This window comes from Aquarana catesbeiana, linkage group LG03, assembly GCF_042186555.1.
Source record: "Aquarana catesbeiana isolate 2022-GZ linkage group LG03, ASM4218655v1, whole genome shotgun sequence".
In the NCBI taxonomy this organism is placed as follows: Eukaryota; Metazoa; Chordata; class Amphibia; order Anura; family Ranidae; genus Aquarana; species Aquarana catesbeiana.
In genome coordinates, this window is record NC_133326.1 from 626,661,387 (window position 1) to 626,800,527 (window position 139,141).

Consider the following 139,141-nt stretch of genomic DNA (forward strand, 5'->3'; position numbering starts at 1 on the left):
TTCCCCAAAGTACCCATCCCCCATGTTGAGGGCATGTGGCCTGGCACGGTTCAGGAGGGGGGGGCGCTCGCTCGTCCCCACCCCCTTTCCTGACCGGCCGGGCTGCGCGCTCGGATAAGGGTCTGGTATGGATTTGGGGGGAACCCCCACGCCGTTTTTTCAGCGTAGGGACTCCCCTTAATATCCATACCAGACCGAAGGGCCTGGCATGCACCTGTAGGGGGAACCCATTCAGGTTTTTCTCGCGCTGCCTTAATAAGAAGATGTCTTTTTCCTATTGCCGCGAGCGCGAGATGTACCTCGCCGAGAACCAGCGAGGTCCTATCGCGCTGGTGTGCGCTGGTTCACACGCTGGATTAAGAATCTATCCAGCGCACCAATTAAGGTCGGAACCAGCGCAGTGCATTCATCTTAGTAAATGACCCCCTGTGTGTTCTCGGGATCATTCTACCAAAATGTAAGTATATCTCCGCTAATGTTGTAGAGATCACCTGTAGGTCTAAGATCCAATCTTTATCAGGTAATCTATAACTGATCTGCTGTTTTTATATTAATGTAACAGAAAAAAATCATAATATAGAAAAAAGTGCATCTCCAACTATCAGCATCTGGCTGGCGATTTGCAAAATTCCCCTATTTATTTGTGGGACCCCCTTTGGCACACCTACTTGCTAAAAGCACGTGGGCTCATGCTAGCATAGTATGTTCACAATCTTCCTTATATACCACCCTGAATACCTCTATATGTTTGATACAGAAAAAGAGGGGGATACCATTTACTACTACTGGACAGTGTTAATTTTGAGGCCAAATTTTGATTTTGTTTTAGTCATAGTCTTGACTAAAATGCCATTTTAGTTTTGGCCGTATTGTAGTCAACTAAATTGTTTTGTTTTAGTCGTATTTTAGTAAACTAAAATCTCCAGTACATTTTAGTCAACTTAAATAATTTTAGTTGACTAAAATCTAATGAGTGTAGTTAAATTGTAATGAATTATTTAAGCATTTCTCTACAATTTCCAAACGCATTATTTACTCCTGGAGTAAAAATCTAATAATATGTTATTATTTATGATATTAAGGTTTAAACATGACAGATGCAGATTTAGCCACTGTGATATATAACCAGTGTTAATTTTGACATCAAATTTCGATTTAGTTTTAGTCAAACTCTTTTGACTAAAATGCCATGTTTGTCGCATTTTAGTCACCTGCATTGTTTTAGTGTTAGTCGTATTTTAGTTGACTAAAATAGTGTTCATTTTGTCAACTAAATTACCAATGCTGGATTCTACCATGGTCCATAATTATCATTTTAACCACTTGCCGCCCGCTCACTGTCAAATGAAGGCTGGGTGGTGCGGCTCTCGTTCTGGGTGGATGTCATATCATGAGTTCCCAGAACGACCACTCCCACGCGCCCGAGGGGGCACGCAGTGCGGCGATCGCGGCCATGCCTTGTTGCTAGGACATGGCATGACCCCAATCTCTGTAAAGAGCCGTGGCTCTTTAACCATGCGTTTGGCTGTGTCCAATCACAGCCAGTCACATGTAAACACGGAGATGCCATGTTTACATGACACGCCTCACACTGACAGAGTATGAAGAGAGCCGATCAGTGACATCTCTTTACAGAGGACATCTAGGTATGTAATCAGGGCACTGATCATCAGTGCCCTGATTACAATTAGGTGCCCACCAGTGCCAGCAATCAGTGCCCATAAGTGCTAGCAATCAGTGCCCACAAGTGCCAGCAATCAGTGGCCATTAGTGATGCCAGTCAGTGCTGGCCATCAGTGCTGCCCATCAATATCCATCACTACTGCCCATCAATGCCACCCATCACTCCCCATCAGTGCTCATCAGTGCCGCCTATCCGTGCCACCTATCTGTGCCCACCAGTGCCACCTATCGGTGCCAATAAGTGCGGCATATTCGTGCCTCCTCATCAATGCCACCTAATCAGTGCCCATAAGAGCCACCTCATCAGTGCACATGAGTGCAGCCTATCAGTGCCCATTAGTGCCGCTTCATCAGCGGCCATCAGTGAAGGAGAAAAATTACTTAATTACAAAATTTACTGACATAAACTAAAAAAAACTTTTTTTTTACAAAACTTTCGGTCTTTTTTTAAAAATTTTTTAGCAAAAAATAAAAAAACCAGAAGTGATTATATACCACTAAAATAAAGATCTATTTGTGTGAAGAAAATGATAACAATTTCACATGGTTACAGTGTAGCATGACCGTGCAATTGTCATTCAAAGTGTGACAGTGCTGAAAGCTGAAAGATGGCCTGGGCAGAATGGGGGTGTAAGTGCCCTGTATTGAGGTGGTTAAAGTTCAATCTATTGGTGAAATCTGGTACTGTATTTCAACAATTCTCTAAATGCTCTGTCATCTGTAAGGGATTTGTGAGAGGTAGAATTTTCAAATCCTCCTGGGAAATCTTATTTAAAGAAGAATTCTAGGTATGGATATTCTTGCATAGTTACATTGGTTTGGCTTATATTATACCTGTGGGATCCCTTTAGAAGCTGGAAATCACTATACTAGGCACTGCTACCCTTCTGCATTGTGAACACACGACATCAGCCACTCAGCATGGGCGCCATTCAGAGAATGCTTTGCATTTGAGGTGGCGGTGAGGTTCTTGTATAACATTTATTAAAAGTAATGACAGATACAGATAATATTATAAAATATAACAATAATACTTAAAGTGGACCTTCAGTCATTTTTTCAACTTTCCATCTATTAAATCTTCTGCCCTCGTTGTTTTAACATTGGATAGTAAAACATTTTTTTTTCTGCCAGTAAATACCTGATACAACCCACTTCCTGTTTCTTGTCTATCCATTAGCCTAGGCTTATGACATCATGCACAGCTCTCTCTTACTCTTGTGACAGTTTGCCAGGAAGAGAAGGGGGGGTGAGTCATTAAGAGGGCCAATGAGAGCTGCAGAGCTGGAGGTGTGCCTCTGTGTAAATCCAATAAATGGACAGGCAGCAGCTTCAGCTGCAAACAGTTAAAATTGTTGCAGCCATACTCAGTGGAGGGAGATTTCTGAAGTATATTTGGCAAGTACAGAATCACAGTATATATAAAATTATATGCAAAGTGGTTGGATGGAAGCTTCAGAATGGCAAAGATGTTTTTTTTTACAAATTATGCGAGCAGACTGCAGTTCCTCTTTAACTAAAGATGCTGTTTCTCTAATGGGTCCCTCCAATTATATGGCATGGCACACAGGTGACCACCGCTAGGGATGGGCCGAACAGACCCTTGTTTGGTTTGCACCAGAACTTTCGATCACCGCGAAAGTTCGGACCCGAATAAGGAACCCCATTAAAGTCAATGGGACCCGCATGTCAAAAAATCAAAAGTTTTGAAGGCTTATATGCAAGTAATTGGGCATACAATGGTTATAGGGGTCCGGGTCCTGCCCTGGGGGACATGTATCAATAAAAAAAAGTTTTTAAAGTGAAAGCATAAAAAAAAAAAAAATTACTTCCAATATAGTGCCTGGCGGGTAACCTTAGTCTACCTGTAAAGTGGCAGATCTGTACCATGTCTTGTATCTGCTGCAGCAATAATTGCATTTATTAAGTCAAAAAAATGACATTTTCCCTGCAAGTTGCCTTTATTTTGCTCAGCAAAAGCTGGGGAGCCAGTGTGTATGATGAGGCCACAATGTAGTGCACTGGGAACAAGATTAGAGATTTTTTGGATACATTCTGGTGTAACTTTGACTTTGGATAGAAGTAACGGGTGCGTAAAAATTGGTCTTTGGGTGTCGGTGGCGCCTTCTCACTGTAACCCTATAGAGGTACTCTTGATGAAAGCAAGAATTGGCCTTGCTGTAAAAAATTGCAATGATATGCACCTGTCAAACAGGTGCAGACAAATTAAATTTTGGGTGTCGGAGGCGCCTTCACAAAGTAACCCTATAGAGGTACTCTTGATGAAAGCAAGAATTGGCCTTGCTGTAAAAAATTGCAATGATATGCACCTGTCAAACAGGTGCTTAAAAATTGGTCTTTGGGTGTTAATTGTGCCCATGAAACCTATATCAAAAACATTCTTCCAGATGAAATGATTGAACACCCTCAAAGCTAGGCAGCTTTGAAGTTCTGCAGAGATTCCACATCCCAAAAAGGCTTAATCAGTGACATCAGCATCAGGGGCTTCATAGCTGGTAATCCAGGACTGATTAATTTTTATAAAAGTCAAGCGGTCCACGGAGTCTGTGGACAGATGCGTTCTATGATCAGTAATGAAACCTCCTGCAGCACTGAATGCCTGTTCTGAAAGCATGCTGGATACAGGGCAGCCCAACAACTCAATAGCATATTGGGCAAGTTCTGGCCAGTGGTCTATTCTCATGACCCAGTATGTCAATGGATCGTCAGCTGGAAAGCTCTCCAGCTCTGTTTTGGCCCCGAGGTAATCATCCACCATGTGTTGCAGACGCTGCCGATGGGATATGGAAGTTTACAGCCCTGGGCAGCGAGGACTAAAAAAATTCCTAAATGCCTCACATTTTCCACGACACTGTAACCTACTGGAGTCAGGAAAAATGTTCAATAAAATTCTCTTTAACGTGTCCTCAAGAGATTTTATCTTTTGCACTCTGTGTGGAGACGGGATGAGTTCTGAGACCTTCCCCTTATAACGGTGGTCAAGGAGGGTTGCCAATCAGTAATCATCCTTCTCCTTTATGCCAAGTATTCCTGGGTCCTTTCGCAGGCTTTGAAGCATGAGGTTGCCCATGTGCCTCAAATTTGCCGAGGCTTGAGAAGCAGACTCCTCGGGTCACTCAGGATGACAGCATCTGGAACTTCCTCCTCCCAGCCAAGTACTACTCCTAAAGGTCCTGGGGTTGAAAAGCCATCACTTACAGATTGGCGCATGTCTTCCTCTTCTTCGAAGCCTATGAAAGTGCCAGAATCCTCCTCCTCTCTCTCTCTTTCTCCTCTCCTGTGTGTTCTGTGACATAGGAATTATGGTGTCTGGATAAAGTGGGCCTTGAGAGGAAAGGAAGTCCTCCTCTTCCTGCTGTTGCTCTGCCTCCAGTGCCTTGTCCATAATGCCACACAGAGTCTGCTCCAGCAGGCACACAACAGGGATTGTGTCACTGATGCATGCACTGTCACTGCTTACCATCCTTGTATATTGTCAAATGGTGACAATACAGTGCATGCATCCTTAATGATCAGCCATTGGCATGGGGAAAAAAAGGCCTGAGCCTGTCATCGTACTGTACTGGCACAGGTACTCGATGATGGCCCTCTGCTGCATGTATAGCCGCTGCAGTATTCCCAAAGTTGAGTTCCACCTGGTGGGCATGTCAGAAATCCGGCCGTTTACGGGCAGGTGGAATTCCCGCTGAATTTCAGCCAACTGAGCACTGGCTGTGTATGACCAGCTGAAATGGCTACAGACTCTTCTGGTCTGCTTTAGTACATCTTGCAACCCTGGGTACATACTTAGGAAATGCTGCACCACCAAATTGAAGACATGTACCAGGCATGGTACATGTGTCAACTTTCCCTGTCTAAGGGCAGACAGGAGGTTTGAGCCATTATCAGACACCACCATTCCTGGCTCCAGCTGGCATGGTGTGAACCAGCTCTGGGCCTGTCCCTGCATAGCTGCAAGAATCTCTGCTCCGGTGTGGTTCCTGTCCCCTAAACACACCAGCTGAAGCACTGCATGGCATCTTTTAGCCTGACTCTGGGAATAGCCCTTTGAACGCTTAGGGGGTACCCGATGTTCATAGGCCAATTCTGCAGAGGAGGGCATGCCAATCAGCAGGTCTGGTGGACCCCATGTTTGCCGGCACCTCGCGATTGTTCTGAGGAGAGGCAGAACAACGCTCTGCCTATGTAAACAAGGCAGACCGCCGTTCTGTGAGAGTTCCCCTTGGTGATCTTCACGATGGAGATCTTGTGTTCCTGCTACGATCCTGCACGGATGTCTGTCATCACCCAGTCAAAGCACCCCCCACACAGTTAGAAAGCACTCCCAGGGAACACATTTAACCATTTGTTTAACATTGACCACTGTATTGCTGTCACTGGTCCCCAAAAAGTGTCACTTAGTGTCAGATTTGTTCGCTGCAATGTCGCAGTCACACTAAAAATCACTGATCGCCGCCATTACTAGTAAAAACAATTAAAAAAAAAAATATTCCATAAATATATCCCATATTTTGTAGGAGCTTTAACTTTTGTGCAAACCAATCAATATATGCTTATTGTTTTTTGTTTTTTTTGTTTTTTTTTTACCAAAAACGTGTAGCAGAATACATATTGGCATAAATTGATGAAGAAATGAAATTTTTTACATTTTTTTGTTGGGTATGTTTTAAAGGCATAAAGTAAAAAAATATTGTTTTTTTTTTTTTTTTTTTTAAACTGTCAGTCTTTTTTTGTTTATAGCGCAAAAAATAAAAAAGGCTGAGGTGATCAAATACCACCAAAAGAAAGCTCTATTTGTGGGAAAAAAAGGACATCAATTTTATTTGGGTACAGCGTCTCAAGAATGCGCAATTGTCAGTAAAAGTAACGCAGTACCATATCACAAAAAATAGCGTGGTTATGAAGGGGAGGCGGGGGTAACCTTCCGGGGCTGAATTAGTTAAACAGAACTAGTAAAATGCTTCTAGTTGTATTTTTAGCAGGCCAAAAGGAAGAACATTTCAAAAATAAGAAAGAAATGGGTAGAAGAGAATGCTGATCCTTTTTTTTTTTTTAAATCAGATCTTTTATTGATTTTATATCAAACAATACAAAACACACATACATCCCATGTACATATTATAATTGCAACCAACATAGGTTTCCAAATCAAACAAAGCAAAACAAAAACAAAAACAAAAACACACAGTGCTGCCTCCCATTGGTCATCCGACACCGACCCCAAATCTCATTCCCATTGGGATCTTGCTGGTATATCCACCTTTTCTTGGAACTTATTGTGAAGTACACCGTATAGTTGTGATATTAACCCTTTCTTTGCCTCCCCCTTAGACAGAAATGAGATTATTTTACAGTTATTAAGTATCATTTCATGAGAGCGATCCTGTGCCTGCATAGCATGTCTAAGATGGAGAAATTGAAAGAATCTTTGGTTTGGAATCCCATATTCCTTACCTAATTGGGTAAAAGTTTTTAGCACATCGTTATGAATTATTTGGGCCATATACCTCACCCCTTTAGTCTTCCATAAATCAAATCCTTCCAATTTATTTAGTTCACCATAGCTGGAGTTATTTCATAGTGGAGTATATAACATACATCCCTTAATCCTTGTAATATTTTTAATTCCCTGCCAAATAATTTACCTGTTACAAAGCTTTTATCCCTAAAAAAAAGTATAAATACTATAATTCTACTATTCTTATTCTCAGGGGCGTTTCTGGATGTATAACAATGTCTTTGTGTTATATGTTATATATCAGTGACCTCTCTCCTAGAGGGTAAGGTGTATAGGAGATATGTTTCTGTACTTTGTCCAAGGCTGCATTTCCAACTTACTTTTAGGAATTTGTTTCTTAGTAGAAATTAAAGAATCCTTAGTTCATACGATGCTTCCAGAAAGGTTGTTTATTTGTTCAGAAAGATAAGCAAAGACAAGGCTAACATCGGTAACATGTGGCACGGTGATGGTCTCAGAAGGAGGAGGAGACATCTTGATGTTACATTCTCCAAAGTGTAGGGTTACTTCCCATCTCCCTTCCACCTCTCCATCCCTCACTACCATAAATCTCATCCATTCTTATACTGTTTCAAAACGTTATGTCAGCATATCCTAGTAACACCCATATTTGCATATATATTTTAAATGGTTATAGTCTAAAGATAAGCAACATTACTCCACCCATTGTCCTGACATAGCAACTCAAAATAGAAATATCTACCCAGCTAAACCACTCCTCTGTCCTCTATCCTCCATCCTGTTAACCTTCAGAAACCATCACTAATTACATATAACATTCATGTGTTTCATATATTTTTTCAGAAACTTTTATCACTTAAAATAATAATAAACTTAACAATTCCCTCTCAATGCACTATAATTAACAAATATAATAAGTGCATTCATCTTAAATAATAAATGTCTCTGATCCACTTTTTCAATACAAACAATACAATAAACATTAATACAATACGATAAACATTAATACAATACAATAAACAGTAATACAATTTAGTGTGTCAGATATTGTACATAAACATTTTCCAAAACTCAGATATCCCTATGAAAAATATTTAACAATTTCATTCCATTGAGAAAATTTAAATTATTATATTATTTATTAATTTTAATTCTCCATCTAAATCATATAATATAAAAGATTTTCTTCTTTCAACTTCATAAATGTATTTAACTTCCTGTGAAACTCTTATGACTTTAACCATATAATTTAACTATTTTAATATAAAGAAGAAATAAATATCTCTGTAATAATAAATTATATTGCTTTGTAATATAAATTATTAATCAATAAATAAAATTTCTTCCATTCCCGGAAATTTCAAAAACTAAATAAATTCTACAATATAAGTTTTTATACATTATCCTAGACACTGAACAATTATAAACATAATACGTAATCTACTTGTTTGTAGATACATAAAAAACATAACTTTCCCATTATTTGATAGTCCTATTTTATATATTCTATCTATCTTTCTATTTATTTTCCTATATTTATTTATCTATCTAATCATGTTCTTTAAATTTAGAAACGAAAGACATATCTATAAAAGAAAATGAAAACAAGTATCAAATTCTTATAAAAATAAATATGTTTTCCTAAGTAATTTTCATTATTTAATATAAACCATTCTAGACTGATAATCCTTTCTGTGTTTATCCATTTTATTCTTATTTTTACCAATTATTTTTTTTATTACCAATTCTTTAGAAACAAAAAATTATAATTCCAATGTACCTTAAAAATAACAAAATAATCTTTCCAATTGATATCTCAGTTGACATCTCTGTTGGCATCCCTGGTACCTTCAGATCTATAATTCTTAACCATAACTTTAGCTACTGGAATAAATTACTAAACATACTCATTAGAAGTAGAAATCTCATTCAAGACATAATTTCTATTTAAATTTAGAAAAGGCCTAGCCATGATTTGTGAACAAACTTCTGAAAAAAATGTACCTGTTTGCAATGTTTGCAACCACACTTCTTTCTATACAACAAAATATAAAAAAATAGCGTATGCTAATCTCAAAAGACATCCTGTCATTAACCCAAAAAGTTAAAAAACCCTATGTTTAGAAAATAATAAAGTTTTTAAACTAAAACTGTAACAGGTAAATAAGTCACCCAATCTTTACCTTATTCTTGAATCATCTTACCCTATTTAGACTTTATAATACTATTCATAGGTTCTACAATACCTAAGTACGGTACTTAAGATGATAAGAAACAAAAACTTTACTAAACACCTAAAATTGCATACATGTCCTATAAAATTTTAAATCATAATCTGATTCCATGGTTTGAAATCCAACCCCAATGGAATATGACATAAGTTCACAACAACTTAGCTTTTGTTAAAAATATTATTTTTTCTAGAATTATTTCAATTAATTTATCAAAAAGAAATATTAACTAAAAAAACAACATCCTTGTATCCTCCTTAAGCAGGAAAAAAACAAATATAATCAATCTATAAAGATTTGCCAAATTCCTCAATACTTTGTAGGCAGGGGCGTTGCTAGGGGGTGGCTGTTGGGGCTATAGCCCCGAATCTGGGGCCCATAGCCCCGAGTCTCTTTCCGCAGGGTCCCTGCCTAACCAGCGGGTTGCGGCTGGCTGGCTGGCTGCATGAGAGAGGCGGAGGAGAGGAAAGAAGCAAGCTCTTCACAGCCGGGCCTCTTCAATTTGGGAGCGAGGTGCGGCGAGCAGCAGAGAGATGACATAATCTCTCACTCTCCGCCACAAATCGGTGCTCTCCCGCCCTCACAGCACGGTCATCGTGGAGCTCCACTTTGCAGCCAGACCCCCTTGCTTGACAACCCAGATGTCACTTGCCAACTGATGTGGATTGTCACTTGCCATGCCAGCCAGTGCCACCAAATGTGCATTGACGCTGCATTGGTGGCAGGCTGACAGCACTGGTCCATTTAGTGAGAGCAGGAGAGCGGTGATGCGGGCGGGCAGTGAGAGATGATGTCATCTCGCTGCTCCCCGCCGCACCTCCGACATTGAAGCAAGGGGGTCTGGCTGCAAAGTGGAGCTCCACGGTGGCTGGTGACGTGGCAAGTGACAATCTGCAAATGGTGGCAAGAGATGTGGCAAGTGACAATCTGCAAATGGAGGCAGGAGACGTTGGCAAGTGACAATCCATCTCTGGTGGCAGGCGACATGGCAAGTGACAATCCACAGCTAGTGGCAGGTGACGGTGGCAAGTAAGATGCTGCATCTGGTGGCAGGAGATGTGGCAAGTGACACGCCCAGGGCTCCCACTGATTCTGCAGTATGGGGAGTTGAACCACTTCATTATATATTAGAATGTAACAATAGAAATAATGCACTTCAATCACCCTGACACCATATCAACCATTATGCCATGATAATTGAAGCGCCAACACCAGCCATCGCCCGTGGAAAATTGCTTACCACTGGTGTCCCCCCCCCCCCCCCCCCCGCGGGCATGCAAAAAGGTTGGTGACCGCTGCAATGGGCTCTAGCCCCAGATCTTTTGCAGACCTAGCAACTCCCCTGTTTGTAGGTATTAGGTTACTCTTTCCTTTTGGATTGTTCTATAAACAAATAAAACAACATTCAGAAGTTTGATGACAAAGTGTTCTAAAATGAGTAGTTCAGAATTTCTTTCATTAGCGTAAACAAAAAAATCAGTCAGTCAGTCAGGTACCTGGATATGCAAAAAGAAATATTTTAATTTAAAAATAACTCTATCCATTTTTGTTGGAATCATTTTTTTTTACAATAAATTGTGTCTCCTATAATCAATCTGTACTGACTCTAACTAAGACAAAATTTCATAGTCCCCCTCTTTATCCTGTTACTAATATTAAATCTTATAAAAGAATAATCTTACCAGATTATTGTATTTTTCCTTTACACTGACAATTGCTTTAATTTTGTAAAAGAACATTAATTTAGGTTGGGCTTTCCTAAATATTCTATTTCTGAAAGAAATTTGATCATGTTGAAGTTTCTTTCCAGAACTAAAAACATTCCTCTCATACAATATGATTGAATGAGCCACACATGCCTGTCACTCTGACTGCTTAACACATGGCAGTCTTAAATTCAGCTTTTAATGCAGACACATATACAGAAAGTTTAATATTGTCATTCCATTGTCCCAATATATTTAGCGCTATCTATATAAGCACAGGAAATTCTTTCCCAATAAATGTCCACTAAAAGTCGAAAAAGTGACTTTTTCATGATTAATTTACACAACTGTGGCTCTATCCCTCACACTGCATTAATTTAATCCCCATGTATTGTATCCCACTACAACTGATCTTTTTAACATCCAATTGCCACTAGACAAAGCTGTGTGCATTGACACCTCCTGTTTTCCTTGTAATAACACCTTAAGGCCCCTTTCACACTTATACGACTTCAAAGTCGCGCAATTTTACCGCGATTTTACCGCGATTTGTCGCGATTTTACCGTGATTAGTACTACTAATACAGTACTACTTTGTACGACTTTGCCACATTTTTGGCATTAACAAATGAAAACATACAGTAGTTGGTATGAATCATAAGGGGGAACTCCACGCCAAGTTTTAAATAAAAAAAAATGGGGGTGAGGACGAGCAAGCGCCCCCCCTCCTGGACCGTACCAGGCCCCATGCCCTCAACATGGGGGGTGGGTGCTTTGGGGCATGGGGGGCGCCCTGCCCCACCCCAAAGCACCTTGTCCCCATGTTGATGAGGACAAGGGCCTCTTCCCGACAACCCTGGCCATTGGTTGTCGGGGTCTGCGGGCGGGGGGCTTATCAGAATCCGGGAGCCCCCTTTAATAAGGGGGCCCCCAGATCCCGGCCCCCCACCCTATGTGAACGAGTATGGGGTACATGGTACCCCTACCCATTCACCTAGGGAAAAAAGTCTCAATAAAAAACACAGTACACAGGTTTTAAAGTAATTTATTAGGCAGCTCCTGGGTCTTCTTCCGACTTCGGGGGTCCTCTTCCGACTTTGGGGGTCTTCTTCCGACTTCGGGGGTCCTCTTCCGACTTCGGGGGTCTTCTTCTGACTTCGGGGGTCCTCTTCCGACTTCGGGGGTCTCTCCGTCTTCTCCCGGTGTCCGTATCTTCTGCCGGCTCCACCGCTATCTTCTGCCGCTCTTTTGCCAGCGGTGGCCCGGACTTCTGGATTGTCTTCTTCCCTCTTCTCTTCCAGAGATGTTGACACGACGCTCTCTCCAGCTGCAATGGTCTCTGATCGCTCCGCAACGGACATATATAGGTGGTGACCCCGCCCCCTTATGCCGTCACAATCCCTGGGCATGCTGGGACTGTGACGTTTTAGGAGGCGTGGTCACTGGGTGATGACCACGCCCCCTTATGACGGCACAGTCCCAGCATGCCCCGGGACAGTGACCTCATAAGGGGGCGGCGTCACCGCCTATATAAGTCCACTGCGGAGCGTTCAGAGACCATTCCAGCTGGAGAGAGCGTTGTGTCAACATCTCTGGAAGAAAAGAAGAAGGCAGAAGACCGAAGGCAGAAGTCCGGGCCACCGCTAGCAATTGAGCTGCAGAAGATAGCGGAGGAGCCGGCAGAAGATCAGGACACCGGGAGGAGACGCCGGAGAGACCCCCGAAGTTGGAAGAGGACCCCCGAAGTCTGAAGAAGACCCCCGAAGTCGGAAGAGGACCCCCGAAGTCGGAAGAAGACCCCGAAGCTGCCTAACAAATTACTTTAAAACCTGTGTACTGTGTTTTTTATTGAGACTTTTTTCCCTAGGTGAATGGGTAGGGGTACCATGTACCCCATACTCGTTCACATAGGGTGGGGGGCCGGGATCTGGGGGTGCCCCCCATGCCCCAAAGCACCCACCCCCCATGTTGAGGGCATGCGGCCTAGTACGGTCCAGGAGGGGGGGCGCTCACTCTTCCCCCACCCTATTCCTGACCGGCCGGGCTGCGTGCTCGGATAAGGGTCTGGTATGGATTTTGGGGGGGACCCCACTCTGATTTTTCGGCGTAGGAGGTTCCCCTTTGATCCATACCAGACCTAAGGGCCTGGTATGCCCCTGGGGGGGAACCCACGCTGGTTTTTTCATTTAAAACTTGGCGTGGCGTTCCCCCTCAGGATTCATACCAGACAAGTTTTCCTTTCCCGATCAGCGAGCCAGGCTTGTGCTTACAAACAAAGAAAGTGTTTCCACCGCTCAGGCTGACACTGACCCAGGTGTAAGTAGAAGTTTCAGAGCAGAAGAGCTCCAGGTGCTGGCTGAATGCTAGGCAAAGCAGGCTTGAATGGAGGAGAAGATTTGGATGCCGCACACTGGATGTAGTCAAAAAACTTCACTTTATTGAAAAAATGGGATCATCAAAACAACAAGACTGTCATGCAGAAAGTACAGGTAAGCTGACGCGTTTCGCACTCAGGACTGAGTGCTTACTCATAGCTATATGAGTAAGCACTCAGTCCTGAGTGCGAAACGCATCAGCTTACCTGTACTTTCTGCATGACAGTCTTGTTGTTTTGATGATCCCATTTTTTCAATAAAGTGAAGTTTTTTGACTACATCCAGTGTGCGGCATCCAAATCTTCTCCTCCATTCAAGCCTGCTTGTGCTTACAAAGTCGTACTGAAATCGTGTCTATATTATTCAGGCACGATTTGCATGCTACTTGAGGGTTTAACATTGAGGTCTATGGAGTACAACTCGCATAGAAGTTGGACCAAAGTAGTGCAGGGACTACTTTCAAGTCGGCACGACTTAAAGTCGTGCCAATATGAATGGTAGTCATTGAAAATCATGGAGAATGACTTGTCATACGATTTTGCAGTACAAAATCGTGGGACAAGTCGTATAAGTGTGAAAGGGGCCTTAGTGTAACATAAGATGTTTTCAAAACAAATGGTGCAAAACCTACAATGTCTCAGATCTGTAGCATTGGACAATGCACTCCTAAGGCCCCTTTCACACGATCGGACCGTTCAGGTCCGCCTGTCAGTTTTGACGGCGGACATGAACGGGCGCTCCATGTTAGCCTATGGAGCGTCGGATGTCAGCGGAGACATGTCCGCTGACATCCGACCCCGTCCGATCCGCTAAAAGCAGACGTATGGCTCTACGTCCAGATCCGTCGCTGGCGGATCGGATCGGGTGAGATCTGACGAAAACGGACACGCTGTCCGTTTTCGTCCGATCCCTCCATAGGCGGCAGCGGCGCCTGACAAGCCCCTCCCCGCTCAGTGAGCAGAGAGGGACCTGTCATCCGCCGGCTCAGCGGAGATCAACGGACAGAGAAAGGGGCCTAACACTTTTTTATAAGTACCAATGAAATTGTCTCATCATCCACATACAGTTGAATGTAAAATGGCTGAGAGAGATTTCTATATTTATCAAAAATACTAAATTAATAAGAGCTTTCTTTAGATCTTCAAATTATTATATATAAGTTCTCTCTTGTTATTAAAAATATTTGCCCTACAGTAAGCCTATCTAATTAATTAAAATTCACTCAGATACTTTGTCTACAAAAATCTCAATGAACTCTCGAGAAAAGTTATTAAGGCCCAAAAAATCTTATTTTTTAAAAACAATCACTTTAGTAAGTAATAATACCTTTTAAAAATACATTTTGCTCATCAATGAATCCTCTTCCAGATATTCGGAAGACTTAACACAAAAATGTGTTGTGCTTTGTTCCACAAATGTGAAAAATGTCATGGCATGACGACTAGTCTGTGTAACTTGATCTGCATTTCTCTGTTGGTAATAGGCTCCTCGCATGTCACAAACTCTTCAGAGAATGATCTGTTACTGTCAGTCTTAGCTAACATGCTTTGTATACAATACACTGTACAATTCGGTAACAATCTAGTTTTTCGTTTTTAAAATGTTTAACCTTTTTACCACTTTTTAAACATATTTTGTTTGTACATCTGCCAAAAATCGTGTACACTATGTTATATGACTTTTCCTGATTATAGTAATCACAAAAAAATTGTTTAGAGGACAATTGCGTGAAACTCACAGATTGGGTCCTGCCCAAAAACTGCGATTGGCCATATCCCCAAGAAAACTCCTCCCTCAATCAAAGTCCTTACTTTTACCAGAAATAGTAATTTACAAAGACTTTTAACAACTGTTATTTTTACAATTTTTTTTTTTTTTTAAATTGAACAAAACTTTCATATTTTAATATTTTCTCTAGGTAACCTTAAGTAAATTAGAACAATCTACTACTTTTAATTTAATAACCAAATCCAAGTTTGGAATTTTTGTAAAAATTGTTCGATCCTTAACTTATTATTTCCTACAACCAAATCTGTAGGATTTTTTATAAAACACTAAACACCATGTTGTTTTCCATAATCTCAATTTCATACAGTTCTTTCCACAATCTTAATCAATACTTTTTCTCTGAAAACGTTCTGCCCCACTTTTATGTGTTTTGGAATAACCACATGTAATAAACACTCATTTGCTGTTGTTCAGGGCTAAAATATTCATAAACATTTACATGCAGAATTAAACTTAATTTCCTTATTCAAGGACTTCTTTACACTCTGGCATTAATTAATTATCTTACTACTGCATGTATTCCTGATGGTACAGGAAAATACCTTGAGTGTTAACCATCCCATGTTACCCTTTTATATAAACAAACACACTAACCCCTTGTTAGTATGATAGTCCTGTGCGCACTTAAAAAAAAAACAAGAAATGAATAATGTCCTTTAACTTTGTCTGTTGTTCGTTGCCTTTTCTTTCGTTTGCTGCTTTTTCTTTTGTTTGCTGCTTTTTCTTTCGTTTGCTGCTTTTTCTTGGAAGAATGATTTTCTTGTAGCTTTTTTGCCTTGTTCCTTGTATTGTGTGCTGTAGTGTGCTTGCCTGTTGATTTTTCTTTGCCTTTTTCTTGGACTTTCCATCTTCAAACATCAAAATCCGACTTTCATCTTAGCTCACCCAAAGAGTACCTCTGCCTGTTGTACACAATGGTAGCTTTTTCAAATATTCAGATTCAACATTTTTTTCTTCTTGGGCAACTACCCAATATTTTCTTATGTGAGACTTTCTCACCTTCTTAGGAACTAACCTTGGCAGAAATTTTCACGTATGTAACGTTACGTTTTCACAAACAAAGTCCTGGATTTCCAAAAATAACTTGAAGCATACCGTCCATCTGGTCTTGTAAATCAACTTCGTAGGCTGGGTCTTCCTTTTTTTTTTTTTTATTCAAAGTTACAAACTTTGGCTAGAGTTGAGAAAACAGACAAAGAAAAACTCACCCTCGACTTTACTGAACTGTTGTCCACATCTGACGCAAACGCCTCCTTCTAGGTTCTTTGATCGTTTTTTCCCGAGACTTGATCAATCACGAAATTGTGTTCATCTCCCCCCTTTGTCAAGGAGTGGGGAAAAATTGACCACTTTAACTGGCTTGCCATTGAAAAAAAGTATAAATACTATCATTCTACTATTCTTATGCCGCGTACACACGGTCGGACTTTTCGTCTACAAAAGTCCAACGGACGCCGACGGACTAAAGCTGGCTGGTAATCCGATCGTGTGTGGGCTTCTCCGGACTTTCAGCAGACTTTTTCAGCCTCAAATCCGACGGACTTTAGATTTGAAACATGCTTCAAATCTTTACGTCGTAACTACGACGGACCCCGAAATCCGCTCATCTGTGTGCTAGTCCGACGGACAAAAACCCATGCTAGGGCAGCTATTGGCTACTGGCTATGAACTTCCTTATTTTAGTCCGGTGTACGTCATCACGTACGAATCCGTCGGACTTTTGTGTGGTCGTGTGTAGGCAAGTCCGTTCGTTAGAAAGTCTGCTGCAAGTCCGCCGAAAGTCCGCCGGAAGTCTGTCGGACAGGCTGTCGGACTTTTGTAGACGAAAAGTCCGACCGTGTGTACGCGGCATTAGTCTCAGGGGCGTTTCTGTATGTATAGCAATGTCTTTGTGTTATATGTTATATATATCAGTGACCTCTCTCCTAGAGGGTAGGGTGTATAGGAGATATGTTTCTGTATTTTGTCCAAGGCCGCATTTCCAACTTACTTTTAGGAATTGTTTCTTAGTAGAAATTGAAGAATCCTTCGTTCATACGATGCTTCGAGAAATGTTGTTTATTTGTTCAGAAAGATAAGCAAAGACAAGACTAACATCGGTAACATGTGGCATGGTGATGGTCTCAGAAGGAGGAGGAGGAGACATCTTGATGTTACATTCTCCAAAGTGTAGGGTTACTTCCCATCTCCCTCCACCTCTCCATCCCTCAATACCATAAATCTCATCCATTCTTATACTGTTTCAAAATGTTATGTCAGCATATCCTAGTAACACCCATATTTTCATATATACTTTAAATGGTTATAGTCTAAAGATAAGCAACATTACTCCACTCATTGTCCTAACATAGCAACTCAAAATAGAAATATCTACCCAGCTAAACCACTCCTCTGTCCTCTATCCTCCATCCTGTTAACCTTCAGAAACCACCACTAATTACATATAACATTCATGTGTTTCATATATTTTTTCAGAAACTTTTATCACTTAAAATAATAACAAACTTAAAATCTAACAATCCTGTAATTGATTTCTCATTTCCAGTAAGGATATTAATGACTCTCCATGAGAGGGGAAGATGGAGATCTTGTGTTCCTGCTAAGCAGGAACAAGGATCTCTGTCTTCACCCAGTCAAAGCACCCCCCACACGGTTAGAAAGCACTTCCCACACAGTTAGAAAGCACTCCCAGGGAATACATTTAACCATTCTGATCGCCCCTAATGTTAAACCCTTCCCTGCCAGTGTCATTAGTACAGTGACAGTGCACTTTTTTAACACTGATCATTGTATTGCTGTCACTGGTCCCCAAAAAGTGTCACTTAGTGTCAGATTTGTGTCCCGCAATCTCGCTAAAAATCGCTGATTGCTGCCATTACTAGTAAAAACATTAAAAAAATAAAAATTCCATAAATATATCCCATAGTTTGTAGGAGCTTTAACGTTTGCGCAAACCAATCAATATACACTTATTGTTTAGTTTTGTCTTTTTTGTTTTGTTTTTTACCAAAAACATGTAGCAGAATACATATTGGCCTAAATTGATGAAGACATTTTTTTATTGGGTATGTTTTATAGCATAATGTAAAAAATATAGTTTTTTTTTTCAAAATTGTCAGTCTTTGTTTGTTCATAGCGCAAAAAATAAAAAAAGCAGGAGGTGATCAAATACCATAAAAAGAAAGCTCTATTCGTGGGGAAAAAAAGGACATCAATTTATTTGGGTACAGCGTCGCAATTATCATTTAAAGTAACGCAGTGCCATATCGCAAAAAATTGCCTGGTCATGAAGGGGGTAAATCTTCTGGGGCTGAAAAAAAGGAAGAAAATGTCTGTTTCAAAAATAAGAAAGAAATAGGTAAAAGAGAATGCTGATTCTATAGAAAAACGTTTATTGCACTTATAGCAATATTAGCTTTATAATTGCATGTTGTCATTGTCAGTTCAGTTCCTTGGCACCTTTGCACACTGAAAGAGTCATCAGATGTACTTTATTTAGCATACATTTACCATTACTGTTGTGGTGATTATGTGAGTGGCATGTGTGTTGGGGGATCCGGATGACAATGTTGTCATTATTTTCACTTTAAATTGAGGGTGGTGGTGGGGAGGGAGGGTGTTTTTGATTGGGGAGCTGAGTTTATTTTCGTAAGTGCTATAAATAATTGTATATGGCACTGGCATTCTCTGATTCAGAAGAGCTAATTTAAAATTATGTTGACTACATTCTGCAGAGAGGATGGTAAACTAATTTATATGACTATTAGTAAGAGAAATAGTTACTTTTCTCTGCAGAAAAGGGTCACTTTCCTGGGTAATAGCATATTTATGTTTTGTATCTGTATGTTTTTTTTTTCCCCCTAATTTTCTTTTAGAAATAGTAAAAATATCTTTTTTCTTAGATTCTTCTATGAAAACAGAAATTGAATTCTTGAAAGAGGAACAGAAAAAATTGGCATCACTGGGTATACATTTTTTTTTCAGTACTGCTATGTGGACAGGTTTTTGACTCATATTATTGAGTTTTATTCTTTTCATGTTATCTCCACAGGTTCTTTCCATGTTTATAGTGAATCTCATGACAAGTGTGCTGAAGTACGCTCCTCCAGCTCCCCACATCTGTTTGAGCTTACTGCCTCTGAATGTTTCCTAGATTCTTACTCTCAGTTTTTCCGCTGGCTCCCAAGAGGAAGGCTTATGAGCACAAAGGAGGGACTATGTGTAGGTGTAGAGAAACATCGCACAAACCAGCCACTGCGACTCTATGAATGTGACAATGAAAGGGTCCTTAACTGGGTTTGTACCAATGAAACTCTTCTGGGTGTTAAAGGAGAAAATCTTTTTTTTAACTTTGGGAATAATCAAGAAAGGATCATCGAGCTTTATTGGGGCACTGGTATATGGAGCCGTTGGAAAGCACGAAGCCCTGAAGGAAAGCTGCAAAATGGAACTTGTGTTCAGTGCTGTGCTTAATCATTAGACCCAACATTTTACTGAGTATTTCTTCAATAAATGGTTCCTTAAAATAGAAGTTCAGCCAAAAATTAACTAACTCTATATATACTGGCAGCCACATTCTAAGACTAATCTATCTTACCCTGTAAAGCAAAAATCGCTATACATACCTTTTCTGCAGTCGATCTGGTCCGGTCCCACTCTGAGCTGTCAGTGGCCACCTCTGTGTAGGTGTGTGCAGGAGAGGCAGCCGACAACGGAAGCCCCATAGTAACTCTATGGGTGACGTCATTTCCCTGGTATTTCTCAGCCGTTGTCAGCTGTCTCTTCCACACAGGATCTTCTGCTGGAGACCAGACCGGCTGGATAGATTAGTCTTAGATTAGTCTTAGATTTTGGCTAAACTTTAAGTGGACTACCATCTTTATTGACTTTGTGTTTTTTTCTATGCGGCTATACAATATATAGCTAAAGGTATGTGAGCACCACATCAATTTTTAACAGGTGAATAAACTTAAACACACATCCATGCAAGGGTATTGTTAATTGTGCAACATACAAAGACATTTAAAGCTGAGTTCCACCCTTTCTTACACCCACAGCCCCACTGATACCCGTGCTTGTAATCTTTGGCTATTTTTTTTTTTTTTTGTTAAGTTACCTTTTTTTAAAATGTAAAATTCCCTTCACTTCCGGCCAGAGTAGCTGTGGCGATGTGCGTCATATCTTGACTCCCATTGACTCCTGGGATTGATGACACTGATATCCCAGGAATCAATGGGAGTCAATATATGATGGGCATCCTGGGCTGCCATCGCGTTATTTATGCAATCAACACAGTGTGCCGCGCTGTGTCTTGATTGCACCAGTGCAAGATCGGGAGGTGCATGCTGGGTAGCCAGCTGCACCAAATCCCAGAAACAAGTACGAGCGGGCTTCAGATGCCAACAGTAGCAATGGCCACTGTCTGCATACCAGGGACACTGAGTTAAGGGAAAAGTCCAGCATGAGTTTTTTAGGCTGGGCTTCTCCTAAGAGTCACAGGAGTGCAATTCGTTTTGCACTCCTGTGACCCGTTTTCAGTGGCGAGCAGTCTGAAGTCCTCTCTCCGCTGACGTCACTGAAATCAGTCAAAGCACTGCGTCATCCCAACTTCAGAAGTCTAGATCCGAGGCGCTGAGAAAGCTGCTCCCCGCCCTTCCACAGCTCAGCGCTACAGTGAGCGTGAAGTTTAATTTGAAAAATGGTGCGCTACCAGATATGAGTATAAAGATGAATTTATACCTGGTTCACCACATCCCGATAATATATAACAAAAAATAGAGAGGAGGAAACCCTGGGATGGTACGGGTGAAGGGGTAAAGAGTAATAAATGAGTAACCTAAGTAGAAAGAGAGGGGGACGTACTAAATAGTGTGATTGGTATGAGAAATGCCCAGAAATAGTAAAAAAGATTATACTTTATTGAAATATACAAAAATAGTTATAAAAAAGTGAACAATGCATACAAAAATATCTAGACCACACAGATGAGCACATTGGTAAGAATAAGCATACATGTATGTGGTACATAGGAGCCCAACATGTTTCGGATAAGAAAAAATTCAGTTCCTTCTTCAGGGGTTTCCTGTGGGGATTTTTTTGTATGATCTGGGGGAAGTATATTAGTAAAACATACCAGTCATTAGTATATATATATATATATATATATATATATATATATATATATATATATATATATATACACACATATGTACATATATATCATAGATGTATGTCATAGGTATAGAAGGTTTAACAAGGCAGGATTTATGGAGGCAAAGAAAAGAGAATAGGGGATAAGCTAAAATGAGAATGAAAAAATGAAAAAATTATAAAGATAAAATAGAATGAATAAAAATACAGGCTCAGGATACGTCAGAAATTCAAAGTAGTATGAAACATTATGGGGACTTACTCGTTCAAATAGTTAGCTGCATATAAAGCAAAGGACTATAGTCTGACAGTCTGCCGTATGATACTTCAGGTCATTATCATCATGGTATCAGTTTCAACACATATTCGGTTAGGGAAGGCCAGGTATAGATTTGTATAATAGAGGCCTGGATTCAAAGATGGTGTGGAGAATTTTATGATGTATATCAAGGAGAGGTCATAGAAGCCATACAGATACGGTGAGGCACGCCAGAACACCAGCGTCCACGAGGAACAACCAATGTAGAAGGGGAATGTGCGTCCCTACATATAAAAGATAATAAAAATGATATTGGAGTATAGATATCAAAGGTTCATCATGTGGACAAAAATCTATACGAAGATAAGTATTGAGTGTATAATATATGTGGTTAGTATGGTTATAACCATCTGGATCCTATGGTCAAATATTGGGTTCTATGAAAGGGAGGGGGGGGGGAAAGACGGGAAGGGGTTGGCAAGAGTTAATATATATATTCTATATATGTTAATATAATATATTGGTGGGAAGGGAAAGAGGAATGGCAAAAGTTAATATATATATTCTATATATGTTAATATAATATATTGGTGCCTAAGTAGGTATATAAGGGTGGTAGGTGTCTAGGGCCAATATAGGTGCGTTTAACCCTGACAACTGTGTCCTACAGCGTCCGAACAAAACTTTAATATAAGTTGAATGAATTAGATAGAGATATGCACAATGCGCAGAGCTCTATATCATAATGGCATCAGGTACAGAGAGGACATTGCATGGATAGTTCAATGTTTAAAGTGATGTTAGAGATAGAGCTTACTTGCAGATTGTAGTCTGTAGGTCCACGACCTCTTCCCAGAAATCCAACCTGGATATGCAGCACAAGTGTGTTTGCATTTGGAGGTTATTTAAAGAGGATCAGATGGGAGGAAAGTATTTGCACCTGTATAGGGCGGGGGGTGTGTATGTTTCTGACAGTTGCAAGTGGTGCAGCACAGTATAGGTAGAACCCGACGTCACTGCCCCTCCGCTGATCAGTGTCAGCAGAGGAGGTAATGTGCGCCGGGAAGTTGCTCCCCCGGCGCGACGGTGTCCGACGTACACAGCGTCAGAAGGCGCGGTGACGTCAGACGTCGCAGCGCCGCCGACACAGGACGAGAGGACTCGGTGTTGGTCGCCCTGAATGGCCGCCGCATCGCGCATGTGCGAGCGGCGAACCAATGGGGAGGCCGAGAGTCCTGAATGTGGCTCCACTATGCAAAGATGTGGAGCCTACCTGTGCCGGGGGACATAGTGCTGGCGATTGGCGTGACCCAGCCGATCCCATGGCAGTAAGCTCAAAAGGGGCAGGCCATCCATATGTATGGAAGTTATGTAATATAAGACAAGTGATCCTATAAAACAAAAACAAAAGAAAAAGCAGCAGAGTGTCAGATTGAGTAACGTCCCAGCTGTTTAGATTAATATATAGTCAGGGCATAGATAATCAAATCTTGTACATACTATGCCTACACAGCAGATGCAATATATAATCATGTATTAGTTACCAAAAACAAAAACAAAATGTGAGAATGCAGATGGTATTATACATATCAATATGACATTCAAGTCTCATATACCAGGCAGAGAAGTGTCGCATGCAGTATCTTTACAAATAACAGAGACCTTATAAAAAGAAGTGTCGCATACAGTATCTTTACAAATAACAGAGACCTTATAAAAAGAACCCAAATTACAGCATGATCTATACATATCATATATGAGATACTGTATGGTTAAATTCGATAGGCAGACTGTTGCTAGATGGCTTGTTAATAAGGTCAAAATAAGTGGCTATAGGTCCCTCTCGTACCCCCCTGACGTAAAGACTTGTAGGAATGGTTTAAAACTTAATATTTCATTTAGGCCTGGAGGTGAGGTGGCATTCAAATTTGCGATCCATCTCATCTCCCGTTGGAGAAGCAATTTATTTAGATCCCCACCTCTAGACGTCTGATGGATACGATCTAAGGCTATGACTGAGATCCTGGGAAAGCGTTCACAATGGACTAACTTAATGTGGCGACCCCATGGGGAGTCTGGGTCTTTCGATTTCATTGCCACTATGTGTCGATATAGGCGCTTGCAAAGTTTCTGAATAGTTTTACCAACATAAAAATTCTCTGCCTGGTATATGAGACTTGAATGTCATATTGATATGTATGAGAAAAAATAGCGTTTCACCAGGCCTGCAGAAACCACTACTCAGCGCCAAACACCCAAAAGAGCCCAAGATGTAGATAGAATTAAAAAGAATAATTAAAAGTGGTTACCATAAATACACATCAGTAAACACTTACAAACTGAAAGTAAATGATTGAACTCTACTGTGTCTGTCTAGGCAGAGAGACAATCTAATAAGCAGCAGCTGTCTCATACCAAAAGAACCAGGTAAAAAATACAAATAAAAACAGTGTTATAAAATAATCCACATTTAGACTAAATTACTACACTAGACAGCGCTAATGTTGAGCAATTGAAACTTGTGGCCAACAACACATAGGGACAGTCTTATAACAGAAAAGAGTCCTTTAAAAAATCCCTTATAAAGGGAAGTGATGAAAAGTCCAGGGTGTAAATCAGAAAATCTACAGGTAATCTTTAAGAGAAAATCCTCCACATGCACCTTCCACCGATCACTTGTAAAATCCACCCGGTGACAAGCACTCACCCCCTAGGGGGTTAAACTCACCAGACAAGGGGAGTAATAAAGCCTTCAGCGATAGTACGTTGTCATCATCACTATAAACAGGGTCACAGGCTAGCAGGGCTCATAATAAATCAAAGAACAAAAAAGAGATGCACATAGCGTAATCCTATTTAATGATTCAAACCCCTTGTATACAGACACAAACCCCCCTTCAATAAATATACGTACATCAGATAAAATATAAAACAAGCAATCAAACAGGCAGATAGTGTGTACACTTCACCCAGAGCCGTCAACGCCGCTACTCAGGAAGACAACGATACTTCCTGGTTGTGCAGGTGATCCAGGTGGAGCGCACACGTCACTTCCGGCGTCGTATTGGCCACGCTCTGACGCGTTTCGTCATATCATTTGCCTTCAACAGAGGGCGTGGTCATACGACGTAATGGCCAGTTTATATACACCCCTCACATGCCGCTCAGCCAATCAAAACGAAACTGCGGGGACAGCGAATGCACATCACCGGCACCAGCTTCATTGACAGCTTAGTGTAAGCGGCATGCAGGGACACAACCGGCACTGCACCAATCCAATAAAATAGACCATGATTGTGGAGTAGGCACAAACAACCTTGATCAGAATATATTGATCAAATGGCGTCCACATATGTATCTCAACATTATGGATTACTAATCATAGGCAGCAAGTGTTCACTCCAAAACCGCATTAAATATATAACATTGATGCATGGCACAATCATTGACATAAAATTGAATACCAATTAATATGCACATTAAGAATATAGATGTAGAGGAGAGACCTCAATCAATTAAATCCCTGTATAATACCATCTGCATTCTCACATTTTGTTTTTGTTTTTGGTAACTAATACATGATTATATATTGCATCTGCTGTGTAGGCATAGTATGTACAAGATTTGATTATCTATGCCCTGACTATATATTAATCTAAACAGCTGGGACGTTACTCAATCTGACACTCTGCTGCTTTTTCTTTTGTTTTTGTTTTATAGGATCACTTGTCTTATATTACATAACTTCCATACATATGGATGGCCTGCCCCTTTTGAGCTTACTGCCATGGGATCGGCTGGGTCACGCCAATCGCCAGCACTATGTCCCCCGGCACAGGTAGGCTCCACATCTTTGCATAGTGGAGCCATATTCAGGACTCTCAGCCGCCCCATTGGTTCGCCGCTCGCACATGCGCGATGCGGCGGCCATTCAGGGCGACCAACACCGAGTGCTCTCTTCCTGTGTCGGCGGCGCTGCGACGTCTGACGTCACCGCGCCTTCTGACGCTGTGTACGTCGGACACCGTCGCTCTGGGGGAGCAACTTCCCGGCGCACATTACCTCCTCTGCTGACACTGATCAGTGGAGGGGCAGTGACGTCGGGTTCTACCTATACTGTGCTGCACCACTTGCAACTGTCAGAAACATACACACCCCCCGGCCTATACAGGTGCAAATACTTTCCTCCCATCTGATCCTCTTTAAATAACCTCCAAATGCAAACACACTTGTGCTGCATATCCAGGTTGGATTTCTGGGAAGAGGTCGTGGCCCTACAGACTACAATCTGCAAGTAAGCTCTATCTCTAACATCACTTTAAACATTGAACTATCCATGCAATGTCCTCTCTGTACCTGATGCCATTATGATATAGAGCTCTGCGCATTGTGCATATCTCTATCTAATTCATTCAACTTATATTAAAGTTTTGTTCGGACGCTGTAGGACACAGTTGTCAGGGTTTAACGCACCACCCTTATATACCTACTTAGGCACCAATATATTATATTAACATATATAGAATATATATATTAACTTTTGCCATTCCTCTTCCCTTCCCACCAATATATTATATTAACATATATAGAATATATATATTAACTCTTGCCAACCCCTTCCCGTCTTCCCCCCCCCCCCCCCCCTTTCATAGAACCCAATATTTGACCATAGAATCCAGATGGTTATAACCATACTAACCACATATATTATACACTCAATACTTATCTTCGTATAGATTTTTGTCCACGTGATGAACCTTTGATATCTATACTCCAATATCATTATTATTATCTTTTATATGTAGGGACGCACATTCCCCTTCTACATTGGTTGTTCCTCGTGGACGCTGGTGTTCTGGCGTGCCTCACCGTATCTGTATGGCTTCTATGACCTCTCCTTGATATACATCATAAAATTCTCCACACCATCTTTGAATCCAGGCCTCTATTATACAAATCTATACCTGGCCTTCCCTAACCGAATATGTGTTGAAACTGATACCATGATGATAATGACCTGAAGTATCATACGGCAGACTGTCAGACTATACCCCTGAAGAAGGAACTGAATTTTTTCTTATCCGAAACATGTTGGGCTCCTATGTACAACATACATGTATGCTTATTCTTACCAATGTGCTCATCTGTGTGGTCTAGATATTTTTGTATGCATTGTTCACTTTTTTATAACTATTTTTGTATATTTCAATAAAGTATAATCTTTTTTACTATTTCTGGGCATTTCTCATACCAATCACACTATTTAGTACGTCCCCCTCTCTTTCTACTTAGGTTACTCATTTATTACTCTTTACCCCTTCACCCGTACCATCCCAGGGTTTCCTCCTCTCTATTTTCAGTGAGCGTGAAGGAACAGAGCAGGAGAGCAGTGGACTAACACTCTGCAGCTCTCCTCTTTGGGAGGAGTGAGAACCAAGCCATTGGCGATGTTTGGTGGCTTGGTTCTCAGTTGAAAGCTGCAGCATCGGTCTGATGCTGCATCCACCTAGGTAAGTATGAATCTAATAAAAAAAACAAAACCCATACTTCTCTTTTAACGAAGATTTATAAAGGCACATCAATTTTGATTGTACTAGCAAAGAAAATCATGGGGGGTGCTTTTTTAAAAAAATTGACAAGGAGACTGGAACTCAGTTTTAAAACAGTTCTACTCATGCAACCACGTGGCAACAGTTTGTGGAAGGCCCTTTTCTGTTTTACCATGACTGTGCCTTTGTGCACAAAGTCTGGTCTATAAAGACATGGTCTGATGGGTTTACTGCAGAGGAACTCAAGTATTCTGCACAGATCCTTAATCTCAACCCTAATGTGCATCTTTGTGATGAATTGGAAAGTGTATTGTCTTCTCATCCAACATCAGTATCTGACCTCCCAACTGCTCTTTTGGCAAAAGGAGCACAAATTCCCACACTCCAAATTCTTGCTGAAAGTCTCCAAAGAGGAATGGAACCTGTTATAGCTGCAAAGGGAGGGAAGGGGGCAATTCTATATTAATGCTTATGGTTTGGAATGAGACATACAACAACTTTTGATGTTTTCATTTCCACTGTTAAAACTGTCCATTTAAAATTAAATTGTATTTATGGCCAAAACTTTTTTTGTTTGTTTTAGGTAAAGTAGGAAATGGTTATAACTTTTTTCAGGTGTTCTGCTGCCTGTGACCCATTGGGGAGATTTGGTTTTATTTCTTTGTCTAGAAGAAAACAGAAAGTAAGGCCACGTACACACTGGCAGACTTTTCGACCGGACTTGTCCGTCAGACTTTCCAGCGGACCTCCGACGAACTTTTTAACGAACGGACTTGCCTACAAACGATCACACCAAAGTCTGACGGATTCGTACGTGATGACGTACACCGGACTAAAATAAGGAAGTTGATAGCCAGTAGCCAATAGCTGCCCTAGCGTCGGTTTTTGTCCATCGGACTAGCATACAGACGAGTGGATTTCTGGGTCCGGCGGAGTTACGACGTAAAGATTTGAAGCATGTTCCAAATCTAAAGTCCGTCAGATTTGCGACTGGAAAATTCCGCTGAAGGTCCGGTGAAGCCCACGCCCGATCGGATTGTTCGCCGGATTTGGTCCGTCGGCGTCCGTCGGACAAGTCCGGTTGAAAAGTCCGACCGTGTGTACGCTGCATAAGACGTAATCTTTCAGAAGTGAGGTGAAATCCCTTCTTAGACAGTTGCGATTGGATCATTTGACACCAAGAACAAGGCTATGGGAATTGTTCTGGCAGGCTTCACGAGGGGCAACAATGGCCTACAGCAATAGCAGGCAGATTATTAAATATTGTTCACAGCAGCACAGTTTTGTTTTTTATCTGCTTGTGCACCTTAACTGCATGTACAGTTTTTGCAAAGCTGAACTAGTCCTTTGACCACTTCCAGTCTGGTCTAATTTTGACATTCCTACCTGTAAAAAACAATTTTTTTTTTTGCTAGAAACACTTAGAACCCCCAAACATTCTATACATTTTTAAGCAAAGGCTCTAGAGAATAAAATGGTAGGTTTCGCATATTTTTATGTGACATAGTATTTGCACAGCGGTTTTTCAAACACAATTAACAAAACAAAACAAAACACACTTTAATGAATTCCAATGCACAAAAACACAATATAATACTCAACTGTTTGGCAAAATATAAAAGATGATGTTTCACTGAGTAAATAGATACCAAACATGTGAAGCTTTAAAATTGCGTAACCCATGGAATGGCGCCAAACTACAGTACCTAAAAATCTCCATAGGCAATGCTTTAAAAGCCTTTACAGGTTACCAGTTTAGAGTCACACAGGAGGTCTGGTGCTAGAATTATTGCTCTCGCTCTGAAATTTGCGGCGATCCCTCACATGTGTGGTGCGATCACCGTTTACATATGTGTGCGGGACCAAATGCATTTGCATTTGCACGTAAGCATGCAGGAACAAGGGTGCTTGATATTTTGTTTTACATTTTCTTATTTATTTTAGTTTTAAAAATATTTTTTTACACTGTTCCTCTAATTGTTTGTTTTTTTTTGCTCACTTTTATTGATATCACAAGGGATGAACAACACTCCTTTTGATAGAACGGACCATGACAGGTCATCTTTTTGGAGAGATCTGAGGTCTATTAGACCCCATATCTCTCCTCTGGCCTCCAAAGCATCAGATCATACCAAGATTGATTTAATCTGATGCTTTCACAAGCCGCTAATGGCTTGTTTCCATGAGACCGAAACTGGGGTGCAGTGGTGGAAACCTCTTTTGCTGCCTGTAGAAGTAATGCAGCTGCAGCGATGACCAACATATCACCCTTCCCATCCAAGGGCGCACAGCTATGTCCTATGGACGGGAAGCAATTAAACTCTGTTTCATCCCTAAGAGGAGAAAAACAAACACTCCCACCGCTCTGTGGTCCTCCTCAGAGGGATGGCTAAACAGGTGACACATCACATACGTGGCCCAATGCTTTGTGGATACAGCCTTCCTCGAATAGTGGTATCCAATGTAGGTCTAAAGAAACAAAAAAGGGGAAGGCGCAAACACCGGTGCATTACCCGAGTAAAAAGGTGTTTTAATTAAAAACAATAAAACCAAAAAAATGCATACTCCCAAATGTACAGAGGTAAATGTGAAAAAGCCATGAGGTATAATGTGCAGATGCTTCAACAACCTCACGTTACAAGCATGCTGACGTTTTTCAGGGGGCATGCCCCCTTCCTCAGATCACAGCTCTGAGGAAGGGGGTGCAACCCCTGAAATTTGTCAGTGTGCTTGTAATGTGAGGTTGTTGAAGCATCTGCACTTTATACCTCATGGCTGCCTCCAATTTACATGCTGTTTACCTCTGTACTTTGTGAGTATGCATTTTATTGGTTTTATTGTTTTTCATTAAAACACCTTTTTACACGGGTAATGCACCAGGTGTTTGCGCCTTCTCCTTTTTTTATTTCTGTTTCATCCCTGTCTAATGTGGCAGTAAGTGCTGCAGACGTCTGTTAATTCTTAAGGGTTAGAATTACTATAACGAACAATGTAAACAGTGAATGTTTCCTTTAAACCATGTGGTGGCAGCTACTCTTTGTATGTGTAAAGGGCTAATTGCAGAGTTCAATGAACCTATCACTTTCAGTCTGCTGGCACTTGGATTGTTGCCCAGTGATCTGTGTAGAGACTGAAATTACCATCATCGTAGGCGGTAACACACCTAGTGACATACATGGGCCAGTGTCCACTACAGGAGGGGCTTATGCAATGCAGAGCCATCCAGAGGGTATCATTTTATGTTTAAAGGTTTTGCCTTGACCTATGTGAGGGGCAGTTTCAGTGCATTGTGCATGTGATCCTCCTACCCGTCAAGGCCCTGCAAGTGCCAGGCTATATTGTAAAAATGGTGCATTCCAGTGTGATTGGAGGAAGTGGTTTGACAGGTAAAATTCCCTGTTTACGTGGGGGCACTAGCGAGTACTGACTAGTTCTAGTGTCAATTTCCACTGCCTGTGGCACAGTCACACAAGAGGTTTGGGTGGTAAAACACATGGTAAAAATTGTCTTTTTTTTGGAACTGTGGAAGAAATGAACTAACCGTACAGCTCAGTGACTTGGAGAAATGTGACATTTCTTGGCTCCTGCAAAATAGGAATCATACAGAACTGCAGACACAAAAATGAACTGATTATGATAATGTGGATCATGACAACAAACTTCCAGGCCTACACACCAGGCTAATCTCTGAGGGAAGGAGTGGAGGAGGGGGCCTTTCTCATTACAGGTCATGGTCGGTGAAGATTATAAGGAGACTCTTTCAAATCCAGCGCATGCTGACTTGGATGTGTCAAGGGAAGCATTAGGCACCACACAAATATATGATCCTACACTGGTAAATGCTAGAGAACTGGTTACTGTTGTTAATAGAGTGTCACATATGCCTCATGTTGGCAAGAGGTTTGCAGGTAATTGATTTGCTATATCGAGTTACCAAAATCTGCCTTGAGTCCAAACTAGACAATTGCGGACTTCTGTCTATCACCCACAGATGAACAACCTGGTCAAGAGGTTTAACAAAACTCTAAAGTCCATGCTTAAGAGGGTAGTACAGAGAAATGGGAAGGATTGTGATTACTTACTTCCTGTCCTGTTATTTGTCCCCAAGCATCCACGTGATTTTCACAGTTTGGCACATGGGCTAGAACCCCATGGATTGCTTGCTTTGATGAAAGAGACATGGGAAGTTGAGAACATTTCTCACAAAACAATAGTAATATGATATCATTCATGAAGTAACCTCTCCAGAGTGCTAAGGAGGCACAAAGAAGAGGGTACAACTGGCCAGTCAAAGTTAGACATTTTCAGGTTGGGGACCAGGTGGCTGTACTAATGCCAACACTGGGGAGTAAATTCCTAGCCAAATGTCAGGGACCATTTGAGGTAATGGAAACGGTAGGGGAAGTTTACTACAGGGTACATCGACCCATAAAGAGAAACCCCTACTAGATCTCCCAGGAATAGCTGTCCGCTCTTACAAACTTCATTGAACATGACATTGAACCACATAAGAAAGGTTGTGTAAAACTGTATTGCATTCTGGAAGCTCATAGAAAGGCTGTGTCCAAATCAGTTAGAAAAGTGCTACAACTCAATGTCGTTGAGGATTAAGGAATTGCCGAATGAATGGTCAAGCTGAATTGTGATTGTACCAAAGCCCAATGACACCCTGTAATTCTGCAATAACTTTAGAAAACTCAACAAAGTGTCTAAGTTTGAAGCTTTATCAAGGACAACATCTCTCTGTGAAGGATTACCACCACCAACAGAGAGCGCTTACCAAAAAATTAACCTCACATTGTAAGAGGTTTAAACAGCATGGTTCTTTACTAAGCCCCGACACAGTATTCAGCGACAATGTTGGATGACACCAAATCACCTCCACTCTCTACAGTTTCAGCCACATGGGAAGCACCAGTAACACTTTCCGAAGAAACTTCTGCTTGTATCACCATGTTCCCATTCACTGTAGGAGCTCACTTTCACTCTGTTCACAGTAAACCAGACCAGACGATTCACTTAACCAGCAACTTCTAAATGAAATGGCATGAATGTATAATTCCTCTTTATCTCCATGTTTCAGTTTTCCATGGGCATTGCAATAGGGTACAACAGGATAATGTTCCTTTTTAAATATTGGGGTGGACTTGGGCTACCCTGTGGTGCTCATACCTGTAGCTTGTAATAGTTCCCAACTGATGGTAACATGTCTTGCTAAGAATATCACTTCAGGGTCTTCCAAGGGGTAACCCCACTAGGTGCAACTCTAGTGTATGGTCTTTCTCACTTCCATGACCAGCAACCACCCCCAGCCCAACCCCTTCCTGCTTAAAACGGTATTAAACCCAAAACCAAAAATGTAATATTTTACAGCTTTCTAATCTTTAGAGTAGACATGGTGACTGCATTAGTTTTCATTTTTTGGCTTTTCCCTCTGTTTTTGCCTGATGACCTGGCCAGTAACACGCCTCCTGTATTACAATGGCCAGAAGCATTGTCAGTTTCGGGGCAGGGGAGTGTTAGATGTACTAGCAGATTTAAATGCAGTAACAAATTGAAACTGAACTCCATCTAACACTTTATAAGCAGTTATAGCAACAGCATTTACGTCTACTCTGATGAACAACAGTACTTGCATTGGGGTGCACCAACTCTAAGTGATCCATGTATATGTGCCGCCCGCCCCTAGCTCAGTTCTTGGTATACTGATTTATAGTCAGTGGTGGTATCTTTCACAAGATACTCCCATACAGCTCTGCTATACAATTCCTGTCTCTCCACCTTGAGAGCCTGCAATAGGGCTTCCGTACATATAGAAATTCATGCCTATACTGTGACTTGACAACTCCCACAAGCTCCTCCCCAGGGACAGATAAGAATCTGCAGCCCTATGGAAATCATCCATGCAGGTATAATGAGAATTCTGAACCAATACAAAGCGAAGTAGGCTTCAGCCTCAGGACACAGAAATAATCACAGGAGTTCCCACTCTGCCACTGTGGAAGGTCCCCCAACACATCCAACACTTGCTGCAGTCTGCAGGTGTGGGTTGCTCACCCCAGTTTCCAGATGTGAATAACAGCAAAGGTGAATCAGACAGCTCAGGTAAAGGATTTGACCCCATATACTGGGTTGGACTCCTGCAACAAGGCTATGGTGGCTCCCCCACCCCAAAGCAACTTATTTCCATGTTGGGGACAAGGGCCTGTTAGAATATTATTCCAAATTCATAATTTGGCACATATGAATCACACATGCTTTCATAAGCTTATTACAGCTTTATTACTATTCATTCCATTTCATATATTTTTACCTACACTGAACTGAACTGTTATACTGTCAGGGCTGGCTCAGCCCTTCCTTCTCTGAGCTGGCCGCTCAGCTTTCAGCTAATTGCCAGCTCTCATCTCTCTCCACAGTTAACCAGCTGTTGTGGATCTGCTCGTCAGTCCCGCCTACTTAAAGATCTCCAGCTCACTTCATTCCTGTCTTCACCTTGGTCACATCACAAGAAACCATCTCCTGCGTTCCTGTTTTAAGACTGGCTTTGCTGACATCCCTTCTGGCTCCTTATCCTGCATGCTGTTCCTCTACTTGGATCCCTGACTTCTGGCCTGGCTGATTACCCGATCTGGTTACTGAACTCTGGCTTGGTTGATTACCCGATCTGGTTACTGAACTCTGGCTTGGCTGACTACATGATCCGTCTACTGGACTCTGGCTATTCTTTGACTACGCTTACTCTATTTACCTTTTTATTTTTATTAATAAACAAGTGTGATTTTACTGTACTTCTGTCTCGGTCTGGTTCATGGTTTCTGACAGTAGGTGAAGGCCATGAATTCAGAAGATACAGTCAATCCACTTGTTGGTAATATTTTTTCCAGATTGGAAAATGACCCCCCTTTCAGGTGGACTAAACCTAACAATTTTGAATTTTTCCACCTGAACAAAACAAAAATAACATGAATGAATAAACAAATAACCAAAAAAATAAATTAAAAAAAATGTAAAAAAAAAAATAAAAAAATGTTTTTAAAATAAAAATAAGAGAAAAAAATAAAAATAAAATAATAATCATAATAGAAAAAAAACTGTAATAGAAATGAAAATCCAGAGGCTTATCCTTGAAAATATTAACAATACATCAATGTCCTCTATAATTTATCTTTGCTGAGCACTGAGCATGTGCGGAGGATAACTCCATTATGGCAGACTGGGCTTCATGTAATTCCCCCCTAAGCAGTATTATAATATGCTCATTCTCAGCCTCTCTTTGATTCAAAGAGGCAATACAACTTTCTCTTCGTTTACACGTTTCCTCTAATCCATTTATTTTCTGTTCCAATACACATTTCTCAGTCACCAATTGTTCAATGTGATCACAAACATTTGCATCTGCCTTTGCAACCATTGTTAATATATTCTTAGTTACACTTTGTAGCTGCTCCAATAATTGCTTTCTCTCAGTGCCTTTCTTTTCCTATAGCAATGTCTTTCATTTTCAATAACATGCATACAACATTGGCCATCCTCGCTTTCTTGCCTTTCTTCGAAGACGGTTTATGTTTTATCTCATCATTATGAATATTACATTGTCTCAATAACTCATGAAATTGTTGAGTTAAGGCGTTTTCTGGCACAGTATTGAAATTCACACAGGCATGTTTTTTTAAGGAACATTCCAATGAGTTTCATTGACTTGCTAATTAGTCCACACTGAAGGTTGCTTAACCAGTCTATACACAGCAATTGTTTACACAATGCACACACAGCTAAAGCTGTTTAAAAGCTAACTTTTACTTGTAGTCCCACACCAGGAGACATGCACACTCTTAATCAATGCCTTACTATCTCCTTATTACCACTGATTTTAGCCTTGTTATCTCAGATATAATCTGCAGGCTACATTAGTTACCCAAGGGTGATCAGCCCCTCACTCGCTGGCACACTTGACCAGCTACACAGGCCTAAAACAATTTGCATTAGCAATACAATAAATGTTAACGCATACACATATACCAGCCAAAAATCTCACCAGGTATGTGTGTCCGCTTCACTGATGAAATATTTTATAGAACTTTCAGGACCACTCAAGCAGGGCTTCAGAGTTCAGCGTGAATCTTGTCCACAGTAGAGAAGGCTTTCAGTTCTAATTGAGGATTCCTTAGCTCTAATCCTAATATCCCTAGGGACAAAAATACATTAGGGTTTGGATTCTGTGCAGAAATAAATTCAACATGCCTTCTGAGGTGCCAATTGAAATAAATTACTAAAATAAATATTGCGTGGGTGGTTATGGATTCACTCTATTTATTTCATATATGTATTAACTTGTCTATTAACTTGTCTATTCCTATAGTTAGCTAGTCTATTAAAACTCTGATAATGTTGCTGTTGATAGTACAATGATATAAAGTTAGCTATGAAAGCAAATACACTGCTTAGTAAAACAACGTCTTATTTATTTCCCAAGAAAATAGGAAATGCTAGCATAAAAACACTAAAGGAAAATATTACAGAGCATATAAAATGCAAAACATCAAAGATACATTACGTAAGGTTGTCCCCTAGATATTGTCTCGTCAGCTGGGTTCAAAATGGTAACAGAGAGAGGCATGTGGCACGAGAGCCATCAGGCAAGAGAGCCAAGAGTGGAAAGGGATGATTTCCTTTCTGTGGGCACTTTTTAAAATCCATCCATTCACTGTCCAGACCCAACCCCATTGCCAGCCCATCTAGGTTTTTGACAAATCAAAGTATTTCTGTCCATCCAGCTGTATCGGCCTCTAGGGGCAGCATTTGTCCATGTATCATTGCTATGTGACCTGGGTCATCTTCAGTGATTGCAGCCGTTGTTCTCTTTGCAGCCTGTAATCATGCATTACAATCTTTATGTCATGTACCTGGTGGTGATTGAGCTGGAGAGGGGGCTTCTCTTGCACCTCCTGTCCGACACCCCTGGTAGTGATGACAGGTAGTGAAGGACACAGAGTGGCACGAGGGCCAATGTAGTGGATGGCGCTGGCTGGAACTTGACAGACACCAGGTGGCTGAAGAGCGCTGGGCAGGCTCTGAGAACTGGAGCTCTGTATTTCTGGGTCAGCAAAGGGAGGCGTAGCTGGGACGTAAGCCAGGAGGTCATAAACAGCCGGACAGAGCAGGTACTGAGACGAGAGGCAGAGGCAGAGACAAGACACAGGGCGGGATGGTACACAGATGGGCAGCAAGGTACAGGAACATCAAGCAGAAGCAGAGTCAAACACAAGCTGGGATCAGGTAGGCAGGCGGAGGTCAAGGAGAAGGTTCAGGTGAAGCCGGGTCAAGACACAGGAAGCTGGAACAGATCAGGTAAACAAGGCACTAGCTGAAAGACCACTCAGCAATGTTCACGTGTCAGTGTACAGTTTAAATAGGCTTACTTGGCGCCCATACGAGCACGTGCGCGTGCAGCACTCACGCATTGGCACACACCTGTGCACGCCCGCGCATGCGCCAACACAAGTCCCTTTTTGTACACACACTTGTGTGCCGGTGCTTGTGCGCAGATGGGCGTCTGTTAGCTGGACTTCTCTTACACTTTATAACACCAGTTGATCAGGAGCCAAGCTTTTGTTCCCAAATCTACTGCCAGGGGCATGAATTAACACCCTGCTGGGTCAACTTTCAACTTCCAACTTAGGCAACCTGGCTGTATCAACCAGGAAGAGAAACTCCAGAAATATGATATTAAACCATGTTGCCTTCTAACAGTTGTCAAAGTTCAAAAATTACATTGGAACTTTGTGGTAAATAACTGTATTTGGCCTATCAAAAAAACTGATAATTCATATTCTTTATCAGTTGACTTAAGGACATTGAATAAATACATCACAAATAACCTAGTTGTTCCTGATAAATCTAACATAAAGTTAAATTTGAATGCTGAGGACAAAGTGTTCTCTGTACTAGAAATCTGTAATAGTCATTTTTCCATCCCTTTAACTAAAAGTTGTCAATACAAACTGGCGTTTACATTCAGAAAAGAGACTTATATGTTCACTCGATTAATACCTGGCCTAGGTATTGGTGATGGTGTAGTTCATGAAACTATAGCAAAAATGCTTTCAAATTTTTCTAGGCCAGAATGTACTCAGAATATCGATGAACATATGGCTCTTTTGTCTGAGTCGTTTAGGATGTTACAAGCTGAAACAATTGTTGCAAGAATCAATTAGAGAGATCACTGCAATTCCAACTCCAACAACTCATGAGGCATTGCATACATTTTTGCATAAAATAAATCATTGCAAAAAGTTTGTACACTGGTTTGCAGAAAAGTTAATCCACTATATAATCTTTTCAGGAATAAAGGTAATATAGTTGACCAGTGGGGTCCAAATGAGAAAAATGCCTTTGAAGTGTTGAAAAAAGATTTGCAGAATGCTCCAGCATTAACTACAATAGAGGTTTGTTCTGAAGCATCATTTGTTTTAAAAACTCATGTATCTGAGAATGCCATCTCAGTAATGTTGTCTCAATTACAAGAAGGTAAGGAGAAAGAAATTGCTTATTTCTCCAGATTTTTATCATTTTTGGAAAAAAACTTTTGGGCCCGGTGTAAAGGAACTGCTAAGTGTTTACTATGCAATTAAAGCTACAGAGAGCATAGTGAAATCAAACAAAATCGTTGTACAGACACCTGACTGCTCACTAAAAGGTATTTTTGAGGAAGATAGTTTTAGAAAATGTCGGAAAACATATCCGCTTTGATTCAGAGCGTTATCATTTAAACACATTCAGATAGATGTAAAAGGAAGACATCTTCAGGAAAGCACATCAGCACGTTTATACAGCTGTATCTGAAAAGTCTTTACCTCAGGTTTCCAGCATAAGTACTGAGAAAGATATTGAACCAGTACTTGTTACTGCAGAACAGTCTAACACTAGAATAAGAGCTTCAACTGAGAATACAGTTGTGCATATTTCTAATTTTTTAGAGATAAGAACAAAGGCATAGTCAATTGTCATCTCTGGGGTGATACAAAAAATGTCTTTGTTTGTTTGTGAAAACAAGGATTTGTGTCATGACCAAAAGGAGGTGTTGCTTTCTGTCATACCTAAAATTCACAGTACATACAGTGGGTAGAACAAGTATTTGATACATTGCTGATTTTACAGGTTTTCCTACTTCAAAGCAAATATATCTGTAATTTTTATCATAGGTACTCTTCAACTGTGAGAGACGGAATCTAAATCAAAAATCCAGAAAATCACATTGTATGATTTTTAAGTAATTAATTAGCATTTTATTGCATGAAATAAGTATTTCATACATCAGAAAAGCAGAACTTAATATTTGGTACAGAAACCTTTGTTTGCAATTACAGAGATCATACGTTTCCTGTAGTTCTTGACCAGGTTTGCACACACTGCAGCAGGGATTTTGGCCCACTCCTCCATACAGACCTTCTCCAGATCTTTCAGGTTTCGGGGCTGTCGTTGGGCAATACCGATTTTCAGCTCCCTCCAAAGATTTTCTATTGGGTTCAGGTCTGGAGACTGGCTAGGCCACTCTAGGACCTTGAGATGCTTCTTATGGAGCCACTCCTTAGTTGCCCTGCCTGTGTGTTTCGGGTCGTTGTCATGCAGCCATGACCCATCTTCAATGCTCTTACTGAGGGAAGGAGGTTGTTGGCCAAGATCTCACGATACATGGCCCCATCCATCCTCCCCTCAATAGGGTGCAGTCGTCCTGTCACCTTTGCAGAAAAGCAGCCCAAAAGAATGATGTTTCCACCTCCATGCTTCACGGTTGGGATGGTGTTCTTGGGGTTGTACTCATCCTTCTTCTTCCTCCAAACACGGCGAGTGGAGTTTAGACCAAAAATCTCTATTTTTGTCTCATCAGACCACATAACCTTCTCCCATTCCTCCTCTGGATCACCCAGATGGTCATTGGCAAGATTCAGATGGGACTGGATATGCACTGGCTTGATTTTCTTTGAGACTGCGGTCCCAGCTATCTTCAGGTCATTGACCAGGTCCTGCCGTGTTGTTCTGGGCTGATCCCTCACCTTCCTCATGATCATTGATGCCCCTTGAGGTGAGATCTTGCATGGAGCCCCAGACCGAGGGAGATTGACCGTCATCTTGAACTTCTTCCATTTTCTAATAATTGCACCAACAGTTGTTGCCTGCTCACCAAGCTGCTTGCCTATTGTCCTGTAACCCATCCCAGCCTTGTGCAGGTCTACAATTTTATCCCTGATGTCCTTACACAGCTCTCTGGTCTTGGCCATTGTGGAGAGGTTGGAGTCTGTTTAATGGAGTGTGTGGACAGGTGTCTTTTATACAGGTAATGAGTTCAAACAGATGCAGTTAATACAGGTAAAGAATGGAGAACAGGAGGGCTTCTTAAGAAAAAACAGGTCTGTGAGAGCCAGAATTCTTACTGGTTGGTAGGTAATCAAATACTTATGTCATGCAATAAAATGCAAATTATTTTTTTTTAAATCATATAATGTGATTTTCTGGATTTTTGTTTTAGATTCCGTCTCTCACAGTTGAACCTAACAGAACTTGAAGAAGACATTTTAAATACATTTCATGAAGAAAAAAATAATCAGAAGAATTTTTATCTATTTACTATAGATAAATAATTTAGGACCGAAACATTTGTCCACATATACATTTTTTGATTATCCAATTATTCTGATATGAATGCTCATATTAACCACTTCAGCCCCGGAAGATTTGGCTGCTCAATGACCAGGCCTTTTTTTGCGATACAGCACTGCATAGCTTTAACTGACAATTGCGCGGTCGTGCGACGCTGTACCCAAAATTGACCTCCTTTTTTTCCCCACAAATAGAGCTTCCTTTTGGTGGTATTTGATCACCTCTGCGGTTTTCATTTTTTGCGCTATAAACAAAAGAAGAGCGAAAATTTTGAAAAAAACACAATGGGGGTTATTTACGAAAGGCAAATCCACTTTGCACTACAAGTGCAAACTACAAGTGCAAAGTGCACTTGGAAATGCAGTCGCTGTAAATCTGAGGGGTAGATCTGAAATGAGGGGAAGCCCTGCTGATTTTATCATCCAATCATGTGCAAGCTAAAATGCTGTTTTTATTTTCCTTGCATGTCTCTCTCGGATCTACAGCGACTGCACTTCCAAGTGCATTTTCGGTGCAATTTCAAATGCACTTTGCACTTGTAGTGCAAAGTGGATTTGCCTTTCGTAAATAACCCCCAATATCTTTTTACTTTTTGCTATAATAAATACCCCACATTTTTTATCAAAGAAACAAATTTTTTCCTCAGTTTAGGCCAATATGTATCCTTCTACATATTTATGGTAAAAAAATTGCAATAAGCGTATATTGATTGGTTTGCGCAAAAGTTAAAGCGTCTACAAAATAGGGGATAGATTTATGGCATTTTTATAATTATTATTTTTTTTACTAGTAATGGCGGCGATCTGCGATTTTTATCGGGACTGCAATATTGCGGCGGACACATCGGACACTTTTGACACATTTTTGGGACCATTGAGAATTATACAGCGATCAGTGCTATAAAAATGCACCGATTACTGTATAAATGTCACTGGCAGGGAAGGGGTTAACACTAGGGAGCGATCAAGGGGTTAACTGTGTTCCCTAGGTGTGTTCTAACTGAAGGGAGGATGGGACTGAGTGTCTAGGAGGAGAGTGAGATCGCTGTTCATACACAGTATGAACACACAATCTGTCTCTACTTACCTGAGAGAACCGGGATCTGTGTGTTTACACACACAGATCCCGTTTCTCGCTCTGTCGCGAACGATCGCGGGAGCCTGGCGGTCGTCACGCCCGCCGGGCACTCGCATCAGGTCCATGCACAAGCTGCGGGCGTGCACGCCGCCCCTAGTGGCCAAAAGGCGAAGAGATGTAAGGTAAAACTGCGGCGGCTGGTCGGCAAGCAGTTAAGTTAGGATTAATATGATTATTATTTTTATTTATTCTTCCTTATTCATATATTGAATATTTTTAGGTTATAACTGCACAATCATTCTAGTTAATAGAACATCTTTTGTTCATAACTTAAGAAACATATCACTCTTAAAAGAACAATGGAAAGTTATGACAAGTTTTATGCCCCGTACACACGGTCGGATTTTCCGATGGAAAATGTCCGATCGGAGCGTGTTGTTGGAAATTCCAACCGTGTGTGGGCTCCATCGGACATTTTCCATCGGATTTTCCGACACACAAAGTTGGAGAGCAGGAGATAAAATTTTCCGACAACAAAATCCGTTGTCGGAAATTCCGATCGTGTGTACACAAATCCGACGGACAAAGTGCCACGCATGCTCAGAATAAATAAAGAGATGAAAGCTATTGGCCACTGGCCCGTTTATAGTCCCGACGTACGTGTTTTACGTCACCGCGTTCAGAACGATCGGATTTTCCGACAACTTTGTGTGACCCTGTGTATGCAAGACAAGTTTGAGCCAACATCCGTCGGAAAAAATCCTAGGATTTTGTTGTCGGAATGTCCGAAGAAAGTCCGACCGTGTGTACGCCCTATTAGAGTGTAAAGCATATTTCCAAAGAGCTAAAATATTATTTGAGCACAAATATGGAAATATATTATTACATCCTTTACTTATTTTAATTATTATTTTTCATTATTGATATTAGTCATCCTTATTTTATACATTTTTAAAATCTATATATTTAAAATCTTTACGATTTTGAATAGATAGATCTAAGAGGAGCTAAAGTAAATAGTAAAGTGTTTAGAAGGAGAAAATATATATAAAACACAAAGCGCTGTGATGCTAAATAGCTGATAATTACATATAAAACCAAGTGAGGCTGCTATCAAAAGAGAGTGTTTTCAGAGTCACTTAAAAAGAATAAATAATGATATTTGAAGCGCTTCACAATGTGCATGAAAATTAAAATATAAGAATAAATATAAATAGTAAAATAAATCCAGCGGTGAGTAAAAATTCCTAAAAAATCCAGCAATCAAAATAGTGTAAAATTATAAAAAATTAGTGACACCAAATGTGTAAAAAAATTCACATAAAAAATCCACATAAAAATAAATATATAGGGATGTATTCAGAAGGTTCAATTATACAGGTGTAGAATCCTGATTGGTATACAGCTTTTGATCACTAGCAAAGCTGTTTAAAAACACTTGCTTAATCAAGGTGCTCATTGACCTTCATAGTAACAATGTGCTTTTTGCTTCTATTCACAACCAATGTGAGAATCATAAACAGGCAGATAAGAGAAAAAACCAATCATTGTGCAATAGTTAGGATACCAAGGTACACGGGCAAACTTCAATCCGCTCACGTGTGCCTTATAATGATAAGGCATATGCAGGTTTTACTATAGCAGTCAGCCACCTTAGACAGGAGCAGATTCAGTGCAGTACACTGTGTGATACTGCTGATCTGCACAGAGTGTCCTTGGCTCCTCCCACGCGTTACATCACAGTCACGTGACTTTTTCAAGGATAATACAAGCTCTGACGGACTCAGCTTTATAGCACAACAGCAGAGTGGTTGCCATGGCTACAGCATGAGTTTAACATCATCCTGCTTCCTGCATAAACTTCAATCCTGTTAAAACCTACTTTTATTAGACATATAATTCATATGAATATCGTTGGTTTATCAAAACCACAATTCCATGTGTAAAAAACGCAGTGTGTAAAAAGTAAAAAATATATATATTGATAACTCTAATCACGTTTACTTTTTCAACTCCCTCCAGTGGTCACAATTGGTATAACATCTCACAGAGGGACTATATGGTAAAGCGTTGTCTCTAATGGTTTTGATAATTGACCAGTGCCCCATGATATCACAAAAATGGGGTATCCACATGCTCTGCTCATAAATGTATGGAAAACGGAGTAAACAAGATGACATGATATATATATATATATATATATATATATATATATATATATATATATATATATATATATATATATATAAAATATACATATATGAAATTAAAATAAGATATGATATAAGAAATAGGGAAATAATATTAAAATGTAAAATTAAAATCTAAAAATTCCATAATAGAATATTGCAAAAATGGATGATGACCATTATTTATATGCTAGAACTGAACCAAATATTGCCACTCAGAAAAAACTGGTATTGGACAAATAATGAGAATATTGGACCAAAAAATAAATAAAAATAAAAAATAAAAAATAATAAAATATAAAAAATTAAATTAAAATATATACCATAAAAATATATATATATAAATCTGACAAACCTCTAAAAATCAGAAATAAAACAATTCAGGTCGAATTCAATGTTCAAACCATGGGGTTCTAATGTACCCATCTGGAATATCCATTTGGATTCATTCTTGCTGAGTTCCCTCACTTTATGGGAACCCCTCCAATGAGCCTTATACTTTTGAATAGCCCAGAATTGGAGACCCCTAGGGTCTCTGTTATGATACCTATCAAAATGTTTTGAAACACTGTGTTTTGGATAGCCTTTTCTAATGTTCTGGATATGCTCTCTTATTCTCTTCCACATTGGTCGCTTCATTCTGCCAATGTATTGGAGGGAGCAGGAGCACTGTAAAGCATATACCACCCCCTCAGTCCTGCAAGATATAAAATCCTTTATTTCAAATTCTTGTCCAGTATTTGTTGAAGAAAATTTCTGACATTTGTATCCATTTTGATTAGTATTTATGCAGGCATAACACCTTTTACAGGGATAGAATCCTTTACCCTGAAAAAAGGTTAAATCAGTTATTCTCTTGGGTGGGTTGGGTACATTTTTAGCTATGATGTCCCTTAGAGTTGGAGCTCGTCTATAAATGAATCTCGGTTTTTCTGGGAGTATATTTGCCAAAGTAGTGTCAGTTTTTAAAATAGACCAATGTCTTTTTATAATCCTCTCCATCTTCCTGTGTTGTATACTGAAGTCCATTATCAGAGGTATGTCATCTGTTTTGTCATTTACCTTGATTTTATCTTGGATCAGCGCTTCTCTTGAGGTTTGATTGACTTCTGTTATTTTTTCTTCTATAAAACATTTATTGTACCCTTTTTCTTCAAACCTCTTACCTATCCACTGAGCTTGTTTAAGATAGTCATTATTTTCTGAACAATTTCTCCGTAAGCGAATAAACTGGCCCTTCGGAATGTTGATTAACCATGGCTCATAGTGGCAACTCGTTACTGGTATATAGCTGTTCCTTTCCACCGGTTTGAAGAAAGTTTTTGTGCTGATGATATTGGCTGTTAGTTCTATTTTAAGATCAAGGAACTGGATTTTAGTCTCACTAATTTGATGTTCAAGTTTAATATTTTTTTGGTTCATATTCAAACGTTGGAAAAAGGATCTTAAACTCAGTTCATCACCCTTCCAAATAATAATACAATCGTCTATGAATCTTTTATATAGAACCAGTTCCTTCGGAGTATTTAAAAAGATGGCATCCTCCTCCCATTTTGTCATGAATATGTTGGCTACACTTGGGGCATATTTAGCTCCCATCCCAATACCCGTTAGTTGTCGAAAATAATTGTCATTATACCAGAAGTAGTTATGTCGAATACCAAAGGCCAGGCTTCTAAGAAGAAATCTTTTCTGTTTAGAAATGAGATGGCTGAATGAATCCATAGCCCATTTAGATGCTTCTATTGCATCGCTATGTTCAATTATTGTGTACAGTGAAGCAACATCAGCAGTTGCTAACAGATATCTTCCATTAGGGTCCAGGGTCAGAGATTTTAATATTTGTAATAAATGTTTGGTATCACGTAGATAAGCTTTAGTGTTAGGTACTAGGGGTTGCAAGAATGTGTCCACATATTCCCCTAGTCTTGCATTGATCGATTGAATCCCATTAATGATGGGTCTTCCTGGTGGTGCCTCAGCATTCTTATGGATCTTCGGGATGGTGTAAATGATTGGAACTCTACATGTATCCGGTACTAAATATCTAGATTCTTTTTTGGGTAGAATATTTTTGTTGATTCCTTTTTGAATCAAAGAGGACAGATCTCGTTTGTATTCTCTAGTAGGATTGCTACTGAGTTTCAGATATGTGTTATTATCGTTAAGTTGTCCCATCAGTTCCTGGTGGTAGTATTCCTTAGTTAGTACTACAATGGCGCCCCCTTTGTCGGCCGGTCTAATTATAATATCTTTATTTGCTTCCAATTGTTTTATACCTTGTTGTATATGCTGGGATTCCGAGATTCTACTGAACTTGAGTTGTTCCAGGTCTTTGATCACCATTTTTTTAAACACCTCAATATGTTCATTATTTGTAGAGGGTGGATTGAATAGTGACTTATTTCTTAAATCACTATGCTGTACTCCTCTGCCAAGTTCCACTCCTTTGTTCAATGTAGATGGTGGTCTGGATAATAAGTATTTCTTGATATTCAATTTCCTGGTGTATTTTTGTATGTCAATATACATCTGGAATTTGTCCAGATTCTTTTTTGGTGCATATTTAAGGCCTTTGTCCAGTGTGATTAATTCCGCTCGTGTGAGCTCTTTGCCGCTGAGGTTGTAGATGCCTTCCCCTAGTACTCTCTTTTTCTTTTGGGTTTGCCATCCTGCTCTGCATCCCCTTTTATGGTGTTTGGACTTCTTTCTCTGTTTGTATATTCCTGTAGGGGTGGGGGATCTTCGTTTCTGCGGAAATCTAAAAAAGATCTTGACTGTTCTTCCTCTATGTAATTTCTAAGAGGCTCGTATCTATTGGTGGTAGGCAATGGGCTCCTCCTATCAGGATATCTGTATTGGTCGTATTCTCTGGTCCCATTCCTATTACCATTGGACTGGTGGTCTCGAGATTCACCATTGCTCTGTTGATAGTCCCTATGATCTCTCCTATCCTGATCATACCGATAATCCCTTGGCTGATCCCTATGAGGTTGTTGGTAGGAGTTTCTGGGGTCATTTCTGGAATTATATTGATTTTCTCTTGGTTCAGTTCAGCAGTATCACACTGTGTACTGCACTGAATCTGCTCCTGTCTAAGGTGGCTGACTGCTATAGTAAAACCTGCATATGCCTTATCATTATAAGGCACACGTGAGTGGATTGAAGTTTGCCTGTGTACCTTGGTATCCTAACTATTGCACAATGATTGGTTTTTTCTCTTATCTGCCTGTTTATGATTCTCACATTGGTTGTGAATAGAAGCAAAAAGCACATTGTTACTATGAAGGTCAATGAGCACCTTGATTAAGCAAGTGTTTTTAAACAGCTTTGCTAGTGATCAAAAGCTCTATACCAATCAGGATTCTACACCTGTATAATTGAACCTTCTGAATACATCCCTATATATTTATTTTTATGTGGATTTTTTATGTGAATTTTTTTACACATTTGGTGTCACTAATTTTTTATAATTTTACACTATTTTGATTGCTGGATTTTTTAGGAATTTTTACTCACCGCTGGATTTATTTTACTATTTATATTTATTCTTATATATTCATTTTCATGCACATTGTGAAGCGCTTCAAATATCATTATTTATTCTTTTTAAGTGACTCTGAAAACACTCTCTTTTGATAGCAGCCTCACTTGGTTTTATATGTAATTATCAGCTATTTAGCATCACAGCGCTTTGTGTTTTATATATATTTTTTCCACTTATTTTTCAGTTTTTTCACATATAGCTGCAGTGATGGATATTTTTGATTTTATTGAAAAACGCACAATTAATTTGGAAAATGTTTTTTCCACTGCACCTAGCACCGATAAGGGTGATCTAGACACCAATTTTAGGAAATTCGGCCACCTAATGGAAAAAAAAGGTGAGCCTATGGTGGGACATAGCTGCTCATGAACAATACATTAAAGATAAAATTGTCCCGAGAAGATTGAGATGGGATGTACCTATCTGTGATGGTTTGACAGATCAAGACGCAACTAATGAGTGGTATACATTTTTTAACGATAAAGGTCTGGATCTAGTACATTTTGCCTTAAAAAGGAAACAAAGGAAATTAAACATGATTAACCAGCAAATTGCTGAATGCAAAACCACACTGGACCCTTTTAAAGAGACAGCACCTTTTTCATCACTAACTCAACAACTGAATAAAGTGTTAGAACAGAAAGATGTTGAATTGAAACAAAGGAAAAAGAGAAAATACCTCAGAGATACCAATGATTATCAGTTAGAACAGGTTTTCAATTGGCAAATCAATGCCAAACAAGGTAAAACTGGGTCTATAGCCTCATCACCAGATAGAGAGGTGAGGATAGTTAGCCCCAGGAGAAATACATATTATAGGACTCCAGAAAGGAGATCCAGGACACCAGAAACCCCAAGATATAACCAACAGAAACAATGGGAACAAAGTAACACACATGACAATGGATCAAGAACACCAAAACCTTGGTGGAGGAACAAAACAAAAAATAAATCACCAAGAAGACCTTACTGGAAAAATAATGCCAATAAAAGACCAAACAAACCCCACTATCCACCCTACAATCAATCAAGATCGCACCAATCAGGTAATGAATCGCAATATGATCAGGTGGAAAATGGCAGGTACCCCAGGTATGGGGAACAAGGATACTATCAACATTCAACTAGAACTGAACCAAGAGAAAATCAATATAATTCCAGAAATGACCCCAGAAACTCCTACCAACAACCTCATAGGGATCAGCCAAGGGATTATCGGTATGATCAGGATAGGAGAGATCATAGGGACTATCAACAGAGCAATGGTGAATCTCGAGACCACCAGTCCAATGGTAATAGGAATGGGACCAGAGAATACGACCAATACAGATATCCTGATAGGAGGAGCCCATTGCTTACCACCAATAGATACGAGCCTCTTAGAAATTACATAGAGGAAGAACAGTCAAGATCTTTTTTAGATTTCCGCAGAAACGAAGATCCCCCACCCCTACAGGAATATACAAACAGAGAAAGAAGTCCAAACACCATAAAAGGGGATGCAGAGCAGGATGGCAAACCCAAAAGAAAAAGAGAGTACTAGGGGAAGGCATCTACAACCTCAGCGGCAAAGAGCTCACACGAGCGGAATTAATCACACTGGACAAAGGCCTTAAATATGCACCAAAAAAGAATCTGGACATATTCCAGATGTATATTGACATACAAAAATACACCAGGAAATTGAATATCAAGAAATACTTATTATCCAGACCACCATCTACATTGAACAAAGGAGTGGAACTTGGCAGAGGAGTACAGCATAGTGATTTAAGAAATAAGTCACTATTCAATCCACCCTCTACAAATAATGAACATATTGAGGTGTTTAAAAAAATGGTGATCAAAGACCTGGAACAACTCAAGTTCAGTAATATCTCGGAATCCCAGCATATACAACAAGGTATAAAACAATTGGAAGCAAATAAAGATATTATAATTAGACCGGCCGACAAAGGGGGCGCCATTGTAGTACTAAGGAATACTACCACCAGGAACTGATGGGACAACTTAACGATAATAACACATATCTGAAACTCAGTAGCAATCCTACTAGAGAATACAAACGAGATCTGTCCTCTTTGATTCAAAAAGGAATCAACAAAAATATTCTATCCAAAAAAGAATCTAGATATTTAGTACCGGATACATGTAGAGTTCCAATCATTTACACCATCCCGAAGATCCATAAGAATGCTGAGGCACCACCAGGAAGACCCATCATTAATGGGATTCAATCGATCAATGCAAGACTAGGGGAATATGTGGACAAATTCTTGCAACCCCTAGTACCTAACACTAAAGCTTATCTACATGATACCAAACATTTATTACAAATATTAAAATCTCTGACCCTGGACCCTAATGGAAGATATCTGTTAGCAACTGCTGATGTTGCTTCACTGTACACAATAATTGAACATAGCGATGCAATAGAAGCATCTAAATGGACTATGGATTCATTCAGCCATCTCATTTCTAAACAGAAAAGATTTCTTCTTAGAAGCCTGGCCTTTGGTATTCAACATAACTACTTCTGGTATAATGACAATTATTTTCGACAACTAACGGGTATTGGGATGGGAGCTAAATATGCCCCAAGTGTAGCCAACATATTCATGGCAAAATGGGAGGAGGATGCCATCTTTTTAAATACTCCGAAGGAACTGGTTCTTTATAAAAGATTCATAGACGATTGTATTATTATTTGGAAGGGTGATGAACTGAGTTTAAGATCCTTTTTCCAACGTTTGAATATGAACCAAAAAAATATTAAACTTGAACATCAAATTAGTGAGACTAAAATCCAGTTCCTTGATCTTGAAATAGAACTAACAGCCAATATCATCAGCACAAAAACTTTCTTCAAACCGGTGGAAAGGAACAGCTATATACCAGTAACGAGTTGCCACTATGAGCCATGGTTAATCAACATTCCGAAGGGCCAGTTTATTCGCTTACGGAGAAATTGTTCAGAAAATAATGACTATCTTAAACAAGCTCAGTGGATAGGTAAGAGGTTTGAAGAAAAAGGGTACAATAAATGTTTTATAGAAGAAAAAATAACAGAAGTCAATCAAACCTCAAGAGAAGCGCTGATCCAAGATAAAATCAAGGTAAATGACAAAACAGATGACATACCTCTGATAATGGACTTCAGTATACAACACAGGAGGATGGAGAGGATTATAAAAAGACATTGGTCTATTTTAAAAACTGACACTACTTTGGCAAATATACTCCCAGAAAAACCGAGATTCATTTATAGACGAGCTCCAACTCTAAGGGACATCATAGCTAAAAATGTACCCAACCCACCCAAGAGAATAACTGATTTAACCTTTTTTCAGGGTAAAGGATTCTATCCCTGTAAAAGGTGTTATGCCTGCATAAATACTAATCAAAATGGATACAAATGTCAGAAATTTTCTTCAACAAATACTGGACAAGAATTTGAAATAAAGGATTTTATATCTTGCAGGACTGAGGGGGTGGTATATGCTTTACAGTGCTCCTGCTCCCTCCAATACATTGGCAGAACGAAGCGACCAATGTGGAAGAGAATAAGAGAGCATATCCAGAACATTAGAAAAGGCTATCCAAAACACAGTGTTTCAAAACATTTTGATAGGTATCATAACAGAGACCCTAGGGGTCTCCAATTCTGGGCTATTCAAAAGTATAAGGCTCATTGGAGGGGTTCCCATAAAGTGAGGGAACTCAGCAAGAATGAATCCAAATGGATATTCCAGATGGGTACATTAGAACCCCATGGTTTGAACATTGAATTCGACCTGAATTGTTTTATTTCGGATTTTTAGAGGTTTGTCAGATTTATATATATATATTTTTATGGTATATATTTTAATTTAATTTTTTATATTTTATTATTTTTTTATTTTTTATTTTTATTTATTTTTTGGTCCAATATTCTCATTATTTGTCCAATACCAGTTTTTTTCTGAGTGGCAATATTTGGTTCAGTTCTAGCATATAAATAATGGTCATCATCCATTTTTGCAATATTCTATCATGGAATTTTTAGATTTTAATTTTACATTTTAATATTATTTCCCTATTTCTTATATCATATCTTATTTTAATTTCATATATGTATATTTTATATATATATATATATATATATATATATATATATATATATATATATATATATCATGTCATCTTGTTTACTCCATTTTCCATACATTTATGAGCAGAGCATGTGGATACCCCATTTTTGTGATATCATGGGGCACTGGTCAATTATCAAAACCATTAGAGACAACGCTTTACCATATAGTCCCTCTGTGAGATGTTATACCAATTGTGACCACTGGAGGGAGTTGAAAAAGTAAACGTGATTAGAGATATCAATATATATATTTTTTACTTTTTACACACTGCGTTTTTTACACATGGAATCGTGGTTTTGATAAACCAACGATATTCATATGAATTATATGTCTAATAAAAGTAGGTTTTAACAGGATTGAAGTTTATGCAGGAAGCAGGATGATGTTAAACTCATGCTGTAGCCATGGCAACCACTCTGCTGTTGTGCTATAAAGCTGAGTCCGTCAGAGCTTGTATTATCCTTGAAAAAGTCACGTGACTGTGATGTAACGCGTGGGAGGAGCCAAGGACACTCTGTGCAGATCAGCAGTATCACACAGTGTACTGCACTAAATCTGCTCCTGTCTAAGGTGGCTAACTGCTATAGTAAAACCTGCATATGCCTTATCATTATAAGGCACACGTGAGTGGATTGAAGTTTGCCTGTGTACCTTGGTATCCTAACTATTGCACAATGATTGGTTTTTCTCTTATCTGCCTGTTTATGATTCTCACATTGGTTGTGAATAGAAGCAAAAAGCACATTGTTACTATGAAGGTCAATGAGCACCTTGATTAAGCAAGTGTTTTTAAACAGCTTTGCTAGTGATCAAAAGCTCTATACCAATCAGGATTCTACACCTGTATAATTGAACCTTCTGAATACATCCCTATATATTTATTTTTATGTGGATTTTTTATGTGAGTTTTTTTACACATTTGGTGTCACTAATTTTTTATAATTTTACACTATTTTGATTGCTGGATTTTTTAGGAATTTTTACTCACCGCTGGATTTATTTTACTATTTATATTTATTCTTATATATTCATTTTCATGCACATTGTGAAGCGCTTCAAATATCATTATTTATTGTTTAGAAGGAGAGCTATTTCTAGTTGCTTCAGTTCTGAGGCATGTTGTGTCCGATCATTTGATACAAGGATGTGTGTATGTGATACAGATGATATTTTAAATACATTAAATTAAATTTAATAAGATTAATCATAATTCAGGGGGAATTGTTAGAACATTATTCCAAAGTCATAATTTGGCACTTATATTCAATGCAAACTTGCAAAATATTTTTGGATTTATGATTAATCATAATAAGTACAGTATGAATGAATGGCCTTCATCAGCTAAAGCTGAGTATTGCTAGAAGTTTCTGGTGTAGCTAGTTTGGTAATGACATATAAGGTATCTTGGTATAGAATGTCATGAGAAGTTAAAAATAGACGCGTATCTATGTGGTTAGAGGAATTATACATATTTGTTTAAATACTGTTAACCCATTCACGCCCGCGCTATAGCAGAAAGACGGCAGCGGACGCTATCTGCCGGGTGGCCGTCCCTGGACGTCCTGCTGTTTACGTCCGCGATGCACGCTCCCGCAATCGGCGGTGCCAATGGGAGATGATCTCATATGTAAACATATGAGATCATCTCTCATCGCCGGCTCTCCCTCCTCACACAGAGACAGCATGTGAGGAGGGAGAGCGAACCGCGGCAGCGGTCAGTGAAAAAAAAAAAACGAAAAAAAAGTCACGTCAGTGCCATCCGTCCCTTCTGTCTTCTGTCATCTGTCCCCACTGCCATCTGTCCCCACTGTCATCTGTCATCAGTGCCATCTGTCATCAGTGCCACATATTAGTGTCATCTGTCATCAGGGCCACCTGTCAGTGTCACGTGCCATCTGTTATTAGTGTCACGTATCAGTGGCATCTGTCATCAGTGTCACGTGTCATCAGTGCCACGTATCAGTGCCATCTGTCATCAGTGTCACGTGTCATCAGTGCCACGTATTAGTGCCATCTGTCATCAGTGCCACGTATTAGTGCCATCTGTCATCAGTGCCACATATAAGTGCCATCTGTCATCAGTGTCATGTGTCATCAGTGCCACATATTAGTGCCATCTGTCAGTGCCATCTGTCATCAGTGCCACGTATTAGTGCCATCTGTCATCAGTGCCACATCAGTGTCATCAGTGCCACATCAGTGTCATCAGTGCCACGTATCAGTGCCATCTGCCATCAGTGCCACATGTCATTGTCCTGGTGCTCCAGGGCCTTCAAAAGTGTAATAGGTGGTCAACAAGTTAGATATGTCATTTATGCTCCTAGAACACCTGACGGTGCTCCCTGCATGTTGGGCCTCTGTATGTGGCCAGGCAGTGAAAAAGTCCCACACATGTGGTATCGTAATACTCAGGAGGAGTAGCAGAATGTATTTTGGGGTGTTATTTGTGGTATATACATGCCATGTGAGAGGAATAACCTATTATGCCCCGTACACAAGGTCGGACATTGATCGGACATTCCGACAACAAAATCCATGGATTTTTTCCGACGGATGTTGGCTCAAACTTGTTTTGCATACACACGGTCACACAAAGTTGTCGGAAAATCCAATTGTTCTGAACGTGGTGACGTAAAACAGGTACGTCAGGACTATAAACGGGGTAGTAGCCAATAGCTTTCGTCTCTTAATTTATTCTGAGCATGCGTGGCACTTTGTGCGTCGGATTTGTGTACACACGATCGGAATTTCCGACAAAGGATTTTGTTGTCGGAAAATTTTATAGCAAGCTCTCAAACTTTGTGTGTCGGAAATTCCGATGGAAAATGTGTGATGGAGCCTACACACGGTCGGAATTTCCGACAACAAGGTCCTATCACACATTTTCCATCGGAAAATCCGACCGTGTGTATAGGGCATTACAATGACAATTTTGTGGGGAAAAAAAATAAAAAATAAAAAAATCTTAATTTTGCAAAGAATTGTGGGAAAAAATTACAACATCAAAAAGCTCACCATGCATCTTACTAAATACCTTGGAATGTCTACTTTCAAAAAAGGGATAATTTGGGGGGTATTTGTACTTTCCTGACTTGTTCGGGTCGCAAGAAATGAGATAGGCCTCCAGTACATCAGGTGTGATTAATTTTTTATGATTTGCACCACAGCTTGTAGACTCTCTAACTTTCATACAGAGCAAATAATATCCAGTAATTTGGGTTATTTTTACCAAAGATATGTAGCGGTATAAATTGTGGCCAAAATTTATGAAGAAAAATTAATAATTTGCAAAATTGTATCACAGAAACTAAGAAAAATGCATTTTTTTTTTCAAAATTTTTGGTCTTTTTTCATTTTTAGCGCAAAAAATAAAAAACCTAGAGGTGATCAAATACCACCAAAAGAAAGCTCTATTTGTATGAAAAAAAGGACAAAAAATTCATTTGGGTACACTATTACATGACTGAGTAATTGTCGTTCAAAGTGTGAGAGCGCTGAAAGCTGAAAATTGGTCTGGGCAGGAGGGGGGTTTAAGTGCCCAGTAGGCAAGTGGTTAAGTTGGAACTAGCATAGTCTCAGTCATAATTAATAATGTTAGTATGTATTTACTTATTGTAGTTAAAGTTGGTAATATGTGTTCATTTTAGTAGACGTTTAGTTATATTACATAATCAGCACATTACTACAAATATAGAGTGTTACATGTGGGCTTGTCAAGCAAACTCCATATATGACTCTGTGAGTTAGTACCTCCTCTTAGATAGACATATTGCTGAAGTTACCAGAAATTAATGCGTGCCATACAAGGTTTTGAACTTTGTGGAGTTATGACATGTACTTGGAGCATAAAAAGACAAGACATCCATATTTAGGGACACTTACACACTTTAGGAGAGAGGCACACACACACACACAGAAGGCTAATCAATCTTCAGTTAATTCCAAATACAGTGGTCTATTCATGTACACTTTGACAAGTGCTAGACAGGTGATCCTCTCTTAGAATAATACTACGTCACTTCCTCCAGCCGTCTTGGAAGACGCAGATTGCATGAAGGAGACAGCATGGAGACAGAAGGCAGCAGCCATGAAGCATACATGCTTTCATAAGCTTATTACAGCTTTATAACTATTTATTCTATTTCAAATATTTTTACCTACGCTGAACTGAACTGTTATACTTTTTACATTGTATCTATGATGCCAACTATGTGACAATAAACTCATACTTTGTTTTTAAGTCAGTTTGACTATTAATGCTATTCATCCAGAAATGCCTTGAGATACAAGAATATTATACATTAATATTATTCTTCAGGGCCTCATCCTCACAACTCTGGGCAGGGGAGCTTATCGGAATCTGGAAGCCCCCTTTAACAAGAAGGCCCCCAGATCCCGGCCCCTCTATGTGAATGAGTAGGGGGAACATTTTACCCCTACTCATTCACCAAAAAAATTGTCGAAAATCAATAACGACACAGAGACAGTTTTTGATAAGTTCTTTATTAAAAAACAAAAAAAAGCCAAAGTCCCCCAAAGTAAATCCAGCGTCAATCACGATGAACGCTGCCGACCCGAAAAAAGAGAAAAGGAGAAAAGGTTTGCACCTGATGCTAGCTCCTGCCCTTGGGCAGCTCCGCCACTAAATAAACTAAGGGGCAGGGCCACCCGTGATGTCACCAGGTGACCCCCGCCCCCTCCCCTTTGCGACATCATTGACCAGGGCATGCAGCGGGAGGCGGGCAGGATGAGCTGTCAGATGGCGGGAGTAGGGTTGCCACAGCCCGGTGGTGATCGCGACCACCGGGTACTCGCATCGGCTCCGTGGGCGAGCAGGGGGCTCGCACGCGCCCCCTAGTGGCCACGGGGCGAAGCGACGATACCTAACGTCGTTTCGCCCAGCCTTGCCATTCTGCCAAAGTACAACTGCGGCGGATGCTCGGAAAGTGGTTAAAGTAGCGCAGTGCTGAATAGCAAAAAATGGCCTGGTCACGAAGTGGTAAAATCTTCCGCAGGGCAAGTGGTTGAAGTATAACTAAAGGAAAACGTTTTGTCTTTTTTAGTTTTGGATAGGATGGAGAGGTAGTAGAACACACCATTAGGTTTTTATTGCCATTTGTGCCCCCCTTAGAGAGATTCACCCTCTCTGTTTATCCTGTTTACCATTATCATTGAAAGTGAAAGTAAAAGAAAAACCCACATTTTGGGTTGTCCCTGGAAAAGTAATAAAGGGGAAATCTTCCAAAGGGGACACCAGTGACCTGGGGGGCCCCAAGAGATTCCCTTAATTTTCCAGGATTTCCTCTCACTTTATGTTTTGTCAATGCCTCAGGAAGTGAAGGGAGATCTCCCCAATGGGACACAGATGGGGAAAAAAAGACAGGGGTTCTGACCCTCCATTACTCTATCCAAAATGAAAAAGATAGTTTTGCCTTTAGTTACACTTTAAACCAGTCTTTCTCCACCCTTTCAACACAGAGGAACCCTTGAAATAACTTTCCAGTCTCAGGAACCCGAGCTAAAAATTTGTAAATCTACAACTCATGATACATTGGTGTGATGGTCAGAGGGAAGAATGCTCCTTACACTTGTGGTTATTGGGAAGAGTTACTCCCTTACAGATAGCTAAAATGATCAGTTTAGAATTAAACAGGACCTCTTCTACTAGAATTATTGCTTTCACACGGACGTTTGTGATGATACTTAATGTGTAGAGCAATCAATGTTTACATATGTGTGCAGGACCTACAGTATGTACGCATTCGTATTTGTGCATGAGCACAAGGGGGATGGGGACACTTCAAAAAATGTTTTTGATGTTTTTATTTATTTTATTACAATTTATTTTTTGACACTGTCTCTTTGATTTTTTTGTTTTGCTCAATTTTATTACTATCAATGAACAACATCCCTTGTGATAGCATGGGCAGCGGCAAGTACTTTTTACTGAGAGACCTGGAGTCTATTATATCTCAAAAGCAGCTAGTAACAGCTAGTAAAAAAACAGATAGAATTGGAAAGGATGAAATCCTCGTTGCTTCCCGTTTTATACACCATAGAGATGACTGGGAAACCAAAGTCCTCCTTCATCTCTATGGTCAGCGGGCGCAACCACCCACAGTAGCCCTGAGCTCCCCAGTGGGACAGGAGAGCCTGGAAATGGCAGTGTGCGACAGGGTGAGGGAGCCCCTTCGGGTGCTTGGAAAACAAATTGGGCGTCTGTTTATCCACTCAGATCACTTCTACAAGAAAGAGCATTGCTGGCACCAAAGAATGATATCATCACTTCCTGACAAGGACATATATATATATATATATATATATATATATATATATATATGTCAATAACAATGTCAGGGACGTACTGGCCATAGTGGAGCCGAAGCTCCCAGGCAAAGGCAAATGTGCATTGCAGGTACCCGTCTTGCTGGGTATTGTGCGTGTGTTAGCCAATAACACTGGTGCCAAATGGCCTATATAAGTGCAGCAGCTGCACAAGTACATTATGTAATAAAGTCCCTCGTGCTATCACAGTGAGTAAAAATTAATAAATAAATGAATAAAAATGATAAATCTGTAAATAAATCTAACCCGTTGCAGCTGAACCTAAAGTGTATACAGTGCACTTAAAATGAGTGAAGATGAATAGTGATCAGCGCAACTGAGATGTAGTAGAATGAAATTAGGTAATATCAACAAAGGAAGAATCTTCTGTGTAAATACTGTTATGTCAAAATAGTGACTGTGCAGATATGTGTGAAATAATTTATTATGTAGTAATGTGCAAGAAGTAGGCAATCCTAATCCTGTGCAAACAAGCAATTCTATGCAGAGATATAGGCTGTTCATACAGATATGTGAATGGACAATCTTAATCCTGTGCAAAGAAGCAATACTGTGCAAAAGAGCAATACTGTACAAAAAATTCTGTGCAAAAAACAATAATACTGTGCAAAAAACAATCCTATGCATGATGACTGATACTGGACACACTGTAAAACTATTTGATTCAGTCCCAGATCCACTACAAAAATAATAGGAACATTAATCGACTAGTCCATTAAATATTAAATGGTGAAAGGAGCTGAAGTGCAGATAATGCTTCAAACAGGATCTTCAATCAATGATCTCCCATGTGGAATCTTCATGTGCATCACTCAGTGCTCTCTTTACCTTAATGTAGATGGTACTAGGCTCTTTCAGATCAATCTGATCGAGGAAAACCCAGGATCCAGTAATAGTGCATGGTTTTTCTCCTATTACTGTATTTCAAATGAATGCTTCCAGTGTGTTAGCGCAGCGCGGATGTTCACATATAGCAGGCAAATGTAAGGGATGAAAGGAAAACTCCCATAGCTCAATACGTATGAACACACCAATTTATTGATAAAAAGGCCAAATAAGCACTTACAACAATGAAAAGTTAAAACGGCAGAGCTGTTAATTTAGCGACGTTACAGATGCCTCTTACATCACTTCCGGTCTTGCAGTGTCCGGTCACTCTCTATGCATTCCCACACGTGACGTGTCTTCATCAGGAGACCCGGATTGGTTCTAAGCCCAATCAATTTATGTAAAAAAACAGGAAGTGAGTTATCAGCCATTTTGTTGGATTCCGGTCTCCAACATGGACGCGGCCATTTTTGATTAGTCTATATACAAATATACTTGTTGTAATGGTAGTGGCGGCCATGTTTTTGGTGGGTGAGTATATCAAACAAACTGCAAGGTATAAGGACTACTAGAATCAGTATTCTCATGTAAACTATTGCTAAAATATAATTTAATGAGTTAAAAGATGGGAGACGTGTGAAGTATATGATCACAGAACACATAAAATATATGAGTGAAATGAAGATAAATCAAAATAAAATAATAAAAATAAAAATAAAAATAAATATAAATAAAAAAATGAAAATAAAAATAACAATAAAAATAAAGATACAATAATAATAAAAATAAATAAAAATACATATAAAATAAAAAGAAAAAGAAAAATATTCCCAGAAAAATATTTAAATATTTTTAAATATCTTAAATGATCAATCAAGAGCCGAAAATAATGTATAGAGAAGGTATAAATAACATGTTATTAAAAATTGCTTAAAAAACAATTCAGATCAAATTCTACATTGAGTCCGTCTGGTACTAAAGTATGGAGGGAGTGTATCCACTTAGATTCCATCTGGCTGACACACCTAATTCTATGGGCTCCTCTCCATAGTCTCTTATATTTCTCAATGCCCCAAAATGTTAGTTGTGAGGGATCCTTATTATGTACCTGTAGAAAATGTCTGCTTAAATTGTGTTTTGGGAATACCTTACAACATAGAAGTATATTTGTATATAGACTAATCAAAAATGGCTGCGTCCATGTTGGAGACAGGACTCCAACAAAATGGCTGATAACTCACTTCCTGTTTTTTTACATAAATTGATTGGGCTTAGAACCAATCTGGTTCTCCTGATGAAGACACGTGATGTGTTGTAATGCATAGAGAGTGACCAGGCACCGCAAGACCGGAAGTGATGTAAGAGGCGTCTGTAAGGCCGCTAAATTTACAGCTCTGCCATTTTAACTTTTCATTGTTGAAAGTGCCCATTTGGCCTTTTTATCAATAAATTGGTGTGTTCATACGTATTGCGCTATGGGAGTTTCTCTTTCATCCCTTACATTTGCCTGCTATATGTGAACATCCGCGCTGCGCTGACACACTTTAAGCATTCATTTGAAATACAGTAATAGGAGAAACACCATCCACTATTAGTGGATCCTGGGAGGTTCCTCGACCAGATTGATCTGAAAGAGCCTAGTACCATCTACATTGAGGTAAGTGTCTAGAGAGCACTGAGTGATGCACATAAAGATTCCACATGGGAGATCATTGATTGAAGACCCTGTTTGAAGCACTGTCTGCACTTTAGCTCCTTTCACCATTTAATATTTAATGGACTAGTCGATTAATGTTCCTATTATTTATGTAGTGGATCTGGGATTGAATCAAATAGTTTTACAATGTGCCCAGTATCGGTCATCATACTGGATATTTGCACATTATTGAATATGTGCACTATGTAGAAATTTTCTTGCACAGGATTGTTTTTTTGCACAGTATTATTGTTTTTTGCACAGAATTTTTTGTACAGTATTGCTCTTTTGCACAGTATTGCTTCTTTGCACAGGATTAAGATTGTCCATTCACATATCTGTATGAACAGCCTATATCTCTGCATAGAATTGCTTGTTTGCACAGGATTAGGATTGCCTACTTCTTGCACATTACTACAAAGTAAATTATTTCACACATATCTGCACAGTCGCTATTTTGACATATTTACACAGAGGATTCTTCCTTTGTTGATTTTACCTCATTTCATTTTACTACATCTCAGTTGCGCTGATCACTATTCACCTTCACTCGTTTGCACAAGTACATTGCTGTCTGATCTGCAGTTTTACCCGTGTTCCTGCTCCTGTGATCTGTGTTTTATTCCTGTGTTTGACCCGGCTTATCCTGACTACGCACTCCACCTGTCCTGACCTCAGCTTGCCTTAAGACTTTGTTTATCTCTACAAAAAAACACCCTAGAACACTAGATTAAGGACTTTAGCGGTACCAATTAGGTAAAATATCAAAAAGATTTTATTATACAAAGTTTAACAAGTATAAACATGACATAAACAATATATGATTATACCACAGACATAAACAACAAATTGTATTGTGATACTCTCTGTATTTTCCTCATCAACCCCTCTGCAGTCAGGGAATGAGTGGCTCGCTGCGACTTCTGATGCAGGTGCATTTCACGGGTAAAAACCCGCTTCTTCAGGAAGATACACTACAGCCAAGCTCTAAAATAGGAAATATGTAAACATCAATTGCAGCCTTATATTGATCAATGTATATGTTAATATGGTGAAATGTTTCAACATACCTCAAAATATATAATCAGAAAGACAATCAAAATCAAACAAAATGATCATTCTACAACCAGCTGTTGCTAACTGATTAGATGGGGCAGTCCCAATCAGTGGGCGAATATCTACAAAAAATATCACATACAGGTTCTCATAAAAAATTTAACTTTTTAGGACAAACAGATTCAGGGGGCAGGAGAAAATACAAAAATGTCTCATTGTGGGACCCTTTTGGTCACAAACTACACATCTGCCTGTTATCCTGTTGCCAACCTCTGCCTGCATCTTGACCATTCTCTGCCTGCTATTTATGTTTATACCTGATCGTCTGTTGCTGACCTGGCTTGTCTGACCCTGCATCCAGTCATCCATCTGTCCTGCTCTGCATTGTGCCTGGTGATGCTGGTCCTCCATCTGCTGTGTGATGCCAGTCTTTCTGCATCTGCTACTAGCTGCTGCCTACCCAGCCTGGGGTCTGTTGTTCCTGCTGCCATCCGCTGCTTTAGCTATCCAGCCCAACCCTGGTGACGCACCTGCCTCCGCGACAAATGGACAATCTTACAGGCACTCTTACCTCACCACGCTCTCGCGGCCACTGTCGTAGCATTAGTGGTCCTTGAGCAGGGGCTGTACGAGAGGTCTCCCTCTAGACATCAGGCTCTGCCATAAGGTACGTGACACACAATTTATAACAATGTATGGCATAGGGTGAATGGCATTTGGCACCTTTTTCACAATTTTTGAAAGAGACTGCAAGGAGGTGGAGCGTGTGAAGAGGCGTCTACCTGCTCCATCTGTCAACCACTTGTCATATGAAGCTTCAATAAAAGGATTTTTGGAAGTACAGCCATCCGGAATTATTTCTTCATGTTACAAAGCATGTGAGCTGGGCTAGCACCTGACTAGTGTGTGTGGGGATTAACCAGAGACTCATTTACCTGGAGCGGCTTTTCTTGTTTCATGACAATTTACTGCTACAAGAGGTCAGTATGTGACAGCTCTAGACCACAGAGTGACTGCCCTGACAAACAGAGTCTGAGGGGCAATCAGTCAATTACTCTGCAGTGGGTCACTGATGTAAGGGGGGAGTGAATACACTATGGAAACACTAATGTGGAGACCCTAAGGTAAGGTGGGACACTGATGTAAGAGGGGAGTGGGGACACTGATATAAAGCCCCCCCCCTTATATCAGAGTTCTCATTCCCCTCTTACATCAGTGTCCCCACTTACCATAGTGTATTCACTCTGCAGGCTGTGAATGTAAGGGGGCTCTGATGACCTGAGACTCCCTTACATCAGAGTTCCCTTTTACAGCAGAATTCAAATGCCCCGTACACACGGTCGGATTTTCCAACGGAAAATGTGTGATAGGACCTTGTTGTCGGAAATTCCGACCGTGTGTAGGCTCCATCACACATTTTCCATCGGATTTTTCGACACACAAAGTTTGAGAGCAGGCTATAAAATTTTCTGACAACAAAATCCGTTGTCGGAAATTCTGATCGTGTGTACACAAATCCAACGTACAAAGTGCCACGCATGCTCAGAATAAATAAAGAGATGAAAGCTATTGGCTACTGCCCCGTTTATAGTCCCGACGTACGTGTTTTACGTCACCGCGTTCAGAATGATCGAATTTTCCGACAACTTTGTGTGACCGTGTGTATGCAAGACAAGTTTGAGCCAACATCCGTCGGAAAAAATCCTAGGATTCTGTTGTTGGAATGTCCAATCAATGTCCGACCGTGTGTACGGGGCAATAGAGTTCCCCCTTACATCTGCAGAGTTCACCTTTACATCATCTTTACATCATGGCCTGCAGAGTCCCCCTTTACATCGGGGTCTGCAGAGTTTCCCCTTATATCAGGGTCTGCAGAGTTCCCCCTTGCACTGTAAGGGGGAACCATGTGGATTTGGATATAATGGGGAACTCTGGGACTCCGATGTAAGGGGGAACTTTGCAGACTCTGATGTAAGGTGGGGGAGGCTCTGGTGACCAGAGAATCCCTTTATTCAGCGTTTCCCTTTACACCAGAGTCCCCAGCGACCCCCCCCTTACATCATAGTCTGCAGCATTCCCCTTTACATCAGGGTCCACAGAATTCCTCCTTGCACTGTAAGGGGGAACCCTGAGGACCCTGATGTAATGGGTAACTCTGGGGACTCTGATGTAAGGAAGGGTCTGGGAATTTTGATGTAAGGGAGGGGACTCTAATGTAAGGTAGAACACTGTGGACCATAACGTAAGGGGGAACACTGTGGACCCTGATGTAAGGGGGAGCACTGTGGAGCCTAATGTAAGGGGGGACGCTATGGACTCTGATGTAAGGGGGAATGCTGGAGATACTCTAAATCTAAGAGGGAACTCTGTGGATTCTGATGTAAGGAAGAACTCTGTAAGGAGGGCACTATGGTGTAAGGAGGGTTCTGGGGACTTTGATATAAGGGGGGCTCTGATGTGAACAGAGGGTTCATCCTGACTGCTGCACTCTATATGTTGTTTTGTATGTTACTTACTCCTGACCCCTTCACTCTATACATTATGTTGTACATTACATAGTCCTGACCAAGGTGTTCATTGACTCAACAGTTGTTGGTTTTAATCAAGTTCTTCTTTGAGGTAGGTTCAGTTAAACAAAATGATATCCTTTTGTGTGCATAAAAGCGTATGTAATGGAAATGTTTAAGGTTTTGATTTTTAAAAAATTATCCTTTGTCCTTTATTTGTGTCTGGGAGTCTGTCAGTTGTGGTACAGTAATTAGGAATATTTTGTGGGTACTAGGACTGCTAAATGTATGCAGTGCATATAGTGACTTCAGTGTTGCCAACCGCCCGTATTTTTACGGGCAGCTTGTAAAAACAGGAAACGTTTTTCCTGCATGTAAATGCCGGTAGCAGGAGAAAAATGACAGTGAAAAATGGCTGTGAGCGGCTTGGCTTGGAACTGTGCATGCGCAGTTCTGGAGATGCCCGAAATGATCCAATTTGATCCTGCATTCAGCTGGCACCGGGGCGCGGGTCTGGAAGAGGCTATGCAATACGCCTACTAAGTGACAATATCATGACGCATTTCCCACCACACCACGCCAGGCTATGAAATGCCAGGAGCCAAGCGGGTGGCACAGAGGAGCCCTTGTGGTGGAGTGTGTGACTGAGGGTCTGTGCTGCTGCGCACTGTCAGTCTGCACCTCTGCAACACCGACAATTACATTCAGAACTCTACTGTAAACCGCCCCCTTCCACATCCCGCCACATTTGAAAAGAAGATGTGGGCAGCTGGCAGTGGGGCTGTATCGGGGTGGGGAGGGGTCTGAATTGTTCCCTGCGCTTTTCCATTACCAGTATGTAGGTGAATCAGGCAAACTGACTTGAGGGCCAGGAGGGGGGGGGGGGCTTGGGAGCAGTCTCTTCATTTTGTTTGCTGGGCAGGCTGAGGCTCTCTCTCTGGATTTGTAGTGCAGTCTTTCTGTTGGGGCACAGCAGTCTCTCTCTCTCTCTGCAGGGCTATAATGGAGCAGTATCTCTCTCTGAGGGGCAATGTGGAGCAGTATATCGCTCTCTCTGAGGGGCAATGTGGAGCAGTCTCTCTCTCTCTGGGGGGCTGTGTGGAGCAGTCTCTCTCTCTCTCTCTGGGGGGCTGTGTGGAGCAGTCTCTCTCTCTCTCTCTGGGGGGCTGTGTGGAGCAGTCTCTCTCTCTCTCTCTGGGGGGCTGTGTGGAGCAGTCTCTCTCTTTGTGTGGCAAAGTTGATCAGTCGCTCTCTCTGAGGGGCAATATGGAGCAGTCTCTTTCTCTCTCTCTGAGGAGCTGTGTGGAGCAGTCTCATTCTTTGTGTGGCAAAGAGGAGCAGTCTCTCTCTCTGAGGGGCAATGTGGAACAGTCTCTTTCCCTCTCTGAGGGACAATGTGGATGCAGCCAAGTCCCGGGCCTCTCCAGGCCTAATGGTGAGCTCCAGAGTTAGGGACAGCTGACATCCTTCTGTGTAGAGTGAGTTACGAGGCATTGTGGGTGCAATGTAAAGTAGATTCACTTCTTGAATGTCTTGAATTTATTGTCCCTTAAACAAAACTGTGGGAAAGAGGGTTTAAGGCCAGGACATCCTTTAGTAGTTGCAATGTTAATTAGCAGACTCAGAGACTTCTATAGGTAGACAGCCATGCAGGGAAAGGCACCCAGCCAGACGCCACATCTGCATGTGTAGACATGCTTTCTCCTATGGCAACAATCTTGAACAGTTTCTAGCAAAGGTTGCAATGAACTCTTCTACTTTCTCCACAATCTACTCTTTCGATCTTCACTCAACTGAGCTCCTAGTCTATCACCTAGACCCGCTGATCCACTGCCACTGGATCTCCTGAGCTCTTCCAATCCTCTCACTGAGTATCTTCCTCAAGCGTCACCCCCACGTCCCTGCTGGGTCCTTAGCTTGGCACTCACAGATACTCCTCAAGTGTCAACCCACTGGCCTGCTCGGTCCCTGCCTTGGCACACAAGACTGCTCTGCAAGCGTCACCTCTGCTGGCTAGTCCCTGGCTTGACACCTGCTGTAGTTTCTCAATTCTTCACCGTCCCCGGTCGGTGAGAATACTGCTCTGGTACTTGCTTCAGCTATTCACGGTGGTCCCTGGTAACAAGGTGGATGGTCCCTTAGTGGCGACAGTTTCCCTTCTACCTCCGACCACGACATATACAGCAGTCTCTCTCTCTCTCTCTCTTTCTGAGGGGCAATGTGAAGCAGTCTCTCTCTTTGTGTGGCAATGAGAGAGGGGCAACATGGAACAGTCTCTTCCTTTCTCTGAGGGGCAATGTGGAGCAGTCTCTCTCTCTGTAGGGCAATGTGGAGAAGTCTCTCTCTCTCTCTGAGGGGCAATGTGGAGCAGTCTCTCTCTCTGTGCAGGACAATGTGGAGCAATCTCTCTGTGCAGGACAATGTGCAGCAGTCTCTATCTCTGTGCAGGACAATGTGCAGCAGTCTCTCTCTCTGTGCAGGACAATGTGCAGCAGTCTCTCTCTCTGTGCAGGACAATGTGCAGCAGTCTCTCTCTCTGTGCAGGACAATGTGCAGCAGTCTCTCTCTCTCTGAGGGGCAATGTGAAGCAGTCTCTTGCTTTCTCTGTGATGCAATGTGGAGCAGTCTCTCTCTTTCTCTGCGAGGCAATGTGGAGCAGTCTCTCTCTCTCTCTGTGGGGCAATGTGAAGCAGTCTCGCTCGCTCTTTGTGCAGGGCAATGTGGAGCAGTCCCTCTCTGTGCAGGGCAATGTGGAGCAGTGTCTCTCTCTCTCTCTCTCTCTCTGTGCAGGGCAATGTGGAGCAGTTTCTCCCTCTGCAGGGCAATATAGAACAGTCTCTCTCCTTCTATGTGCAGGGCAATGTAGAGCAGTGTCTCTATCTCTCTCTCTGTGCAGGGCAATGTGGAGCAGTCTTTCTCTCTCTCTATGTGTGCTGGGCAATGTGCAGCAGACTTTCTCTCTGTATCGGTACCCCCGTAGGGGCTGCAGAATATAGTAGTTTCACCTGCCCAGCCTGGCATTCACTTCCAGTCACTCTCCAGACAATGAACAGTCTATCAGCTTTGTTTTTATATTTTATTGAGGGATTAGAACTTGGATGGGGTAAAGGAATTCATGGAATGCCCAGAAAATTACTCTTGCATGGTATGGGACAATTTAGATATTCTCCTTCTACACAACACTTGCTGCAGACTATCTCTCCTTCTCCCTCCAGCACACTTCTTTAGGCTTAGCTAGCACATGGTTTGGCCTAACTCTGGTTTCAGCCAGGCCTTAGCAAAGTTCCCTATTATGGGCCCCTCTTTGGTGCTTGCTGACCTTTTTGATGGACTACTGATTCCAATCAGGCGTTGCTGACCCTGACAGCTCTCCCAGCTGCAGCAGCCTGACCTTTCCAGTACATCACAGTCTCTTCTGCTGGCTCTACATCCATCTCTGACTACCTCCCAGTCCTCTCTGGCATGCCTCTCCCAGCTCCCCCGACTGTGCCTGTCACTCACCGACACCTGATGGATCCCTCCTGGAGACTTGCCTGGCAGTATTCCCCGCTGTTCTCTCTTGCTCCTTTTCAGGACACCCCTTGGTTTATGTGGGGTTCCTTCACAGCTCCCTCCAAGGCCCCCCGACAGCCTAACACTCCATCTCCAGTTCTTCCACCTGAACAACTCCTCACCATCTGGGCTGACTCTAGGTTTTTAAGGAGGCCTGCCCCCTGCCAATCCAAGTTGGGGATTGGTCAGGGCTCCTTAGACCACCCCAGACAGCTCCACCCTTCTCCCACTCCTTCTTTCTTGAAGCCTCTAGAAGCAGAAGGGAGGTAACCGAAAGGTGAAACTAGCTGTGAGAAAGAAGTTGAACAGGAGGTTTGGACTTTATAGGCACAACCAAACAGTTTATATAAAAATATAGTTTTTATTGTAAACATAGAAGATCTATATTTTTTAAATCTACATTCATAAATCAAATATAAAAAATAAAAAATAAAGTGCAGCTACTGTACATAACCAATTAACAACTGCATGGAAACTTGGAGATGAATAAGATCATTCCATTATAGTGATGGATCCAGGAGTGTGGTTATATTACAGGGAAGCGATGAAAGAATGTTCTAGGCTCGCTCTACATGTTACGCACCTTGCGCTTCTTCAGGAGCATTAAAATGACTGACAAAAATGGAAAAGAGGACTATAAATAAAATACAATACAATATACTATAACATAATATAATAAACATGGTGTACTGTTTCACATAACCCCAAAATGGCCAGTCTATAGTGTCTGAAAACCAGCAGGACAAAGCAAAACGAAACTGGCTGTGAGTCACCAGCCTACTCTAAACCACTCCCAGCCACAGATCAAAACAAACAGGCTTAGCTTTCAGCTAGACCTGCCTAAGTTTACCTGCACTGACAAAAATCTCAACGCTAGCACCTACCCAGAGCCGATCCGCCCTATACGCTCACTACGCAAGCTGCGTAGGGCCCCGCAAATTACTCGAGGCCCCGCCTCTCCCTCATGTCATAGCGCGTCAATTAATATTTACAACATCCATGACAAAATGAAGCGAAACTATCCTTCTGGTCACGAAAAGAGGAAGAAAAAAAACACCATGAGAGTGAATTGTGGGAACAACAATCAGGTAAACTTGTGTTCTCTCCTCTCCAAGTTTGATATCAGCAAAGTAGAGTTATGTTTATGTGCATTTCTATTGTGTTCTTTTTTGGTCTTGCTAACCTAGCTGGGCAGGCAGGCAGTGCATCTTGGTCTGTGTCTAGCTGCTAATGCCAGTCAGCCATTTTAGCTTTTATTCATTCACAGTTTATGCATTTTAGATATCAAGAATTCGATTTTTTTACTATTTGCAATGTGAATTCTTGATTATTTTTACTAGTAGGACCCCTTAGTTAATTTTTACCTACCAATGTCTATTTTTGATATCAGGAATTACATGTTCACTTGTACAAAAGTTAATTCTTGATATCACTCACAGGGATTATTGATATCTGCATCACTAGTTCACTATTTAAATATTACAAGAGCCAAGACATAGTATAAATAGTAATTTATATTTGAAAATGTATAAAAGGAAATTGGGAGCCAGTTTAATTGGATCTGATGCAGCTTATAAAAATGAGGTATCTATAATTTGCAGGTGCTATGCTTAAGTTGGCCAGTAGAGGAGATGCTGGATCATCAGCCAGTACAAGCACAGACTCAGTTGTTACACATCCAGTCTCCCCAGCCAGTACTAGCACAGACCCAGTACAGCCAGCTTCAGCAAAAACAGCACAGCCGTCTTCAGCAAGTACTAGCAACACAGACCCAGGTGAAGTACAGGCAGCCTCAGTCAGTACGAGCAGCACAACCAGAGGTGTACAGCCAGCAGCAGATACAAGCAGCTCAGACAAAAATAGAACAGTTGCATAGTTGCCAACATTGTAAAAAAAAAAATGTGGGACACTTTTGTGGCTGTAGGCAGAGCTGTACAATAATTAGGGGGCGGGGCATTCGTTTGTAGGCGTGGCTTAGGAAAAACACACAAGTGCGGTGCGCGACGCGGCAAAAAATGGAGCGTGGTTTATGCGACATAGTGGGCGTGGCTTAAATGGGCGTGGTTAGAGTCTGAGATGAATGATGGAGAGGGAAAGGGGGAGAGGGGGGAAAGGGGGAGAGGGAAATGACGGGAGAGCAACCCCAGATCCTACACAATAAAAATATGTGTATTCTAGAAAGTTTAACAATCAGCAGATAAAGATACTCCAAACACCTGGTGTTAGCACTTCAATCATCCCGCCACCATGGTTGTTATGGTGTCAGGATGATTGAAGTGCATTATTTCTATTATTACATTGTAATATAAAATGAAATCATTCAACTCACCATAATGCAGAATCAGTGGTATCCCTGAGCGTGTCACTAGCCACGTCGCCTGCCACCAGCCGTTCGTCCTTGCGTCAGATATCCCAGCAGAGTCCGTCCTTGCATCAGGTGCCCCCAGCGGAGCCCCCCTTACATCAGATGTCCCCAGAGGAGCCCCCCTCACATCAGGAGTCCCCGGCGGAGCCCCCCTCACATCAGGAGTCCCCAGCGGAGCTCCCCCTCACATCAGGAGTCCCCGGCGGAGCTCCCCCTCACATCAGGAGTCCCCGGCGGAGCTCCCCCTCACATCAGGAGTCTCCGGCGGAGCCCTCCTCACATCAGGTGCCCCCGGCGGAGCCCCCCTCACATCAGGTGTCCCCGGTAGAGCCCCCCTCACATCAGGTGTCCCCGGAAGAGCCCCCCTCACATCAGGTGTCCCCAGTGGAGCCCCCCCTCACATCAGGAGTCCCCAGTGGAGCCCCCCTCACATTGGGTGTCCCCAGTGGAGCCCCCCCTCACATCAGGAGTCCCCGGCGGAGCTCCCCCTCATATCAGGAGTCCCCGGCAGAGCTCCCCCTCACATCAGGAGTCCCCGGCGAAGCCCCCCTCACATCAGGAGTCCCCGGCTGAGCTCCCCCTCACATCAGGAGTCCCCGGCTGAGCTCCCCCTCACATCAGGAGTCCCTGGCGGAGCTCCCCCTCACATCAGGAGTCTCCGGCGGAGCTCCCCCTCACATCAGGAGCCCCCGGCGGACCCCCCCTCACATCAGGAGTCCCCGGCGGAGCTCCCCCTCATATCAGGAGTCCCCGGCGGAGCTCCCCCTCACATCAGGAGTCCCCGGCGGAGCCCCCTCACATCAGGAGTCCCCGGCGGAGCTCCCCCTCACATCAGGTGCCCCCGGCGGAGCCCCGCTCACATCAGGTGTCCCTGGTAGAGCCCTCCTCACATCAGGTGTCCCCGGTAGAGCCCCCCTCACATCAGGAGTCCCCAGCTGAGCCCCCCTCACATCAGGTGTCCCCAGTGGAGCCCCCCTCACATCAGGTGTCCCCAGTGGAGCCCCCCTCACATCAGGAGTCCCCAGTGGAGCCCCCCTCACATCAGGAGTCCCCAGTGGAGCCCCCCCTCACATTAGGTGTCCCCAGTGGAGCCCCCCCTCACATCAGGTGTCCCCGGCGAAGCCCCCCTTGCATCAGGTGTCCCCAGTGGAGCCCCCCTTACGATTCCCAGAGCGGTGCGCCCCCCCTACCTCAGAGGTGTCCACCGGCCGCATGGCTAGAACCCCCGCCCCTTTCTATAACAGGCTGGCAGCGGGGAGGGGGGTAGGCGGGGTGAGGCGGAGCGGGGTGGAGGGTGGGTGGCGACGCAGGACTGGCAGCGGGGCGGGGGGTAGGCGGAGCGGGGTGGAGGGTGGGCGGCGACGCAGGACTGGCAGCGGGGCGGGGGGTAGGCGGAGCAGGGCAGAGGGTGGGCGGCGACGCAGGAGCTCCGTCTAGCCCCCCCAGCCGTCTTCCTGATCTTCGTTAAAATGGCGGCCGGCGGAGACCGCGGACCTCTAGCGGCGGTGGCGAAAATCGTGAAGAACCGGATTTCTCGGGACATTTACCGGGACACCACAAATTCGGGAATGGCGTGTAAGTCCCGGGAGTGTCCCGGGAAATCCGGGACAGTTGGCAACTATGCAGTTGCCGCTCCACCAAATGACCCAACAGATTGGCCCCCAGTCTTAACAGACTTTATGAGGACTGAGTGCGCAGAGGTCCATTCAAACCAGGACTGGATTTTTCTTTCCCTAAAGACAAGTCTAGAAGAGCTTTCTATTCAGGCTTATTACAGAGACAACTATCAAATGGGAAAAGATTCAAAGGAGCTGGCTTACATACTCAATCAAAAACAATGCTGTTTATTGTTTTTGCTGTAAGCTCTTTTCTACAAAAGACAACATAATTATAAAGGAAGGTGTGAATGACTGGTCAAATATCAATGCCATTCTGAAACACCATGAGAGTAGTCCTGAACACACAAAAAATATGATTAACTGGAGAGAACTTGATCTGCGCCTAAGTCGGGGACAGACTCTTCACCAGATACAAATGACCATTTACGAGGCTGAAAGAAAGAGATGGCGGGATGTCCTTACACGTTTAATAAGTATCACCCAGTCTTTGGCTGAATGAAACATAGCATTCAGGGGTTCGTCAGAAAAACTCTTCCAGCCAGATAATGGAAATTTCCTAAAAGAGGTTTAATTACTGGCAAAATTTGACCCCACTATGGAAAACTATCTCAGCAAAATTAAAGATGGAGAGACACATGCTCATTACCTTGGGCAGCACACACAGAATGAGCTAATACAGATTGTGAGTGGCAAAATTCTGGAAGCAATAGTGACTCAAATTAGAGACTAAAAGTACTTCTGCATTATCTTGGACTGTACACTAGTCACCAAGTGCAAATGTCCATTATTCTGAGAAGCGTGGCTTTAAAGGGAAATCCAGAGATCAAGGAGCACTTCCTCGGCTTTGTGAATGTTGAGGCTACAACAGGTTTAAATCTGTCCACTGTCATCTTAAAAAAGCTGAATGAGCTGAAGATTTCATTTGAAGATTGCAGAGAACAAGCTTTTGATAATGGGGCCAACATGAAAGGCAAGAACCAAGGAGTACAAGCCAGACTGTTCAGAAAAAAACCCAGAGTCGTGTTTGTCCCATGTGGAGCACATACTCTAAACCTTTTAATTGTAGATACTGCCAAATCTTTAAAAGATGCAGTAGGGTTTTTTGGACATGTGCAAAAGCTCTTCACCTTCTTTTCAGATGGCACACAAAGATGGAGTGTTTTAAAGAAACACGTGAAGGTAACCATGAAGTCATGGAGTGACACAAGATGGGAGAGTAGGCTCAAAAGCGTTCATGCAATAAGGCACCGGGCATCTGAGGTTCGGGAGGCATTACTGGAAGCCAGACAGACAATCAATGATCCTGTGGCCAAAGTGGAGGCACAAGCACTTGCAGAGGAAGTTGGGTCCTACCGCTTCTTGATTTGCTGTGTCGTATGGTGTGAGATACTGACTATTACAAACTTGGTGAACAAGCTCCTCCAATCTGCCTCAATGCAGTTGGATATAGCAGTTAATTTAAACTCAAATGCAAAGGCTTCCCTCAATGCATACCGGGAAACTGGATTCTCTAAAGCCCAGACAACAGCCAAAAGCATTTGCGAAGTAATGAATGTGGAGGCTGTTCTGAAAGAGAAGAGACTGAGAAACAGCAAGAGGCTTTTCAGCTATGAGGCTCCTGATGAACCAGTGACTGATGCACTGAAAAACCTTGAAGTCAAGTTCTTTAACATGGTGGTCGACTCTGCTGTGACATCCATGGATGAGAGATGAGAGATTTGAAACACCAGGTGAAATCCAAACACGGAGTGTTGCTAAACTTCAGCACTGCCTCACAGATGTCTAGTGAATCTTTAAAGGCTCAAAATACTCTAACCTTCAGAGATGACTATGACATCAGTGGAATGGATCCGGCACACGAGATTCAGAATTTACCTGAGCTGCCATCAGATAAGATGACTGCATTTGAGTTACTTTCATTTCTCTGTGAGAAAAACCTGGAGGAACTCGATCCTAATCTTTGGATATCCCCAAGAATTGCAGTCACCCTTCCTATGGCAGTAACATCATCAGAGAGGAGCTTTTCAAAATTAAATCTCATTAAAAGCTACCTGAGGTCTTCAATGTCACAGGAACGTTTGAGTGGATTGGCCATCATGAGCATAAATCATGATGTGGGGAAACACCTGTCCTTTGATGACATCATTGATGATTTTGCCTCAAGAAAATGCAGAAAAGGAATATTTTGATGGTAAGATTTTAATTCAAACATTCAAATGTTTACACATTTGTAACATGTAATGAGTAGTGTAAATGACTGCTTAACTAACTATGTGATATTCTTCTCAGTTTCTTCTAGACAGTCCAAATAGTCTGGTGGTGCCCATACTGATGCCGAAAATGCCCAGGTTGTAGAGAGAACCATAGTTAATCCCAAAAGCCAAAGTTCAGGGTTATAATTTATTATTTTCTTCTTATTTATGTTTACGTTAATATTCACTTATTTAATAATATTCACTTGTTATCTTAATATTATAGAAAATACTCTATACAATAAATATTTGAACCTCATTCTGTTCTATATTGTTGTACTTATTCTTTGACTGTTTTGTTTAAAGGAGGGAGGATTGTATTGGGAGCACTGAAGTGTCAGATGTGACTGTGTGGCAATGGCAAATGGTTTACATAGCTCACGGCATCATGGGTCAGGTAGAGGGCCCCATAGCAGAATTTTGCTTAGGGCCCCAGGTAGGTCAGGATCGGCACTGCACCTACCTAAGTAGAGGGTGCTACATCTCTGTGTGGGGCAATGTGGAGTAGTCTCTCTATCTCTCTGTGGGGTAGTCTTTCTCTCTCTCTCTGTGCAGCGCAATGTTGGGCAGCCTCTCTCTCTTTCTGTGCGGGGCAATGTGGAGAAGTCTCTCCCTCTCTGTGCCAGGCAATGTTGAGCAGTCTCTCTCTCTGGGGCAGTCTTTCTCTCTCTCTCTCTCTTTGTGGGTCAATGTGAAACAGTCTCTCTCTCTCTGTGCGGGGCGATGTGGAGCAGTCTCTCTCTGTGGGAACAGAGATTAAGGGGAAATCTCTCTAGTTTAACCTAGGTGACAAAATACTGATGGGTTACAATAATCCGCCGTTACTATACTGAAAATAAGAAATATGTTTTTAGCCTTCAGATCTACTTTAAATCACATTGCATATGGTACTTGTTTGTAGCTTAAATACTGAGATTTGCACTTAAAACTGTAATTTTGCTACTTTCTGAAAAGCCAGTAAAAACGTGGCTGTGCCAGTAAATTTTGGGTGTTGTGTCAGTAAATTTCACTTTGGTAGGTTGGCAACGATAAGTGACTAAGGTACAGATCCTGTTTAATTATCCCTCTTTAAGCCCCTCCCATGGTTGGGCAAAGTCTGGCCATGTACGCACGCCACAGAACTTATTTTTTTGTTATTTCCCAGGGCGCCACAGGTCTTTCATAATCCTAGTCATGCTGAGTTTTTAATATCAGGCAGATTACTTGTTATGAGAGGCAGCAGAGAATAAAGGAGGGATGCAACTACTTCTCTTCTGCCGGAAAGTAGTGGGCTACAGAGGTTCCACAATTAGTTCTAGCAGCATGCCAGATGAGTGGTTAACCCTAGATGATGTAATCCAGGATGGAAGAGAAAAGAAATAGGCAGTAACAGCTCAACATATAGGTAGGAGGGCAAAGGGAAGGGAATAGCATAGAGAAATGTTAGAGAGCACAGTATAAGTATTTGCGCAGTATAGGGGTAAATACTTTAGAAGGTTTTTTTTTTTTTAACGTATTATTTGCAAATAATTTAGAAAACAAAACTTTTCCACATTGAGGTTGTGAACTATTTTGTGCAGATGATTCAACCCCAGTAAAATATTCTTCAATTCCAGGTTGTACAGCTTCAAAATGTAAAAAATGTGAGAAAGTCATACTTATGTAAAGTTTTGGACATACGATCGAGATTTTTCATCTGCATGTTTTTTATTCTTAGATGATTTGATAAATGAGGCCCAGACTACTAAAACATATTATTGAGTAGTCATTGTTAGGATCACTGCTTTAATTAATAATCTCATTGCTTTACTTGCCTTTCTTGATATGATATTTAAAATAAAATATTCAACTAAGCAACTGAATAAACACCCCTTTTTGTTCTTGGTTAAGTTTCTTAATGCCTTGCCCTTGCTTAAGTTCCTTAAAATTAAATGACAGTGCTGTGCAACTTCTTATTTAGACACAGACACAGATAGCTCAGAGTACGGAGTCCTGTTTGTCAGCTTGGTACAATGAGGAAAACTGAAGATCTGAGGGTGAACTCAGGTAATCCATATATATATGTATATATATATATATATATATCAGGGATATGCAATTAGCGGACCTCCAGCTGTTGCAAAACTACAAGTCCCATCATGCCTCTGCCTGTGGCTGTCAGAGTCTTGCTATGCCTCATGGGTTTTGTAGTTCTGCAACAGCTGGAGGTCTGCTAATTGCATATCCCTGATATATATGATAATTTATGCATACTGAAGGAGGTAGACATCCTGTCAGGCAACCTTATTAAAAACCGTAATGTGACAAGTACCTGTATTACTGGTTCTTTACTAGTTATATGTGGAGTTATTTGGGAGAAACTGATACCACTGCGAAATTTCCAATTTCCCTGGTGGCAGCATTTCCTTGAAAGATAAAAACGTTCACTCACTGAGCTGCTTATGCAGTAGTTGTCTGGAAATAAAAATCAATCTACCCTTTTTTAACAATTTTTTTTTTTTTGTATTTAGGGTAGGTAATTTGATTTCATTTAGTGTTCTTTGTATTGGTGTTTTTTCCTTTTTTTAGTATACTTGACCATTATTTGTTGTTTTAATATACTTTATTTGCTGCTTGTTTTTTCTCCCCCCCAAAAAAAACATAAAATAAGAATATTGACTGTATTTTTAGCAAAAGAACAGATCTATAACTCTCAGCGCCAATTTAGTGCCCATCAAATCCTTAAAGAATTACTCTCAGTTGTATTTAGCACATCATATAGCACTTTGTCATGTTCTGATCGGTTTGGATTAAAAGCACCTCTTTATTTCTGTTAATGCTGGCTGTAGCTTCTCTAAACATACACAGTCCAGGCAGATAGATCACATAGCCCTGCAGTGCTGAATGATCTTTTACTATTATGAATGAACAAGCAGCGCTGCAGAGCCATGTGATAGAGTTGCTAGTAAACATACCAGGCACCAGCAGCTCTATCACACAGCCCCAACCAGTGCAGTCAGAAAGTGGTGGGTAAACTGTCCAACAATACTGATTAGCAATAGCAAGATGGATCCAAACAGGACCAAAATACTACTTGAGAATGTGAGAAAACATGCAATAAAGTTTGGCAGAACACAGCTAAAAAGCACTGTAAGTACGGAGTCTTTCTGCTAAAAGCTGGCAGACCCTAGTTGTAATAATCCTAATTCACCATGATCACTGGAAAATATTGGATCACCAGATTACAAATGAGCAAAACATGCATGTCTATTTTGAATCCTAATGTACCCAATCTGGTTTTCTCATCCTTCTAATATTTAGGTGACTATGAAGCTTTTCAAAAGTATGAAAAAGATGACCCTTATTAATTACCTGCTGTTGACATGCCTTATCCTCTTTTTAGTTTGGCATTTTCAGCCATCTTGATTGGTCCAGCCCATAAGGATGCAGTTGCTGTACTTGCGTATGGGAGTTATTTTGTCCCGCAATGTACAGTGTTCTGACAGACTTATGAACTGGTATCCTAGCCTTAGGTATATGCCAGGTGATTTTATTTTCTATCTACTCTTTATATGATTCTGTGGCGCATAAGGTTAGGTAGCAACATTGTTGGGGAACTAATCTTTGATGAATATGAATTTAATCATTTCTAAAAACAGGGTGAAAGGGGGTCGAGAAGATTATTTTATTATTCCTAGTTTAGAAATTGCCTACAAAAATCAGCCTCCTGTTGTATTGTCAAATCAATAATTGATCTGAAAAATAATGGGCAAAAATCCCATTTACCCTCACTGGTGGCCAGAAGACCAGAATTTGAGGACCTGAGGTTACGAGGGGGGAGGGTAAGTTGATAAAAGTTCAGAGAGAAAATGGAGTGCCAAGCCATGAAGAGCCTTATAGGTGAGCAAGGGGATCTTAAAGTCTATGCAAAACCTGATGGGTAGCCAGTGCAAGGACTCCAGGACAGGGGGAATATTATCACTTGTACCAGACCTAGTCAGGATTCTGGCTGCAGAAGTAGCTGTATTTTATGTACAATCTGAACTAGTGTAGGTTACTGCTTAAAGTGATTAAAAAAAAAATAACAAACATGTTATACTTACCTGCTCTGTGCAGTGGTTTTGCACAGGGCAGCCCAGATCGTACACTTCTCAGGTCCCTCTTCGCTGCCCCTTCCTGGCCCCTCCCTCCTGTCGAGTGCCCCCACAGCAAGCAGCTTGCTATGGGGGCACCCGAGCCAAGCTGCAGCTCCGTGTGTCCATTCAGACACAGAGCTGCAGCCCAGCCCGTCCCCTTTCTCTCTTGATTGGCTAACTGAATTTAATTGTCAGCCGCGGAAGCCAATGGCACTGCTGCTGTGTCTCAGCCAATCAGGAGGAAAGTCCCAGATGGTTAAGACACTAGTGGACATCCCTGGAGAGAGATGGGGCTCAGGTAAGTATTAGGGGGTGCTGGGGCTGCTGCTACTCACAGAAAGTTTTTTTATCTTAATGCATAGAATGCATTAACACCTTTAGGTGTAATAGGGGGAAAGGCAGCGCGAATGGGCATGTGGCATTTGCGCTAGTCCATCCAGGACCCCCTTATGGGCAGACCCAGCAGTGGCTTCTTCCACTACTACCAGGAAAATTATATTATCTTACTTTCATGTGTTAACCTTTGCATAATTAAGATTAAAATTCATGCTTGTCTCCAGGGGACTCTTCTGATGATAATACGTATGTCAATCTGCAAGATTTTAAAGCACAGAAGATAGAGAATCATCCAAACCATGAAGGTAATTTATTACTACAAGGTGTAACTAGTTTCCATCACTGAGTACTAAAGACACATGCAGCAATTTATAGGACATTGAAGTCATATCAAACAACCTGTGGGCCATTTATTTCAGGGAGAAGCAGGTGGCTTGCAAAAAATACATTTTGTTTGGCATGAAACACCCATTTTAATGGCTATGATCATGATGATGTTCCACGTTGTAAAGCCCAACCTCTTTTCATTGCGGAACCATTCAGCAAACTACTGTGTCTTGTTTCTAGTGCAGATATAAGTGTAACGTTGTTTTTGGGAGGCAAGGCTGCACATAGGATGACCTTGTCCTGGCAGTTTATAGCCAGTTTCTCTGTAGCAACTATGAAAACCAAGAGATCCAAGCCTCCATATAAGTGGAAGGATAGGACCTTCCTGAGTTCTCACTGTACAGTTCCCATACTTTGAAGGGCCTTGGGAGTGCAAGTAGGACTCCCTTCGACGAACACCTTTTCCCAAGCCTGATACTTACTTGAATCTTGCTAAAATGTAAATCCAGTCCTTAGATACTATAAACAACTTTATTACAGCCTGAAGTAAAGACAAGAAGGCCGAATACCCAGAAATGTGACATCAAAGATCCTACAATTTGACAGGGCAGGCAATGACTGGTTGGGGTTCTGCTCCAAAAGCGCAGAGCTTCCACTAGAGTAACTCTCCACAAAACATGAGGTTCTTGTGTTGCTCAGTTTCAGTTATCTACTGTAACTGCAACTTCAGGATACCTCCAGGCACATGGCCTAATTCTCTACTCCACTAGGTGAATAGCTTCCAGCTACCCAACCAACAGGAGACCCTCTAGGCTGGAGCTCCATGCCAGGCCAAGCCTTCTAGGCTGGGACTCCAGCCCTGAGGCCCTCGAACAGGCACACAGTCTGCCTATCTAGGATCTTTCACCTAGTAAAGGACAATTCTAGAACAGAGCTCAGCTGTTTTGTAAAAGAATGGTCCAATCCTCTGATGACAAAGTCACCAGGGATTGGTGAGCTACCAAGACAAGCAGAGCTCTCTGCGCCACGCCCTGTCAAAGCACTCTAGAGCCCACTAAACAAAGTCTGGCAGATGATGCAATACAGAGAAGCCCTTAGCACAGCATTCTAAAAGAGATCTTGCAAAATAGCAAAACTAGGTATGAGCCTGGCTTTGATGCAAAACCATGGCTAACAAATCCAAAAGGATGCTGTCAGTGCCAGCCTAATTAGCTGTGGCCAGAGCATTTCCTGCCCCACAACTGCACATACACAAAGGTAGCGGAGATGCTAGTGACACCATTGACTTAACCACTTCAGCTATGGAAGGTTTTTACCCCCTACCTGACCAGGCTATTTTTTGCGATACTGCACTGTGTTGCTTTAACTGACAATTGCGCGGTCAATGTAACCAAATAAAATCAATGTCCTTTTTTTCCCCCACAAATAGAGCTTTCTTTTGTATGTATTTGATCACCTCTGCAGTTTTAATTTTTTGAGCTATAAACAAAAACCAGACCCGTGTGAAGGAATCACGTACAGGTACGTGATTTTGTGCTTAAGGGCCGCCCTGCCGCAGTAAATGGTCATCTGGCTATCTCAACTCAATGACTTTACAAGCTACCCAGTCACTTTGGGTATGTGCAGCTGCAAGGCAGAGAATGCCCCGGCTGCAGCTGATTGGGACGATATTGAGAGCATCCTTCTGGGTTCAGCTGGGTTTGAACTGAACGCAAGCTCATCCTTATTCAAAGAAAATAACTAAAGCAGGGCTGTAAAGCTGGCCATAGTTGGTGTGATTTTCTTTCTTCCTACAAAGCTTTTGTGTTCTTCCAGCTGGGGCCATGGGGGCACAGGGAGCCATCCCAGCTGGTAGAACATACAGTGATTATTGCTGGTGGCTATATCTGCTGGCAATAATCGCATGAAAAATCCAAAATGCTGGTAGTACCCAAGTTGATTGATTGATCAACTTGGGTACAATCAGCCTGCCCATACATGATTTGAATCTTGGCCAGTCCCTGCTGAAATGGCTGAGATTCAATCCATCTATGGCCAGCTTTAGAGACCAAATGCCTACATAAAGAATATGTGCCCCCACTTGAAGCCAATGTGTATGAGTCCTAACTCTCTCAGATACTCCTAGGTTCATCCAGCTAATGTTTTTCAAAGAAAATTGACACTACAGTGTTGTCCTACATCAGTTGCAGATGCACTCACTAACCGTGTGTCTAAATTTATTTCAGGGCCTCCAGCTGCCAAGAATACCCAAAATAAAATTATACTGATACTGATGGTTCTCTTGATCTTGATGTTCCTTATTTTGGCCATCTTAATGAGTCTTCTGTTTATTAACTGTGAGTATCAGTCATAAACTTTGTTGTGGGAATGACAAAAAGAAAAAATATATTTTCCTAATTTTGTGTTGCACCTTTTGACGTTAGCTCTTTTGTTAGTTTATAATAATATGGGCTTGACATAAGTTTTCCACAAATGGTTACTGTAGTACAGGGGGAGGCAACCTTTTGAGCACAGTGTGCCGAAAAATGTTTTCAAAGAAATTCAGTGTGCCGATTTTATATAAAAAAAATGTCGACTTCACACTCTCAATCACGAAAATGATTTTTATAAAGTAAATGCTGTAAACTACTTTGGTAGTGAGAAATTAACATCCTGCACTCTCATGCCTCAGATCAGCCCCAATTTATGCAACTCGACACCTCAGATCACTGTCCCCCCTGCAAATCTGTTTCACCACTGTACCCTCCTGCTCTTCCGTCCCACCACTGTACTATCCTGCACATCTGCCCCACCACTGTATCGCCCGGCTCATCTGCCCCACCACTGTAACTCCCTGCACATCTGCCCCAACACTGTACTACCCTGCACATCTGCCCTACCACTGTAGCCCCCTGCTCATCTGCCCCACCACTGTACTACCCTGCACATCTGCCCCACCACTGTAGCCCCCTGCTCATCTGCCCCACCACTGTACTACCCTGCACATCTGCCCCACCACTATACTACTCTGCACATCTTCCCTACCAATGTACACCCTTTCTCATCTGCCCCACTACTGTAACTCCCTGCATGCAAACATGTTATACTTATCTGCTCTGGGTAGCAGTTTTGCACAGAGCAGCCCTAATTCTCCTCTTCTTGGGTCCCCTGCCAGCGCTCCTGGCCCCTCCCTCCTGCTGAATGCCCCCAGTGAAGGCAGCTTGCAATGGGAGCACCCTTGCAGGTTTGCTTCCGGGCCACTGCTCTGTATGTCCATTCACATACAGAGCCGCGGCTCAGCCCGCCCCTCTCTCTCCTCATTGGCTCACTGGCTGTGATTGTCTTAGCCAATGAGGTGGGAGAAACCCATCAGAGCTGAGGCTCCCGTGCTCAGCGCTGGAGAAAAATAAGGCACTGGGGGGGGAGGGGGTTGGGGTTCACAGACAGCAATAAAAATTGAAAAGATGCACTCTGTCCAAAACTGAAAACAAAACATTTTGCCTTTAGTTATACTTTAAGTGTCAGTGACACCTAGTTGTATGAGTCAGGCACTGCAGCAATTCTGAAAGTATAAATTCACTTTTTACAAAAAAGTAATAAATGCACATTTTTTTGCAGGTAAAAAAAAGTGCATTTATTTATTTATTTTTCCTGAAGTCTGTAAAGCATTGCACCAGTGATCAACAGATCTGCCAGTGTATCTGTGTGTGTGTACAGGCAAGCAGATACAGTTCCTTTAAAAAGTATTCATGCCCCTTGAAATTATACACATTTTGTCATGTTACAACCAAAAACATGAATGTATTTTATTCGGATTTTATGTGATAGACCAACACAAAGTGGCACATAATTGTGAAGTGGAAGATAAATGATAAATGGTTTCCAACATGCTTTACAAATAAATATCTGAAAAGTGTGGCGTGCATTTGTATTCAGCCCCCTTTACTCTGATACCCCTAACTAAAATCTAGTGGAACCAATAGCTTTCAGAAGTCACCTTATTAATAAATAGAGTCCACCTGTGTGTAATTGAATCTTAGTGTAAATACAGCTGATCTGTGAAGCCCTCAGAGGTTTGTTAGAGAACCTTAGTAAACAAACAGCACCATAAAGGCCAAGGAACACACCAGACAGGTCAAGGATTAAGTTGTGGAGAAATTTAAAGCAGGGTTAGGTTATAAAAAAATACCCCAAGCTTTGAACATCTCACAGAGCACTGTTCAATACATTATTTGAAAATGGAAAGAGTATGGCACAACTGCAAGCCTACCAAGACATGGCCTTTCACCTAAACTGACAGGCCGTGCAAGGAGAGCATTCATCAGAGAAGCAGCCAAGAGGCCCATGGTATCTCTGGAGGAGCCCCAGAGATCCACAGCTCGGGTGGAGGAATCTGTCCATAGGACAACTATTAGTTGTGCACTCCACAAATCTTGCCTTTATGGAAGAGTGGCAAAAAGAAAACCATTGTTGAAAGAAAGCCATAAGAAGTCCTGTTTGCAGTTTGCGAGAAGCTATATGGGGGACACAGCAAACATGTGGAAGAAGGTGCTCTGTTCAGATGAGAACAAAATTAAAATTTTTGGCCTAAAAACAAAACACTATCTGTAGCAGATAACTAACACTGCACATCACCCTGAACACACCATCCCCACTGTGAAATATGGTGGTGGCAGAATTATGTTGTGGGGATGCTTTTCTTCAGCAGGGACAGGGAAGCTGGTCAGTGTTGATGGGAAGTTGGATGCAGCCAAATACAGGGCAATCTTGAGACTGGGGCAGAGGTTCATATTCCAGCAGGACAACAACCCTAAACATACAGCCAGAGCTACAATGGAATGGTTTAGATCAAAGCATATTCATGTGTTAGAATGGCCCAGTCAAAGTCCAGACCTAAATCCAATTGAGAATCTGTGGCAAGACTTGAAAATTTCTGTTCACAGACACTCTCCATCCAATCTGATGGAACTTGAGCTATTTTGCAAAGAAGAATGGGCAAAAATTTTGCTCTCTTAGATGTACAAAGTTGGTAGAGACTAGGGATGAGCTTTCTGTTCAGGTCGAATATGAGTTCGACTCGAACATTGGCTGTTCGCATGTTCGTCGAAAACCGAACATTATGGGCCGTTCGTGCCAAATTCGAGCCCATAATGCACTGCAGGAGCGCAGTGTATTGCTGTATGATGATTGGCCAGAGCATGCACCATGACCTGCATGCTTTGGCCAATCAAAGCACCCTCAGCTAAGAGAGCCATAATTGGCCAAACGCAGGGTGACTTTCGCCAATCATGGCTCAGGGGGACTAAGTCCATGCCCCACACTATATAAGGCCACCTGCACGTCGGCCTTGTGTAGTGTGTTGTTGGCGTGGATGGAGAGAGAGTCTCATTTAGATTGAGCAGGTAGGCAGATTATTCAGTTAGCTGCAGTGTATTTAATATATACATACATACAGATAGTCTCGTATATATATATATATATATATATATATATATATATATATATATATATCCACTGTATCCAGTTTAGCTAGATCTCACTGCAGGCCGTTCGTGGCATACTGTTTCTAATATACTTTTGGCAGGCAGGTTATTTAGTTAGCTTCAGTGTATTTAATATATATATACACACAACTCTCATACATATATATATATATATATATATATATATACACACATATATATCCACTGTGCCCAGTTTACCCAGTTTAGCTATATCTGACTGCAGGCCATTCCTGGTGTACTGTTTCTAATATATTTCAGGCAGTGTACACAGTATATAGTGCTGTGCACCCATAGTGCAGTTGTTCATGCTTTTCTGGTGGTCAATACAGTACACCCATAGTTGTTATTACACTTCTGTTGGTGTACACAGTACCGTGCACCCATAGTGCAGTTGCTACTACTTTCCTGGTGGTGTACACAATACATACAGTGCACCCATAGTTGTTATTAAGCATCTGTTGGTGTACACAGTACCATGCACCCCTAGTGCAGTTGCTACTACTTTCCTGGTGGTGTAAACAATACATACAGTGCACCCATAGTTGTTATTAAACTTCTGTTGGTGTACACAGTACCATGCACCCCTAGTGCAGTTGCTACTACTTTCCTGCCGGTGTACACAATACATACAGTGTACCTATAGTTGTTATTAGAATTCTGTTGGTGTACACAGTACTGTGGACCCACAGTGCATTTGCTACTACTTTCCTGGTGGTGTACACAATACATACAGTGCACCCATAGTTGTTATTAAATTTCTGTTGGTGTACACAGCACCATGCACCCCTAGTGCAGTTGCTACTACTTTCCTGGTGGTGTACACAATACATACAGTGTACCCATAGTTGTTATTATACTTTTGTTGGTGTACACAGTACCATGCACCCCTAGTGCAGTTGCTACTACTTTCCTGGTGGTGTACACAGCACACAATACAGTGTAGTGTTTTTTTTGCTAAACAAAATTTACAGCATGTCCGGAAGGCCACCAAGGAGAGGCAGACGCTCACAGGCCACTAAAAGAGGGCAAGCAGGCTCTGGTGTCTACAGTCGACAGTGCTGGCCGTGGACACCTTGCATCCTCAGCACGTGGCCGTGGGGCACGCTTGTCCTTTTTTCCTGCAGCTGGCTGTGTTATTGAGCCACAACATGCAGAAGAGTTGGTGGAATGGATAACAAAGCCGTCCTCATCCTCCTCATTCTCTGTCACCCAGGTTCAGAGTAGTTTGCCTGCCAATGCAGCTGCCAAAGCGGCCTATTCCATCAGCTTCATGTATGTCAACAGTCACTCCTTCCCTAGCCCCACCATCATGCACAGGGGAGTCCCCCAAACTATTCGACCACAGTGTCACATGCTGCAGGAGGATGCGCAGGGATTTGAAGGCTCAGATGATAGTACCCAGGTTGAGGAAGGGAGTAACGTCAGCCTAGAGAGAGGGAGTGCCCAAGAAGGTCAAGAAACTGGCAGTCATCCTCCCCCAGCTGCAGCATACTGCCAAGTTTGGATATAGTAGATGGGGAATTGGCGCTACCCTCTATGTGTCTTATAATGGTTACCTATATCATAAAGTAAACGAGGATATTACTATCCCAATGTTTCTACCAAACTAAACTTAAAAAAATGCATTAGGTTTGTAAAAGTAATAGTACTTAGTGATATTGGCATCCAGTGTCTAAAATGTGACAGTATGTCCCTTTGGGCAGACGCCCTTAATGTGTGGTAATGTGTAGCACCCAGGGGTAAAAATCCCTTTAAAAAATATATCACTAGCGGTGCAAACTCAAACGGGTCTCAATGTGTACATACATTAAATACATTACAGGGACTAGTATTTCAGGGTGGAAAGTTTGTAGGGTACCACCACTTAATACACCTATATATTTGAAACCTGTACCAAGCATGAGCTACTTGTGATTAAAGCATAAAAACAAATTATATGTATCTCAAACCATAGTGCTGTGACCTACTTAGAAAGTTATACATATATCAAAACTGCATGTGCAACTTTATAATTGTAACAAAAAAGCTGTGGAAAAAACTATGAACAGAGCCCAATCGGAAAAAAATACATAAAAAATAAATAAAAAATAATAAGTAGATTATAAAGCGTCCCAACTGCGTGCAGTCCAAACTTATTAAACCAGTGAGTGAGTATTTCAATGGTGACTTCTGTGCTCTTCAGAGACAAGTAAAATTGGTGACTCCAGGTGTTCCCCCCAATGTGATCCCCACTCACCAGAAATAGTCACCCCTGCAGGGGTAGCAGGCATAGAGTGGGTTTCTGAAATGAAGATTCCTGTGTATTTCCTGGTTACCTCCGGTTGTCCGTGGGTGTATCCCAATGGCTCGGTGCGGGGTCTCCAGCAGGCTTTGTTCAAGAATGGCCCCTCCGTATCTCCTGAATGAATGAATGAATGAATAATTTGTAAAGCGCTACAAATTGCGAACTGAATCGCCTCAAGGCGCTAGATGTATTCTCTGTAGCCAGCTTCTAGAAAAGGAAGGTCTTTAGTTTTTTCCTGAAGGCCTGGTGGTTTTCTTCCATGCGGAGGTTGGTTGGGAGAGCATTCCATAGTCGAGGTCCTTGGACTGCAAATCTACGTTCTCCCTTTGCTTTGTAGCGGTATTTGGGAATGAGGAGGAGGTTTTGGTTAGCTGATCGAAGACTGCGATTCGGTGTGTAGTGTTTTATTTTTTCCCGGAGATATTGCGGAGCGTTTCCTTGTATGCATTTATGGGTGAGGCAGAGGGTCTTGAATGTGATCCGATTCTTCACCGTTAGCCAATGTAGGCTTTTTAGGGATGGGGAGATGGATTCCCAGGGCTTTTTCCCTGTTAACAGCCTTGCCGCCGTGTTCTGCATGAGTTGCAAGCGCGCAAGCTGGTATTGGGGTAGACCTACGTAGAGGGAATTTGCGTAGTCGAGTCGGGAATTGATGATCGTTCCCACAACTGCCGCTTTGTCCTCTTCTGGGATGAAGGGGATGAGTCTGCGAAGCAGGCGGAGGAGGTGGTGAGATCCGCTCACCACCGATCCTATTTGTGCATCCATTGTCATTCCTGAGTCAAAGATGACTCCGAGACTCTTGACTTTGGTGCTGGGGGAGATGGTCTGTCCGAGGATGGAGGGTGGTGTCCACGGAGTCTCAATTTTGGAATTTTTGTTGGCTTGCAGGAGAAGAAGTTCTGTTTTTGATTCGTTCAGTTTGAGGGAGCTAGCGGTCATCCAGTCATTGATTAAAGTGAGGCATTTCTGTAGTTGCTGATGATGATCTTTCTGTCCATTAATGCGAAAGTAGAGTTGGGTGTCGTCTGCATATGAGTGGAAGCAGAGGTCCGTTTTCCTGATGATATTGAGAAGCGGGCGGATGTAGATGTTAAATAGCACTGGTGACAAGGGTGAGCCCTGAGGGACTCCACAGGAGACTGCCCGAGATTCCGAGGTGAATGTTCCCAGTTTCACTGTCTGAGAGCGATTCTCTAAGAAGGATGTAAACCATTTTAGGGCAGAATCTGAGGCTCCTGCAACTTCTGCGAGGCGGACAAGTAAAGTATTGTGGTCCACTGTATCGAATGCTGCGCTGAGGTCTAACAGTACCAGGAGACTCGGTTCCCCGTCATCTGCTGCTTCAAGGGCGTCGTCCCATATTTTGAGAAGTGCTGTTTCTGTGCCATGGCCTGGGCGGAAGCCTGATTGCAGAGGGTCCAGGATGTGGTGTGTCTCCAGGTGGTGTTGTAGCTGCTGTACTACTGCTTTCTCTATAATCTTGGAGATGGTGTTGAGGCTTGTTATTGGTCTGCGGCAGTTAGGGTCTTTAGGGTCGAGATTAGGTTTCTTTAGCAGGGGTTTGACGATGCCTTGCTTGAGGGAGGTTGGCACGGTCCCTTCTTTGAATGATTGATTTATGAGATGTGTTAGGGTGGGGGCCAGGATGTCGGAACATGCTTTGAACAATTTGGTGGGGATGATGTCGTTCGGTGATGTGCTGTCGCGAAGGCTTCTGATGATGTTTTTAGTCGTGTCCGTGGTGATTGGGGACAAAGAAAACTTTGGTGGTTGAGTGATGTTCGTGTCGATATCCTCTTTTTGCATCGGTTGGGTGAGGTTGGTTGTTATTTTCTGATGAATTGCTTTCCGAATGTTGTCGATTTTGTTGATGAAGAAATCTGATAACTCATTGCAGAATTCTTGAGTATCGTTTGCAGGGGGCTCTAGGCAGGCCGGGTTCATTGATTGAGCAACTATTTTGAAAAGTTCCCGTGGGCGGTTTAAGGCGGATGAGATGGTGTCTGCAATATGTTCTTTTTTGGCTTTGAAGATTGCCTTGTGGTATTTCACCGTGAGTGCTTTGTAGTTAGCATGGTTTTCCTTGGTGGGGTTTCTTCTCCAAGTTCTCTCAGCTCTTCTGCGTTTTTGCTTGAGTAGGGTGAGAGTGCCATTAAACCAACTCGAGTTTTTTGTGCGGACGGGTGTTCTGCGTTTTGGCGCCACGGAGTCTGCTGTTTGTAGTAAAGCATTGTTTAGGGAGTTGAGTGTTTGTTCCGTTGAGAGGTTTGGGTTTAGCAGAAGAATTTTGCTCGACAATGTAGTTTTGAAGAGTTCAGAGTGTAGTTTCTTCTGAGATCTATTCCAGTGTGTTGCTATTGCCCGTTTCTGTTTTTGGAGAGTGGTGTTGGTGGTGATTTTAAATTTGATAGCATGGTGGTCCGTCCATGGTAGTGGGGTGATGTTCAATACTTCGATGTCCATATTCTGTTTGAAGATGAGATCTAAAGTGTGTCCTGAACCATGCGTAGGAGCATTTATCAGTTGTTGCAGGCCAAGTTCTTCCATTTGGTTAACGCAGGCGGTTGCCATAGGGTCTTGGGCGGAGTTTGCCCATAGATTGAAATCCCCAAGTACCAGAAGGTTTTTGGTTTTCAAGGTGTGCATTGAGAAGAATTCAGTGAGCGGTGTGAGGAGATTGGTCTTTGGTCCAGGTGGTCTGTAGCATAGTAGTATGTGAATGGTGTCTTGAGGTGTTGTTTGAAGGTGCAGTGAGAGTGTTTCCATGAAAGGCACTGAGTTCTGTAAGTTTGGTTTGGTGAGCCCCAGGTGCGATTTGAAAATCACTGCTAGACCTCCTCCTTTTTTTCCTATTCTATGCTCAGATAGGATACTGTAGTTCTTGGGCACCAATTCAGTTAGGATGGTGTTGCAGTCGGAAGTTAGCCAGCTTTCTGTAATGAAGAGGCAGTCTATGTTGTTTTCGGTGATGAACTCGCGGATTTCCAGCCTGTGCTTGACTGCAGATCTGGTGTTGATCAGGGCACATGCTAGTTGTTCTGGTTGGATCGGTGTCTCCCTGCCTTTGATGGTTGATTGTGGGTTGGTCCTTAGTAATTGTTCTTTTTTTAGTCTTTTTTGCGTGGTGGTCGGTAAAGTTGCGGCCGTGTATCTTAGCCTGTGGAGGGTATCTGCTGTGTACTTGAAGTTGCACATGATGCGGAAGGCGGCGTTGCTAGAAAAGAAATTTGTATGACGATGGCACTGGTGTGGCGATGCTAGCCTTGCAGGGGGATGGAGGGATCGGATGGCTGACCACTGCTCTGGAGTGGTGAGAGTGACGGCTGAGTGTTGGAGCGGAAGTACTGGAGGGAGGAGGCTGCCTACCTCCCTCTCGTTGATCCAGAGGAAGGCAAAAAAAAACCCCTGGCTGCGTAGGCCAATGGTGCAGTCGAGGAAAAAATTCCTTCCTGACCCCCCCGAGGGGCGATCGGACAAGGGCCCCTGGATCAACTTCTCGAGTGCCCCCGGTGGCTTACCTGTGCTGAAGGTCCCGAAGGTGAAGGAGGGGGAGCTGGTGCGGTGGGTGGTGCGGTGGCTGCGTCTCAGGCGATTTGAGGTAGACTGGCCCCCGGTGAATCTCTAGTGCCCCCGCAGTGAGGTCCAGTAGCAGGAGGGGCGATTCTCGGTGCAGAGGGCACGGGGCTCTGTTGGACAACAGTGAGGGGTTGTGGTGGCAAGCTGGCTGGGCTAGGCTGCAGCCGTGGTCCGTCCCACCGACTCTAGTGGCTAGAACGTGGTGATTGAGACCGCGGCTGCGGTGGAGGCCACAGAGGGGGGAGGGGGGGTATGGCTGGATAGATGACTAGGGGGTAGTGGGTCCAATCGGGCGGTGATGGCTGGGGGCTGATGGCCTCAGGAGGAAGTCCTAGGATGCTGCACCGTTTTCCTGGGTGTGCCAATATGGCCGCCGGCTGGGGCTAAGCCGTGGCTGGCCGGCAGAGGGAGTACCAAGATGGCCGCCGGCTAGGCCCGAGCCGCGGGCTGTCCTAACGTTGTTGCCCACACCGTCCGGTGGAGATGATCAGTTGGAAGAGGGGTGCGGACCCGCCGGAGCGGTTGGTCAGTAGAGGGGACGGTAAGTGCTGTAATCTGCCGACCAGGAGCCGCGAAGAGTCCCGGGCGGCCGGCCAGCTGACTAGGCGGCGTCCGGATGGATAGAGGGGGGACCGGCTGAATGCTGCAGGGGGGAGAAGTGGAGAGCTGCGGGCTAGCCAGCCGAGGGCGGCCGGAGCCGCGGAGTGTCCTGAGCGGCCGACCGGCTGCTGAAGGTGGCCGCCGGAGAGTCAGATGGGAGAGGGACTGGCGTGGTAATGCGGGGGGGGGGGGGGCTGGGCCGGAGCCGCGGAGTGTCCTGAGCGGCTGGCCGACTAAGAACGGCGTCTGGAGTAGGTCGGTAGGGGGATAGGAAGTAGGGGATGTGGGTTAGAGGAGGGGGGGAGAGCCGAGGAAGGGGTGGCCACAGGCCGAGCTCTTCACGGAGCTGCTAGATAGAGGTCTGTTCTGCAGAGTGTCAGCACTCAGACTGTGAAGGCGGGACTATCCATTGATGGTCTTAAGTATCGTACAGCCGCGCTGTACCGGGTCAGTTGCTTGCCATTGTAATCTGTAAACGAATGATTTCAAATAAAAGAAGACTTACTTCACTATGAAAGTCCCCTGTTTCTTCTTCTATATGGAGGAAAACACATTAACCTACTGAGGAGATACGGAGGGGCCATTCTTGAACAAAGCCTGCTGGAGACCCCGCACCGAGCCATTGGGATACACCCACAGACAACCGGAGGTAACCAGGAAATACACAGGAATCTTCATTTCAGAAACCCACTCTATGCCTGCTACCCCTGCAAGGGTGACTATTTCTGGTGAGTGGGGATCACATTGGGGGGAACACCTGGAGTCACCAATTTTACTTGTCTCTGAAGAGCACAGAAGTCACCATTGAAATACTCACTCACTGGTTTAATAAGTTTGGACTGCACGCAGTTGGGACGCTTTATAATCTACTTATTATTTTTTATTTATTTTTTATGTATTTTTTTCCGATTGGGCTCTGTTCATAGTTTTTTCCACAGCTTTTTTGTTACAATTATAAAGTTGCACATGCAGTTTTGATATATGTATAACTTTCTAAGTAGATCACAGCACTATGGTTTGAGATACATATAATTTGTTTTTATGCTTTAATCACAAGTAGCTCATGCTTGGTACAGGTTTCAAATATATAGGTGTATTAAGTGGTGGTACCCTACAAACTTTCCACCCTGAAATACTAGTCCCTGTATTGTATTTAATGTATGTACACATTGAGACCCGTTTGAGTTTGCACCGCTAGTGATATATTTTTTAAAGGGATTTTTACCCCTGGGTGCTACACATTACCACACATTAAGGGCGTCTGCCCAAAGGGACATACTGTCACATTTTAGACACTGGATGCCAATATCACTAAGTACTATTACTTTTACAAACCTAATGCATTTTTTAAGTTTAGTTTGGTAGAAACATTGGGATAGTAATATCCTCGTTTACTTTATGATATAGGTAACCATTATAAGACACATAGAGGGTAGCGCCAATTCCCCATCTACTATATCCAATACCCGAATAGTCCCATCAGGGACTTACTAGGGGAGGCTGCAAACCCTGTTATTCCTAAGCGCGGACTAATCACATTTAGTAATACTGCCAAGTTTGCTCCAGTGATGAGGAGGGAGGGGATGATGAGGTCACTGACTCAACTTGGGTGCCTGATAGAAGAGAGGAAGAGGAGGCACATCTCCAATGAGGTAGGATGCCCTCCGGGGGGCAGCTTAAGGGCAACCACCCTATTGCATAACACCACAGAGCTAAGCAGGTGCAGGGTGCTGCTGACTCCCCACATATTTTGAAAAGTTCTTTGGCGTGGGCCTTTTTTGACACATGTGCAGCAGATTGCACCGTTGCTGTTTGTCGGAAGCGTATCAAGCGTGGCCAAAACAACAGCTGCTTGGGCACCACATGCTTGACCAGACATATGACAACCTCCCATGCAGTCCATTGGCAACAGCACTTAAAAGACCCACATCAAAGAACAAGGCGGACCTCTCCTTGCTCCTCATCAGCTGCGTTCTCCAACCCCACTATACCTCCAGTCCTCTCAGAAACCAGCACTGAGAGGAATGAAGGTATAGCAATAGGTGTCCCAAGTACTTGCAGCCAATCTGCTATCAGTACACCTCCATCTGATTTTAGCAGGCAAATTTCCCTACCCCAGTTGCAAAACAGTCTAAAGAAATTCGGTCCCAGCCATCCACATGCTCAGCGTCTGAATGCTAGCTTGGTCAAATTGCTAGCACTGCAACTGCTGCCTTTTAAGCTGGTAGACTCTGCCCCTTTTCATCAATTTGTGAAATGTGTGGTACCTCAGTGGCAGGTTCCCAAATGGCATTTCTTTTCATGGGAGGCTATTCTGGCTCTCTAACAGCATGTGGAAGGCTATGTCTTGGTCTCGTTGGACAGGGCAGTCAGCAGTAAGATGCATATTACTGCTGACTCATGGTCCAGCAGGCATGGACAGGGATGTTACCTTTCTTGCACAGTGCACTGGGTAACTCTACTGGCAGCTGGGAAGGATGCAGGACAGGGTTCAGTATTGTTGGAGCTTGTTCCGCCACCACGCCTCCAAAATGCTAGTGGTGATTCTGTCACAGCTCTTTCCTCCACCCCCTCCTCTTCTTCTTCCTCTATGGCCTCTTCCTCTGCAGATTTCTCCTCTGAACCAGCGGTGCTCCGTAGGCGTTCAAGGGGCTACTTAAGCACTCAGGCTAAAAGATGCCATGCGGTGCTTGAGTTGGTCTGCTTAGGGGACAGGAGCCACACTGGGGCAGAGATTCTGTCAGCTCTGCAAGGGCAGGATCAGAGGTGGTTGACGCCACGCCAGCTTCAGCCAGGAATGGTTGTATGCGACAATGGCACCAACCTCCTCTCCGCCCTCCGACAGGGACACTTGACCCATGTTCCTTGTTTGGCTCACATCCTGAATTTGGTGGTGCAGCAGTTCTTGAGCAGGTACCCAGGCTTACAGGATCTCCTGAGGCAGGCCAGGAAAGTCTGTGGTTATTTCCACCAGTCATATAATGCCAGTGCTCGGCTGGCTGACATTCAAAGAGAATGCAACCTGCCCAACAACCGACTCATTTGGGACATGCCCACTAGGTGGAACTTAACGTTGACAATGCTGCAGCGGCTGCACATGCAGCAGAGGGCCATCAATGAGTACCTGTGTGAGTATGGTACTCCTGTAAGAGTTAATATGGGAAAAAGGTGTCTCCTCACTGATGCTTTATCACATATCCTTGGTTTCCCTAATAACCCAAAATTTTCAAAATCTAATTGTCATTGGGACAGAAAGTGTGGTGAAATCTTCTGAACAGGGGCACAGACAGCAAAACAAATGTTACAGGGGTGATGATAACCCTTCCCTATGTTATCCAAAAAGCTTAAAAAAAGATTTTTTGGCTGGAGCTACACTTACAAAATGTACCTGTTCCAAATTACAAACAGATTCAACTTAAGAACGAACCTACAGTCCCTATCTTGTAACCCGGGGACCGCCTGTATACTGCTGCTGTTCAGAGTATATAGGGCCTGGGGGCCCCACGCCTTTTGTTTTTTAATTTTGGTGCGGGGTTCACCTTAATATCCATACTAGACCCAAAGGGCCTGGTAATGGGCTGGGGGAGGGGGGTGGGGGCAACATTACATTACATTACATGTCATTTTGTGAAGGGACTGTTCTAAACACGGGAAAAATGCGCCACTTTACAGGCATACTATACACACCCCCCAGGCACAATATTTAAAGGAATATTTCACTTTTATTGTTTCACTTTAAGCATTATTAAAATCACTGCTCCCGAAAACACGGCCGTTGTTAAAACTTTTGTTTGCATTGATTCATGTCCTCTGGGGCAGGACCTGGGTCCCCAAACACTTTTTATGACAATAAATTGCATATTAGCCTTTAAAATTAGCACTTTTGATTATTCATGTTCGTGTCCCATAGACTTTAACGGTGTTCGCATGTTCGAACAAATTTTTTGCCTGTTCGCATGTTCTGCTGCGAACCGAACTGGGGGGTGTTCGGCTCATCCCTAGTAGAGACATACCCAAAAAGACTTGCAGCTGTAATTGCAGCGAAAGGTGGTTCTACAAAGTATTGATTCAGGGGGGCTGAATACAAATGCACGTCACACTTTTCACATATTTATTTGTAAAAAATGTTGAAAACCATTTATCATAGTTACATAGTACATAGTGGGTGGGGTTGAAAAAAGACACAAGTCCATCAAGTTCAACCTATGTGTGTGATTATATGTCAGTATTACATTGTACATCCCTGTATGTTGAGGTCGTTCAGGTGCTTAGCTAATAGTTTTTTGAAACTATCGATGCTCCCCGCTGAGACCACTGCCTGTGGAAGGGAATTCCACATCCTTGCCGCTCTTACAGTAAAGAACCCTCTACGTAGTTTAAGGTTGAACCTCTTTTCTTCTAATTTTAATGAGTGGCCATGTGTCTTGTTAAACTCCCTTCCACGAAAAAGTTTTATCCCTATTGTGGGATCACCAGTACGGTATTTATAAATTGAAATCATATCCCCTCTCAAGTGTCTCTTCTCCAGAGAGAAAAAGTTCAGTGTTTGCAACCTTTCCTCATAACTAATATCCTCCAGACCCTTTATTAGCTTAGTTGCCTTCTTTGTACTCGCTCCATTTTCAGTACATCCTTCCTGAGGACTGGTGCCCAGAACTGGACAGCATACTCTAGGTGCGGCTGGACCAGAGTCTTGTAGAACGGGAGAATTATCGTTTTATCTCTGGAGTTGATCCCCTTTTTAATGCATGCCAATATTCTGTTTGCTTAATTGCTTTGTTAGCAGCAGCTTGGCATTGCATGCCATTGCTGAGCCTATCATCTATTAGGACCCCTAGGTCCTTTTCCATCCTAGATTCCCCCAGAGGTTCTCCCCCTAGTGTATAGATTGCATTCATATTTTTGCCACCCAAATGCATTATTTAAATTTTTTCTACATTAGACCTCAGTTGCCATGTAGTTGCCCACCCCATTAATTTGTTCATATCTTCTTGCACGGTTTCCACATCCTGCGGAGAGGTTATTGCCCTGCTTAGCTTAATATCCTCCGCAAATACAGAGATTGAACTGTTTACCCCATCCTCCAGGTCGTTTATGAACAAATTAAAAAGGGTTGGTCCTAGCACAGAACCTTGTGGGACCCCACTACCCACCCCTGACCATTCTGAGTATTACCCATTTATCACCACCCTCTGAACTCACCCTTGTAGCCAGTTTTCAATCCATGTACTCACCCTATGGTCCATGCAAACGGACCTTATTTTGTACAGTAAATGTTTATGGGGAACTGTGTCAAATGCTTTTGCAAAATCCAGATACACCACGTCTACAGGTCTTCTTTTATCTAGATGGCAACTCACCCCCTCATAGAAGGTTAATAGATTGGTTTGGCAAGAACGATTCTTTATGAATCCATGCTGATACTGCTAATGATACCGTTTTCATTACTAAAATCTTGTATATAGTCCCTTATCATCCCCTCCAAGAGCTTGCATACTATTGATGTTAGGCTAACTGGTCTGTAATTCCCAGGGATGTATTTTGGGCCCTTTTGAAATATTGGTGCTATATTGGCTTTTTTCCAATCCGCTGATACCATTCCAGCCAGTAGACTGTCAGTTAAAATTAGGAACAGTGGTGTGGTAATTACTTGACTGAGTTCCCTAAGTACCCTCGGATGCAAGCCATCTGGTCCTGGTGATTTATTAATGTTAAGTTTCCCAAGTCTAGTTCTAATTCTGTCCTCTGTTAGCCATAAGGGTGCTTCCCGTGATGTGTCATGAGGACAAACACTGCAGTTTTGGTTAATGAAGCCCCCCCGAATTCCTCGTGAAGACTGAGGAGAAGAATAAATTCAATACCTTTGTCATCTCTTTGTCAGGGGATGTTATACACAACATCCAATGCAGGTGATCAGATCGCTGGGCTGCACCAAGAAATCAAGGACAAACGAGAAAATGAAAAAAAAGGTATGTTTATTATTAATGATAAAGACAAACGTGTAAGCAAGACAGCAAACCAAAAACAAGTAAATAGTGAGAACACAGCAAACCCCCAAAACCACCTAACTAATATAATACACGAGCAAGGAAATAAACATGAAATAAAAATAAGGCAGGGGCAAAAGCGACAAGGGAACAGAAACCAGGAATAAGGAAGCAGACCAAGGAGCAGGGAACGGGAAACAGGACTCAAGGACAGGATACACAAACGGGGTCCAGGAACAAACAGGAACAGGCTAGAACTAGAGCAGGTACTGGCAAGGACAAAGGCTAGCAGACGAATTCTGGAGCACTGAAGCCTAGTTTAGGGCGGGTCTAAATAGTCCAGCAGACCCATGACAGGTGTGCTTGATGGCAAATCTGAAGTCCAGGCAGGGAGACACGCGCTGGTGGCCACTGGAATTACACCCTTTTGGTGCTGAATGTAATAGTGCCACCAGCAGGTGAAACCGGAGATGACACCGTTCCTGACAGTTCCCCCTCCTAAAGGAGTGGCCTCCGGACACTCCATTCAGCCCTGGGTACGACAGTCCGAGTGGGTGCAGAAACACCCTAAAATGTTTCCCTACTGAGTCTGCGGACTTCTTCGCACTTCCAAGGCCAGAGTCTTTTAGTTCACTGGGGGATGTGCCATCAGAGTCTAAAAATAGGACACGCACCCCACCACCCGGGTCAGGAAGTTTGGATCCGGAGTTGAAAATTAGCAGGGTAACGGGCAAGAAACCATCGAAGGCAGACCACACAGGAGCATCACATTCAGGCCGGGCGACAGACAGGATTGACACAGTGGCAAGATGGCCATCAGTCAGGAACAGTTTTAGCAGGCACCATGTCATCAGGCTGAGCAGAAAGCAGAGGTACATCACGCTGGGCAGTGGCACATCCGCATCGAGCTGGGCAGCAGGCAAAAGCACATCGAGCTGGGCAGCAGGCAAAAGCACATCGAGCTGGGCAGCAGGCAAAAGCACATCGAGCTGGGCAGCAGGCAAAAGCACATCGAGCTGGGCAGCAGGCAAAAGCACATCGAGCTGGGCAGCAGGCAAAAGCACATCGAGCTGGGCAGCAGGCAAAAGCACATCGAGCTGGGCAGCAGGCAAAAGCACATCGAGCTGGGCAGCAGGCAAAAGCACATCGAGCTGGGCAGCAGGCAAAAGCACATCGAGCTGGGCAGCAGGCAAAGGCACATCGAGCTGGGCAGCAGGCAAAGGCACATCGAGCTGGGCAGCAGGCAAAAGCTCATCGAGCTGGGCAGCAGGCAAAAGCTCATCGAGCTGGGAAGCAGGCAAAGGCACATCGAGCTGGGAAGCAGGCAAAGGCACATCGAGCTGGGAAGCAGGCAAAGGCACATCGAGCTGGGAAGCAGGCAAAGGCACATCGAGCTGGGAAGCAGGCAAAGGCACATCGAGCTGGGAAGCAGGCAAAGGCACATCGAGCTGGGAAGCAGGCAAAGGCACATCGAGCTGGGAAGCAGGCAAAGGCACATCGAGCTGGGAAGCAGGCAAAGGCACATCGAGCTGGGAAGCAGGCAAAGGCACATCGAGCTGGGAAGCAGGCAAAGGCACATCGAGCTGGGAAGCAGGCAAAGGCACATCGAGCTGGGCAGCAGGCAAAGGCACATCGAGCTGGGCAGCAGGCAAAGGCACATCGAGCTGGGCAGCAGGCAAAGGCACATTGAGCTGGGCAGCAGGCAAAGGCACTTCAGGCTGGGCAGTGGACCGGAACACATCAGGCTGGGCAGCGGACAGGAACACATCAGGCTGAGCAGTGGACAGGAACACATCAGGCTGGGCAGCGGACAGGAACACATCAGGCCAGAGAGTGGGCACCGGGACATCAGACCCGGCAGCTGGTACTGGAACTTCAGACTGGGCAGCAGGCACAGGCGCTGGCACATCAGGCAGAACAGCAGGTGCTGGCACAACAGGCTGAACAGCAGGTGCCTTGGACTGGATAGCAGGTACTGGAACTTCACACTGGGCAGCCGGTACTGGAACTTCAGACTGGGCAGCGGGCACAGGCGCTGGCATATCAGGCAGAACAGCAGGTGAATCAGACTGGATAACAGGTACTGAAACTTCAAACCGGGCAGCCGGTACTGGAACTTCAGGCTGGGCAGCAGGCATATCAGACTGGAAGGTAGGCACATCAGACTGGAACATTGACACTGGGATGTTAGACTGGACAACAGGCAGAGACACTGGCACAACAGGCTGAACAGCAGGCATCGGAACATCAGGCTGGGCAGCATACAGGAACACTTCAGGCTGGAACAGATCAGCTGGTGGTGAGGCAGGATTGGATACTGGCATGATGGTATGGGTTGGGAAAAACTTCCGCTTCTTTTAGGTTTTAGCCACTGGGGATTTATAAGTGGGTACAGGGCTGTAGGTAGTGAATGCAGCTGGTAGAAGCGAAGAGTGAAAGGATGGCAAAACAGAGGGAGCAGGTTTTGAAGGGAGATTTAGTGGAGCTGATGGAGGCAGCTGAGAAGAAGCAGGAGGGTTAAAGGCAGGGTAGGTGCAACAGGAGGAAACAGAGTACTGGTATTTCATTGGTAGAAAGGTATATTGGGAGCTAACAGAGGCTGAGTGCAACAGACTTGACCAGGCCTGTATTAATGATTGCACTGAATCAGGTTTGCACTTAGCTTGTCTAACCAAAGACTGCACTGATTCAATGCATTTTGCAAGCACCTGCTGAGGACAAGCTGAATATTGTTAAAAAAAAAAAAAAAAAAAAAAATGCTGAGTCATCTTCCAACAGCCAAACTAACGATTCTACCTGAGCTGCACTAAAAGGGGGTGTATAGTCATCACCTCCCTCAGCGACATCAGACAGGGCCAACTCAGTACAGATCTTAATTAATGGTTGCACATCTTCAAACAAAAAACTGCTTTGATCAATAAAAACATGAGCTAGGCGGATGCATTCTAACAATTGTTCCCTAGTGTATTCAGCCAATGTCTGATAACAAATGTCTCTGTCATCAGTTGCCAGGAGCGATAAATACAAAATACTTTCAAAGTCCATCTTTCAACAATAGCTGGGGCTCAGGCCCCAATTCCCAGGTGCAACCAATCTGATTGTATGGCTTCAGAATTCTGTCAGGGGATGTTATACACAACATCCAATGCAGGTGATCAGATCGCTGGGCTGCACCAAGGAATCAGGGACAAACGATTAAATGAAAAAAAAAAAGGTATGTTTATTAATAATGATAAAGACACACGTGCATTCAAGACAGCAAACCAAAAACAAGTAAATAGTGAGAACACAGCAAACCCCCAAACCCACCTAACTATCTATATAACTAATATAATACATGAGCAAGGAAATAAACAAGAAATAAAAATAAGGCAGGGGAAAAAGCGACAAGGGAACAGAAACCAGGAATAAGGAAGCAGAACAAGGAGCAGGGAATGGGAAACAGGACTCAAGGACAGGATACACAAACGGGGTCCAGGAACAAACAGGAACAGGCTGTAACAAGAGCAGGTACTGGCAAGGACAAAGGCTAGCAGATGAATTTTGAAGCACTGAAGCCTAGTTTAGGGCGGGTCTATATAGTCCAGCAGACCCATGACAGGTGTGCTTGATGGCAAGTCTGAAGTCCAGGCAGAGAGACACCCGCTGGTGGCCACTGGAATTACACCCTTTTGGTGCTGAATGTAATAGTGCCACCAGCAGGTGAAACTGGAGATGACACTGTTCCTGACACTCTTCATCCCTTGTAACCAGTTCCTCATTCTTTATGGGGCCAATATGGTCTGTCCTCCCTTTTTTACTGTTTACATACTTAAAGAATTTTTGGAGATTTTTTTTTGCTCTCCTCCGATATGTGTCTTTCGTGTTCTATCTAACTATCTAAATTGAACCCTTACATTTCTTGTTGCATTCTTTATAAAGTTTGAATACTGATGATGATTCCTCAACCATGTATTTTTTGAAGGCCTTCTCTTTTGCTTTTATATGCATTTTTACATTGAACTTTTGCTCGCTCTTTTAAATTTATTACCCAATAGGATGCACTGGCTAATGCTCTTAAAGTGAACCCATCTCTCCTCTGTGTTCTCTGTTCCTAAGATTTTATCCCAATTTATATCTTCTAGCAAGGTTCGTAGTTTAGGGTAGTTGGCTCTTTTGAAATGCAGTGTCTTTGTATTTCCCTTATGTTGCCTATTTGTGTGATTTATACTGAAGCCAATTGACCTGTGATCGCTGTTTCCTAAATTGCCCATATTTCCACATCCGTAAACAGGTCTGTATTGTTGGTAATCAGTAGATCTAGTAACACTTTATTTCTAGTTGGTGCGTCTACCATCTGACCCATGAAATTGTCCTGCAAGACATTTAGGACCTGGCGAGCCTTAGACGAATGCCTGGTTCCTTCCGTCCAGTCTATGTCTGGATAATTAAAATCCCCCATTATGATAACACTTCCCATCCTTGCTGCTTATACAAATTGTGATAGCAGGTCTGCCTCCCCCTCCTCCCTCAGGTTAGGGGGCCTATAGCATGCTCCCAGTATTATTTTCCCCTTAGCTTCATCCCTTTGGAGCTCTACCCATAAGGATTCCACCTCCTTCCTAGCTCCCTTAGTGATGTCATCTCTCACATTCACTTGTACATTATTCTTGATATACAGGCATACCCCTCCCCATTTTTTACCCTCTCTATCCCTGCAATAAAGGGTATACCCTTGAATGGTTGCCAGCCAATCATGAGAGCTGTTGAACCAAGTCTCTGAAATTCCCACAAAATCCAAATCTTCCTCATACAACAGTATCTCCCATCTTGTCCGCCAGGCTCCCATCTTGTTCACCCATCTTGTCCACCAGGCTCCTGGCAGTGGTGAACATGCCACGTAGTTTAGACCGGTCGTATACCATCCTTTTATTGGGTCTTCTGAGATTGCAGCTAGGACTTGTTATTATACTTACCTTGGGTTTATGTGCTTTAGTCAACCTACCACTTATGCCCCCAATACTACCCTCTGGACTATGTTCCGCGCTGACTATCTCTACCTCTGGAACCCCCCCCCCGTTGCCTAGTTTAAAAACCCCTCTAACTTTTTGGCCATCTTTACTTCGAGCACATTTGCATCCTCCTCATTTAGGTGCAGTCCGTCCCTTCTATAGTACTGGTGACCGACTTAAAAGTCGTCCCAGTCCTCCAGGAATCCAAACCCCTCCTTACTGCACCAGCTCCTCAGCCACTTGTTTACTTCCCTAATCTCCCTCTGCCTTTCTGGTGTGGCTCAATGTACCGGTAGTATGGTATGGACCATAGGGTGAGTACATGGATTGAAAACTGGCTACAAGGGCAAGTTCAGAGGGTGGTGATAAATGGGGAATGCTTGGAATGGTCAGGGGTGGGAAGTGGGGTCCCCCAGGGATCTGTGCTGGGAGCAATCCTGTTTAATTTGTTCATAAATGACCTGGAGGATGGGGTAAACAGCTCAACCTCAGTATTTGAAAATAGTAAAAACCTTCGCGCCAGTGGTGTCAATAGCAGATAATATATATAAATTACATATACTGGTAATACATCTAGTAAGAAAACATTCCCAACAATAAAGAAAATTTGTGGAAATATATAAACAATCAGTGTAAGCTGCTCCCCAATTTTTGAATAATCAAAAAAATAGATAATCAAAAAAAGGAATGTAAGGAAGATAGGGGGCGCTAGATACCATATTATTCATTATATATTATTATTTAGAGCACTTGAATAATATGGTATCTAGCGCCCCCTATCTTCCTTACAACCTCAGTATTTGCGGACGACACTAAGCTAAGCAGGGCAATAACTTCTCCGCAGGATGTGAAAACCTATTGTGTGGTACCATACTGGTAACCACACAATAAGGATAAAACTGGTTTGCGGAAGGGAGTTTAACAAGACACATGGCCACTCACTAAAATTAGAAAAAAAAAGGTTTAACCTTAAACTGAGTAGAGGGTTCTTTAGAGGGAGAGGAAAGGATGTGGAATTCCCTTCCACAGGCGGTGGTTTCAGCGGGGGGGCATCGATAGTTTCAAAAAACTATTAGATAAGCACCTGAATGACCGCAACATACAGGGATATACAATGTAATATTAACATAAAATCACACACATAGGTTGGACTTGATGGACTTGTGTTTTTGTTTTTTTTAACTTCACCTACTATGTAACTATGTAACTTTGTAAGTTTTCTGCTTCATTGCTCTTTTGATAGCCTGGTTCCATATGAGTTTTCATTTCCTTTGCATCTTGCATATGGAATTGTTCCAAGATTTCTGAGATTTTATGAGATTGGTTGAGAAGATAACTTCCATCTTCTTCTCTCTTTATTTGAATTCCCAGATAGTAGCTAATGTTCCCAAGCTCTTTGAATTCAAAATTTTCTTTCAGCTTGTGAACTGTTTGTAATCCCCTTCCTGTTCAAAACAGGTTATAATGTCATTGACATAGATAAGGATGTATATCCACCTGTCTTCTTGATTTATGGAGTAGAGACAGGGGTCTGCTTTACTTCTTGAGAATCCCTCTTAGTAAGCACTTTGTTTAATTTTTCATTCCACATCCTTGCAGATTGCTTAAGACTGTAGATGCTCTACTGAAATTAACACAAAAGGTTGTCTCCATGTAGAAGTCTTCCTTAATGTCAGTATTTAAGGATGATACTAAGCTAAGCAGGGCAATAACTTCCATGCAGGATTTGGAAACCTTGCAAAAAGATCTAAACAAATTAATGTGGTGAGCAACTACATGGCAAATGAAGTTTAATGTTGAAAAATGTAAAATAATGCATTTGGTTGCCAAAAATATGAATACGATCTACTCCCTGGGGGCATTATTCAACTTTGTAATTTCAAACTTCACAACTGAACCACTTGCAATGTTTCATCAGCTTGTATACAGTATTCACTGACTTGCTGTACTTACTGAGTATTCTTTCCAGTGTGTCTGGGTGTGCTGGGTGTCTGCTGGATACGCTGGGACCCATAATCTATTGGCAGGTTATTGAATCATGCGCTTGGAAGCTTGTTGTATGCCGAGAATATTTTACTTTCATGAAGGATTAGCAATACATCATATTATGGCTTTACATCATGGAACAGGAACTGAATAACAAACAAGTGCACTAAACTTAGATAGACAATACATCCTGTTATATCATAGAACACATATACTATACACTATAATACTACAGCGCCACCTGCTGGTATAGACAGGTACAATGCATATATATATATAGCTATCTGTTGTTCTTCCAACAAAAAAATGTGGAACATTTTAAGTGGTATGAATACTTTTTCAAGGCACTGTACAATCTGACAGGAAGACAATGAAATACCACGGCGCTCCACAGTGCCGTGGTAGTTCATTAAAAACTACAAGCCAACAGCCACAAAGTCTGCCAGACCTTGTAGTTTTCCCTTCACAGGACACTGCGAATGAGTCATGTGGCTTGGCCACATTTTTTTGAAATTGTGACAGCTAGTGGTGGTGGTGGTGGGGGGGGGGTTGATCCCCTCTAGCTGTCAGATCTGGAATATGAATATGAATACCCTGAATATGAGTGTAACATGTAACATGTTACGAAAAAGGTAAGCATAAAAAACTGCCTGCGCAATGAAGCATTTACTATAATCCTCAAGATGTAAAACCAATAAAGTGCAAATAGTGTAGAATGCCAACAATTTTCAAATGTTCAGTAAAGTGCTTTCTATGCCATAAATGGAGTATGTGCAATTCATTCCCCTTATAGAAAGAATTTACCGAAAGCACTTTATTAAGCATTTGAAAATTGTTGGCATGCTACACTAATTGCACTTTATTGATTTCACATCTTGAGACTTATGCCCTGTACACACAAAGTTTGAGAGCAGGCTATAAAATTTTCCGACAACAAAATCCGTTGTCGGAATTTCCGATCGTGTGTACACAAATCCGACGGACAAAGTGCCACGCATGCTCAGAATAAATAAAGAGATGAAAGCTATTGGCTACTGCCCCGTTTATAGTCCCGACGTACGTGTTTTACGTCACCGCGTTCAGAACGATCGGATTTTCCGACAACTTTGTGTGACCCTGTGTATGCAAGACAAGTTTGAGCCAACATCCGTCGGAAAAAAATCCTAGGATTTTGTTGTCGGAATGTCCGATCAATGTCCGACAGTGTGTACAGGGCATTATAGTAAATACTTTATTGCGCAGGCACAGTTTTTTATTCTTATGTTGTAATATATAGGTGAGGTGTGAATACTATTTTTTGTGCCAGCAGCAACATACTTTCACTTGGCACATACTTGTTAGCACTGGAGTATTTTATATCATTATTTTCATGTTACGAAAGGTGAACTTATCCTTGAAACAAGGGAGAGAAGCCAAATGAGTTTTCCCAGGCAAACTATTACCCAGAAAATATAAATTTAGACACCTACTAAAATACAGGGTGGCTACACATACATAGATTCTATCACCACTTATATTTGTTCTATATTTCCTTCCCAGATATAACCATTTCAGAGGAATTGTCACAAATGAAAAAGAAAAAAGGTAAGGTGTTATGTTGGGTACAAACTATAAGAAAACCGGGCAAACGATCGTACGATTTTCTTTGTTATCTTACAGCAAATCGGAACCCATGAACGAAAATTTGGATGAAAATTCTCGTACGACAAAGACTTTTTTTTTTGTTGTTTATTGTTTCTGATCATGCACAGTCTTTCTTTTCAGATTTTTCTTGTAGGAAAATTGTACTAAAACTGTACACATTAAACGAAAATCATTTGTTCTGTTGTCATACAAGATACATTTCGGAGTTTGCCCCTTTGGGAAATTTTGAACGAAAAGTTAGAATCGGCTGTAAAAGTTGTGTAAACACTAAACAAAAGTTCCTCGGACAAAAATGTTCGCCTGATTTTCTTATAGTGTGTACGGGCCTTTAGGAAGCATTCATATCAAACTACTGAAGTTTTGACATTTTGTCACAGGATATTAGCGCAACTGTTTTTCAAACCCATATTTTCAGTACAGTGTACACCAGGGGTAGGCAACCCGAAGCACGCGAAGCCTCTTTTGCCGGCACTCGACTCCCTCCCTATCAGCAGACCAGCGCAGGGAGACACTAATGCATTCCAATTTCAGAATTCCCCACGCAGCACCTGCACTGAGGGGGAGGCATGGCGCCCCCACACATAGTAAAAGATGGGAAACATTGTTTGGTTCTCACATTATTAAAATCACTGCTCCCGACAGGACCCAGGTCCCCAAACACTTTTTATGACAATACCATGCATATAAGCCTTTAAAATTAGCACTTTTGATTTCTCCCATAGACTTTTAAAGGGTGTTCTGCGGCTTTCAAATTTGCCGCGAACACCCCAAATTGTTCAGCGAACAGGCAGACACCCAATGTTCAAGTCGAACTTACATTCAACTCGAACATCGCGCTCGTCCTTATCCAGCAGTAAGACAGAAGAGCATGGGGGTACGGTGGTGGAGCAGATATGCAGGGAGGTACAGTGGTGGGGCAGATATGCAGGGAGGTACAGTGGTGGGGCAGATGAGAAAGGGGGAACATTGGTGGGGCAGATGAGCAGGGGGTTACAGTGGGGGGGGGGGGGGACAGAAGAGCAGGGTGCTAAAGTGGTGGGGCAGATGTGCAGGGTAGTACAGTGGTGGGACAGATGTGCAGGGGGTAATGGTGGTGGGAAAGATGAGCAGAGGGTACAGAGGTGGGGCAGATGTGCAGGGTAGCACAGTGGTGGGGCAGATGTGCAGGGTAGCACAGTGGTGGGGCAGATGTGCAGGATAGTACAGTGGTGGGGCAGATGTGCAGGGTAGCACAGTGGTGGGGCAGATGTGCAGGGTAGCACAGTGGTGGGGCAGATGTGCAGGGTAGCACAGTGGTGGGGCAGATGTGCAGGGTAGCACAGTGGTGGGGCAGATGTGCAGGGTAGCACAGTGGTGGGGCAGATGTGCAGGGTAGCACAGTGGTGGGGCAGATGTGCAGAGTAGCACAGTGGTGGGGCAGATTTGCAGAGGGGGACAGTGATCTGAGGTGTGAAGGTGCATGAATTGGGGCTGATCTGAGGCGTAAGAGTGCAGGATGTTAATTTCTCACTACTACTCAAGTAGTTTACAGCATTTACTTTATAAAAAATCCTTTTCGTGATTGAGAGTGTGAAGCTGACATTTTTTTGTTATAAAATCGGCACGCTCAATTTCTTTGAAAATATTATTCGGCACACTGTGCTCAAAAGGTTGCCTCCCCCTGGTGTATATTATTAGCACTTATCACTGTATTAATGTCACTGGTGATGTCAGTGGCAGTTGGTCAATTCCCCCCAGCCTCAGTTAGTGTCAGACTGCCTGCCGAACTATCGCAGTGCCATTATAGGTCACTGTTCACTGCCATTAGTAGTATAAAAAATAAATAAATTCCAGTATATACAATATACTATAGTTTGTAGGTGATCTAACTTTCAAACCGATCAATATACACTTATTGGGATTATTGTAGCAAAATACATTTTGGCCAAAATGTTTGGAGAAATGTGATTTTTTTTTTTTTTTTATTAAATTCATTGGATATGTTTTGTAGCAGAAAGTAGAATATATATATTTTTTTCAACATTGTTGTTCTTTTTTCGTTTATATCGCAAAAAAACCCAGTGGAGATCGAATATCAGCAAAAGAAAGCTCAATTTGTGTGAAGACACTGATATAAATTTTGTTTGGGTACAGCGTTGCATGAGCGTGCAGTTAAAGTAGCGCAGTGCTAAATAACTAAACATGGCCTGGTAACGAAAGGGGTAAAACCTTCTGGAGCTGAAGGGGTTAACACTTATTAACAACGGAAGATGGAAGCTGTAATTTATAGTAGCGAATAGCGATAGAAAAAATGCTTCTATATGTGATGTTTGGTTCCAGCTGGGCTTTCAGACAAATGCCTTAAGAAGCAAAGTTTGGATCTATAGCTCATTCTTAGTGGTTTCATGCCTAATTCTGATTTTTTTTTTATTATTTTGTCAGAGCCCTCCTGTGAGAGTGATTGGCTGGAATTTGAAGACCATTGTTATTTCTTCTCTAATTTTCGATTAAATTGGACAAAAGCTGAGAAGATGTGTCTGAACAGAGAAAGTCATCTGGTTATAGTAAACAATGAAGCAGAGCAGGTAAACAACTCAAAGCAACATAATCGATGCTCTGTATTGCATTTCGGTTTTCCTTTGGTACAGTGGATCTTTACCCTCAAAAAGTACAGGATCAAGCCTATTGCTAATTTCATCATTACTCAAAGCAATTGCGTAATAATGTCATGGTTGGTCTTTTGACAGCTGCACAAATTCCTGCAAATCAAGTGTTCCTAGGTCCTCAAGTATAGACAGCATTGCAACATTAACAAATGAGCATGCTAGTGGTTTTATGCACGCTAAGATAAAATCATAATGATAAAAAAGAGAATGCATACACCAAATGGATAAAAATAAAAATAAATACATTTGGTAATGATCAGAATGTCCTATAATCTATGCTTATAAGTAACGCTAAACCAAGAATGCAGCTGCACAATGGTAAACGATAGAAAGATGATCGCTACTAAGCGACATTATGAAGTCCAATATGACTTCTTTGTAGGGTGAATTGGGAACACCACTCTCTTTCCAGACAATAAGGATGGGTTCACACTTGTGCGATCACAGACATCGCATGTGATTTGCACTGCATTGCGGTGCAGATCACATGCGATGTCTGTGTAATGTGAATTCAGCCATACTTTCGCACCAAAATGGTGCAGGACCCTTTTTTTTAGTCTGCACAGGAATCAGATCACATGAGTGTTCACGCTTATGCGATCCGATTCCTGCACCATTTGACAGTTCCCACTGCGATCTGCAAACCGATCTGGGGGTGTTATTAACTTTGCATTGACACCCGCAGCGGTTCGCAGATGTCAATGTGAACCGCCAGCAGGTGACATGCCACGCGGGAACCTGCAGTGAAATCGCGCTGGTTCCTGCATCGCATATATGTGAACCGGGACTAAGGGTGCTCAGCACACGGAACCCCAAAAAGGCTGTCAGGAGAAAAGCAGCTTTATCTCTGTTTATGAATAGTTTTATAATTAAAGTGTATCTAAACAAAATACTAAACGTTTTATGCATTGCAGCTTACCTTTACATTTTCATGTGTTGATCCTACCAGTAACACACTTCCAGTCCTAGGGTGACAACGCTCACTCATTGTACTGTATCTAAGGAGGAGCAGTGTTGTCACCCAAGGACAAGTAGTGTGCTAAGACTGCAGTCCACCTGAGCTCTTTATTTTTCCAGCAGATCAAGATTTTTTTTGCACTTCATGAATACAACAACAGAACACTTTCACTTATATATTTATTGCATCAAAAGGGTGTAAGCCGTATGAAGTCCATTGTTATGGGTTGCATTTACTTTAACCCCTATATGTAGTTCTGTTTTAAAGTGGTTTTAAAACAGAAGTAGGGCCACAAGGTTCACAAGAGTGCACTTCGTTCTGCTAAAGCCCGCTGCCGGCTGACGAGCCAGTCCAGTCTCTGGATCGATCCCCACTTTAAAGTCGGGATCCACCCAGCTGGCTCATCCTCTCAGCGAGCTGCTGTGGGTCTAAGCCAGCTACTCCCACCCCCCTCCACAGCCCAGCGCTCCAGTGAGTGGTGTGGCATTGCAAAACAAAAAATACATCATGTCCGGAAGGCCACCAAGGAAAGACAGACACTCACAGGCCACTAAAAGAGGGCAAGCAGCCTCTGTGTCTACAGTCAATAGTGGTGGTCGCGGACATGGTGCATCCTCTGCATGGCTATGAACAGACAGGGTGTCAGATCACATTACAGACAAGTCACAGGCAGATACATAGTACCCGTGGCTTCTCCATCCACGGAGCTGCGGGGTCAGGGTCACTTACGATTTCCCACTGGCACAGAACCCAGAAATGACACTGCTACTCGGGGAAAGCACCGCCCATTTCCTATGGTGGTGCCAACAGAAAACCCCACAGCAAGGGGAATGCCTGCAAGATGGGAGTGTTGCAGCGCAGTGCTCTGCACCACAATGACTCACAAAAGCAGGCAAATGAAGCGTCTCACATGCAATCACGTGATTGCATAGACGTCATGCTACCTATAGTGCACTGTTTCTGCAGCCTATTGGTCCAAGACTCCAAGCTGTTCATTGAGCTCAGTGCCTCTAAGAAGTGAGAGGCACTGTGAGCTCTACCTCTCAGTCTGTTGCAAACAGAGTGTGTCAGCTTGTATTTAAAGTGGCCGCACTGTATTTAGCTTCTGACAGGCTGCGCAAGGAGCCCCATATCTCTGGAAACCATAGGTCGTAGGAGCCCCACATATTTACTACTGGTGGGGTAGGACTTAGGCTACATAACCCCCCAAATTTGGGGTCTCTGTGAACCTTGATTTATTTATTGAAAAAGAAAAAACATTTTTTTAACTTTCTGCTATAATATATATATACAAAAATAAATAAATATAAAAACAAATTATTCATCAGTTTAGGCCGATATATATTCTTCTACATACGGGGGGGGCAGAAAGTATTCAGACCCCCTTAAATTTTTCACTCTGTTATATTGCAGCCATTTGCTAAAATCATTTAAGTTCATTTTTTTCCTCATTAATGTACACACAGCACCCCATATTGACAGAAAAACACAGAATTGTTGACATTTTTACAGATTTATTAAAAAAGAAAAACTGAAATATCACATGGTCCTAAGTATTCAGACCCTTTGTTGTGACACTCATATATTTAACTCAGGTGCTGTCCATTTCTTCTGATCATCCTTGAGATGGTTCTACACCTTCATTTGAGTCCAGCTGTGTTTGATTATACTGATTGGACTTGATTAGGAAAGCCACGCTCCTGTCTTTATAAGACCTTACAGCTCACAGTGCATGTCAGAGAAAATGAGAATCATGAGGTCAAATAAACTGCCTAAAGAGCTCAGAGACAGAATTGTGGCAAGGCACAGATCTGGCCAAGGTTACAAAAAAATTTCTGCTGCACTTAAGGTTCCTAAGAGCACAGTGGCCTCCATAATCCTTAAATGGAAGACGTTTGGGATGACCGCAACCCTTCCTAGAGCTGGCCGTCCGGCCAAACTGAGCTATCGGGGGAGAAGAGCCTTGGTGCGAGAGGTAAAGAAGAACCCAAAGATCACTGTGGCTGAGCTCCAGAGATGCAGTCGGGAGATGGGAGAAAGTTGTAGAAAGTCAACCATCACTGCAGCCCTTTATAGCAGAGTGGCCCGACGGAAGCCTCTCCTCAGTGCAAGACACATGAAAGCCTGCATGGAGTTTGCTAAAAAAACACCCGAAGGACTCTGAGATAGTTAGAAATAAGATTCTCCGGTCTCATGAGACCAAGATAGAACTTTTTGGCCTTAATTCTAAGCGGTATGTGTGGAAAAAACCATGCACTGGTCATCACCTGTCCAATACGGTCCAAACAGTGAATCATGGTGGTGGCAACATCATGCTGTGGGGGTGTTTTTCAGCTGCAGGGACAGGACGACTATTTGCAATTGAGGGAAAGATGAATGCGGCCAAGTACAGGGATATCCTGGATGAAAACCTTCTCCAGAGTGCTCAGGATCTCAGACTGGGCCAAAGGTTTACCTTCCAACAAGACAATGACCCTAAGCACACAGCTAAAATAACGAAGGAGTGGCTTCACAACAACTCCGTGACTGTTTTTGAATGGCCCAGCCAGAGCCCTGACTTAAACCCAATTGAGCATCTCTGGAGAGACCTAAAAATGGCTGTCCACCAACGTTTACCATCCAACCGGACAGAACTGGAGAGGATCTGCAAGGAGGAATGGCAGAGAATCCCCAAATCCAGGTGTGAAAAACTTGTTGCATCTTTCCCAAAATGACTCATGCTGTATTAGTTCAAAGGGGTGCTTCTACTAAATACTGAGCAAAGGGTCTGAATACTTAGGACCATGTGATATTTCAGTTTTTCTTTTTTAATAAATCTGCAAAAATGTCAACAATTCTGTGTTTTTCTGTCAATATGGGGTGCTGTGTGTACATTAATGAGGAAAAAAATGAACTTAAATGGTTTTAGCAATTGGCTGCAATATAACTGTCACGGGCATGGCCAGAGCGGAGGCTGTTGGAGAGGACTGTGTGCAAGCCTGTTGCCCACCGATTATGGGCCCTAGCATTTGAGGTGAATGAGAAATCCAGTCTGAACTGTATTAATCGGACTCAGTCATGTATATATTGTATGGGGACTCCTTACTGTATATTTGTGTCCCTGAAGAGGGAGGGGGGATTCCTCCAGCAGCCCCCTGCTGATAAGACTGATTCATTCTGTTGGGACACATCCTGTGAGGAGATGCTGGTGTTATCAACATGTGTTTATGTTAATTGAGAGAGCTGATCACATTAGCCACCAGCCCTGGCTAATAGACGAATGGTCTAGGCTGAGGAGGGGGGAGATTGTTGTTTGTATTGTTAATTGTATTAATGTGTGAAGCTCGGTGCCCACAAGACTGTCATCTGGTCTGGGTACATTTTGTAGTAAATTAGGTCATGTTAATTAGGTTAGCTTTGAGTCATCCCTGCTGTATAAAGGTCTGTGAGATCTCAAAATAAAGGTAGTTCTGATGTACTCCAAGACTGGTGTTGTCTAGTTCTTGGGGTTCCTATGGCCAGATCCATTGGACCCGTGTTCCAGAACTTAGGAAGCGGTATATGACGGAAGCACTCAAGCGGAGTGTGGGGCGTTCCGTGACATTGGTGGCAAGCAGCGGGAAAGCTTCCTGAAGTCTGGGACATCCAAACTTCCATCTGGATCCAAGGTCCAGATAGCAGAAGAGGAGAGGTACAGATACCAGCCGCCATGGATGAGGAATTCAGAAGGAGGTTGCGAGAGATGCAGATACAGCACAGAGGACCAGTATCGGAGCAGGTCCTGCTGGGATGGTGTGATTCTATTCGCTGCAAACTCTGGAAGGAAGCGCTAGCCCGTGAGCAGCGACACCAGGGAAAAGTTCTCCCCTCCATCGAGGAAAGGTACTGGTCGCAGTACGGACTGCGGGTGCGGTTTTTGGGAGAAAAACCACACAAGAAGCAGACAGCTGAATTAAGCAGGCTGGTCTGGGCAGAGATGAAGCTGGATGAGAGCTACAGAGCCCTCCGGTGGCATGTATCTCAAGCATGTCCCTGGATAGCGGATGACAGCCCAACGGAAGGCTTAAGCTACGGCGGCTTGGGACTGTTGTTTGTGAAGCTGACAGGGGACCCTAACTTTGGGAGTGATTTGGAGCGGCGGGTGGACGAAATCATGGATTTCAGAGAAGGGCTACTGAACATTTCGGAAGTGCACTGGGCACAGGAAGATTTGGAGTTTCTGGCCGTTCAGGAATGGGAGCTAGAGATCGCCTACAGACGGCTGCTAGACATTGCTCAGTGCCAGGGCTGGGCTCCCTTTGCCTGGGACTATCAGGAAATACCAGCTGACAACCCTGAAATCCTGGCTGAAGAGTCGGCAATGTGGCAGAGCGATAGTGTGCTTTGCCAACCTGCCCCCACAGCTATGGAGGCGGAGGTCTTATGGCGGATGCAGCAAGTGCTGACTGACCTTGATGATCCTGTTTCTGCATGGGATGATCTTGGATGGAGGAATGTGCCTGTCCAGCAGCATGCCAGAGAATCTGCAGTGGAAAATCTGGAGATTGCCATCCCCAAAACTGAAGTGCTGACAACAGGGCAGAGCTCTGCTAACCTCTGCCCAGCACTGATGGCATCTTCTGAGTTCCACGGACAGGAGATGGTGAACCTCTATCCACAGACACCAGTTATAGAGGTAGAGGATTTAATAGACTTTTCTGCTGAGGAAGAACAACCTGATGAGCCTCCAGCAGAAGAGCTGCTATCAGGGCCAAAGTTCACTGTGTTCTGCCCAGCACCAACAGTGGCTTCAGCCTTCCTGAGAGAAGAGGTAGTCAGCCTTTCTCCCACAACACTGACAGGGACATGTGATTTTCTGCCAGCAGCATCTATGGAGTTAAAACAAACTTCTCCAGCTGAAGATCTGGTAACTGAACAGAGGGTCCAAGACCTCTGTCCCACACTTTTACCAATTCCAGAGACTGGGGATTTAATAGACGTTTCTGTAGAGGAGGAACCACCTGGCAAACCCCCAGCAGAAGTGCTGGCAACCGGACAGAGGGTCCAAGACCTCTGCCCCACACCTGCAGCAATTGTGGAGGCCCAAGGTGAGGAGGTTGCAGTCTATCGCGAGCTGCAGATCAGGATCCAAGGAGAGAATGCAGTCATCACCTCACAACTGCAGCTTGATCTGGTGTCGGTTGATGGGGCTTCAGTCCCCACCTGTATACCCCAGGGATGCTGGGCAGTCGGCCCAGATCCCCAACAGCAGGATGGAGTGAGCCCAGTCCCCCTGTCTTCTCTCCAGCGGCAGAAAGGATTCCAGGGAGAAGGGCCAGTCCGGGTCTCTCCCCAGCGGCAGATATGTTCTCTGAGAGAGGCAGAGGATGGCTGGGTGAGTAATGCACTGTTTGGGATGATTTGTTTGGGGTACTGTGTGGGTACAGGCAGTAGAGGACTGGAGCTGTGGACTAACTTCGGAGTCAACCCGTCTGGGGTCTCCTCCTGTGTTAGTCTCCTGCCGAAAGGGGAGAAATGTCACGGGCATGGCCAGAGCGGAGGCTGTTGGAGAGGACTGTGTGCAAGCCTGTTGCCCACCAATTATGGGCCCTAGCATTTGAGGTGAATGAGAAATCCAGTCTGAACTGTATTAATCGGACTCAGTCATGTATATATTGTATGGGGACTCCTTACTGTATATTTGTGTCCCTGAAGAGGGAGGGGGGATTCCTCCAGCAGCCCCCTGCTGATAAGACTGATTCATTCTGTTGGGACACATCCTGTGAGGAGATGCTGGTGTTATCAACATGTGTTTATGTTAATTGAGAGAGCTGATCACATTAGCCACCAGCCCTGGCTAATAGACGAATGGTCTAGGCTGAGGAGGGGGGAGATTGTTGTTTGTATTGTTAATTGTATTAATGTGTGAAGCTCGGTGCCCACAAGACTGTCATCTGGTCTGGGTACATTTTGTAGTAAATTAGGTCATGTTAATTAGGTTAGCTTTGAGTCATCCCTGCTGTATAAAGGTCTGTGAGATCTCAAAATAAAGGTAGTTCTGATGTACTCCAAGACTGGTGTTGTCTAGTTCTTGGGGTTCCTATGGCCAGATCCATTGGACCCGTGTTCCAGAACTTAGGAAGCGGTATATGACGGAAGCACTCAAGCGGAGTGTGGGGCGTTCCGTGACAATAACAAAGTGAAAAATGTAAGGGGGTCTGAATACTTTGCGTCCCCACTGTATTTTTGGTAAAAAAAACCAAAAAAAAAAACCCAATAGTCGTATATTGATTGGTTTGCGCCAAAGCTTTAGGGGAATGGGCTGCCAGGGACATGGCAGAGATCGCTGTTCCCGATCACTGGGAACAGATCTCTGGCATGTCATCTGGCAGAACGGGGATCTGCCTTGTTTACACAGACAAATCCCATTTCTGCCTCTGTACACCGCGATCGCGGGTCCGCTGGACCCACAGGCGTGCTATATCACTTAAACGAGCCAACATACAATGATGGCGATTTGCAGTAACCTGCCACCTTGCCGCAGTACAACTGCGGCGGGTGGTCAGGAAGCAGTTAAAAGAACTGCACTCCTAGCCTTGGTTTGAGAGTAATAAGAGATGTTTTTTCTTATATATACTGAGTAATTTTTGGCAGGGGGCTCTGTAGTAGTCCAAAAGACAGGAAGAGTTGTAAGGTGTATTTGTTGGTCTTATGACATCTGCACAATATGAGAAAGGTAACTTGGATTCCCGGGTACCTACACCCACCAGCATCCCATACCATAACCCCAGTTGGGACATTGATGGTACAATTAAAACATATTTGGGGTGTGACAATGTGAGGCCCTGCCACTGTGAAAATGGAAGTAGAAATGACACAGGGTTTGCATGTATGCAGAGTATGGGGCTCCAAAATCTTGATTTAGAGTGGAGAAAATTGATCTTTTTATTATTTCTAGATTTTGTTATTCCCAGCTTGGGTTTCAGAGTTTGGAGACTTCTAAGAGATTTTGTCATGAAAGGCGTCCTGTTAGCACAGCCGTCGGCGGAAGATCGGTTAACAGAACCACTGTTGATAGAGCCAGAGGACGCGTGCGGAGGCGCGTTGGCGCAAACGAACGCATGTGGGTGTGCGCTAGTACGAACGGGTGTACGCGGGTGCACGATGGTACGAACGGGCACGTACGATCGGTACATGAGCGTGCACAGACGTGCAGTGTGACAGCGTTTGGCGCCATTAGGCCTATTTAAAGGAGCCTGTCAGCGTGCTTCCTTGCTGTCCGGTCTACAGCATTCCCTGTGACCCTAAGCTACCTGAATACCTGCCTACTTGCTTCCTGTTTACCCGGCCTGCTCCTGACTACTCCTGTTTGCTGCCAGTCCCTGACCCCGGCTTGTTTGACTATTCTCCTGCCTCTTCTTACGGTTATCCGCTACCTGCCTGTAGCCAACCCGGACTGTATCCTGACTACTCTTCTGCTTCCATTTGGTACTTGCTTGCCCGCCAGTGTTGACCCGGCCTGTCTGATTCCGCTTGTGCTCCAGCTGAACTACAGAACACCTCCCTGCTGTCCGCTGTTCCAGGGTTCCTGCCTACTACAGAGCTTCTCCTCGTAGTCAGTGGTTCCAGTGTTCCTGCCAGAGTTCCAGTACATCTTCTTACAGCCTGCTGTTCCAGTGCTCCAGCTGAACTACAGAACACCTCCCTGCTGCCTGCTGTTCCTGGGTTCCTGCCTGCTACAGTGCCTCACCTCACAGCCAGTGGTTCCAGTGTTCCTGCCAGAGTTCCCGGTGCATCTTCTTGCAGTCTGCTGTTCCAGTGCTCCAGCTGAACTACAGAACACCTCCCTGCTGCCTGCTGTTCCAGAAGTTCCTGCCTGCTACAGTGCTTCTCCTCACAGCCAGTGGTTCCAGTGTTCCTGCCAGTGATCCGGTGCATCTTCTTACAGTCCGCTGTTCCAGTGCTCCAGTTGAACTACAGAGACACCTGCCACCTGCCCCCTGCGCTCTCGAGTCCCTGTTTCCTCTATCAGGGGTTCTTGAGCCAGAGGCACACAAGAGGCCACTCCCTGCACTCTGGGCTCCGCCATCAGGTACATGACAGATTTGGGTGGAAAGAAGTCTCCAACTCAGTGCGCAGGAGATCAGCAGGCTGCGAGTGCAGATATGCACAACCCTTATAATGAAGGACCTTGCCATAGCTCAGAGCTCCTGTGAGGAAACAGGTGTTTCCTCGATCACAGGGCTGGGAGAGTCAAGGCGGCTAAGCGAGTCTGGAGGACTGAGAGAGTCAAGACTAGGCGAGTCCAAGGGACTGAGGGAATCTAGAAGTCTCAGAGAAATGAGAGAGCCCAGGGTGTCAAGAGATCCCCTATCGAGATGTTAGGGTGTGGGTCTGTGCAGCAGGGTGCTGCAACTAAAAAGGCTTAGAGAGCCCAGAGAGTCATTGGGAGGAATTGTGCCCCATTTTTGGTATAATTCCTAGGAATTGTGCCCAATCGTTAGTGTTATTAGGAGAAATTGTGCCCCAGCATTGGTGTCATTGTGAGGAATTGTGCCCCATCTCTGGTGTCATCAAGAGGAATTGTGCCCTATTATTGGTGTCATCAAGAGGAATTGTGCCCTATCATTGGTGTCATCAAGAGGAATTGTGCCCTATCATTGGTGTCATCAAGAGGAATTGTGCCCCATCATTAGTGCCATCAAGAGGAATTGTGCCCCATCTTTGGTGTCATTGGGGGAAATTATACCCCATCTTTGGTGTCATGGGGAGGAATTGTGCCCCATTGTTGGTGTTATTGGGAGGAATTGTGCCCCATCATTGGTATCATTGAATGAAAATAGTGCCCCAAGGGCCAGATAAAAGCATCAGGCCCCCAGGTCACAGTTTGGAGACCACTGGCCTAGAGGAAGGAGATAGATACTGTTCATCATATTTCTGGAATTGCAAATGGTGGATCCCTATTGGGGATGCTCAATTAAGGAGACCTACCCATAATTACTTTTGATGATCCCAGTGACCATATGTTCCCTTGATGACTTTTTGAGCTGGCTCTACTATATATGACTACTTGATATGTTCCTGTTTGGGCCTTTGGCTCCCCTGGCTGTCCTCCTTCTGGTAGAGCATGTGTGGGTCCCTCCCGTTTAGGTGACCACATAGTACTCTTTTGGTTGCAGTCCATTAGGTTATCACTTCACTTCCCCCTGATGAAGTGTAATGTGCAACAGGTAAACTTATGCATGTCCAAAATCAATGCCGTTGTCTACTGCTTGTAAACTAGGTTTTCATGTCATTGGCATAATGTACTGAGATGTCTATGTGTATTTCCATATGTGGTAGTTATGGGCTGATCATCGGGGGTGAACTACAAAATTAATTGTTGTATCAATGTGTAAATGCACCAGTCTTGTTTTTATGAATTGGTGTTTTAACTCTAAATCTTTTTTTGAATAAAATGTTTTTAACAGTATTTACATGTGTTTTGGTTATTCTTTGAGAGGTAGCACCTTTATAAAAGTCGCACTTCTCTTTATTTTTTTGGACATAATTTATAAGGGATGTGGTACTTAAGTGTTTCACCAAAATACCAATATAAAGTATATACTGTATAACACTGAACAAGAGCCAATACATATGTTGCACTCATACATCCCCTCTCTGTTGTTAATAGGCCCTCTGTATTTACATTGATTTTATAACACTTACACTTATTTCTTTCTCTCTAATTCCATAGAAATTTTTAACGAATGACCGTAATGGAGGAATTTATTGGATCGGTCTGACAAATTTGGAGACGAACAATACATTTAAGTGGGTTGATGGCACGGGGTTATCATACCAGTAAGTCATGTGTATAATGTGCTATTGCAGGGCCATATATTAGATAAAAAAGTTTGCAACAGATTCAAAATTATTTGCTATTGAAAACCAAATACAGTCAGTGAGGCATGATGCCACACATGCTGAAAACTTAGATTGAGGGTTTATACACACCTTAAGGGTTCATGCACACTGGCTTAAAAATCGTTGCTTCTACAGGAGTTTTGTGTTTTGGCTGTAGAAGCAGCTCAATGTTATCCTATGTGTCCATGTACATTAGGATGTTTAGAGGCATATTTTAGGGCCAGCGTTTGGAGGCAGAAAAAAAAAAAATCTTCTGGTTTGTGTTTTTGATTGGAGTTTTCTGCCAGAAAAAAATGCTAAACGCTCCTAAATGCGCCTAAACAGGTGTGCAAAAATGTTCTATATAAGCATTTTTTTTTCTGCCAAGGGAGCTGGTGTTTTTTTAAGCACAGTGTGCATGGAGCATAATTCTTCTTTATAAAGAATGCTTTGGTTTCTACTCCTGGTAATATCATAGTTTGTCCCAATCCAGTTGCTGTCACTTTTGTTAGATAGCTCATCGTGCAATTACACTATATCTGGAAAATAAATAAATAAATAAAAAAAATAAACAAAAGTGAATGCATACTGAATACTATCATTAAATTCAACTCTGAATTAGCTACATAGAGTAAACTGAATACTATATTGTTCACCATAGCTGTCCTTGAGAGCTGAATGGGAGTCTCAGAAGGATTAATGTGGCCGCCACTTGGTAGAGGTTTAGGCTAGTTTATCTGAATACGTTTATATTTATACTGATTATGTATTTCCTTTCTGTGAAGCCAAGCAAAAGTTGTCTTCTGTTTACAGAATTAGATTTTTAAAATTGTACTTTTCATATGTTAAAAGGCAAACTGCTGTTTGTCAATGAATAAGAAAATTTGAGGGCATGTGCTGTAATGTATTGCTTTATCTTTTGCAGATTTTTTCACCCAGGAGAGCCAAATAACCTAGCAAATAATGAGGGATGTGTTCAGATTCTTTATGAACAATGGAATGATTCTATCTGTGGATTAGATTTTTTTGCCATCTGTGAGAAGAGACTGATATGATGATAATTTCCTCTCTGTAAAATACTCACAACCTCCGGGGACTCTGGAAATATATCCTGCACAATTTGTTGATCTTTTTCAATGTTACCTACACTGCTAGGTCTACACCTTTAAAAAAAAAAACATATATGATTCCCATCCTTGAGCCACCTGATGAAGCTTTACTCAATCTTAAACCTGATGGACTTACTAGATGCCACTGATGACTCATGTCCTAATGGCAACCAATCAATAGCAAAAGCTTGGTTATCTGACTTCCTCTCCTTAGCGGCAGTGAAAAACAGGATTAAGGCTCCATTCACACTAGCACGTTTTTTGATGCATTTTGCAGAAATGCATGGGAATTTTTTAACATGGGTTCCTATGGAACATGTTCACATCAATGCCTTTTTGTACCTCTGCGTTTTTGGAAAGGGTCAGGGATTTTTTTTCATGCAAAATGCAGCATTTTGCATGTAATAGAATTCAATGGACCAGCATCAAAACCGCAAGTGCAGCGTTTTTGCAGCGTTATTACAGCGTTTTTGCAGCGTTTTTGATGCGTTTTTGGCATTTTTTTTTTTTTTTTAGAATTCAATGGACCAGCACCAAAAACGCAAGTGCAGCGTTTTTACAGCGTTTTTGATGTGTTTTGCGTTTTTGGCTTTTTTTTTTTTGACTGTATACAGTCTAAAAAAACTGTAAAAAAAAACAAAACAAAAAAAAATGCAAAACGTGGCAAAAACGCTGTAAAAACGCTGCAAAAACGCTGCTCAAAAAACACTGCAGAAATGCTCAAAAGCAACATGCATAGGTGTGAATCGAGCCTGAGGCAAAAACGCAAATCACATCAAAAACGCTGCAAAAACGCTGTAAAAATGCTGCACTTGCATTTTTGATGCTGGTCCATTGAATTCTATAAGGCTCCATTCACACTAGCGCGTTTTTTGATGCATTTTGCATTTTGCAGAAATGCATGGGAATTTTTTAACATGGGTTCCTATGGAACATGTTCACATCAATGCCTTTTTGTTTTTCTGCATTTTTGGAAAGGGTCGGGGACTTTTTTTCATGCAAAAAGCAGCGTTTTGCATGTAATGGATTTCAATGGACAAGCATCAAAAACGCAAGTGCACCGTTTTTGCAGCGTTTTTGCAGCGTTTTTGATGCGTTTTTGCCGTTTTTTTTTTTTTTACATTTTTTTTTAATTTTTTTTTTAGACTGTAAAAAAAAAACTGTAAAAAAAAAAAAAAAAAAAAAAAAAAGCAAAACGCAAATCGCGGCAAAAACGCGGCAAAAACGCGGCAAAAACGCTGCTCAAAAACGTGGCAAGCATGAAAAAAAAACCTCCAAAAACGCTCAAAAGCAACATGCATAGGTGTGAATCGAGCCTAACATGCAAAACGCTGCATTTTGCATGAAAAAAAGTCCCTGACCCTTTCCAAAAATGCAGAGGTACAAAAAGGCATTGATGTGAACATGTTCCATAGGAACCCATGTTAAAAAATTCCCATGCATTTCTGCAAAATGCATCAAAAAACGCGCTAGTGTGAATGGAGCCTTAGGCTGGATTCACACCTATGCAGTTTTAGTGCTTTTTGCATTTTGCAGATTTGCACTACAGTCCATTTAACATTGTTTCCTATGGAACACGATCTGTAGTGCAAATCTGCAAAATGCAAAAAGCACAAAAAATGCATAGGTGTGAATCGAGCCTAATGCTGGCCATACACTATACAGAAAATCGGCCGAACCCATTTTCGAAAAACGAACGTTCGACCGTGACCGCAAACGATCGTGCCATCATATAATGTCCGATAATCTGTTCAGTGGACATGAATAAATAATTTTGTGTTCGTTTTTTTACATATACCTAGTGCAGGCAGTTCGGACGGGAAACACATTAACCTTGCAATTTATCGTACGTTCGGCAGAAATTTTCCAAACATGCCGTTCGTTTTTTTTCCACAAAAACGTCACAAACGATTATCGATTTGTACCCACTAACTTGCCGAAAAACAAACGAAGTGTCCATACGAACGATTTTTCGGCCGATTTTTCGTATAGTGTATGGCCAGCATTAGGCTCGATTCACACCTATGCATGTTGCTTTTGAGCGTTTTTGGAGGTTTTTTTTTCATGCTTGGCACGTTTTTGAGCAGCGTTTTTGTAGCGTTTTTGCCGCGTTTTTGCCGCGATTTGCGTTTTGCGTTTTTTTTTTTTTTTTTTTTTTTTTCATTTTTTTTTACAGTCTTAAAAAAAAATTACAAAAAAAAAAAAAAAAAAAAAACGGCAAAAACGCACCAAAAACGCTGCAAAAACGCTGCAAAAACGGTGCACTTGCGTTTTTGATGCTTGTCCATTGAAATCCATTACATGCAAAATGCTGCTTTTTGCATGAAAAAAAGTCCCCGACCCTTTCCAAAAACGCAGAGATACAAAAAAGCATTGATGTGAACATGTTCCATAGGAACCCATGTTAAAAAATTCCCATGCATTTCTGCAAAATGCATCAAAAAACGCGCTAGTGTGAATGGAGCCTTACTCGACATTTAATAAACCTGACAGCGAAACCGATAGATATGATGGCCAAATTTTATAAGACCTGGGACCCATGGGTTTTCCACTCTCTACCTTCTGACCGTAGGCATTGAAACGGAAGAAGTCTGGCTCTAAAGTGCAGATTGGCACAGGGCCCTAGATGCTCATTCCCATTTACCCCCATGCTCTCCCCGCTACTTTCTCCTCACCTCTTTTCCTTTCTTTTTCATTTCTCAAATACCTACACATGTCAAGTAGTGTACACTAGACCACCCATTGGAATGTGGCTTAAAGTGGGGTTCCACCCAAAAAAAAACAAAAAACTACATGAAAAATCCTAAAAAAAAAAATACAAAAAAAATTTGTATATATTTTTTTTTTTTTACTCACCTCTAAATGCCTGTTGCTAGGGGGTCCCTCGTAGTCTGCCTCTTCCAGTGCCTGGGCTGGTGACATCACTTCCCCCTCGGCACAGGAAGGGCTCAGCTCTGCTCCCTCCCTCCTGTCAATCATCTGGGGTCCCAGGTGACTGAGCGGCCAATCACGGCGCGCTGCGCCGCTCGCGAATGCGCAGTGGGTGCCAGGCTGTGAAGCCACAGCCCGGCGCCCACATTTGCAAAGCCGGCGCCACTGAACGGAGGGGGAGACGAGCGGGGCTTCGATCCCCCACATCGCTGGACTCAGGGACAGGTAAGTGTCCAATTAAAATTCAGCAGTTGCAGTATTTGTAGCTGCTGACTTTTAATTTTTTTTTTTTTTTTGACTGGCCCTCCTCTTTAAGTTTTTGCTTTACTGAATAAGATCATCATTACTTTGGCGATTTGTAAGTTAGAGTTTCATATCAAAGCAATGTTGAATAAATATCTCTGACATTGTAACTCAGTAATCAGTCTTATTTTCCACTTACTTTAATAAAAATATTGAATTGCAGTATTTGCAGTGTTATATAGAAGCCATTCACAGTGTAAAAAAAAAAAAAAAAAGAGACCATAGCTTTTTAATCATACTGCTGTGGTCAGAAGTATGTAACACCTTACATTGCTGCTTAGCAAAAAAAAAACAGTTATATAACTGCTGTCCAATAGATGTAAAAATAACTCCAGAAGCCCACCTTGAAGGAATTGAGAACAAAAATGTGGTTCAGGTAGTGCCCCACTAACATGCAGGTTTGGGTGTAGCCAAAAAGTGATCAATAAAGTGGATGTTGATTGAGGATGTATGACTTGTGGTGTGGCTTTGCTATGGTCTGGACCAGGGTTTCTCAAACATGGTACCTTGGAAGCCTAAGGTTCCCCCAGAGGTTTCTAGGGGTTTCTTGAGCAATTTCTGCCTCTCAGATAAGTTCCCACTGACACCATTGATCTTTTTAGCTACCTGTAAGAGGATAACAAGCGTTATTCCCACTGACCATGACACTAATGTATCCTGAGTTGTAGATATAATTATTTTTATCGGGGGTTCCCTAAAACTGTAAAGTTTTTTTAAGGGTTCCTCTGTACTGAAAAGGTTGAGAAATGCTGGACAAAAGGCTGTTTAGAACTCGGATATTTCATCAAAGCCAACCAATGAGTCCCTAAAAAATAATAAAAATAAAAAACTACTGCTCCCAGGCTCAGAGGGAAGGGCCCTGGCTGGGGATCAATCAGGAGGGTCCTTCATGGTTTCTTGCACTGGGGCCCTGAAGGTTAAAGTTATGCCCCTGGGTGAACAAAACTGTAACTGCACAATAATGTAACAGACTAAGAGCAACATGAGAAATTGTAGACTTTTAAATCCCTTACCTGCACTGAACCCCTAACCTTAAAATATTTGTAAACCTACTGTCTTAATAAAGCAAGATAATATGATCCGTACTAATGCACTGTTATTTACTCCTTCCTGTGTTAAATAATACCTGGTTGATCCTGCCTGTGCCTCTCTTCCTGACAGTAAACTGACCACGCTAATCATGGCTGATGATCCATGACACCATGGTCAGTTTACATCTTTTGCCATGCTGCTGAATGTACAGGCAAGCTGAAAAGTGTTGAAGGGGACAAGGACCTCTTACCCACATTTATGGCCTGGTGGATGTGGGGTCTGTGGCAGAGGTAGACCTATCGAAATCTGAAAGCAGGGGGAACACCCTTATTATGTACAGGGCCGCTGATAAGCCATAAGTACAACTGGTCCTGTTGTACTGGGCCCAGCCAGCAGGGGGGGCCCGGGCAATCTGAGCAGAGAATGAAAGAAAAAAAAAATATTTCTCCAGCCAGCAGGAGATGGGGTCTGACAACCAGAGAGGTGAGGAGTGGCAGGCGCAGTAGCGCCAACCAGAGGCTGAGGAGGAGGAGGAAAACACTTTCCGAACGGTAAGAGAACTCTGGGCACAGGGGTTGGCTTCAGCTTAGGCAAGTAGCCTGCATGTGTGACTTGCTTACATTACACTCACATGTCTACTCATGTCCTTTGTGTCAGTGAGGAGAACAGCACTGCAGAAGCCTCTCCTACACTGCTATCTACATATTTTTGCCTCCCAGCAGGATGTCTAGCTGCTAATTCTCCCGAATGTAGCTGGAAGCCAATTGGTCTTCTGCTCTGTCACTCAGAGCTGCGCCTGCCTCCTCCTGACGTCCAGGCTGTGCAGAAAACGGAAAATTGTATACTCACCTTTCCGTAATTTTCCTGACGCATCTTCATGGCAGCATACACTTTGGGTTGTGACTCCGCCCCCACAACCTGATAGGACCACATAGCTATAAATTGTAGAGAGGGCCCCCGCCCCAGTATTCTCTGTATATAACACCTCAGAAGGGTGAGAGATTGTATGCTGCCATGAAGATGCGACAGGAAAGGAAAATTATAGAAAGGTGAGTATACAATTTTCCGTTTTCCTGTTGCATCATGGCAGCATACACTTTGGGGAATAACTCGCAAAACTGGGTGGGAATGCAAACTAAGTTTATTAACAAAGAATAGAAGAATTGGCCTGGATAACGGATCTTCCGAAATCCACTGTGGATAAGCGAGCGGAATCCACCTTATAATGAGACATAAAGGTGTTCCTGGAAGACCAGGTAGCCGCTCTGCAAATTGTCTCCGCCGAGACTCTACAATATGCCACCCAGGAGGTTGCCACTGCCCTGGTGGAGTGTGCCCTTAAGCCCTCAGGTATTTGGTGGTTACTTAATGAATAGGCCTTCTTGATGGTCTTTACTAGCCATGAAGCAATGGTGCGTGAGGATGCCGCTTGGCCTCTCCTGAATCTATGCGGGACAATTAGGAGACTTTCCGTCTTTCTGATGGATTTGGTTGCCGAGAGATATTCCAAGACGCTACCTTTGACATCCAATGGGTGAGGATCGCCCTGATCCATACTTAGATTAATCTCCTGATTGAAATGGAAGGATGAGGATACCTTGGGGATGAATCGATCCGAAGGTCTTAGGACTAGTCTGTCCGGAAAAACAACCAGATATGGTTCACTAACCACTAGAGCTTGCATCTCTGACACCCTTTTAGCCAATGTTATGGCTATTAAGAACGAGACTTTCAGTGTTAGATCCCAGAGGGATATGCTCTCGATTGGGAAAAAGGGTTCCTTAGATAGTGCTTCCAGAACGACTGAGAGATCCCAGACTGGGAAGGAAGGTTTCCTAGGGGGCCTCAGTTTTAGACAGGCCCTTTGAAACTGAATCACAAGAGGATCTAGTGCCCATTTAACTCCTGTCAAGGTGGACAGGGCCGACACCTGGACCTTCAGGGTGCTTGACCTAAGGCCTTTCTCTAAGCCTAATTGAAGAAATTCCAGGATCTGTGACACCGACGGGGAGGATGAGTCCCAACCTTGCTGTTAAGTGAAAGTGACAAATTTCTCCCAGACCCGTCTGTATGTGTTGTTGGTGGTAGGTCTTCTGGCCTGGAGTAAGGTATCCACCACCTTCTGGGAACAGCCTTGCTCTAGGTACCTAGCCCTTTCAGTCTCCAGGCCATCAAATGCAGCCTCTCCGGGTTCGGGTGAAGAAGATGACCCTGGGAGAGCAGGTCCGTCGACAACGGGAGGGGCAGGGGATCTGCCGTGTTCAGCTGCATAAGGGTAGTAAACCATGGCCTCCTCGGCCAGAAAGGAATTACTGCTACCACCAATGCCGTTGACTTCTTGAGCCTCAGAAGGAATCTCGCTATGAGTGCAGTCGGAGGGAAAATGTACCCCAGGTGAAAATCCCAGGGGTGTTGGAGGCAATCCGTCCCCTCCGCCGAGGGAAATGGTATCCTTGATAGGAATCTCTGGCATTTTGCGTTTTCCGGAGTTGCAGCCAGGTCTATCTCTGGTGAACCCCAGGTCCGGGATATGAGAGCATAGGCCTGGTGACTCAGAGACCACTCGTTGTTGGAGGTGAAATTCCTGCTCAGCGAGTCGGCCAAGATGTTCTGGACTCCCAGAACATAAACCGCCCTCAAGTCCAACAGGTTCAGCTGTGCCCATTGTAGAACAGGACGGACCTCCTGCATCATGGACCTGCTTCTGGTGCCCCCCTGCCTGTTGATATAGGCGACAGCCACCTTGTTGTCCATCCTCAGAAGGACATGCTTCTCCCTCAAGTGAGAACTGAAGGCCAGGAGAGCCTGAAACGCTGCTTTCATCTCGAAAACATTGGACACTGAGTCCTGTGTCCTGAATGGCCAGCGGCCCTGAGCCGCGAAGTCCTGATAGTGAGCCCCCATCCCTGCAGACTGGCATCTGAGGTCACTATCTCTTGATGAGGAGTGACTATATGCTTGCATCTTCTCAAGTTGTGAGGTCGTGTCCACCAATTCAATGATTGCTTTACCTCCTGAGAGATGAAGATTGGCTGGGACATTGACGTACCATTCCACTGGCGCAGGAAGGAGATCTGGAGAGGCCTCGAGTTCCATTGTGCCCATTGGACCATTGGAATGGTGGACGCTAAGGAGCCCAGGATACTGAGACATGCTCTGGCCGGTAGCATTGTAGCCGAGATTGCCCTTTTCACCTTTTGTATTAGGAGAGGAATTTTTTCCGTGGAAGTTCCACTGTATTCTCCCTTATGTCCAGCTCGGCCCCCAGAAAGACCATTCTCTGAGTGGGATGAATGTTGCTCTTCTTCCAATTTATCAGCCACCCTAGGGACTGCAACGTGGAGACCAGAATTTTCCGATGTTGGACGAGAGACCCCTGGCCGTCTGAGAGAAGTAGGATGTCGTCCAGATAATGGTGGACCCTTAGTCCCTTTTCTCTCAAGTGGGCTATTACAGGCAATAGGACCTTTGTAAATGTCCTGGGTGCGGTAGAGATCCCCGAACGGGAGGCTTTGAAATTGGAAGTGCCAATGGTTTAGGGCAAAACTGAGAAATTTTTGGAATTCGGTATGGATAGTGATATGTAGATATGCGTCCTGGAGGTCGATTGACAGCATCCAATCTCCCAGGTTTATTGCTTGGAGGATTGGTTGAAGGCTTTCCATCTTGAACGTTTCTATCCGAATTGACCGGTTGAGGTTCTTTAGGTCCAAGACTGGACGAAAGTCCCCTGACTTCTTTTTACTAAGAAAAGTGGGGAATAGAAACCCTTGCCTCTTTAAGATAGTGGAACCTCCACTATTGCTTGCTTTTGGAGCAGATCTTGAATATACTGGACTAAAGACAGTCTCTTTTCTCAGGAAGGAGGAAGTCTGGTTGAGCAAAATTGATCCCTTGGGGGGCGACCTCTGAATGCCCACCTGTGTCCAAAATGAATGGTGGATACCGTCCATGGGTCTTTTATCACTCCCGCTCAAACCAGTTTGAACTTTGTGAGTCTGGTACCCACTAACGCTGGTTGGGTGGGCGTACCTTCAAAAGGACTTCTGGTCATTGGAGACAGGGGTTTTGGGTTTCTGGAATTTGAGGAAGGACGCCTGGGGGTTCTTCCAACTTCTTCTGTATTCTTTCCCGGGTCTATAGGATTGTGCATCAGTGTACTTCTCCAGGAGATTACATTTAAAGGGAGGCGGCCTCTGTTGTTTCGGTCTTCTGTCTGATGGGATGAGACCTGACTTTCCGCCTGTCACCTTAGAAATTGCAGTATCCAGCTTTGTCCCGAAGAGGTTTACCCCATCGTACGGAATTCGGCACCAATTGGATCTTGAGGCAGGGTCAGCTGACCAGGGTTTAAGCCATAGCGCCCTCCTGGCCATTACAGCGGCTAACATGGACCTTGATGCAGGTCTAATAGTATCCACAGAGGCTTCCGCCACAAAATCTCCCGCAAGGCTAAGCTCTTGTAGGGCCTTAGTGATCTGCTCTTGATCTGCGCCCTCAGTGACAAGTTTTGCTGTAGCAGAAGACCAGCTGGAAATAGCTTTTCCGACCGCAGCTAGTGCCACCGCTGGTCTGCAGGCGCCTCCTGCAAATAGGTAGGCCCTCTTAAGGTCTATATCAACCTTCCTGTCGAGCACGTCTCTGAACGTCACTGCTCCTTCAATGGGGAGTGTCACATGCCTGGCTAGACGCATCAAAGATGCGTCTACTACTGGAGGGGAAACCAAAGGGGATACCTTGGGTTCCTTGAGTGGGTACAATTTGGTAAGTCTGTTGGATAGACTAAACTTCTTTTCCGGATTCTGCCATTCCTCCTTAATCAGCTCATCTAACTCATCGATGAACGGGAAAGCCTCCGGAACTTTCTTGAAGGTTTGGGAAATACTTCCTCTGTTTCTGCTGTACCTCCTTAGGCTCCTCCCAGTTTATCGCTTCCTTGACCGATCTAACGAATGATAACGGTTCTATAAGCGCAAAATCAAACCTAGCTGATGCTTCCAGCTCTTCATCGTCCGACGGGAATTCTTGATCCCTTGATGTACTGGTAGGTGAGGCGCTCTGGGCTGTAAACTCCACATCAGGAGTTGAGACTTGGGGAGTAGAGACTCCAGTAGGTTCTATGGAATCCAGCTCTTTCTCCCTGGTGGCTTCATCCATGCACCTGCGACAAACCAGCTTATCTGGGAGGGCTGTGGCCCCGCATATCCAGCAAGCGTTCCCGGCCAGGCGGGAAGGGTGTGCAGAAGGCTGGTGTCTATGTGCAGGGGATCTTCTGTGGTAGGAACGGCTATGCCTTGAGTAGGATCGACTCCTTCTGCGGCTTCCCCTGTGGCCTGAGCGACTTCTTCCACGTGAGCGGCTGAGTCTATAGCCGGAGCGGCTTCTCCCGTACGAAGAGTCTCTTCGCCTTGACTTGGATGATCTTGCGGACCTGATAGGGCTGACCAATTAGGCAGCGTTAGTACGATCCTGCTCTCTTTTTCAATCTTCTCTACTTACCAACTGGAATCCCCCCCCCCTTACCTATTAGGCCGATGGTGATCTGCTGGGGCAGCGGCCTCCACAGGAAAAGAAGGTGAGCACCTGAGAGAGATACAGGAAGGTAAGAGCATGCAAGCTAACCAGAAAAAACAGTGTATGGACATAAACAGACACTTACCCAGAGGGGGGACTTCAAGAGTGCAAACAAGTTGAAAAAGCAGTCAGGAGTCTTTCAGGAAGCAAGAGGAGCACAGAATGACACACAGGAGCTTTTTAAAATTGCCGCCATGGCCGCCGAGCTCACGTACCGCTCGCGCATGCGCAGTAGCGGCATGAAACGCTCGGCGCCATCTTGGAGACTGGCAAATACGAACGGACACCCTGAGGATGTGTACTGCGCATGCGCAGAAGTGCCGAGACGCTCAGCGCGCTGTGGAGCGTCACAGAGGGACTACAATGCCCAGAAAGAGGACAAACAGTGATGAAAAAGACTCTGGAGACCGCTGCACAACAACTAAGCCTGTTTAAGGCTTATACTGGAGCCGCAACATACCCCTGAGATCACCAGAGCGGGGTTCCTTCCATCTAGCTCATTTAGAGGCTGTACAGGTAAGGACTTCCACCCAGGAGAGGCTAGAACCTGGCTGGGGCGAATGCGGTAAGGGGGTGCTTCTTAATCCGTTCGGTCCTGACAGGTGAGGAAAAATAAGAGAATACTGGGGCGGGGGCCCTCTCTACAATTTATAGCTATGTGGTCCTATCAGGTTGTGGGGGCGGAGTCACAACCCAAAGTGTATGCTGCCATGATGCGACAGGAAAATACAATGTGCAGCCTGGAGATTTAAATGTCTGCTGGAGCAAGAGTGGTAAGAGCCAGTAGCCTCTCTTGCTATAGTTGTACACTGAACCCTGTTTACCATCAATGGTGAACATGTGTACAGAGGGGTGCACTGAGGGAACATGTGTGCAGCGATGGCACATATGTACATGGAGGTAAAGCAATGGAACGTGTGTACAATGATAGAACATGTGTGCAGAGGTGTACAGTGATGGAACATGTGTGCAGAGGTGTACAGTGATGGAACATGTGTGCAGAGGTGTACTGTGATGGAACATGTGTGCAGAGGTGTACAGTGATGGAACATGTGTGCAGAGGTGTACAGTGATGGGACATGTGTGCAGAGGTGTACAGTGATGGAACATGTGTGCAGAGGTGTACTGTGATGGAACATGTGTGCAGAGGTGTACAGTGATGGGACATGTGTGCAGAGGTGTACAGTGATGGGACATGTGTGCAGAGGTGTACAATGATGGAACATGTGTGCAGAGGTGTACAGTGATGGAACATGTGTGCAGAGGTGTACAGTGATGGAACATGTGTGCAGAGGTGTACAGTGATGGAACATGTGTGCAGAAGTGTACTGTGATGGAACAGGTGTGCAGAGGTGTACTGTGATGGAACAGGTGTGCAGAGGTGTACTGTACTTCATATAATGGGGGGCCCCTGTGTGTCCTGAGCAGGGACAGTGTACTCATAATGGGCGACCCCTTGTCATGTCATGTGAATAGGAGAGATGTAACTGCTTATATTGAGAGACCACTGTGTGTCCTGACCCACTGGGGAGGAGCCAGGGGTGGGGCTGAAGGAGGGAACCAGGGGCAGGACCAGGGGTGGGGCTGAAGGGGGCCCCATCAGGTGGGCTGTAGGGGGCCCCATGATTTCTATCAGCGGCCCTGATTATGTAAAGCAGGGGTATTGAATTAAAGTTCATAGAGGTCCAGTCAGTAAAATTTTCTTCCAGCAGAGGTCTGAATATTATGTTTGTCTGACTCAGATCCTTTACATGACAGCCCCCCACATTTATATCACCCCACATCACAGTCACCCTCCCCCTTAGATCATAGTTCCTCCATTATAGCTATGTTCTCAGCTCCCCCATTCTAGCTAAGTACCAGCCCCCCTTCCCTTTCACAGCAGTGTTTTCAGTCCTACCTTAAACAGGGAAGGAGCTGTCCAACTTTTTCCTAGGAACCAATCACCCGCTTGCAGCTCCCTGCCACCTCTCTTGTCTTATGCCCTGCTGAGAGGATGATCGCTCAGTGGCTGTGTTGAAAGAAGCAGATAAGGGATGTACACGGCAGCCAGGACAGAGAGACCTGACTCCTAAATGGCATGACCGCGGCAGTTCGGATGGGACTGCCAGTCTGTTTAGTGATGCCTGATGTAGACTATAACACCTCTACATCTATGACCACTAACATGACCTTCTTTGGTATATACAGGGCTTCTAGCTAGCTCAAAAGGTGTAAAGTATCTTGAGTACATGAAAACAGACTCTCCAAGTGGCCTCAAAATATTGTCTATAAATGTACTTGTATTCTCAGTATAGGAGACAAATCTTGGTATTATGCGCCTCCGTGGCAGAATAGTAATGTCTTTATGAATCATAGGTAATGCATAAAATGTAAGTTGCACTTTCAAAAAATTCATCACTATTTGGAATAATACCTTCCTTTATTGCTACATCAATTACAACTAGTTACTCAGGGCCGGTTCACACAGGGGCGACTTGTCAGGCGACCTAGTCGCCTGACAAGTCGCCTCCCGTTCTGTGCTACGGAACAGTTCTAATAGGAGCGACGCAAGTCGCTCCGACTTAGAAAAAGGTTCCTGTACTACTTTGGGGGCGACTTGCATAGACTTCTATACAGAAGTCGTCTTGCAAGTCGCCCTGGCAGTCGTGTGCAGGTCTCGGTGAGGCGACCTGCAAGTCGTGCCGCGTCTAGTGTGAACCGGCACTCATTGTAAAACATTTTAGTCTGTTGTTTATAAAATCTTTTATACACATTCTCATTTGCCAATATGTTGACACATTTGTTCATACAACAAAGTTCCCCCCCCGTCTGAAGTTTTAATAATGAGATCTTCATTTCTTTTTTTTAATTTCAAAAAGTTTTTATTGAACCAAAAGTGCATACAGGTAATGCAAGGTATTCTTATATTTACATCCACATAATATAATGTAATATTGTAACATTCAATTATATATGTTCATCATGTATCTTTCTCATTTTATTTTCCTCTTCGGGGTCAGTGCATAGAAATAATAACCTAGTATATGGGGATTAATGCAACTATATTAAAGATATACATCAGTTATAAGCAGGTTTCCGAGTCCTGTATCCAACGATCCCATATCATATTGAACTTATCTGGACAACCTCTGTTAATATATAGGAACCTTTTGTAGGGGAGAGTTACATTTATGTCCGCTCTCCACTCCCCGAAATCCGGGGGCGTCGGTCTCATCCATTTCCTAGCTATTATTTTCCTTCCAGAGAAAAGAGTTTCCTGGAGGAAAATTTTGGTGAATTTATCAGGAGGGTCGGGGAATATCCCCAGCAAACATTGTTTTGGGTTCATCTTACAGGAGAACCCATGTTGTCATGCAAAAAAGTTACGATTTGTTTCCATAGTCCCTGGATTCGTGGACAGGACCAAATAAGGTGAAAGAATGTACCAGTTGTGGAGCCGCACATTGGGCATGTAGCAGATTGGTTCCTTTTGTATCTGGCCACCCTGAGCGGGGTTAGGTATGCTCGGTGTAATGCATATATTTGTGATAACCTGTCTGAGAGTTTGGGCGATACTTCTTTACAGGACTCCATCGCTTCCTCCCATTCCTCATTCTCCAGCTGTCCCACATCTCCCTCCCAACGTGGTTTGAGATTGTATGCTACTCTGGCCGATATCAGTGCATTGAGCATGTTGTAGAAGCAAGATATTAATTTTTTTGGGTCTGTGTCTTTTATGATTGCTATAATGGGGTTAGGTGTGGGTTGTGGTAGGGATTGTAAAAATTGTGACTGAGTTGCATGTCTCAATTGAAAGAATCTAAAGAGCATATTATTGTGTAGTGTAAATTCTTCTTTAAGGGTGTTAAAGTCTTTAAGGGTTCCATTTGATAGTATGTGGTGTAAATAAAATATACCCTGTCTGATCCAGAGCCCCGGATCTTGAATGTGGTGAAACTCTTGAAGATCTCTGTTATACCACAAGGGAGTATAATCATTGTGTGAAGGGATATCCAATTTGCCATTGGCAAGTTCCCAAATGCATCTGTAGTGATAAAGTAAAGACTTCTTGTCTTCTCTTCCCTCTGTGGTCTCTGTGCCCATAGTGATAGCATAAATCGGATCTGTGGTTTGTTGTGCCCATTTTGGACACAGTAGAAGTGAAAATCTTTCACTATCTGTTTTGTCTATATGGAAAAGTTGAGACAACTGGGAGGCGATGTAATAGTGATTAAAGTCTGGGAGTGCTGTACCTCCCATGTCTGTCGGGTTTTTGAGGGCCTGCCATGATAGCTTGTGCCTATTATTCCCCCAAACAAAGGGTTTAAGAAGGGCCTCAAGTGACTTAAAATATTTTAAGGGTATGTATGTTGGGGTGTGCCAGAGTATATATAGTATTTTGGGGAGTAATACCATTTTAATTAGATTATTACGACCCCATACTCCCAAAGGTAAACGGGTCCATACTTTAATTTTGGCTCTAATAAGAGAGAATATTGGCTTGATATTTAAAGTTATATAATCTGTTGGAGTTCTGGAAATGTAAACCCCTAAATATTTAATCATGTCTACTCTTTGTAATTGCAAATCTTCTTGGAATTCTGTGGGTGGAAAGTTATCAATTGGCAGGATTTGGGATTTCTCCCAGTTAATCTTGAGTCCGGAAAATTTCCCGAATTGTTCGATAGTCTGGAGGGCATTATGAAGTGAGTGGCCAGGGTCGGCTAGGTATAGTAGTGTATCGTCAGCGTACATGCTGATTTTTTCGGTGAGTGGTCCAAATTTTAGTCCTGCAATCTCCGGGTCTGCCCTGACAGATATGGCTAGCGGCTCCGCTGCCAACGCATATAACAGTGGAGAGAGTGGGCAGCCTTGTCTCGTGCCTCTACCGAGGTCGAACTGCTGAGACGACCACCCATTCGCCCCCACCTTGGCTGTGGGGTTTTGATACAATAATTGGACCCATTTGATAAAGTTGGGACCAAATCCATACCTCTCCAGGCATCCCCACAGGTATTCCACTCACCTGAATCGAATGCTTTGGCCGTGTCTAGGGTCACTACCACTCGTGTGCCAACATTTTCATGCATAGCTTGTAAGTTGATGAATAATTTCCTAAGGTTAAATGAAGTGTTACGGCCAGGCATGAATCAAGCTTGGTCTGGATGTATGAGGGATAGTATGACCTGGTTTAGTCGAATGGAAAGTGTCTTGGCTAAGATTTTGATATCAACTTGTAAGAATGATATGGGGCGGTACGACTCCGGTAAGCTTGGGTCTTTGCCTGGTTTAGGTATTAGAACTATAGTGGCTTCTCTCATGGATAGTGGCAGAGTAAAAGATTTAAACAATATTTATTATATAGGGCTAATAATTTGGGGGTGATCACTTCGCTATATTGTGAGTAAAACTCAATAGGTAAACCATCTGAGCCTGGAGATTTGGATCTGGCAAAACTAGATATCGCAGTCGCAATTTCCTCCACTGTGAGAGGAGCCTCCAGAAGGCGAACCTGTTCTTCAGCAAACTGAGGAAATGTAACCTCGTCCAGGAAGAGATCCATACCAGTGGACTCCTCCTGTACCGTGGATGTGTACAGGTCTCTAAAGAATTCCCCAAACCTATGTGACACTGTTGGGGGATCTGAGATTTTTTGTCCATCTGGGCCCTGGAGTGCAATTACCACTGGAGGTTTGTCTTCACTATGGACCAGGTAAGCGAGAAGTTTGCCAGCCCTTTCTCCCTGCTCAAAGTGTTTCTGCTTGGTGAAAAATAATTTCTGTCTAGCTTTTGCGTACTGTATTTGATTCACCACTCTAGTCTGCATCTTAAGAAGAGAAGCATTGGTCGGGGAAGGATCTACTGCATATGTTTGTTCTGTAGAAGCGAGTTACTTCACTGCCTTTTTATATGTTTCTGTCAAATCCATTTTTAGCTTATTAATATGGGTAGTTAGGGAGGCCCGGGCATGTAACGTAAAAGATTCCCATACCACCAAGGGGGAGGCAGAGTCAACGTTCTTTGTATAAAATCTGCTCCACTCGGCGGCAAGGTCATCATCCTCAGGGAACAGTGACAGTCAAAATGGGTTTAAACGCCATGTCCGTGGTGGTTTTTCAAATGGGAAGTTTAGTGTGATCCAGTATGGGGCGTGGTCTGAAAGCAGTCTGGGACTGAACCTGGTGTCTAAGAGGCGCGGAATGAGTCTTTGAGATATTAATATGAAGTCAATGCGTGGCATGGTATTATGTGATGATGAGAAACATGAGTAGGCTTGTTTACATGGGAATCTGTGTCTCCAGGTGTCTATTAAATGAAGTGGGGAAATAAGGTTAGACAAACTGGAGTCCCCGGTATAGCTTATGTTAGGTGTTGAGGGTCTAAGTCTATCTAATTCTTCGTTAAGTGTGGTATTGAAGTCACCCATCCACAATACCAGGGCCGTGGGATACCTGGCCATAAAAGAAATACCTTCTAGAAGTACCGAAGTGGAAAATGGAGGAGGGACATAGAAGGCCATAATTAGGAAGGATTCCCCATGAATTTTGGAGGATATAAAATACATAGCGACCTCGTGGATCTGTTTGGAGTTCACTCAGTTCAAAATGTACTGATTTTGCAATGAGTACAGATACTCCTCTGGAGTGAGGTGTATGTGTCGATTGAAATGCCCAGCCCACCCATGGGCGTTGGAGTGCCATTTGGAGTCTGCCCTCTACATGTGTCTCAACCAGAGTAATTACATCTGCTCTCTGTTTCTTAAGGAAAGCGAGTGTCGCCGTGCGTTTGACCTTGTCATGCAATCCTCTCACATTCCAAGTAAGAAACTTCAGTGATGCATTTGACATTGATACCTATAGATACATAATTTATATCTGTGAACATATCTATATGTCTGAAAATAAATCATAGTAAACCCTTCACGCCTTGAAGTTGAGTGTAGTGTAATCCAGCAATTACTTAAATAATACCTTTTAAACCATAAACATACTAGCACTTTGTATATAGAACTTATATCATACACTTGTAAGTTGAACAGTTTAGTTTCACCTCTCCCAACTGATGCGAGCATAGTCCCTGAACAGAACTTTTGTTGCATTCCAAGAAAAAACGGCATCTAGTAAAAAGGAAAAAAAATAATAGGAAAAAAGGTAAAATAGGGGAAACCAGCTTGTCTGGTCAATGGTGAGCTTGGTTTGGTAGCGATGCCAGTCTCTTAAGCCGTCTTCTCTAGAAGTGCATGGGGGTAAGTCACGCTGCACTTTACACGTTGCCAGTAAGACTATAACAGTCCAAGGCTCCTGCTACTGCTGTAGCTTGTAAGATATATAGCATGTCCCTGTAGGGGCATTCTTGAAGAAGTTGCAAATCATTATGTCTAAGTGTTGTCCCATGGATCTAGGATGAATCATGACCCCTTTAGAATAGGAAGCATCTGTGGTTAGATAGGCAGCCTCTGTGGCCTGGTAAAATTAATCCACAATGGTAACAACTGGTGGATAATAAAGTATCATGGAGCAAAGTTTCAGGAGTTGGGGTGACCACAGGCTGCTGCCGTGTAAAGATTTGGGTCTTATTGCGTTCAGTCTCTGTTATATAGCTTGTACTCACATATATTTCAGTCCGCCTTATCGGAAGTGTTTCGACGCTCTATCCAGGCCATCAGATCTGTAGGGTCCTCAAAGAAAGATGCACGACCATCATGTTCCACTCTGAGTCTTGCTGGAAACAGCATTGCATATTTGAAGTGCATATTTCGAAGTCTGCGTTTGGCTTCCATGAAGGTTTGTCTGCGTTGCTGGACCTCCGCCGAAAAGTCTGGGAATAGTGCGATTTTAATATTACCGAATGGGATATTACCCCTCTCCCTTGCCAGACGCAGGGCCGAATCTCTGTCCTTGTAATTCAGTAGTTTTGCGATAAATGTGCGTGGCGGGGCTCCCTGGGGTGGTGGTCTGGCCGGCATGCGGTGTGCTCTTTCAACTGCCAGCATGGGGGAGAAGGCCTCTCTGCCATATGTATTTGTGAGCAATTGCTCTAAAAAAGTAGTCGGGTCTTTACCTTCTGCCCCCTCTGGAAGACTGATGAGGTTACATCTTCTGCTCCTGTTCTCAATATCGTCTTGTTTGGAGAACAGTTGTTGAATTTGTTGTTTCATCTGCTCCATTCCCGTTTGGAGCGGAGGAATGGCGTCTTCTGTATTGCTGATGCGAGTCTCTGTCTCCTTAACTCGATCCCGAAGTTTGTGCAGGTCTTGCCTGATTAAAGAGATGTCTACTTTAACTTCTTCTATTTGGGAGGTGAGCGACGTGCCGCAAAAGGTAATAGTATCTCCCGCTGTTCGCTCCTCACCTTGCTGAGCGGCGTCGCCATTTTCCTCATGGTCCTCTTTCTCCTGGCGGCGGTAGTGATCGAGTCTCGTTGAAGCAGATTTTTGTGATTTTGTTGGAGAGATATTGTTTGAAGTCTGGTGTACCTGGGAAGGTATCTTTAGGGTCAAGATATCTTCCGTGGGTTGTAGGATGCCGAGGATTGCAGGATCAACGTGCAGAGCTACTCGGGACACGTCTTACCCCATGTAGCGTCAGGCCACGCCGCCACCCCCCCCCGAGATCTTCATTTCTAACTAAATTCTGGATCTCAAATAGTTGTGTTTCTAGGGTATTGTTATCCTGCATAATTCAATTTGTGTATAAAAGAGACTCTCCATGGTGTAATAACACTTTATAGGGCTTATTCAAGTTAAAAGGTTGGTTTATACTCACATTGACACAAAGTAACAGTTTATATTCTTCAGGGGATTCCCTGATGAAGTCACGTGGGCATGACGTAACACGTAGGGTGTGAGCAGAGGCATACCAGAAGTGAAGCCAGAGGTATTACGAGTTCGGGACTCATGGAGTATATGCACTGTTACTTGCTGTCAATGTGAGTATAAACCAAAGGGTATGTAACCCTACATTACCTGCTATAAGAGAACAAGGTCTCTCTTTTTTTTAGGGTTACAAACACTTTAACTTGAATAAACCCTATAAAACATTATTACACCATGGAGAATCTCTTTTATACATGTATCGAATTACGGAGGATATCCAAAAGGGGATATTAGGTGTGCAGCCTACCCTGCTAGGTCCCCATTAGGGGACTAGAGTGATAATAGTGCAAGTATGAGGGTAAATGGCGCTACCTATATAATGACAGACCCTGTTCACTTGTTAGGTGCTATGTGCCTCTATAGTGACTATTGAATGTGCATATACCAATGGTGCAACCCTAATAAATTACCAATGTGCATGTGCTAGTGTTGCAAACCTCACTAGGCTGCCAAATAAACTAGATATAAATAAATGTTTAGAAGTGATACAAAAAACGTGATCCTACAATAACAAAAATACAGGTATATGAAAATAAATAAATAAATCAAATAAAAAACAAATTAAAAAAATAGTCCCAAAAGTGTAAGACAAATCTAAAATATTAAAAAATAGTTGAAATTATATAAAACGACCCCAAAAAATTAGTGTGCCAAGTCCAAAAAACTTAAAAAAAAAAAAATCAATCCAACCAAAGTCTTATGTGATAGTTAAAGCGGAGTTCCACCCTTGTGTATAGATGTCGAATGGCCTATAAAAAAGGACCCCGGAATCCCATGCATTTCAACGTGGCGAACAGGAAAGGCCAGCCAAGGCGATCGAAAGCCTTTTCGGCATCTAATCCAAGGATCAGTGTCTCCAGCTTGTCCCTGTTCGCCACGTCTATGAGGTCAATAATCCGTCTCGTATTGTCCCCTGCCTGACGAAGGGGGACAAAGCCCACCTGATCCTTGTGGATTAAGGAGGGGAGTATCAGGTTTAATCGCATCGAGAGGAGCTTAGTAAAAATTTTTAGGTCAGAGTTTAGAAGTGCGATTGGCCTGTAACTGGCACATAATGAAGGATCCTTGTCAGGCTTGGGGATCAATGTGAGGTATGACCTTTGCATGTCTGAAGGGATAGGGGTTTGTTGAAGAAAGGCATTAAACAACCTACATAGATGCGGCAGGAGAATCGGTAGAAACGTCTTGTAGTATTCATAAAGGAGGCCATCTGGGCCGGGAGATTTACGTGATGGCAGCGTTTTAATGGTGGCCGTTAATTCTTCTACCGTAATAGGAGTGTTGAGGGAAAGCAGGTCCGATGCCTGAAGTTTTGGAACTCCACTCTCCTCCAAATATTTTTGCAAGCGGTCAGCCAGATCAGGGGGGAGAGGGTCCTGTGGTATTTCAGGGTCATTATACAGGGCTGTATAGAATTCCCCAAATGCCCGAGCTATATCCTGCGGGTGTGATAGGAGTGCATCTCCTCTGTCTTTTATTTGGTGGGGGGTGGTCGTATGGGAGCGTTCTGA

General features: G+C 43.0%; 1 protein-coding gene and 1 long non-coding RNA gene across 2 annotated transcripts; one reads left to right on the plus strand and one right to left on the minus strand.

Annotated features, from left to right (window-relative positions):
* Positions 1-60,473: 60,473 nt before the first annotated feature.
* On the minus strand, positions 60,474-102,887 carry LOC141133198 (uncharacterized). Its single transcript, XR_012243020.1, has 3 exons — positions 102,702-102,887; positions 95,632-95,696; positions 60,474-60,703 (listed from the first exon to the last, which is right to left on the minus strand). It is a non-coding gene; the product is annotated as an uncharacterized lncRNA (long non-coding RNA).
* On the plus strand, positions 74,980-119,915 carry LOC141133197 (CD209 antigen-like protein C). Its single transcript, XM_073622411.1, has 7 exons — positions 74,980-75,092; positions 77,722-77,802; positions 80,050-80,160; positions 104,274-104,318; positions 106,800-106,942; positions 117,676-117,782; positions 118,750-119,915. The coding sequence occupies exons 1-7, from the start codon at positions 75,059-75,061 to the stop codon at positions 118,877-118,879; spliced, it is 651 nt and encodes a 216-aa protein (XP_073478512.1). The 5' UTR covers positions 74,980-75,058; the 3' UTR covers positions 118,880-119,915.
* The last annotated feature ends 19,226 nt before the right edge of the window (positions 119,916-139,141 follow it).

Excerpts from the sequence above, each read along its gene's own strand:
- LOC141133197 (XM_073622411.1), top strand. The coding sequence starts at position 75,059 with ATGAGGAAAACTGAAGATCTGAGGGTGAACTCAG. Across the intron at positions 75,093-77,721 it reads AGATCTGAGGGTGAACTCAG|GGGACTCTTCTGATGATAAT; the intron begins GTAATCCATATA and ends GCTTGTCTCCAG. Across the intron at positions 117,783-118,749 it reads GGCACGGGGTTATCATACCA|ATTTTTTCACCCAGGAGAGC; the intron begins GTAAGTCATGTG and ends TATCTTTTGCAG.